Source organism: Lepisma saccharinum, chromosome 1 (assembly GCF_977018435.1).
Source record: "Lepisma saccharinum chromosome 1, izLepSacc3.1, whole genome shotgun sequence".
NCBI lineage: Eukaryota > Metazoa > Arthropoda > Insecta > Zygentoma > Lepismatidae > Lepisma > Lepisma saccharinum.
In genome coordinates this window covers 201,341,651-201,485,829 of record NC_139229.1, presented here as the reverse complement: position 1 = coordinate 201,485,829, position 144,179 = coordinate 201,341,651, and the positions used below count along the sequence as shown (strand labels likewise).

Sequence of the window (144,179 nt, the reverse complement as noted above, 5' to 3'; positions counted from 1 at the left end):
CACATCCAAAGCACGCTGTTTGTCCAGTTGCACGTCAATACGTGTCTGGGCGAAAGATTGCAGCTTAACAAAGGAAGTTATGCGACTTTTGGATTTTTCATGTTTGGCACAAGTGTTGCAAAGATTACAGTCACGCGTCCATACATTCTTTTCAGCCCCGAAAAGTAAGCACGGCGAACAAAAATGCAAAGCTTATTAACACTTATACTTCCTGTCAACCATGGTGTTTTGTCATAATTTGCTTGCGAAAATGCCTCACATATTCCCGATTTTGTCTTTGTGTGTAGAAATAAGTTCAAGCGATGACACTGGCCTACCTGTATTAACAATTTGCAACTTCTCCTGAAAAGATCTTGTTCCAAAAGGTTTCACCAGCAAATCTTGTATCACATCCATTACCCTTTAACACAGCACTATCACGACAAACACTAACACCTAAATAAATAATAAACACGAAGCACAGCACGAAGCCAACGACTACACGCATTCAGTTTCACGCGCCAAACTTCTGTTGTTGTGTTCCTGGCTCAGAATGAAATTCCCTATGAATAATAAAAAAAATCCCTTTCCGAGCTCGAAATGACAGGTTTTTAAAAGTTCGAATCATTGCAGGTCAGAGTCAGAATTTTATTTCGGGATGGGGATCATCCCTTATTAGCAGCCGCCACATAAATTTGAAACAGTGGGGTTAGAAGTCCTGAAGATGAATCTCAGATTATTACAACGTATTAAGCAAAGTGTTTAATCCTGCTAATGAAGTAAAATGAATTACCACTATACACTTTTTAAATTAGATATTTGTAGGATTTCGGGGAGAGGGGGTTCCCTTTAAAAAAATATTCAGTTCCGTGAGAGAAGTATTCTCGCTGCTTTTGAAGATTAGAGAGGAGAAACAATCACTATTTTTGTAAATACAAGGATGGGGGGAGTCAGCAAATAGGTGCTTTAATTGCTTAAGCCTTGAATTTTAATTCAGTTTGCTTCATCTTCAATATTTAAGCTTTTCCCTTTTGATAAATTTATGTTCAAGTAACAGAAATCAGCAAGAGAGAAGCAAATGTAAAGTGAAAATTAGCGTAGAATTGGTTTGCCCATGTTATTCAGTTTTCCTGTTCTTCGCACTCTACCGGGTATGTTTTCCCTAGTTGAGCGGAGGGAACGGGAAAGGCTCTCAAGGTTGAGAGTGCGACCGGTGGACTCTCACAAGAAGGAGCTTACCCTGGGCACGGAATCACCGCGCTTGAAAAGCAGTGTTTCCTCCCCCTCTTTCCTTTCTCCTCCCTCCTCGCCAAGGGTTGTAAGGAAAGCGGGAGGAATGACGTCAGGGTGAGATTCCCTGAAGTCATTCCACCGGCTGGAGAAAGGTTCCCGGACATTCGGTGGCAAACGATTGGAAGTATTCGCGCGCTGGAAGCAAGGAAATGTATGCATCGAAATTGGTTTGGAAGAATATTGCGAGGAAATGTATATATATATATATATATATATATATATATTTAAAAAAAAAAAGAAATACAGCCGGGTCATCTGCGATTACCTAGATGACCCAGAGTATACGCCGCTGCACGTAGAACACTTTATCGTCGTGGCCTTGAAGTTCCCTCAGGGCACTCCTACGTAAAGGCTTCTCAGCTAGAAGGATATCTTCCCCATTGAGTGGAGGAAAAGTGGGTGCGTATAGAGGTCCCTCAACTTTCGTATTCTGTTTCATTTCAGAACCCGTGCTGTATCGTCGACTTAATCCAATCTATCCGATGTAGGTTTTAGGTTCTGTTTCTGTTCGGTTTTTTCACGTTGTCTTCCTGCTTATGTTATTCGCGACGAAGGCTCTGGATTCGATAATCTGGACAATAACGGGATTGTGTTGGTTGCTTGATTTGGTGACTTAAGTTCACTTTATGTCCTGTTAGGCTAATCGTGAATGGACCTACAGTTTAAAGGGGGATCCGAACCACTATGTTCCTCCACCGAGTATCGAACCCGGGATCCCTTAATTACAAGGCGCCCACGATCCCACTCCGCCATCGGGGATTGTGTTCGCAACGAATGAATCAAATTTGAGTGATATGATATGCAACCATTGGAAGACTATTGAAAGAAAAGCTACGGGAACCTGCCAGTTTTTCTACTGCAGACAGGAAACCATAAACATGCAAGAGAAGCTTATATTCTATGAAACCTGACGCTATGTGCTCGAATACTGGCTATATGTAATCCATAGAGGCATAGCAACGTTAAACAACCTCTTATATGATACATATAGGTTTAAAAAGGTCGAAATACAAAGATTGTGTGCGCCTCACTGATCGCGTAGTGGTAAGGCCTTGTAATCAAGGGGTCTGGGGTACGATACCAGGTGATCGCACATAGTGGTTCGGATCCCACTTTAAACTGTATGCACTTCAGATTAGTCTATCTGTGCCGGTGACTCAGTCGGTAACGCGTCTGACTACCATGCTATAGGCCCCGGGTTCGATCCCCGGCCGGTTCAAGCCCGGGAACTTTTCTAACGTTGGAAGCGGCCCCGGCGCCCACCCAGCGTCGAATGACATGGATACCTGGGGGTAACCCTGGGGGTAAAGGCGGTCAGGGGTGTGATGCTGATCACATCACCCCCCACTCACGAACGAATCAAGAAAGTATGGGGCGGCGTGATGCTGATCACATCACCCCCACTCACGAACGAATCAAGAAAGTGTGGGGCGTTACCCCCACACCCCCTATACGCCTTCATGGCGTAGCGCTAAGCACAGGTGAGAACTTTACCTTTTTTTTTTTGCATAAAGTGGACTTACAACAAAATTTAAAATTGCGATAAAGATTATGATAAGGTATTAAAGAATTGGGTCTACCAATGACCTTGTTAACGGTGGAAGCGGTCCCGGCTTCTACCCAGCGTCGAATAACATGGGTACCTGGGGGAAACCCTGGGGGGTAAAGGCGGTCAGGGGCGTGATGCTGATCACATCACCCCCACTCACGACCGGATCAAGAAAGTGTGGGGCGTTACCCCCACACCCCCTATACGCCTTCATGGCGTGGTGCTATGCACAGGGGAACACTTTACCTTTTTACCTTGTTAACTAATATTCTTAATTTCAGTTTCAAGATGAAATCGGCTACGAAATAAAAGGAGTGGGTTCATATTTCTGTTACGAAATTCCACTTTTGTAGTAGACCTGTGCCACACTAAGATGTGACATAATAAACAAATCTGAGACACTTTCAAAGTATTAAATTGCTATCTACGTATTTGGGAACAATCTTTCAATATAATATTTTTTTTGGACGCGTCAAATCATAGTATTTAATTCCTGTTTTAGCAGCTTTAAGAAACCTGATTTTTTGGGGGGCGGGTTTACAAATGCCCTTTCTGCTCCCGTCAAGTTACGCCTTTGAAAAAACAGGAATTCAAAGTAAAAGACTGTCCCGACTAAATCGGGAGACACGTCTGATAGATTTACAATTGGGAAAATCATAATTAAGCGTGTAGTTGAAAACAACCTATTTTCATATATTGCATGCAGCTCTACTTTTTCTGCAATGTGGATCAAGAACTGGGGACGTGGAGAAGCACAACACTCCACGTAACCAATAGTCACGTGACCCTCTTTGCTTTCCTGTCATGTTGACCTTCGCGTGGAACACATTTCTCGGTGTTAAGACAGGCAAAATCACCCGATCATCAAAGGGTGCAATATGTGTTGCCTACCCTCCTGCATTACTTGCTCCTATTAAAGCCTTATGGGTAAGAACTTTTTTCCATGACTGTACAGTTAATGAGATAGTTAAGTATAAATTAGATGTAGTAGCTGTCCAGGAAGTTAGGTGGCCAGGAGAAGGGAATTGTAAAACTAAAAATTATACTTTTTTCTATGGTGGTACTGAAAATCATAATTTTGGAACAGGCTTTTTCATAAATAATAGAATTATCTCGGCTCTTAAAACAGTAGAATTTATTAATGAAAGGATATCATATGCAGTTTTACAGGGTAGGTGGTGTAAAATTATTTTAATAAACATACATGCTCCAACGGAAGATAAAGATGATAATACTAAAGATGATTTTTATGCAGAGTTAGAACAGGTCTTTGATAAATTTTCTCAGTATGATATGAAAATTCTGTTAGGTGACTGTAATGCACAGATTGGCAAAGAAGACACATTTAAACCCACGATTGGTAAAGAAAGTCTTCATGAATTAAGTAATGATAATGGTATAAGATTGATTACTTTTGCAACCTCAAAGAATTTTATTGTGAAAAGTACCACTTTTAAACATAAAGATATCCATAAATATACCTGGTCTTCTCCAGATGGTAAAACTCATAATCAGATAGATCATATTCTCATTGATAAGAGAAGGCATACTAGTATAATTGACGTTCGTACACAAGACTCGCAGTGATAAATCATAAGCAACAAAATCTAAAAGTTCTAAAATTTAATACAGGAATATTTGCTGATGAAAGAATTAAGAAAGATTACCAAATTAAACTGTGAAATAGATTTGATGTTTTACAGGATTTAAATGAGGATGAAAATATAAATGAAACAGATGTAAATAAGAATTGGGAGCACATACGTAATGCAATAGAATCAGCAGCTAAAGAAAGTATAGGATACAATAAACCAAGAAAAAGTAAGCCATGGTTTGATAATGAATGTCATAATCTAATAGAAATAAGGCATCAGGCTAGACTTAGGTGGTTAAATAACTCTGATGATACAAATCTAAGCAATTATAATAGAATAAAGCGAGAAGTTAACCGCACGTTTAGAAGTAAAAAAGAGGTTATTTGAAAAGCAAAATTAACGAAATTGGAACAAACAGCAAAAACAAAAATATCAGAGATTTATATGAAGGTGTAAATGAATTTAGAAAGGGGTGGCAACCTAAAGAAAACTTGATAAAAGATAGAGACGGTGATTTTCTAGCTGACCCAAGTGAAATTCTAAATAGATGGAAGAACTACTTTAATGACCTTTTCAATGTTCATGTAGGAGATAAATCAGAATTAAATGAAGTACACACAGCAGAACCTTTAGTCCCAGAACCTAACTTGACTGAAGTTAAATATGCTATTAGAAGGCTAAAGAATAACAAAGCATCTGGCATTGATTTAATACCAGCTGAGTTAATTAAATATGGTGGAAATTCGTTAATATGTCAAATTCATAAATTAATTTGTTTAATATGGAATTAAGAAGAAATCACTCAACAGTGAAAAGAATCCATAATTATTCCTGTGTTTAAAAAAGGTGATAAAATGAACTGCAATAATTACCGTGGAATTTCTCTACTCTCAACAACATATAAAATATTATCTAACATTATTTTAACAAGATTTACCCCATATGCTAATGAATTTATAGGTGATTATCAATGTGAATTTAAACGTAACAGATCAACAACAGATCAAATTTTTCACATCAGACAGATACTTGAAAAAAAGTGGGAATATAATCAAAATGTCCATCAGTTATTCATTGATTTCAAAAACGCATATGATTCGGTCAAAAGAGATAAATTATATAATATATTAGTCGAGTTTGGAATACCTAAGAAGCTTGTTAGTATGATAAAAGTATGCACCAGTGAAACAGAAAGTAAAATTCGTGTGGGTATTAATGTGTCTGACAAATTTACAATTCATGATGGGTTAAAACAAGGAGATGCATTATCTCCATTGCTCTTTAATTTTGCGTTAGAATATGCTGTTAGGAAGGTAAAAGAAACTAAAGAAGGACTAAAATTAAATGGTGTGACTCAGTTGTTAGCATATGCAGATGATGTAGACTTACTGGGGGATGATGTAAATACAATTAAGAATAATGCTCAAATATTTTTCAAAGCAGTTAAGAGATAAGTTTGGAAGTTAGCATGGAGAAAACTAAATATATACGTACTTACAGGCCGAAACCAAGTGTTAGGAAATAAATAAAATCAAATTATTGATAACAACTCGTTTGAACCAGTTTCCAAATTCAAGTACTTAGCAGTAATAGTAACAAATGAAAATGATATTAAAAAGGAAATAAAAGCAGGCTCAATTCAGGAAATGCATGTTACTTTTCTCTTCATAAACTTTTGTCTTCTCGTTTAATATCTAAGAAATTAAAGTTAAAATATACAATAGAGTAATTTTGCCTGTAATATTATATGGATGCAAACTTGGTCCCTTACATCGAATGAAGAACATAAATTGAGAGTATTTCAAAATAAGATCCTTAGGAAAATATTTGGACCTAAAAGGGATGAGGAGACAGGTGAGTGGAGAAGATTACATAATTTAGAACTACATAATTTGTATTCATGTCCAGATATTATTAGAATGATTCAATCAAGAAGACTTAGGTGGGCAGGCCATGTGGCACGAATGGGAGAGGAAAGAGGCGTTCACAGGATTCTTGTTGGGAAACCTGATGGTAAGAGACCTATAGGAAGGCCAAGACGAAGATGGAGGAACAACGTTGAGATGGACCTAAAGGAAATCGGTAGAAATGGAAAAGAGTATAGATAGGGACAGATGGAAGGCCTGTGTTGCTGCAGCCATGAACCTTGGGGTTTAAGAAGGCTAGAGAGTTAGTTAGTTAGTTTTACTATTTAACTGTTGTGTTGATCATGCACGAGTATATGTAAAGTATTTTGTATTGATCACGCAGAAGTGTGTTTTGGTATGATTGTATATGTGTATTGTGGTTATTCTTATATGCATGGATACAGGTTATCAATCATTTTCATTGCCTCATCAATTTTCGTTAGGTTAACCTTCATATTATTACATCAACTTCATGTTCTATGGTAAATTAGGATATGATTTTCTACTTGTCATTTATGTCCTTCTTTTTGGGTAACTGAAGTCACGATATCTATATATATATATGCAATTTGGCTCGGTTTACAAAAATTAATTTAATGTCAGGTGCCTTACTTTCTATTTACATACGCGTTATATGTCGCTTTGGTGTTGTTAGTTTTAAGATGGTTTGTTTAAGTTGTGGTAAATTACAGAACTCATTCCTGTCCAAGGTTGAAGGGGCAATGCTCCCCCAGCCTCCTTGTGCTTGTGCCACTGTTAGTCATGTGTTGTTCCCATTTTTCAATATTTAATTGTGTTTTGGAAAGAAAATAATTAATTGCCCATTTGATACTTTCGGCACCATCCACAATGTCCCGTAACGCAGGTGTGCTGAAGTTACTCTACAAGGATTGAACCGATTAGCCTTACTGTGCATAAAATGGACTTAAAACCACCTCACAAGGATTGAACTTCGCACAATTTTTTTCAGTATTATTTTTAAATGTGTACTAGTAACGTTATTTATTATATATGTTCTATATAGCATCTATGTTATTTTTTCGATTCACGTTCAATTTTTTGTCACTCATTATGTACTTCATCTGACTTCCCTATAAGAGTTATTACGTGGCTTCCCAAGCTTATATTTTCTCTAAATCCAATCTTCACAAACCTCTACTTCTATATATATAGGTAATATATGCGTTTCTAGATCAATTGCTACCCTGCTTTTCGTAATATGGTTGATGTACGTACGTTTAGTTTTTAGTTTTGATTTGGTGTTTTAAGTCCACTATATGCACAGTAAGGCTAATCGAGACTGGACCTACAGTTTAAAGTGGGATCCGAACCACTATGTGCCTCCACCGGGTATCGAACCCTTGATTACAAGGCAACGACACTACCACTGCGCCATCGGGGAGGCACGTTTAGTTTTGTGAGCCACTGTCTATTGGGGCTAGGACTAACAATGCCAATTTCAGTCACAACTCTTAGGCCAAGTAATGGCAGATGGTTAGTTCTATTTACATTTTTTATCACATTTCAATCCATTTTTGCCTTTTCGCATCCACTTCAAATCAATTTGTCCACAGTGGAACGCGCTTTGCTGCTGAATGCTTGGGGCTGTAGTCTCCCAGGCACCCCTAAATCCAACCCTTGAGTACTCAAGGTGAACTTGGTTGAAGTTAACCCTCTTGAGCCATATTTTCGAGAAGAAAATATGTTAAAATATATCAATTAAAGAAAGAAGTACCCTTTTTAGGAAACAGCATGCTGGTGTTAACAATGTGAAATGTTTCCCGTAATACAATACATTGAAACTTTCCCCCTCCCCAACACACAGAAGAAAAGGATAACAAAACTCAATGAGCATTAATTATGGTATTATCTCTCCCGGACATTTTATAATATGTGACTACTTATTACGTCCTCTCCTCCCAAATTTCTAGATTGGGTGTTTCTATAACTATGGAGACGTTTTATAGTAGGGCACTTCTTACCTTCCTTACCTAGACATGTCCAGGAGATAATATACCATAGTTAAGTTCCATTATTTTTCTTCCCACTTGTGCTTTCTGAGGGAAAAAATTCTACTTTGAAAAGCAAAAGTTCATAATAGACCTAATCTATTGTACTTTATCCGGGGTCCTATCACATTTTCATCAATTCATTCTCATTGTCGAGATTAACCCAAGTGAAGGAAAGACGTAAAATACCAAATATAGAAATAGAAAGTACATGGTAACATATAGAAAAGCTCATGTGCATTTCATAAACAAATACGATTTATTTAAATTAGAGGACATATACATTATAGTAAGTTCATTAGAATTTACAAGTATTTTGTTCTCATGACAATAATACTCATTGGTAAATTTTCCTATGTACAATACAGCCTCGAACTTAAAATTAGCAACATTTTAAAGTTCGGAAGTCTTTCTGTGATCAGTGCACGTTGACAGTCTTGTTGTTGAACTTCGTAGTTGATCCGTTTCCTTCTATTTCTTGGTTGAAGTTATGTAAGTGGATCTTGTGTTAGGTACGTTGACCATAGTTCGTTGAAACAGTTCTGGTATGTTACCTCTTTGTACAATTGGCTCCTCTTTGGATGCTGTCGAATTAGTTACACTCTGAAAATATAAGAATATTTGAATAAGAAATTACACCTCCAAGCTTCATATGACAAAAAAATGTACAATTTTCTTACAGTTTCATTTACAATAGTATTGGAAAATTGTATATATTACTCAGACGTTTTCTGCAGGTATGGTTTGGATAGCAAATTTTAATGATACAACCACTTTTTAAAACTTCATTTTTTAAAGGAATTAGTGAACATCGACAAATGTTTTTGAAACTTTTAAACATAATTCTTTCGATATCAATATTTCCTTTTTTGTTTAAAGATGATTATCGTCATCATAGAAGAGTAAATGTCACTCTCCTATAGCAAGGTCACCTAATCGCAAGTCGCAATAATGGCGAACGTCGTATATTGCACCGAATATATAATCGTTTGAGAAGCAGAGGGATGTAACTCCAATTTATAATATATATAGGTGAGAGGAAATAATGTGTTCTTAGGTATATGTCTGACTCTTAAGAAGAGACAGTAACTGTCAGATGCGTGACTTCACCTTACGTCGTTCTGCCTCCAAAGATAGCTCTTCAGAGGAGTTTATTTAAACAAAAGTTAGATTGGAGTTGCATTCCCCTGGTTCTCATACGACGATATGTTAATATTGTTTCGAAAGCCATCTTTCAAATTTCAGATGCATCGTCGGTGGAATTTTACAAAATACATTCATGCATTTAATTAAACACGAAATTAATAAATGATTAATTAGAATTTTTGTAACTGAATCTAGTGCAAAGAAAAGCCGGAATGCTGTAGGACCGCCTTTAGCTTCCAAATCGGCCTGCAATCTCCGAGGAATGGACAAATACAAGTCCTCGATGGTGGATAATGGGATGTTGCACCATTCTGCATGCAAAACATGGTCACAATCCTTCTCAGAGTCCGTATGTCTCTGTCACGCAGTGTACATTTTCGTCAAGGCAGGTGTTTATCTGATGATGTCTTTCCGGACACACTATTATATCATCATGATCTTGGTAAGAGTCCCTCTCGATAGGCCAAAAAACATGACTACTTTGATAACAGAGGTCCCTGCAAGGCGGGCACCATAAATTTGCACTCTTTGAAACACTGTCAGCTGCTACATGATTCAGTATCAACTGCACTACACGCTATCTACAGTGCAACTGTCGACTCCTAACATGCCGACAGGGTTTTCTTCTTCTTCTTTCTTCTGGCCCTATGAAACGTATGTTGATTTTGGCAAACTGGTATGATTGTCTGTACTGAAACTTTGTTATAACATTATGCACCAAACTGACTATTATATTCACGTTTGAAGAAAAAATATTGAAGAGCAGTATGCTCGGGTGGGAAAACAGCAGTTGGATAGTTTGGTTGAGTTCTGTTTTTTAAACTTATATCGTGATGTGACATCTTCGAGCATACCCATAAAGTATCCACAAGATGAGGGTGTAGGGTCATGTAGAAGAGCTGGAATGGATGTGGGAAAGGGGATAGTCAATTTCAAAAGGCTGTTATAAAGTGTTTGTTGTACCCTGTAATAGACAGGGCACTAGAAAGAAAGGTGGTTTGCATATTGTTCTGGGGCACCACAGACACAGTCTTGTTGTGTTGTAACACTTACTTTGGCTAGATGTGCATTTGTGCGTACATGGTCTGTGCAAAATCGAATATTAAAAATAATAACAGATCGAGGTAAAGGCAATTTGAAGTACCATGGTTTAGAAACAGTAAGCTCATTTATAGGTGTTTCCCTTGGTTTGTAGTTGATCAGAACACTATTCTCCCCACAGTAATTGTATTTTTTTCAACTCTCGGTAGTAAATCAGTATACGGAAGTCTATTGATAGTACTGGGTGCTGAAGTTCGGGCCATTTTAGCATATACCGTATATACATTTTATTATTGGCAATATTATTATTATGTGCTTTTACATAACTAAATTGAACATCAATGTTGTGGTTACGAACTAATTGTACTTGTTGGAGGATGAGGGTTAAGATACATTGATTGGTTACAAATTCTAGAATACATATGTGGTGTAGTGCCATAGAACACTTTGTGCATCAGTTATTACGAGAAGTTTTTTGTGATTAATTTCAATAGCATAAATGATAGCTTGATATATTGCATTTCTTTCAGCTGTAAATATCGAAGAATCATCTGGTAAACCAAATTGTTTAATGATATTGTATTCTGGAATATAGTATGCACACTCGACTCCATTCATATATTTTGAACCATCGGCATAGATCTGTAAATGTTGGGGCCAATGTTCCCTGTACATTTCATACCGTCCAAGATCTCGTAGATGTATCTTTGTTTGTGGTTGTAATGGAATGGTTAATTGATAAATAAGGGGATGGGGGAAAGTAAAAACGTTTTGGTGTGCTGCAGTGTCTATATGATAACAATGTATAAAATAATATGAGTTAAATTGTGGGTCTATTACATCTGCAGCTAACCATTGTTTTTGAATCTCAAATAAATTATGGAAGGGTTGTAGGTGATTTTCTTTTGTTTTATGAATGTATTTATTGGTGAGTAGTAGACGTCGAAATGATATTGACATCTCACCACTCTCCATGTACACACTAGAAGGCATGAGGCCTAAGCATATTCGTAAAGCCCTTCTCTGTAGGATGTCTTGTTAAGAAAATGTTGTTTTGCACTGCCATAACAGAATGCTTCATAGTCAAAATATGTACGGAATCTATTTTTATAAAAGAGGAGTTAGATTCGAGGTTGTCCACCCCATTTCGTGGTGGTCATTCCTCGTATAATATTTATGACATTTCTACCTTTGTTACATAAATAAGAGATGTGAGGTTTCCATGTTAATTTCCGGACAAACTGTACTCCTAAGTACTTGGTGGTTTCGACTACGGGAATATTGGATATGTGGTGAAGATTGTTGGGGTAGATATTGTTATTTTTTTATTGAATAAAATTATAGCATATTTATGTGCACTAAAAGTGAGTCCCTTAGAATGTAACCAATCTTGCAGAGTTGTTATTAGATGCTACATGCCTAAGATTCCTTGTGTGGCATCTGGTGTGATTTTATAAAAACAAAAATCATCTGCATATTACAGGAAGTTGAAATCATGGAAATTTAAATCATGAATATGTTGGATATAAATATTAAACAATAAAGGGCTGAGTGGGGCTCCCTGTGGGATGCCCTTCGATGTAAGTCGAGGAGGGCTTAGAATAGAATGGAACCATCCATATATGGATCTATTTGCATATAGTTTCCAAACAATCAAGGATAACTGAAAAACTAAATATGCTGACCAAGGCAGTAATTTATTTTATTATAAAACTTAAACTAAACGTAACGTTTCAACCTTCTACCAAGGTCTTCTTCAGACTCTGCACCAAGTACAAATGTAACAAGATACAAAAAAAGGACAATATGTATACACAAACATAATTCCCTCCAGACTATTAGAAAGTTGTTCTGGAACATTCTAGCAGGTGGCTTTCTCTTGTCAACTGTACATTCACCTAAAAGGCTAAACATTATTTACTTACATCTTGAATGTGGTTGGACTCTTTATCTCACGTTCTTTTTCCTTCATTCTTCTTCCCTCTTCTTTCCTCTTTCTCTCTTGTCCATTCCACTGTTTCTAACACCTTTTTCCATTCTTTGTTTAACATCAGTCCCCCATTCCAGTTCATTGTGTCTTCTTCACCTTTTTTTATCTATTTCCTTGGCCTCCTTCCATTTTCTCACTAGTATTCTCTTCTCCCTTCCTATCTCCTTAGCCTCATCCCACTCTATTTCATGTCCTGTTTCTCTCGTGTGTTTAAATATCGAATTTCTCTCTCTCTCTTAAGTCGTACATCATCCCTATGTTGTTTCAACTTGTCTTTCAGCCTCTTTTTCGTTTCTCCTATGTACACACTCTGACATTCTTTACATTTCACTTCGTAGATAATCCCTTCCTCTTCCTCTTCTCTGTTTTCCTTTTTCTTGTTTGCATTCTTCGCTATTCTTAAGATGCTTCTCCCTCCCTTCCTGTAAGTTTTAATGCCCGCTTTCCTAATCACTTTGCATATCTTTCTAATAACTTTCTAATAGTCTGGAGGGGAGTCATGTTTGTTTACATATATTGTCCTTTTTGTATCTTGTTACATTTGCACTTGCTGCAGAGTCTGAAGAAGAAGGTTGAACGTTACGTTTAATTTATGTTTTATAATAAAATAAATTACTGCCTTGGTCAGCATATTGAGTTTTTCATATCATGGAAAAAGGGCTTAATGGTGTTATACAAGGACAACTGTGGGTGAATATGAAGATTGTGTAACTGGGTGCATAATTGATGCAAATTAACTGAATCATAAGCTTTTTCAATATCCACAAATAAACTATAGAAATAGGAATTTGTAACATGGCTATTTTGTATCGCTCCACAAAGGGTGGCAACAGCATCTTGACTACTGTGTTTGATTCGAAAGCGCATGTGAATGGGTTGAAAAATAATTCTTTTTTCCAGAGTCCACGTGAGTCTATTTTGTAAAGTTCTTTAAAATACTTTTTCAAAAACTGAAATTAGTACTATGAGACGATATGATTGGGCTAGTTGTGGGGGTTTATTTCCTATCTCACGGCGCAAAACAAAATAATGTCGCACCACTTCCGATTTCAAGTGGAAAAATGGCGTCGATATGACCCGTTCCGATGTCGTGTTGTTTCCATGTTTTTGTCCATACCCTGTAGCAACAAATAGAAGAGAGACACCGAATTTAGGTTAAAGTACGGGCTACCAAAAATAGAATCGCCTCCTCGATGGTGTTGCGCTAACGCTGTCGCCTTATAATCCCATGTGGAGTCTAGTCCAGATTCGCTTATGTGAACATAAAGTTGACTTAAACCTTGATAGAACTTATTTATGTGTGAAAACTAAGTCATGTGATCAAAGTGTATTATAAATATCCGCGAAACCATGACTCTTTTCGATTTGTTATTGGTATTTTGTTAACCTTCTGCTGCATTTAAAGTGCGAATATCCAAGGCACAAACCGAGTACGCAGAATCCTTACATACTTACTCCATATTTTCGTCATAGCTTATACTCTTATAAGAACTCAGAAAGGAGCATAATTATATATTCTTAGTCTATCTCGTTACTGTAAAGGAGTATTATGCACCTTATGTTGGCAGAGGTACAGACAAGAATAATTTAATGTAATTTTGGAATAGTTGCATATGTTTCTTGAGTGTTCAATACAACAAATAGATATTGCTCTATCCTATTGAATACATGTAATTACTTTACAAAAACTTGATTCTACATACCTCTTCTCTATCATGTTCCAGCGTTGCGTTCACATTGTAGGGGTTGACAGTGTTATCTGCATTGTTGCTTGACGCGCATGTTTGATTGGAAACCAGCGGACTAGAAGGAAAAATAAAAAAATAAACAAGTTTGTCATATAACTATAAAAATATCATAGTTCTAAGCTATTTCCTGATTCATATGCTTTTAATGTTCTGTTATTAAACAAACGGAATACTGAGAGTTGAATATTGAATTATTTATAGAACCTGGGAACTTTTGTTTTCAATGTTTAAATTATTGAAATGACCAGACAGTTGTGTTATCTATGGTAAATCACCAACAGACAATATTTTATTTATCAAGATATATTTTCCCAATGCATAAATTATCTTGAAACAAGCGGTTCCCAGGTTCAAACATTCCCTCTCCAAACTGTGGGCTTGGTTCGATTCATATTAGCGTATATGCAAAATCCATAACAATAAAGAAGCAAGTGTTGTCGTTTTAAAACTTTACGTTAATCTTAAGCTGTTTTTGTTAAATGATTTTCTTAGTGTAACATTGCCTCTATTAGAACGTTCGCGAAATACACTTGTCCTTATTTAAGAAAAACTGTAACGTTAAGCATTCGACTTTTAGATCTCGTTGAACCAAATTTAGACTACAAATCTTTTGATCAAAGAGAAGGAAACTTTGGAGATTGTTTGAAATTTGTAACTGAATCAGTGAACTTAAGTAGCGTATGAGTACGATAGTGGATGTTGGTGTTTAATATTCATAATTAATTTGTATGTACTTAGAATTTTTTTGCATGTATTAAGAATTCGTTTTGCATAATTTAGAATAAATTTGCATATTATTAGAATAATTTTCATTTTTGTATCTGCATATTTATAACTTTGATGTAAATATGAATATCTATTTTATGTAAAATATGTAAATTGAAGATAATTAGTGTTACGAAATGCGTATGAGTACGATAATGGATGTTGGTGTTTAATATTCATAATTCATTTGCATGTACTTAGAATATATTTGCGTGTATTTAGAATTCATTTGCATAATTTAGAATAAATTTGCATATTATTAGAATAATTTACATTTATGTATTTGCATATTTATAACTTTTATGTAAATATGAATATTTATTTTATGAAAAATATGTAAATAGAAGGTAATTAGTGTTACTAAATGTTATGCATATGATTTTATGTTCATTACTGTAAGGTATGAAATGTATAAAACGATAATATTAATGTTTATAATATTGGAAATAAGATTTTACGGTTTGTTAAACGCTATGAAGGGTGTTGATGGGTAATGGTAAAGGTCCAATTACGAATTGGGACGGTTCCGGCACTCGAACCCGCTACAGTATATGTAATGATAATAATTATAGTGTACTATGTAATAGAGTTATACGGTATGAAAGACGATAGTTCGACACGCTACACAGAAAACGGTGAACTCCGCGCTGGTAGACGACAAAGGAATTTGGGGGATGTGCGGTCAAGGTCAAATGACGTCAGAACGCCAAAACAAATAAAGAACCCGATTGACCAATCAGAAAACGCGTCGGTAGATTTTAAGAACCGGTTTTTTCAAGGATTACTAGAATGCAGGAACAGGGAAAAGGTATACAACACCGTAGCACAGGACAAGGGAGGGATTGAACCAGACCACAAAGGATGTCTGGAACTACGCGGTCAAGGTCAAATGAAGCTACGCGTCGTTTGTAGAACCGGTTTTAGCTAATTAATATTCCGCTCAGGGTGGCCTCCGTGGCACTGAATACTGTGGCATGGGGGTTAGGGTAGAACGCTTACTTGTTAAAAAATGTTTCTGTGAAAGTTGCAAAGTTTACCCAGAATACAATAAAAAAGGATTTTGGGATACCCAATTAGATTGGAGCGAGAATTTTACCCTTAACAAGGAGAACGAAGCGTTGGGGTTTTATCCGAATTAGGAAGAAGGGAAAGCTATCTGGGACTGGGCCTAAAGTTTTTATTATTTGCCTTTATCACGCGGTGTCGAACCTCGGACCCTTTGATTAGTGACTTAGCTAGTAAATTTATATTTCTGACTGTTTTTTAAATTATAAAATTGAGTTTATTTTTACCAAACTTTGAATTTGTGTCCAATATTTTTCACGTATCTTTACTCAAATAACACAATTTAAACGATTCTAGCAAGAGTTTTTGTTATATGTTGGACACACAATGAGTGTTTAGTCAATTTCTAGCTTATTCTTTTTTTTAAGTTTAGGATTATTATTACTTAAATAACACAATTTAATCTATTCAGATAAGATCTTTTATTATATTTTGGACGCACAAAGTGTGTTTTGTCAAGTTTTATTTTTTTATTTACAGGATTAATATCCCATATTCACAAATTTTTAACATTTAAAAAGTTTTGTTTTTATTTAAATTATTTAAAAAACACTAAAGAAAAAGTACTTTTGGATAAAAGTTATTTTATAGTTTACGCTTTTCAAATTTTCATTATGCTATGTTTTGTGTTGTATTTCTATATGTATTTATTTAAGTCAGGTGATGCCTGTTATGTAGGAATGTTTGTTTATTTTAGAGTTTGCTGTGTGTTTTGTTACTGTTATACTAGGTAAAGGTTTCTAAATATATGAGGTAATGTTCCATACACTTTTGTTTTTGCTGTTTTGGAGATCATGTGATCAGCACCACACTCCAAGTGCCTTTACCCTATGTACCCAATTTTATTGAGGCTTAGTGAATCCTAGAGGCTATTTATGCAGGAGGGAGGGCTTGAAAATTTCGATCTTAGATATCCCACAACTATTTGTTAGAGTATTTGAAAGGATATTTTATACTTGTTATATGCCACAATAATATCAAAGCTTGCTTATTTTTTTATGTCTGTAACGCTATTATTGTATTTTTAGCTAAGGCTTACTGGATAAAGTGCACAAAATCTTTATCATTTCGACTATTTGCACTTGAGACATTATATAAGGCCAAACCTTTACTGTAACTAAAATTATTATGTGTGTATGAGGACTGAAATGCCTTACCGAGGGGTCCATAACTGGATGCTTATGAACATTGTTTCTTTTCTCCCTTAAATATAACCATTTAACAATATATTGACATTTCACAGGACAAGACGAAGTTCACAGACGACTATATGGACAATAGGTTTACTTGCCAAATTTTTTTACTATGCTAGAAGAATAATTTAGCCTTATAGCCCTCTTCAAGGTATTTTTCAAGTATTACTGGTTTTCATAGGTACATCAACACTGGGGTTATTTGCTTTACTTTATTATACGAGGCTACAATCACTAACTGAGAACTAAAAGTCTCTGATTGAAGCTAAAAGCTTAGGCTGTAACTAGGCACTTAGCATGTATATCGACAATTTATAGGACAACACGAACCTTACAGAGGATTGTAGGTTACGTAGGATCACACGCCAGAGCCTTATTAGCCTGCAAGAAGCACTTAAGCTAATGCTACGAGGAAATAAGGTTGATTTTTTACGGTTTCACAAGAAGGTTATCCTTTATATACCAAATATTTGCTTTGTCAAGTAACAACATGCACCAGAAGCATACAGGCCAACACTAATTAGATTTTGATTTATACTATACCAGGCGCTAAATTTAGCAAGAACTATGAATTACGCAAAAACCAGATTACCCGATTTAAATCTCAAAAACAGATTTTTCTATGTAAGTATATAGTTATTGACTGCATTATTTAACATATCTAGCAGGAAGATAGCAAAATTCACAAAATGAAGTTATATGACATAGGTGGTTTCAGATATATAAAACGAACAAATATAAGATTTTACTTTTTTGCTTTTGAGACCAATCGCTACACTAAGGATAAATAGAGAGAAAATATAGCGGAGGAGAAGCAGTTACCAAAGTTTTGGACTGCACATAACTTAATTAAACCACAGAGATATTACAGTAGGTGTAGGTTTTACCACCAGAACAATCCTACCATAAAAATACTGGTTATGCTGTACTGTTACCTAAAGATGCTGATATTTGAGAAATTAAAAGCTTACTTGCGAAATTTGAAGATAAATAATAATCTGTTAGACTGTATTAGACATATTTTATATTTAGTCTGCACAAGATCCGATGACAAAATATAAAAATTGTAACCGCCCGGACAGGGCTTCGAACCCTGGAGAAATAGGTGAAAAGCCTAACTATTTTAATAAATTTTATGTAATCATCATTCATCAGTATGAATGATGAAATCAGGCTAGACTTAGGTGATTAAATAACTCTGATGATACAAATCTAAGCAATTATAATAGAATAAAGCGAGAAGTTAACCGCACGTTTAGAAGTAAAAAAAAAGAGATTACTTGAAAAGCAAAATTAACGAAATTGAAACAAACAGCAAAAATAAAAATATCAGAGATTTATATAAAGGTGTAAATGAGTTTAGAAAGGGGTGGCAACCTAAAGTAAACTTGATAAAAGATAAAGACGGTGATTTTCTAGCTGACCCAAGCGATATTCTAAATAGATGGAAGAACTACTTTAATGACCTTTTAAATGTCCATGTAGGAGATAAATCAGAAGTAAATGAAGTCCACACAGCAGAACCTTTAGTTCCAGAACCTAACTTGACTGAAGTTAAAGATGCTATTAAAAGGCTAAAGAATAACAAAGCACCTGGCATTGATTTAATACCAGCTGAGTTAATTAAATGTGGTGGAAATTCGTTAATATGTCAAATTCATAAATTAATTTGTTTAATATGGAATAAAGAAGAAATCCCTCAACAGTGGAAAGAATCCATAATTGTTCCTGTGTTTAAAAAAGGTGATAAAATGAACTGCAAAAATTACCGTGGAATTTCTCTACTCTCAACAACATATAAAATATTATCTAACATTCTTTTAACAAGACTAACCCCATATGCTAATGAAATTATAGGTGATTATCAATGTGGATTTAAACGTAACAGATCAACTACAGATCAAAATTTTCACATCAGACAGATACTTGAAAAAAAGTGGGAATATAATCAAAATGTCCATCAGCTATTCATTGATTTCAAAAAAGCATATGATTCGGTCAAAAGAGATAAATTATATAATATATTAGTCGAGTTTGGAATACCTAAGAAGCTTGTTAGTATGATAAAAATATGCACCAGTGAAACAGAAAGTAAAGTTCTTGTGGGTATTAATATGTCTGACAAATTTACAATTCATGATGGGTTAAAACAAGGAGATGCATAATCTCCATTGCTCTTTAATTTTGCGTTAGAATATGCTGTTAGGAAGGTAAAAGAAACTAAAGAAGGACTAAAATTAAATGGTGTGACTCAGTTGTTAGCATATGCAGATGATGTAGACTTACTGGGGGATGATGTGAATACAATTAAGAATAATGCTAAAATATTTTTTCAAAACTGCTAAAGAGATAGGTTTGGAAGTTAACAAAGAGAAAACTAAATATATGCTTACAGGCCGAAACCAAGTGTTAGGTAATAATCAAAATCTAATTATTGATAACAACTCGTTTGAACCAGTTTCCAAATTCAAATACTTAGGAGTAATATTAACAAATGAAAATTATATTAAAGAGGAAATAGAAAGTAGGCTTAATTCAGGAAATGCATGTTACTTTTCTCTTCATAAACGTTTGTCTTCTCGTTTAATATCTAAGAAACTAAAAGTTAAAATATACAAAACAGTAATTTTGCCTGTAGTATTATATGGATGTGAAACTTGGTCCCTTACATTGAAAGAGGAACATAAATTGAGAGTATTTGAAAATAAGATCCTTAGGAAAATGTTTGGACCTAAAAGGGATGAGGAGTCAGGAGAGTGGAGAAGGTTACATAATTTAGAACTACATAATTTGTATTCATGTCCAGATATTATTAGAATAATTAAATCAAGAAGACCATGTGGCACGAATGGGAGAGGAAAGAGGAGTTTACAGGATTCTTGTTGGGAATCCTGATGGTAAGAGACCTGTAGGAAGACCAAGACGAAGATGGAGGGACAACGTTGAGATGGACCTAAAGGAAATCGGTAGGGATGGAAAAGAGTTTATAGAACTTGCTCAAGATAGGGACAGATGGGAGGCCTGTGTTGCTGCAGCCATGAACCTTCGGGTTTAAGAATGCTAGGGAGTTAGTTAGTTAGTCATCATTCATCCGCATCGTCGCGATTATCCTACAGAGGAAGCAAGCGACGAAACTTAAGAAAAATGGAAAAATCAACATGTCGATTAGTGCAATGTGGCAGATGAGTTCCGAAAAATAGGAAATATAAATATTGAAGCATACCTAAACTTTTCATTGAAATTATTGGAATAATAATTTGAGTTTTGTTGTATTGTCTTCGTACCTTGGTATCACGCTCTCGTTCCTGGGTGTGTCGCAGTAGCTTTCCAAATCTTGTCTTGAACACCCTTGCGTGCAACAATGGTTAGCCAATCCCCTGCTGGCAATCAGTGACTTCGCTTGCTCTCTGATCAAGAAGTCTGAAAGATTAAGAAATACCAAAACAAAATCAGTGCCAGAAAGAAGAAAAGTTATTTTCAACGATTTAACGAAAACCCTTGGATGTCTGCAACGTGGAGATACTGTACAGTCAAGTGTGTTGCCAAGATATCAGGATTTACACAAATACGTCGTCTGCATATATCCACACGCACATTTGTGTCTGCTTGTACTACGTCACGGACACTGCCGGCTTGTAATGAATAGTTATAAGCCGGCAGTGTCCGTGACGTATACAGGATACTCAAGAATTAGCTTCATCTGAGAGAGGTGACAAAACTGTACTTCCCCACTGCGTGAAACGTTAAATTTTCGCAGACATTTCTTAATTATATTTTCCAATATACGTAGTTTTACATTCTTGGTTTGAGTTGCTGTTTTAAGTCCACTTTATGCACAGTAAATTTTTACCTTCTTAATCGATTTGAAGTACCACTTATGCTTGCAATGTGAGCAGGAATACATCATGTAGTGTAGAGGGAGATAATTTCCATAACATCTCTGGCTGTTCTACATTTGCAGTTTGTTAACAAACAAGTTTCTGACGTCATTTTCATTAAAGCAGCCTTTCTGGGCAAATTCACGAGGAATGTCTAGTTGGTCTCCACAGAAGTTATGAATGAAGTACAAAAAACCAAACCAAGAACTTGAACCGACAAAAGTGGTTCGTTAATCGAAGACTAAAATTGGTAAACGCTGTAAGTGCCACAAGAATTCAAACACCGTTTTCCAGGTTAAACTGTGAAATGTGCCATGCTTGATAATGTGGTAAACGTGAAAAGTGGCTGGTAGTCCCTTAAGTAGTTCAAAGGGCGTGTAAAAAGGCACTAGTGTGAACGTTCGTACGGGCTGATGTGCTGAACGATGCGATTTCCCAACACTTTCGCTTTTGGCACTTACAACGTTTACCACCTTTAATCCTCAACTAAGATAAATTTTCGAACCACCTTCCTAGCTAAACGCTTAATACAGTTAACCCTTCCTTCTAATGAGAAAAGACAGTTACCACATCTTATCCTTCTACGATGTGGCAAAAATGCAAATTCTTCCAGCCATCTAGTTTTGTGTCGCCGAGTGTAGTATACTTAATAATAGGGCAAGGATTTTCATGACATAGCTATATATATATATATATATATATATATATATATATATATATATATTTTGATAAGTGTGACATGTTCCCTAAATATATATTGTGAAGAACGTATTTAAATTAAGATGCTTTTCAAGGGCATGTTTAGGCATGCTTGGTAATTTCTACGAGATAGAGCATATTTTGATAAATCTTTGGTCAAATTCAGCTACTTTCGAATTGGATTTGTTCTTACTCCCAAAACAAAGGGAGTCTGTTCTCCATTGCAAAATTTTATTGCGAGAAAAATATTCTCTCCATATTACAGAACTTGGGCCGGATATTTTTCAAATTACAGTATTGTATTTTTTTTAAATTTTAGGTCGTAAGAACATTTTTCTTTTGCATATTTTGGTGATTTTTGGGTCATAAAGGTCCTAGCCCTACTTATTTCCAAATTAATGGAACAGAAGTGTTTTTATCTATTTGTTTCAGAACATCGAATTTCAGGCAAGGAAGGTGAACCTACTAGTATATTATGAGCGTATCTACCACAGTTTTCTTACCTTCGTGTGATGATAATGCTAATGCCGAATGCTGAGGTCCAAGAAAACTACGCCCTTGGCAGATGATATACAAGGTGTCTGCGATATTCCCGCTGCAGAGTTTGACGACTTTCACAGCACCTAAATGGTGCATCCTGGAAGAAAAATGCACAGAACATTGCTTGTAGAAATTTTGTCATAACCTATTTTACTGTAAAATGCTTTTCAAGGAAGATATTTGCAAAAACTGATTTTCGGCTCCATTTTTCAAATTTGGCGGCCAAAGCAGGGGTGGTAGAGAAGTGCAAAATCAATATGTTGTTAAAGACACTTTTACGAAGATAACAAAATTTGTTCCAGATTTTCCAGATTTTTTTCCTCATTGGACACCAAGAGTGTCCTTGTTGACTGGCCCAAAAACTGTAACATTAAGCGTTTCATTTTTAGATCTCGTTGAACCAAATTTAGACTGCAAATCTTATGATCAAGGGAACTTTGGAGATTGTTTGAAAAAAGTAACTGAATACGTGAACTTACTTGTCTGCATGGTCAGGTGCCGTCTCGCAGTACCGAGAAAGCTCTGCAAAGGTGCAGCCGAAATTGGTGCAGCACTCTTCCGCTATACCTCTTGGGGCGGCACTGTTCCAAACGCTGCCATCTAAAATAATCAAGGAGAAGGATTTCCAGAACGGTGTTTTCTTAAATGCACTTTAAAATATGTATCTTTTCTCTCTGAAATATTACAGATATTGCTACGTATCTACAAACTGGCAAAATTAGAATGGTTAAGAAGATACAGTGTTCCAAGAGCGTCGATGTAACACAGAAAGTATGCATAAGCCAATACGTAGAGAAAAGATGTGTGGGAAAAAATAGATTTTACTTATCACCCATTCAAGTACTTATTTATAATTATTGATCAACCAAATATGATATGTATCGCTTCTGGATGTTTAAATAATGCTGCACTTTGTTAACTATGGGTTATTAATTAAACATCATCAAGTTCAAGATGAGTATTGTCGTTATTCGAAATAAAATATTTTGTTGCATTGATCATTAAAAGTTGAAGGTAATATATAATAGGCGTTTTATTATTATCATTACATTTGCATCCTGTCGCCAGCATGTTATGAGTACCTGCTTATACATCTTCTTATTTTACCTTAAATATATTACTCCTTACGTTATTTTCCCTTGGATTATTTTTGTATTATCCCAAATGAAATAGTAGCGTCATAAAACTTCCAGCGGCCACTGGTGTGATAAACAATATCTCCTATTACATTAACACACTTATCAAGCAGAAATCGAACTTACGTTTGCCTTGCTGTTGCAGAGGGGATATGTCAGCATACCTTCCATTGCATACGAGATACAGAACATCCGTCAAATGTGGTCCACAAAAATTTCTCCGTTGACTCAGGGCTGACTCCACCGTGTTGGGCAATAGCGCTGTCATGACCGACAAAGATAGGAAATAAAGTTGCACTGCGGACAGCATTCTTTTGGCTTAATTTTATTGAAATTGAAGAATCCTGCGAAAATGAAATGCAACCATAACTGTAAAAATTATGCACTTTGTATAGTATAAAGTGTGTGACCTAACTTCATGTCTAACCTCTATGTTAAGCGATAAGTAAATTTTACAGCCACAGCGTTACGTCAACAATTTGGTTTTTGGGACCGACATGGAAACAAATTACGGATCAAATATTGATCTCTGTTATGAAAATTAAAATTTTTCACGCCAGTGATGGAGTGAAATCTGCGAAAAGTACCTCCTTATTAATAAAGCTATGGAAATGTTTGAGCTGTGTGTACGATAGCAGGTGCGAAATCGCGATATATCCATTAAGCTTCGAATGGGAAAAATATACTTCTACGCCCCTTAAAGTAGCCCCAAAGCTATGCCTATGGGTTTTCTAATCAACAGAACTAGATTATTGCTTTCTTAAAAGAAACTGCGAGGAGGATAGATTGGAATTTGAGTCAAAGAATGCCCAAAGGTACTGGTACTGTTGAGAAGTAAAAAGTAACCAGAAAACAAAATGTCAAAAAAACGTGTAATGAGAACCAGAATTAATCGGATGACCACATCAGAAAGTTATCATTCCGAAAGAAGCACTTTGAGATACAAGTATTAATTAAGCATTCATTTTTGTAATTAATTTGTTAATAATGTCAGTGGCTAGTCTGTTTGGCCTACCTGAGAACCCTGAGAATTTTTTCTTCCATCCGTATATAAAAAGAAGATACCGACTGTAAGATGAGGCAATAATGCATTCGTTAGAAAGATCAGAGATTGTTGACTGTGAATATCTCTTATAAGCTATATTTATCGATGGAGTAGTGTTTGAAGTTTAGCTGCTTTCTCTTCCCAAATTTGTGGTTACAAACGGATTCTCAAGTGGTAAGTGCTGCTCATGATATCTTGTCATTTGCAACATATCGAAAGTCTGTATGTTGCAAGCAGCTAGGGTCTCACAAGAAGTGATATCCACAACTTATGTAAGGAGTATAGTAAGCAAAAACATGATTAGCAGAAGAATTGCATCGTATGTATAGATAACTTACACGTGTGTTGTTATCCTGGTAGGTGAAGTGGACCAGATAGAAGAATATGTAGAATTTATACGAGTTAAGCAACTGAAATGAAGCCACTATTGCACTTGTATAACGCATGGCCTCAAGGGACCCATTCCCTTGATATTCGTAGGAAGAACTTAAATGGAATATTTATTTAACGATATAAGAATGAGAATTACTTTGTAAGTACAACCAAACTGCAGTAGTTTAGGCTAACATATTCTTACTTTATTATTCATGTCTTCATTTGCCAACTTTCCTTGCCGTCCTGGCTACATTTTCATTCTTTTATACACTTTAAACCTATCTATAGACTGTTGAAAATTTATTCAATACAGTGCAGTAACGCACCGCATTTGGAACAAGTTATAGATCCATTGTGAGTTCGATTCCCACCATCCAAAAAAATAAATTTGTTCACCTGAAGACGAGAGTAATGTTGGCATAAGTAGGAGCTCTGGACATTATAATAAAAAAAAACAATTGTCACTAACATTATAAAAAGTATTATTTGATGTATTTTATGTTTCAAAAGCAAGCAAATTTCATTTAACAATTAATCCACTACAAGTAATATTAGCCTATTAGGTTAGAAATTAACTCACCAAAAATATAAGTTCTCTGCGTTGTTAAATTGTTCACCTTGTATTGATCTGTGTAGAATGTTAGTTAGCTGTTTACTGACTCTGAAAACCTGTGGTGATTTTATATATGCGAGTTTCTATGCATAACTGCAATGCGAAAACTTGTTATCAGTTATAAACATTTGTCCTTTATCATGTTTTCGAAAATGCATCTTTGGATGAAAACATTCTACTTCAGAGGCGCCAATGGAAGAACTGTAGAATCTCTGTTGTGTGAAAGGTAACTCACGGCCTTTGTTCAATCCTTTGAGGGAAGGTGGGAGAATGTTAACGTCATGAATGCGTGAAAGTGCCTATGTATGTGTTTGTAACTAAATGTGTGGGAGGAAGTGAGTTCTAAACATCAATCGATACTTAAGACCAAATTTAGATAAAGGGCCTACATTTTTATTCTTTTATACACTTTATACACTTTATACACTTTAAACCTATCTATAGACTGGCGCAGTGGTAGCGTCGTCGCCTTGTAATTCCGGGTTCGATACCCGGTAGAGACACATAGTGGTTCGGATCCCACTTTAAATTGTAGGTCCAGTCCCGATTAGCCTTACTGTGCATAAAGTGGACTTAAAACACCAACTCAAACCAAACTAAATTTAGATAAATTAAAGTAAAAAAATATAAATATAAAGAACATGAAACAATAAATGGTGATGGAAGGGAAGTCAAAGAATAGGAAAGGTATTGAATGTGCTGAAAGGAGAATGAAATGGATAAGAAAGTAAAGGTAAGGAAAATAAGAGAAGGAAAAGGGGAAAGAAGAATTGATAAACAAACGATGCGATAGAAATGGATGACATTGACTGCCTACCAACATCATGTAACAATCAAGCTAAACAGCAAAATATGTTTATTGACAGTTAAAAAGGTATCTACATTGAGCAAGATAATGTCCCTATGTTGTTATATTTACAAATTCAGTAACCTTGAATGTGTTTTATCTGTAAAGTGTTTAACAAATACCAATGATTTCAATCCCGTTGTTGATACTCCAAGTACATCACAAACATTATTATGTAACGAATGATACGTTCTAGAGAGATTTAAATTCTCGTTACATATTCAGTTTAAAAACGTCACAAGTAGCAAAAATTTACAAAGATGGTACAGTTAACATTCCAACGTTCTCGTTTTGAATCTCGCTCACATACATTTTTATGTTCATTTTTAATGCTGTAATACGGCACTGAAAAAAAATCTGACAAAATTCTGCAGGAATTCAAGTGAGGAGGGGTTAAGGGCGGATGTGAGTCGAACACTCAACGTGCTCGGCAACATAAGTTTGTAAATGAGGTTTCACTGGGTTTTCTGAGTAGTACACGAATTTGTAAATGCTTTGAAAAATTAACATTTTACATTCAATCTCTTTAACAGCCATCATGATTTTTATGTTAAAATGATATTCTGTAGATTTAATCTTAGTCAAACAATTGAAGCCCCTTTGTCACATTTATAATAACTTGCATCATCCATATTGACTGACAAATAATTATATTCTTAGATTGTCTTGTAATATTTTTTATGAACATTGATATCTCCATTAATTTTCACTTAATCAAGAATATAGATTTTACAAATTTATGCATTTATAATCAAGTAACCATTATTTAAGTGAAATGTAATAATAAAAATAACCTCTTCAGGTTGTCAGTTAATATAACTTCAGAATTTTAAAATTGTTTCTTATAATTTCACGACATGTGCACGGAATCAAAATCTAATATCGATATTCAAGCTGGATATGAATATTTGACAAAATGGTTCAGCTATTTTGTCCTAAAAACCTAACATTCTGTTCACACCGAGTTCATTTCAGTGCACAGAAATACTGTCTGACTAGTCAGTATAGAAGAATATAGAATTGTTTCTTTTCACACCTAACTGTTTTATTTCTTATTGAAAAATGGTATGTGGCCCATTAACTAATGGCAAATAGGTCTCGAAGCTTTTAAATTTGTTACTCTCTAACAGTATGAAAGGATACGCGTTCCGTATGTATGTATGTATCTATCTATCTATCTATATATATATATATATATATATATATATATATATATAATTATAATTAAATATTTAATGAAGCCAGGAAAGTAAAGAGAGATAAGAACTTTGCTTATGTTTGTATTGACCTCTTAAGCTTAGAAATACCCCTAATGACCGCCAGGCGCACATGTTAAACAGTGCGTGCGCTAATTAGCAATGCCGCCAATGGAGAACAATAAATTATTATGCTATTATCAAAATGTAAGGGGCATGAATACCAAATTGCACTGGGGTGTCTTAGCAACTGATTATGATATCATTGTTCTTACGGGATCTTGGCTGACAAGTGATGTTCAAAATTCAGAATTATTAGACAATAGGTATCAGATTTTTAGACAAGATCGAACAAAGAGTAGAGGGGAAGGTGTGTTGGTGGCCGTCAGGGAAACTATTAGTGTAAAATGTATTTATATGTCAGTGGATTGTATAGCAATTGTATTTTTGTGTGTAAGTTGTGACATCAAAAGTTATTTATTTATATCATTGTATATTCCTCATATTTCATTTACTCTCATATGAATTTGATATTTGTAAAATTTGTGTAATTTATCTTAGTGTTCATCGACTATTGTGCGATGTACGTATTTGAAAGAATTTAGCGATACTCTGTTGTGATTGTACTATATTCTGTTTATATTTTTTCTGTAATTTTGTATAACATACCTACTGTCTTTTATATTCTCTATTTTCTGTATCTTTTTCTTTGTATTCTGTAAATTTGTAATTCTGTAGTTCTGTAATTCTGTAATTTTTAAAATGTATATTTATTCTATGCTAGCTGATTACCAGGCGTTGCCCAGGTGTTTAATAAATTCTATCTGTAGCGTAAAATGTAACTAATTTTATTTACAGGTATTTAAAAGTATAAGTACAGTATAAAAATTCTAAAGTAATATATTTTACAAATTCACTATAATATAAATTTAACAACAATTTATGAACCACATTTTTAGTTCCACCTTCAAGACCAAGAATAAATATATTGAACGGCATGAAGAGTATCACTATTCATCTTAGCGACCCCGAAAACTATGAATTCCACACTAATATCGGTCGATTTATATGTAACGCCCTTCACACCCTCACCCCTAGGGGTACCAGAGGTGTCTTGGAGCTGAACGGCGTGGGGAGTGTCACTATTCATCTTAGCGACCCCGAAAACTATTTATTCCACAATAATATCGGTTGTTTTCGATTATTTTTACATGTCACCCCCTTCCCACCCCAACCCCTAGGGTACCAGAAGTGTCTTGGAGTTGAACGGCATTAGGAGCGTCACTATTCATCTTAGCAACCCCGAAAACTATTGATTCCACACTAATATCCGTCGTTTTATATTTCACGCCCTTCCCACCCCCACTCCTAGGGGTGCCAGGGGTGTCTTGGAGTTCAATGGCATTGGGAGGGTCACTATTCATCTTATCAACCCCGATAACTATGGATTCCACACTAATATCCGTCGTTTTCGATTATTTTTACATGTCACCCCTTCGCACTTACACCCCCTACTGGTGCCAAAGTTATCTTACACCCCTCCCCCGTATTTCTTGCCAAATTGTAAGTCCTATGTGTACCAAGTTTGGTCATCATGACTATCACCAATTAGCTTAACGATTCTCAAAACTATAGATTCGATAGTAATTTTGTTCAATTTTTACATTTTGATTTTCACCCCTCATCCCCATCCCGATAAGTGATGAACTTGGAGTTGATCGGCATTAGGAGTGTCACGATTCATCTTAGCGACCCCGAAAACTATGAATTCTACACTAATATCGGTCGTTTTCGATTATTTTTACATGTCACACCCTCACACCAGGGGTGTCGTACCCCCACAGTGTTTCTTTCGAGATTTGCAAGTGATACGTGTACCAAATTTGGTTGAAATCGTTCTAGGCGTTCGAGAATTATGCCGGAACAAACACACACACACACACACACCCACACACACACACACACACACATCCATTTTTATAAGTTAGAAAGATTATAAATGTTTTTAATATGATCCTTTATAATTGGAACAATATGTTCTGTTAAGGATCTTTGCGAAATAAATAAATATATATATTGTATATATATATTGATGAAAATGGGATTAAATTATAGTATTAAACACTACTTATGGGCTCCCATCTCCTTCTCAATGAGATATGAAACACTTTCTCTTCAATTCCAGTTTTTACTATCCATTTCTGGATCTTTCGAAAAAACATGTTTATTTTTATTTCTATTCACCAACTTCCAGGCGAATTCTAACTTGCAACTTTTCGATTTTCTTAGTGCTTGAAAACTTAAACACTAATGGAGAAACCGAAATTCCTCACACAAAAACCTGCTACATTATCATAACTTTTCAGACAAATTATAATTTTTTTCCACCTCAAGGTGCAAAAGTGGATTTAACTCAAAATGGAGATTTTTTTTAAACGTGGTGTGCAATATCAAAATACCGCATGAAATAAAATAAGAAGGTCAATAAGGTGTAGGGAAAACGATTTAAGTAATTTTTATCAACGAATTAAATAGTGGAGGGTAACATAGATACCATAGCTACCATATGTAGTCAACGGTGTGTTCATGAGGGAGGATTGTTTGGGAGCACAAATGCATCATTTGACTCAATTTTCCGAGAAAACAGAGAATGTCAAATACAAGATAATATAACTAGCTCCAAAAAACAAAGGATACCCCCCTCGCCCAACGTTTGCTGTCAAAACTCCCTTACGGAGATACTGGGTACGTCACTGTAAATACACTTTATATGTAGAATAATGATGTTATTTACTGTCTTTTTAAAGTTAATGGACCACAAATCACAGAGAACCTCCAAATAAGTTATTTAAATTGTTAATTTCTGTTACAGTTCCAGAACCAACGTCTCATTGATTTTTTACAGCTGTATTTTTTTGGTGCAATTTATTTCGTGTGTACACGAAATCAACACTATAGTGAAATATTGTAAGAGTCATTCCATGCCAAATTAACACAGATATGTGCAATTTCCAACCTGACCATCTCCGATTTTCATGAAATTTGGGGAGTTGAAACTATGCATGGAACTTAGTAACTATGAAAATTTTTAGTCTCGTACGTCTTGTAATTGTTAAATTATTCAAGGTCAAAGTTAGCAGAAATTGCCCTTTTTGAGCCCGCTTAGCTATACTAAATATGCTGTAACTCCGCCCCTATTTCGCCTAGGAAGCTCAAATAAAGCTTATTGTACAGGGAATTAAACAAGCTTTCCAGTGATATATAACAAGCTCATCTTTCGATAAAAATATAATTTTGTCACGTGACCTTGACTTTTGACCTTGAATATCTCAAAAAAATGTCATCACCAAAAATCGTGAAAAAAATATATTTGGTCCCTCATGCCATACTATAAAACATATCAAAAAATCATTCTGGGACTGCAATGGGATCAAAAGATAAAAAATAATATGTGTTACTATGTGACTGATAAAAGCCTCATTACATGAACTACGTATGACAAGTCAAAAGTCCTTTAACACCCTCTACATAATGTAAAGGAGTTATCCTGGTCATGAAAGAAATAGGTTAGGCACAGGGAGATCTCTAGCTGTGTGTGTCAAGCGCAGGTCCGGCATATTGTTGACCTCCATATTGAATTCAACGCAAAAATTTCAAAGGAAAGGGTGTGAAGTGATATACAAATCAGGCTAGAATTTCACGAAAAATGAAGCAGCGAAGGTGTTTCCAACTTAGTTTTAGGCAGCAAAACGTTATACGCATATCTTTCACTTACGATATATGCACATTATAGTGTTGTCAATATTCCTGTGAGCACACTCGTTGACGTCTCTCACACTCACATAGAACATTTGGCAATGTAGCAGGTGCAACATCATCGCAAGCAGCAACTATGCCTTCTCTCAGATGGTCAATATCACGGACTTTTGGTGTATGCACCATTCTCTTCAAATGTTTCTGAAGGTAAAAGTCCTCCTAAGATGTTAGATCTGGGGAATGTGCAGGCCTTTTAATAGATCCCCGTCTGCCCATCAATCTACCTAGAAATTTACCATGTAGAAATTGCCAAAATGTTCACATAGTGTGGTCACACAATGTCCTGTTTCAAAACTCTGGAAAAGTGCCATTTCCCGTAAGCAAGGATGAAAAACCTGTTCACTTAACACATCCAAGAAGCCCTCACCATTTAAGGTTCCGTTGTTGAATATGGACCAACCATTCCCGTTCTCCATACACTAGCTATAACACATCATTAGCTTACCAGAAACAACCATTCAAATCACAGGTATTGCATATAATTTTTGTTAACTTTACCGTGAACATAATAATTAGCCTCGTCACTGAAGAATTTTTCATTCCAAAGGAAGTGTCACGTAATTGTTTGAGATACCTTTCCCAATATTCTCCACTATTCAAGTATTTGGTGAATGTTGCTGATTAATATCATATGCAATGGTGCGTATACTTCTTTCTCTCCCAAGATGTCAGCGTGATCTCGACGAGTTCCTAACACGTTAGGAGCATTCTTAATACTTTGTTTTTAACACCTCGAAAAGGAGAAAATAGTTACAAGTATGCAGTAATAACTTTTTGCTGGTTTCATTTCTCGTCAAGTTGTAGTTTGATTTGTATATCACTTCACACCCTTTCCTTTGAAATTTTTGTGTTGAATTCAATATGGAGGTCAACAATATGCCGGACCTGCGCTTGATACACACAGCTAGAGATCTCCCTGTGCCTAACCTATTTCTTTCATGACCAGGATAACTCCTTTACATTATGTAGAGGGTGTTAAAGGACTTTTGACTTGTCATACGTAGTTCATGTAATGAGGCTTTTATCAGTCACATAGTAACACATATTATTTTGTATCTTTTGATCCCATTGCAGTCCCAGAATGATTTTTTGATATGTTTTATAGTATGGCATGAGGGACCAAATATATTTTTTTCACGATTTTTGGTAAAGGTCACGTGACAAAATTATATTTTTATCAAAAGGTAAGCTTGTTATATATCACTGGAAAGCTTGTTTAATTCTCTATACAATAAGCTTTATTTGAGCTTCCTAGACGAAATAGGGGCGAAGTTACAGCACATTTAGTATAGCTTAGCGGGCTCAAAAAGGGCAATTTCTGCTAACTTTGACCTTGAATAATTTAACAATTACAAGACGCACGAGACTAAAAATTTTCATAGTTACTAAGTTCCATTTATAGTTTCAACTCCCCAAATTTCATGAAAATCGGAGATGGTCAGGTTGGGAGCTGTGTTGATTTCGTATGGAATGACTCGTAAGTTATACAAGTTAGAAGTAAAAATATATGTTGATGAAACAAATTACGCTACGATAATTGAAGAATGTGTAAACTTATATAATTTTGGGATCAGTATTAGGTGGTGTTAAAGCATTTTGGGATATATACTTTTTACTAAATTTTGTAGTAAAGAGTGTAGAATTCTCTATCCTCCTTTTTATATGTTCAAGGCCTTAAAAGACCTTGTTATATACACTCACATGCGTCCATCTGCCCTACCCATTGTATCCATTGATTAGTTCTACGTTATCAAACAGGTCTAATTTCATACCATTATTACCAGATAAATATTCCATTTTTATTGAAAATAAATATACACATTCTTTTAAAAACATGATTTTTATTGAGTTTTACGAAAAGATTACAATTCAGTACAAAGATATGTGTTTCCATACAGAAGAACGTTCATTATGTACTTTCATTCACTCATTTATTAATAAATTTCACAATAATTGGAAGTCAATAAAGATAGAAACTATAAATAAGTACTGAACCTATTAAATACGTTAAAAGTAATATTAAGTTCAATAACGTATGGCTTAATTAAGAAAGCTGCGATTATTAACAACAGTACAACTGTACAAAACAAAATATTTTACATAAACACGTACACTTACTCCAGTTCAATCTAAAATATAATACGTTACAAAATCTAATGTTCTTCCTCAAGGTGTTTTTGCAATATTTACATTATTATGCTGACAAAATATAATCTTTTGAAGATTTTACTATTACATTTCATCTTAATAAAAAAACAAAGTATATGACACATTTGAATACAAACTAGAAGATGGCAAACCATTTAGTGTAATATTGATATGAATAATGTAGTTTACATATTAACATTTTTCCTCTACTTGCAAAAACATAATTTTTGAACCGATACCCAAGATTAAAAAAACTAGCTAGAAATAAATGCATTTGAAAAATCTGACTCCCAACAATTTATGTTAGAAATATTTATAACATTTGTCTTATGTCGGTAGAATTTATAATTTTCTTTTATACTTGATTGGAGTAGTCTTATGCTTTTTTAATCCGTATCGTACATACGTAATACGTTATACTAACTAGTACATAATCTGAAGTGAAGGCATTGATCTTTGTCTGTTACCTCGTACAGTTTCAAATTTAACGCTAAAGTACTTTACTTTCATATACGTATATGCATATGTGTAAATGTGTATCATATTGATTCATCGAATCAATTCCTTATTTTGATTGACTAAATTCTAGGTTTAAACATTATTTTTATTGGACAAAGTGGCTTCAGTAATGTACTATATAAAATAGGCAAATTACATTATTTTGACTACCTTCAAAATACGTAAATTAAATTCTTCCTAAACATCAATTGCTTTACATAAATATTTGAACCTCGATATTATTTTAGTGGATGATTATTATTTCTTTAATTTTTAGCTCTCTCTTGATATGTGGTGGATATGTAAAGCTACAACGCTTATTCAATTAGAATAATTAAGTTCACTAGCGGCGATTGTATTCCAAAACTGGGTGGGGGGCGAAGACAGTTTATTTTTTTCTTGGTAGGCAAGGCTTAGCATTGTGAGATCATAGTGCAAGAAGTGATCAAAAGCAGTTGGTAGAATAATTTTGAAATATATGGAGATTTTGAGAAGACATAGAACAATGCCCGTCTTATTTTGTTTTCGTTCTAGTAATACAATAATTTTACAGCCAACTTCTACGAAACAATCAAACCTTGCATATTCCACAACTTAACGTATTAAGGAATAAGTAATGGTTATACTTGAAAATTGATTCCAAAATTCTTTGTTGAGTGAAGTACATAGTGCACTTTAATGACTGCAAGATTTATGTCCTAGCTAAAGTGCTTGTAATGTTGAATGGCTATGTCATAAATAAGTATATAATGCACAACTATATGCATGGTTCTCTAAATATTGATCGGTGGACGATACAGTCTGCCTCTGCTCATGATGACAGGCGTGCCAAAGGATTTGGGCGGAATTGTACCGACCTCGTACCGATCGTCAGATTGTTCGCTTCCTTCTGATACTTCACCCTGTAATGGAAATATATATATATTTATTATATAGCTACTAATAAGATGATGGTTATATCCCAGTAAATTTTATGATTAATTTCGAGGCAGTAAAATGGTGGTTAAATTTGCATCACCCTGTATTACACCCCTTTCTTTGTACCTAGCTGTAGAAGGTGAATACTTTAGATTAGCGTGTTCGAACGAATACACACAAGAATATATGTCCACAATTATTGTCTATCACTAGTGCCAGTTGCTTTCCGTTACGAAGTATTTTGTAGCGATTATTTGTGGCAATTTCGGGTTCAGTTTCTCAGTTTCGTTTTTTATGTGCCAATCAAAGTGATGTCATGTGGTAACAGTAAACGGGGGTGTAATAAAGAAGACCGAAGTGGGCAAACAATTTCTCTCCTCTGGACAGCTTATTGCTGGATAATGTTATATGAGGAAGGAGAAAACAGAGAGTAAGTTGTAGAAGTGGGCCGTTTCTGCGCCATCAAATTGTGAATTTTCATCAAGTGGTGAGGGGTCCTCAGCGTAGCCTTCTACGATGTATTTTTGAGGGCCCATGGCTTTTTACGATGTATTTTAACCTCATTGGCCCTTTCTCGTAGCCTTTTTCTATGTGTTTGAAGACCCACGGGCCCTTTGGGCGTAGCCTTATATGATGTGTTTAAACCTCACGGGTCCTCGGCGCAGCCTTCTACGATGAATTTTTCAGGACCCATGGCCTTTCACAACGTGTTTGAACCTCATGGGCCTTTTCTCGTAGCCTTTTTCGACGCATCCGAGGACTCACAGACCCTTGGCGTTGTATCGAATGGGCCCTCGGCGTAGCCTTTCACAATGTATTTTTGAGAGGGCTCGTAGCCGTTCACGAAGAGTTTAAAAAACCTAGTGGGCACTTTCTTCTCGTAGCCTCGTGGCCCCTTTCAGCGTAGACTTCCACGATGTGTTTAAACCTCACGGGGGACCTTAGGCCGTAGGTTTTTACAACGTTGGGTTCGAGGGTTCGTAAAGGGGTCCTTTGGGCGTAACCTTTCACGATGAGCCCTTTTTTGTAGCCTTGTGGGCCCTTTTGGCGTAGCGTTTCACGATGTGTTTATTGGGGTGGTCCCGGCGAGACCAAGTGAGGCCCTTTGGGCGTAGCATTTCAGTTCGCAACACTTATTCGATCATGCGCTATCTGTTACGAACTAAACTAACCACATCCACCCAACCACAAATACTCTTACAGAGTAAGGCAGCTGTAGTTAAGGTAGAGCCATAAATAGTTGGCATGTTGTTATAGCTGTTGATGTTGTTGATTCGTTGATTTGTTCTTTTGAGGGCCATTTTTTTTCAATGTTCAGTTAAGGTTCATGTTAGCACGTAACTGGAATTCAGTGACAATTTCTGTTTTTCAATGTACAGTTAGCTCGTAACTGGAACTCTGGTGGCGATTATCTTTACTGGTGCTTCTTCTTGCAGTTACCAACCTAACTGGAAGTTACGAGGCAACATGAATGCCTCGTGTAGCCATCGAAGTTCCACACTCGCAACTTCACTGTCAGATTAAACAAGATATGATTCATAAAACTTTCAAATTGGTACGGAAAAAAGACTTGATTTGTTTGGCAGAGCTTACCAACGTCCATGCAAATATGGAAATTAAGCAGCGTAGTTGCTAGAATTCGCTTGGTAAGGTTGTGTTAGAGAATTTGTGGCCAGGATATCCGGTCTATTAGGCGGGACAATCTCCAATCGGTAATTTGGTGCAGTGGTTAGCGGTACCACCTTTCGGAGCGTGTTGTGTTTTGTAATACGAGTTCGAGTCCTGGTCAAGGGTATTTTTTTTCTTGTCAATTATTTATTACGTGTGTTGCATTTAATTCACGCTTTATTGTTGAATGAGATTCTCGGATAAATATTAGAGTAAATTTTAAAAATATTTTTACTCGTACCTTCATATTTTTAGAAGTTTAGAAAGCATGCTTACTTTAACGTAATGCCTAAATGCCTAAATGGCATCTGGCGGTACTGTTGTTTGAACTTGTAAAACATCTATATCCAAGACGAGTAGGCTTAGTCAAAATCTGTTTGTGGATTCTTGTTGTATGGCTCAATGTATATGTTAAACCTGCTTACAATCGATTTTCGAAATTCCAAAATGGCAAAGCAAGCTATGGAGGCCCCTATCCAGACTGATTTGCCATCGCCGAGCTTGGAGAACATGTTATTTTATTGCACCCAAGTGTTTATTACAAATCTGCAATCAGATTTCGTCTAACTCCTACCATTTAAGAGATAGACCTACATACTGTCGCCATTTTGGATTTCCGAACATTGGTTCTATTGAGACTTTTACTCACATCCGAGTGTACATTACAAATCTACAATCAGATTTCGTCTAACTCCTACCGTTTAAGAGATAGAGCTACATCCTGTCACCATTTTGGATTTCCGAACATTGGTTGCATTGAGGCTTTTACTCACATCCAACTGTACTACAAATCCGCACACAGATTTCGTCTAACTCCTACCGTTTAAGAGATAGAGCTACATCTTGTCGCCATTTTTGGATTTTCGAACATTGGTTCTATTGAGTCTTTTACACACATCCGAGCGTATATTACAAATCTATTCAGATTTCGTTTAACTCCTACCGTTTACGAGATAGACCTATATTCTGTCACGATTTTTGATTTCCGAACATTGGTTGTATTGAGACTTTTCCTCACATCCAAGTGTACACAACAAATCCGCAAAAAATATTTCGTCTTACTCCTACCGTTTAAGAGATAGAGCTACATCCTATCGCCATTTTGGATTTCCGAACATTGGTTGTATTGAGACTTTTACTCACATCCAACTGTACTACAAATCCGCACACAGATTTCGTCTAACTCCTACCGTTTAAGAGATAGAGCTACATCTTGTCGCCATTTTTGGATTTTCGAACATTGGTTATATTAAGTCTTTTACACACATCCGAGTGTACTACAAATCCGCAAAAAATATTTCGTCTAACTCCTACCATTTAAGAGATAGAGCTACATCCTATCGCCATTTTTGGATTTCCAACATTGGTTCTATTGAGCCTTTTACTCACATTCGGGTGTATATTACAAATCTGCAATCAGACTTCGTCGAATTCCTACCAATTAAGAGATGGACCTATATCCTGTCTCCATTTTGGATTTCCGAACATAGGTTCTATTGAGACTTTTACTCACATCTGAGTGTACATTACAAATTCGCATAAAGATTGTGTCTAACTCCTTTCGTTTAAGTGATAGAGCTACATCTTGTCGCCATTTTTGGATTTCCGAACATTGGTTTCATTGAGACTTTTACTCACATCAGAGCTTATTTTTTGCGACGAATCCCGGTAACCCAACCGTCGCAACCCTCGATGAAATAGGGTTGAGCACTCCGAGAAAAAAGTGTTGACACTACGCGTGTCAGTCGCTGTCATCCTCGTCCTCGTAGAGACCCTCGGTGAAATAGAGTTGAGCACTTCGAGAAAAATAAGTTTTGACACTGCGTGTGCATGTTTGTTCACCGAGGGTCTCGACTCTCGTGTTACGGGGAGTCCCTGTCGTCTTCGCTGGCAACCTGAGCTTAGGACCCTCGGTGAAATAGAGTTGAGCAATTCGAGAAAAACTTTGGCACTGAGCGTTCATGCGCGTGCATGCCTGTCGCGACTGTCGAGTTAGCAGGAGTTGCTGTCGTCTTCGATGGCAACCTGAGCGTTGACCACCTCGGTGAAATTTAGTTGAGACCTCTGGGAAAAAGTTTTGACACTACGCGTACACATACAAAGGAGCAGCTACGAGCAAGCCCCTCCGATCAAGATCGGAAACTCGGTCGTGGAGGTGTGCCCCACCGTCGAGATGCGCCACCTGTTTGGCGATATCCACGCGACAGCCCTCGAGCATCTGGGCGTCGAGCGGTGGCTGCGCGCCATGTCCCTCCAGATAGGGAAGCTGGCGCGCGCCAACTCCCTGGACATACCAAAGTGCATTGCCGAAGCTCGGCTCGGGCTGGACGAGATGAGAGCCTCTGCGCCCGACTAGGACGTGGATGCGCTTCTCGACGAGTTTCCCTGCTTTGCAGTGGCTACGAGTCTGCTGGACCGGTGGCTGGACGCCGACTAGCATCTAGCGCCCCGGTTCTAGATGTGGCTCAACGCGATCGCCGACAGGATCCACGCGCTCAAGGGCAAGAGGGGGTTCGCCGAGGTGGGCAGTCGCATCTCGTTTCGCCTGAGCACGGTGTGGCACTCTACCTAAAAAAAGAAACATCACACATATAAATAACATATCCCCCAAAACAAACAACCGTACTAACATTATACACATAGTATCCTCGTGCACTCTACCCGCAAAAACATCGCACATATAAATAACACACCCCAAACCATGCCGTCTACGAAACTTTGCCCTACCTGCGGGACAGGCGTTTCAAGTGCTCATTACGCGAGGCACTGTCGTATCTGCGTGCCAAGCAAGCGTTCGTCCGCGACCGAACCGTGTCGTGGATGGCAAAAAACATCACCATTGGCAACGTGAAAATGTACTAAATAACATGCAAGACCTCTGGCACATCGATGCAGCAACTGTCGACCAACCGTCAAGCGAGTTAACCCGACGGTGAAAGCGACGCGATCTGCTTCTTGCAATATGTTGCAGGACTTCAGCCTAAAGACGCACAAACCGTGCAACGTACGTAGCTTTTTGGTGGATGCGCGGGCAATGATGGTGTCTATCCTGAACAAGGAGTTGTCCCAGCACTCCATCAAGTTCTACATTGTGCTGTCCTGCGACTATGGGAGACCATCCGGCGAAACTTACACCTTTTGCTATTCACCAAGATGAAGGTGCTTCATCTGGCGGATGTTGCGGACCTCGAGAGCATCTACGACGTGCTCGTCGACAAACTGACGCGAAAGCAAGCGTAGCACGAAGCCAGAGGCTCCGGAGGATCTGTATTAGTTGGGCTGAAAAGTTCGTAGGCTAACATAGTAAAAAATATTTTTATTCAATATAGTTGCCTTCGAGGGCGATACAACGATTATAGCGGTCATACAATTTTTCGATGCCATTTTTATAGTACGATTTCTCTTTAGCCTCAAAATAGGCCTCAGTTTCGGCGATTACCTCTTCATCAGTGCTAAATTTCTTTCCAGCGAGCATTCTTTTAAGGTCTGCAAACAGGAAAAATTCACTGGGGGCCAGATCTGGAGAATATGGTGGATGGGGAAGCAATTCGTAGTCTAATTCATATAATTTTGCCATCGTTTTCATTGATTTGTGACACGGTGCATTGTCTTGATGAAACAGCACTTTTTTCTTCTTCAAATGGGGCCGTTTTTTCGTGATTTCATCCTTTAAACGCTCCAACAACGCTATGTAATAATCGCTGTTGATGGTCTGGCCCTTTTTGAGGTAATCGATGAATATAATACCATGCGCATCCCAGAATACTGATGCCATAACCTTGCCAGCCGACTGTTGCGTCTTTCCACGCTTTGGATTCGGTTCATCACGTGCAGTCCACTCGGCTGACTGTCGATTGGACTCTGGAGTGTAGTTATGGAGCCATGTTTCATCCATTGTAATATATCGACGGAAAAATTCGTGTTTATTACGGTTGAATATCGCTAAACATTGCTCCGAATCATCAAAACGTTGTTGCTTTTGATCGATTGTGAGCACGCGCGGCACCCATTTTGCACACAGCTTTCGCATGTTCAAATATTCATGCACAATATGTCCAACACGTTCCTTTGATATTTTTAAAGTCTCAGCTATCTCGATCAACTTCACTTTACGATCATTTAAAATTATTTTGTGGACTTTTTTTATGTTTTCGTCGGTAACAGCCTCTTTGGGGCGTCCACTGCGTGCATCGTCTTCGATGCTCATTTCGCCTCGTTTAAATTTAGCAAACCACTTCTCAACGGTTGATTTTCCTGGTGCAGAGTCCGAATAATGTTTATCAAGCCAAGCCTTGGCTTCAACAGTATTTTTTTCGCCAAAAAAGCAATGCTTTATTAACACACGAAATTCTTTTTTATCCATTTTTTCACAATAACAAAATCTGCTTCACTCACAATGCTATATCTCACGAACTAATTATCCGGCAGCTGTGAAATTTATACACGTATCTTTTGAAGGTTAGTACTAAGTAAAAATCACATGGATTTAATTCTAGTAACGCCATCTATGAGTCAGCCTACGAACTTTTCAGCCCAACTGTTACTCCACACGAACTTCGGATGAAGGTGAGCAAGTTCTTGCCACTGTTTGCGTCGAGCTACGTCCCTCTGCAACCCGACGTTGCGGGTAAACAGGCCGTGGTGAACATCCAGAATTGCGACGCCAAGTACTTTTAATGGTTGGTGCTGGCTGCACTGCAACCGGACGACCGTAGAGGCCATCCGTACCAAGTAAGCCACTACGAGCGATACGAAGCGGAGCTGGTGGACGCGATGGCTGGTATCCACGACATCGGTTAGTTCGAGGCGCGTGTGCGAGATCCGCCAGGCAGACGGCTATCAATAAACATTTACGGCTTGACCGAGGATAAACACGTGGTGTATCCTATCCGGGTTAGCGATGTGAACGATGACGGTGCGCGGGAGATAGACCCCCTGTTGATCGAGGACGACTCCTGCCACCACTACACCCTCGTTCGTTCGCTCTCTCGCTTGGTCTCGAGCCAGATAACAAGACATGGTCACCACATCGAGGTGTGTCGTCGGTGTAGAAATCCGATCTATGCTCGGGATCGGCGTTATTCGCAACACCACGGTGGGCTCCATATCGCTGCCGAGAAGCTTGCTCTCCACATGTTCGACTGTTGTACCAAGAAGCCAGCGAGAACGCTCCTCCCCAAACCTGGTGCAGTCGAGCGGTTTCGCAGGCAGGATGCGATAGTAGAACACCCTACCGTCATAATTGCAGACTTCGAGGCCTTCGCGAAACCCCTGCTCACCTGCTACCCCGATCCTGAACTATCCTCCACCACCCCACACCAACTGCATGGGGCCTCGAGTTTTGCATACTTTGTGGTGTGGCGAGACCAGCGTGTCTCAACCGAGCCGTACGTGTATCGCGGTCCCAAAGTGTTAGAGCACTTCCTGGAGAGGATGGTTCTGGAGGCCAGAGAGATAGGGAAGGTGTTGTTGGCCCGGAGCCTATGCTCTCGCTATCGCACGATTAACACCGTAGGCATGACACAGCCACCACCTGTCCAGTTTGCAACTCACTCTTCACACCCACCAACAGGAAAGTGTGGCACCATAAACATTACATCGGCTGCTACGTCGGCTCTTGGTGCAATAACTGTAACAAGTTGGCCCGGGACCCGCGGTTCATTCCAGTGTTTTTTAACAAAGGCTCGGGGTACGACTTTCAACACCTGGTCACGTATCTCGGCTACAACAAAATGCGAATCCACGTCCTCGCCCAGAACGAGGAGCGCTACATTAGCGTCATCAAGTGGGTGTCGATCCCTGGATCACGATCCAAAATCGAGCTTCGCATCCTCGACTCAATGAGGTTCCTCCAGGCCAGCCTCGACGCCCTCGCTGGCAAGTTAAGGGACGACCAGCTGATCATCACAGCCGACAGTTTCCCAAACTTGGACGTGGGTCTCTTCAGGCGTAAGGGGGTCTACAAGATTTTTTTTTCAAGTGTTGTTCCTAAAATAATTTGCTACTCATCGGCTAACACACTCGTGCACAAAAATAATCTTACTTGTTTAACATAAAATGTCAGAGGTGATTTTGTAAATTCCATTGAAACGAATATATATTCATTCGAATGTATTGAAAATGGAAACACACATAAATGTGAGACATTCCATTCCAGTATGAAACCTTTAACACATTTAACAAGAAATGTTATACAAAAATTATACAATTGTTCTACAGTTACAGTTTTGAAAATTAAAATAAAACATTATAATATATGCAGTGTTATATAATTACAAAGTGTAAGACTAACAAGGGAGGTTATCTAAGTGTCCCCCTCCGGTTTCCATGAAATTTGGCAGGTGTATAAAGGGGCCTAAAGGAAGAAATACGTGTTTTTTTTTTGTTTCGGCTAAAAAACTGTTCTAGGGGGCAACCCCTACCCCCTCAAATGTTAAGATGAGAACAAATTGAAGTGGGGATCTGACCTTTGTGTCCCCCTCCAATTTCCATGAAACTTGGCAGGTGTATAGAGGGGCCCAAAGGAAGACATACGTGTTTTTTGCTTCGGCTAAAAAACTGTTTTAGGGGTCAAAACCCGCCTCAAATGTCAAGATGAGGACAAATTGATGTGGAGATCTGACCCCTGTGTCCCCCTCCGATTTCTATGAAATTTGGCATGTGTATAGGGAATAGAGGGACCCTATATCCCCTGTTTCTTCCTATGCCATATTTACGTGGTTTCGGGGTCAGATCCCCACTTCAATTTCTCCTCATCTTGACATTTGAGCGGGGGGGGGTTGCTTCTTAAAACCGTTTTTTAGCTGAATCACAAAAATATGTACTTCTTCCTTTGGGCCCATCTATAGACCTGCCAAATTTCATGGAAGTCGGAGGGGGACACTTAGATTACCTCCCTTGTAAGTGTATTAATTACAAATCGCGCACGCGCACTATATATATATATATATATATATATATATATATATATATATATATGTGTGTGTGTGTGTGTGTGTGTGTGTGTGTGTGTGTGTGTGTGTGTGTGTGTGTGTGTGTGTGTGTGTGTGTGTGTGTATATATATATTAGCAGGTAACAATATGATATAAACACATTCTTACTTTCCAAAGAAGCGCTCATGTGGGATGGCAAAACGGATCCGGATCCGATAAATTTTTGGATCCAGATCTTAAGGATTCGGAACCAACCGTATCCGGATTTCGGATCCGCCAGGATCCGGATCTGGCCATCCCTAGTTTCGACCCCTTGCACGTTTGAACCGTTAACAGGCAATGTACTAGGAAAGAAATGGGTGAGAAAAGTTATCTTGTCGAGTGAGTTGTTAGCGTTTTCCCCAAAATCTGAGGTAGAGCAGTGGTTCTCAATTTCTGTGAAGCCACGACAACATATTTACAAAAAAAAAAAAGTCGATGCTCCGATTCCAACAATTTTAGAAGTAAATTCCTTTGTAACTTTATTTAACTTTATACAATAATAAATAGGTGCCCTTGATATTAAATATTAATAAATAAATTATGCCATAATCATAAAGAGTACCTATGTTTAGACTTGTTGACAAATATAAAATTAGTTGTCAACTGCTGGATATAATGAAATCTTCTTGTTTCCTCAAACATTTTGAAATCAATATGATAAGGGCTGATCTTTCATCGGCATGTTACATTTTGAACACCGAGAAATTCCAATTACCCAGAATATTTCCACTACTTAATATAAAATGGAAAGTGACTAATTTCACGATAATCTCTTTCGGCCCAGGAAGTTGAGAAACACTGAATTAAATCAACATACGTGATTGGTGACTCTATATCAATAGCTTGCTGAGTGAACAAAACATCTGAACATCCAACAGCTAATAAGACAGACAAACAACTTAGTAAGTTTAGAGCCTAATTATAATATTTGAACTTGCAGGAACCTCAGTAATCTGTTCGAACAAAGCATAGATGAATTTGTGAGGTTTTATTAGAAGATCTAAACTACATAGCAGCGTGTAGTGTAAGATAAAAGGAAAACTTTACTTTAGAAATAAATGCTACTATATTAACATACCATTGCAAATCCCTACATATATCGTAACATACCCTGCGGTATGTGGGATCGAACACATGGGTAATGTAGCTCACTGATCATTCATCCTTGATTATGGAGCAACTCGCTACTCAGGGTAAGTTTGATGGTAAGGAGCGAGAGATACTAACTAAAGACATGCGAATGGCAATACACAACACTAGAGTTTTTAACCCCAAAATAATAGAGCAACACGGCTATTGGAAAGGGTATACCTGTCTCTGCGCTGCAACTGAAGATCTGCGATGAGAAATTATGCTCCAGACTGCACAAGAGTCTGGCTTACGACTCGCCTCGACACAATCTTGCCCAAAACGTCCTCCTGCCTCTCTCTCTCTCTGTAATCCTCGTAACTCACTCCTCGATGGACTGACTTAGAACTGCCCCTGACCTCTCTTTTCCCAGACATTTATTCAGATTGATTTTGCAAAGCAAATGCTGAGTCAGACCTGTAGTCTCTTTCTTGATTACGATCGTTTACCTCTGTTTGCAACGATGGCTATCAAGGAAGCCCGGTATTGTCTGACAAGACATTTCTTAGATGGTTCTATCACTTTCCTGATTGGAAAGGTGATGGCTAAATATCTGGGATTTTATAGTTCGTTGTACGTTACATTTAAAAGATACTACAGATCTTTACGATATGGACGACAACATACTAAAGTTAACAAATTCAAAAACAAACTTCTGACTATTGTCGACGTTATTAAATTATAACACCATTAAGCCTTGTTTCCATGATATGAAAAACTCAATATGATAACCAAGGCAGAAATTTATTTTATTATAAAACATAAACTAAACGTAACGTTTCAACCTTCCAGCAAGGTCTTCTTCAGACTCTGCACCAAGTACAAATGTAACAAGGTTCAAAACAGGATGATATATATATATATATATACACAAACATTACTCCCCTCCAGACTATTAGAAAGTTGTTCTGGAACATTCTAGCATGTGGCTTTCCCTTGTCAACTGAACTTTCACCTAAAAGTCTAAACATAAATTTTCTAATAGCCTGGAGGGGAGTAATGTTTGTGTATATATATGGTCCTCTTTTGTACCTTATTACATTTGTACTTGGTGCAGAGTCTGAAGAAGACCTTGCTAGAAGGTTGAAACGTTACGTTTAGTTTATGTTTTATAATAAAATAAATTTCTGCCTTCGTCAGCATATTGAGTTTTTCAGGTTATTCAAGTAACTGTTTTTCGGATTCATCACCTACAAGTATAGGCATGTGCATGGAGGGGCAAGGAGGGGGGCAGTTGCCAACCCTAATCATGGACGTCCGCAGATTTTTCAACGGAGGGACAAGCAACGTATTTTTCCCTGGGGTATATTACCCCGATAATAGTGTTGCCCCTTAAAAAACGAAAAAAATTGAATTTGAAATTCTTGCACTAATGTAAATTACTATGACTGAAATCAAATTTATACGTGTAAAATGTATACTTTTAGCTTGACATACGATTTCTAAGGGGGACGTGTGGCCATCCTTGCTCCCCTTCCAGACGTCCATGTCCCTATATTATTATACTTTCACCTAGAAATTTAGTGTAGAGGAATCTTATTGCTGTCATTAAACGATTTTATACTCTTAAAGAAAATAAAGTATTTTCAAGCCGATTAAAGTTCAAAACAACTATGGGGGAAGTAGGTGCAGTGACGCAACCACGGGGGGAGCAATGAGCATTTCCCATCCCAAACCTTGGACGGAAATCAATTCTAGGGAGGCAAGTGGACAAACATTGAGGTAACAGAAAGCAAGACTAGTAGAATCTAAGAGTATCAGGACAAAAGGACACTAAATATGGTATTTGTTTTTACGTCTTTCTTGCATTATTTCTTTCAGATGGCCAAGAGCACAAAGGGAAATTACCCCTCTCGATATCAAATTCTATTCAAATAAAAATACATTTCGTAAAATTTTCTTGCTCGCTTCACTCGCAGTTTCTCGTTTTCATACAGTCTTGTCAAGTTCAGAGCTGTAGCTATGGGGCAGCGGGAGTTAGCCTGGGCGCCGAACGATCTAAATGAAGAAAATTGTAAAAGAGAATGCCGTGGCACCCCATGAATATTTTTGTGCCATATTAAATAAATATTGATTTAAGTTTCCAAACATTTGGATCTAACAATTTTCTTGCTCGCTTCGCTTGCACTTTTCTTCTTTTCTGTAATGCATTGTAAATTACCAAAGAGAAGTTATAACTCCTAAGTACTTCAGACTCTTGATGCTAAAGTTTTGTTTTAAATGCATGAACACAATTATTTGGAGGAATAGAAGCGCGGCATATATCAGAGACAATTTATTTATTCGTTATGTTGCCTGTATGATGCTGTGTGTGTGTGTGTGTGTGTGTGTGTGTGTGTGTGTGTAGGCTTCCCCCCCTAATCAGAGGGTCTGCGCACGCCTATGCCTACAACCGTGGTAGAGTCTTGGATGGGAATTCCCAGTTGGAAAGTGGAAGCTACTTACCGGATAAACTAAACAATTTCCTGTTGCTAACTTACGAGTGAAATAACTTGAGGCTAAGGAACCAGCAGATGTAGAAGATGGGTTGTTGTGCTTGAACAGACGTTCCAGAAGTTGACACCTAAAAATGCAAAATACAAGAGAATATGCAACTGCTATCATCAAGAAAAAATGTCGAGAATTCTTTATACCACCGAACTGTCGTTTGGAATCCGTACAAGATGTTGAAGAAATAACACTACGGTTAATGGTCGTTAGAAATTGAATAATACTACACATAAAAGTAAACAAGAAGAACAAATTCTAATTATTTTGCTTTCGCTGGGGCTGTAGAATATCTTGCTTAAATATTCAGAGCTTAGCAAACATTGTATATACCCGGCCGTATACAGATGGTTCATTGGCAATTTTGGCCATTTGAAACAACTTTATCCTGTTGTCAAGTAATTCAGAATAAAGGAACATATTATCTTGCCTACTCTACTCACTTTGTACACGTGTAGCTAGCCAGTGAGACAAAATGAGCTTTTAATGTCCGCTTTATGCAAATATAGGCTAATCCAGACTGGGCCTACAGTTTAAAATTGGATCCGAAGCGCCTCCTCTGGGAAGCAACCCTGGGACCCCTTGATTACAAGGCGACGACGTTACCACTACGTCACCGACGAGGCTGAGACAAAATGCTAATAAATTAATCTGGCTGGGAATGAACTCGGGAATGAAATTTTTAGAGGAAATTTGTGTTCAACTTTTTGTTTTTCATTTTCTAGGGCACTATCTCCTAGTGGTGCCAAACAGTAACCCACAAATATCTTGTTTAGTAATGTTCCGTATTAGCAACTATTTCAACTGTGTGTCTGTGTGTGCAGAAGTAGCCATCGTTTGAATTGAGTGTGTGTGTGGTTTGACTACTGACCACTCTCATATCACTCAATTACTTTGAAGAGTGATTTCTAAAGCAAGCGAGTGGACTGCGGAAAATACATTTACAAGTTACATTTTAGTAGTAATGTCAGAAAATTACTAAGTAGTGTATATTGGCCGGTTCTACGCAATACTTAGTAGGTATGCCTTTTTTTTATCAATCGAATATAAGTTTTTGACATATTTTGACAATTTTTTGTCGATGTTTTAGCGTTTAGCGATGTTTTAGTACAAATTTTCACTATACTCATTTTTTTTCCACTCATACTTGGTAGGTATATTATGATCTTACGTGATACAACTTAACCTATCCTCTTTTTTACGATTATTTAATTTTTTTTACGATCCTAAGTGATATAACTTAACCTATCATTTTTTTTATTTATGCACTGTTTGAACGTCATCATTTGAGGATCATATTTTGTAGGTATTTTTTTTTTATCAATTGAATATAAGTTTTTGACATATTTTGACAATTTTTTGTCGATGTTTTAGCGTTTAGCGATGTTTTAGTACAAATTTTCACTGCACTCATTTTTTCCATTTATACTTGGTAGGTATATCACGATCTTACGTGATACAACTTAACCTATTTTTTTTTACGATTTTTTAATTTTTTTTACGATCCTAAGTGATATAACTTAACCTATCATTTTTTTATTTACGCACCGAACTAACCTACAAGGGACTCTGTTTGTTTTAATATTTCAGTATTATAAGGTTTTCACAAATTTTATATAACCTAAAATGTGTTGGATGTTGATTTTTAGTATGTGGCAATTTTTTATGAATTTTAAAACTGTTCCGTCACCCTCTCGTTCTTCACGTCGTGGACGAAGGACTTCTCTGCAATCAGGATGACGCTGCATAGAGTATCGGCAGGCAGCGCGTCGTGGAACTCGCAGACGACCTTGATGTTGGTGCGATCGTTGACCACCACCTGCCTTCTCTTAGATGTGTTGATGACGGTCATGGGTCTCCGTGCTTTGAATTCGCTGGGCGTGTAGTACATGTCCACGCTTCCCTCGGTCACGCGTTTGTAAGCCGTGTAAGCTTCGTAAAGTTTGAGGTAATCGTCTTTGGTCACGTCGAGGTTGTAATTCTCGCGCGGGAACACTTCGTTCCTACCGTTCTTCAGATAAACGTTCTTGATCTTGCAGTCGTCGAATCCGCAAACAGATTTTTCCTAAGTCTTACTGTTTCCAAGATAACCCCACTTCCGGTCGCTATTTTGGATTTCCGAGCATAGGTTCTATTTATATTTTACTTATATATAGGCGTACGTAATAAATCCGAAAACAGATTTTTGCTAAGTCTTACCGTTTCCAAGATAACCCCACTTCCGGTCGCTATTTTGGATTTCCGAACATAGGTTCTATTCATATTTTTTCTCACGTATAAGTGTACATGATAAATCCCCAAACAGATTTTTCGCAAGTTTTACCGTTTCCAAGATAACCCCACTTCCGGTTGCCATTTTGGATTTCCGAACATAGGTTCTATTCATATTTTTTCTCACATATAGGCGTACGTGATGAATCCGAAAACAGATTTTTCCTAAGTCTTACCGTTTTCAAGATAACCCCACTTCCGGTCGCCATTTTGGATTTCCGAGCATAGGTTCTATTCATATTTTACTCACGTATAGGTGTACATAATGAATCCGAAAATAGATTTTTCCTAAGTCTTACCGTTTTCAAGATAACCCCACTTCCGGTCGCCATTTTGGATTTCCGAACATAGATTCTATTCATACTTTTTCTCACGTATAGGTGTACATGATGAATCAGCAAACATATTTTTCCCAAGTCATGAATTGGAGGGTTCTATGACCCTGTTTGTCAAAAATTTGAGATATTTGCAATTTAAGATTTTTAACGCTGGACTTGGAAAATTTTCGATTGATGAAAAATTGGTTCCATGACGATCTATGCCAATTTTGGTATGGGAGGACAGAGGACACCGAGACTCGACCGACACACTAAACCCAAGGTTAGGTTAGGTTAGGTTAGGCTAGGTTAGGTTAGGTTAGGTTAGGTTAGGCTAGGTTAGGTTAGGCTAGGTTAGGTTAGGTTAGGTTAGGCTAGGTTAGGTTAGGTTAGGTTAGGTTAGGTTAGGTTAGGTTAGGCTAGGCTAGGTTAGGTTAGGTTAGGTTAGGTTAGGCTAAGTTAGGTTAGGTTAGGCGTTCAAAAGTTACGAGAGATCAAAGTTTTGGGAGGGGGTGGGCTAACTTCTTACCCCTTGACCCCAGGACCACCAAAACTTGGTATACGTATTCTACATATCCAAAATTAACAGGGGGGGGGTAGCTTCGCTACCGGGATGGGGGTGTTTTTCGATATATTTTTTCGATAATTTTTACCATTTTCGAGATATTTGCAATTTAAGATTTTTTTTAACGCTGTGGACTTGGAAAATGTTCGATTGATGAAAAAAAAATAGTTCCATGACGACCTGGTATGAGAGGAGAGACGACACCGAGACTCGATGAACTAAGTGGTGCTTTGTTTGTGTGTGCAATGCTTTTTGCACTTGGTTATCATCACCTAACATCTTATTAATTGTTTTTTAAAATTAATTACAACTGAAAACTAATAATTAATATTATCTAAAGTTACTAATTAATATTATACAAGTAATTGATATATTTTTTTTGTTCTTGTTGCTAGTGTTGGGTAATTATAGTTGTTGCAAAATATAGCTCTCGCGTATGACAGTTTCTGAGTTTTGTTGGGTATATATAGACGAATCGAAATTTTACTTGTTATGTTAAATTGTATGTTAGGGTACATGGTAGGAGAAATCATTGTATATTAGAGCGCTCTTTTAATGATTTGCCTATAACTGCATACAGGCAGCCGTAAATTTAGCATAAAATATCCTGATCCTGTTTCTTCTAGCATGTGCGACGTTTGTTGTGGTGGGATCATTGGGGGAAATGTGATTCTCCCAATATGTCATCTGACTTACTAGCATATGCGATACGAAGAACAGGTGTGTATGTGGCTTACTAGGATTAGGCTCATGGTAATGAGGTCCTAGTAGCTGAAACGTTGTCGGGGTATTTTGCATTTTTTTTCAAATATGAACACGTTAAAACTGAACTGTCTCGGATTTTTGAGTTTTGTATTCGCCCCAAGAAAATTCTATATAAAATAACATACCTGAAAATTATATTCACAGTAGATTCATTTTTTTGAGTTTTGTAATTACCCCAAGAAATTCTATATAAAATAACATACCTGAAAATTGTATTTACAGTAGATTGAATTCTTGAGTTTTTGTATTCGCACACAAGAAATTCTATATAAATAACATACCTGAAATTCTATTTACAGTAGATTGAATTTTTGAGTTTTGTAATCACTCCAAGAAATTCTATATAAAATAACATACCTGAAAATTGTATCGCTATATACTAGACTTTTTGATTTCTGTGATTTTGGAGAAAGCAATGGCATCCACCACCAGTTTCAATCGTAAAAATGATAAAACTGAATGTGTTACTTGTGGGAAGCTAATCTCAAGGAACAATTTATCGGTACACAGGGCAAGATGTAGCGAAACAGGTTCGAGAATTAATCGTTCGTTACCTTCTAAGCCCTGTGCTCGATGCGGAAAAATGATCAGCATTGCAAATTTAAGTAAACATCTCAAAATTTGCAAACCATCGACCGAACAAGGAACATCGAAAAGGAAAATCGATAATTCAGAAACGGAAGCTTCCACTTCCAAGCAAATTAAATTATCTAATGAACGCAAACCAATTAGATCTGCATTTAACGACCAACTCCAGGATTTTTCAATTAAGTCAGAACCAGGTCGTGACATCCTTAATTTCTTGGATGAAACGAAAACATCTGTACTAAATATTTTAAAAGATAAACTTGAAAACAACTCTATAAAAATATACGTTGTTCTGTTTTCTGAATACGAGAAAGTTGATGGCACAACGAGTATTTTTTATCATCGTACAAAAAACCAGACTCTTTATTTGGCGGACGTCGAAAATTTGGACAACTTTTATTATAAAGTTTCCAACGAGCTGGTTAAGAAACATGACGATTTCGAGGCTAAAGGGTCGGGATGGTCTCTATGTGGAAGTCCTCACACGTTAACTGTTTACGTGAACCAATTCTCGCCTCTTCGCGCTTCCAGCTACGTTCCTCTTCCACCGAACATTCAACACAAGAGGGCTGTGTTAAATATACAGAACAGCGATCAAAAGTGTTTCCTTTGGTGTATATTGGCTGCACTGCATCCTGTTCATTGGTCAAATCATCCAGAACAGGTTTCTAATTACAAACAATACGAGACCGACTTTCAAAGTGTAATGTCTGACATTGAATACCCGGTGACATTGTCGGATATAACAAAGTTCGAAAATCGTGCAGGAAAACGCATCGCTATTAATGTATATTCCTTCACGTCAGATAAATATCTCGTGCATCCCGTCAGGATAAGCGATATCGACGATGACGATGCCTGTGTAATAAATCTCCTTCTCATTTCCAACGAGGATGTCTATCATTACACGCTAATTCGTTCAATGTCTCGATTACTAGGAAGCCAAACAACCAAGCATGAACATTGCATCGAAGTTTGTCCGAGATGTCTAACCATGTTCGACGATCGAAAACAACTCGATTATCAAAATTACACCGGACGTCAAATTGCTATCGATAAACTTGTCGAACATAAAATTTATTGCGGCAACAACAGACCGGCTAGAATGTTGATGCCCGAAACGAACGAAGTCGAAGAATTCAAAATGCACAAGGCATTGTTGGAACATCCCGCAATCATCGTCGCAGATTTCGAGTCTTTCCTGAAACCACTCTCCTACTGCGAACCGGATCCTGAAATTTCCTCCACAACGCCGTACCAGCTTCATCAACCTAATAGTTTCGGCTATGTTGTTGTGCGACGTGATAAAATAAATGAAGCATATATATACCGCGGGCCAAATGTAATCGAACACTTCCTGGAAAAAATGGTGGAGGAGGTTGAGGTAATTGGTAGCGTACTGCTTACATCAAAACCGATGGCACCTTTAACTGAAAATGAACTTCAAAATTACAATTCCACTGAGGTGTGTCCGGTATGTGATCAAAGTTTCACTGATGAGAACAAAAAAATATTCCACCACGATCATTTCAGCGGAAACTACATAGGTGGAATTTGCAACACGTGCAATCTTAAAATCCAGAAACCTAAATTCATCCCCATATTCTTTCACAACGGAAGCGGATATGATTTTCACCACCTGGTGAGACATCTTGGCTACGATCCGAAACGTATAGGTGTCTTGGCCGAGAATGAAGAACGCTACATTAGTCTCAGCAAGCAAGTGTCGATTCCGGGAACGAAAAATACAATCGAGATGCGCTTCCTGGATTCGTATAGATTTCTCTCTGCAAGTCTGGATGCTTTAGCGAACAAACTCACCGACGATCAATTTAAAATAACTAGAGCTAGTTTTCCCAACGTAGACATAGAACTCGTTAGACGTAAAGGGGTTTATCCTTACGAATATGTTAGTGATGGTTCTAAATTTAACGACGACGCTCTTCCACTTCCAAGAGAATTTTACAGCAGACTCAGAGAGAAAGGAATCACGGACGAAGAATACCAACACGCGCAACTCATGTGGGAGAAATTAGAATGTAGGACACTCGGAGACTACCACGACGCATACTTAAAATTAGACGTGACGATACTCGCCGATGTTTTTCAAGCGTTCAGGAAAACGGCAACGAATATTTACAAATTAGATCCAGCGTATTTCTACAGTCTACCGGGATTAGCGTGGTCGGCAATGTTATTCCAGACAAAGGTCAAGCTGGAACTGATGTCGGACGTTGACATGTTGCTATTTATCGAAAGAGGGATACGAGGTGGAATGGTGCAATGCGTACAGAGACATGCAAAAGCTAATAACGTACACATGAAAGAAGATTACGATTCAAATCGAGCATCGAATTACATCTTCTACGCCGACGTTAATAATCTCTACGGACATGCCATGGTTCAGAAACTTCCTTACGGGGGATTCGAATGGTTAGATCCCACTTCGATAGATATTATTCATTTCGACGATAGCGAGTGTGGTTTCCTGGCAGAGGTAGATCTCCAATTCTCCGACCACCTGCACGACACGTTTTCGGATTTGCCTCCGACTCCCGAAATCAAATGTCCACCCGACTCGGTTCAAGACAAGCTTTTGTTAACATTGGACCCTAAACAGAGATACGTCGTCCACTACAAGAATCTCCGGTTTTTGATTGGGAAGGGTGTTCAGATAGTAAATGTTAGAAGAATAATAAAGTTTAAACATTCCACGTGGTTAAGACCTTACATAGAAACTAACACACAACATAGAACAGCCGCCACTTCCGATTTAGACAAGGACTTCTTTAAATTAATGAACAATGCGGTGTACGGAAAGACCATGGAGAATGTTAGAAAGCACGTAGACGTGAAATTAATTTCCGATAAGAATAAATGTCGGAAGTGGATAGCCGATCCTAGATTCAAGTCGAGAAAAATTTACAACGAGAATTTAGCACTTTTCAATCTAGATATAAAATTGATGAAATTCAGAAAACCAATTTACGTTGGCGCAACGGTTCTCGACTTGTCGAAACTTTACATGTTCGAATTTCATTATGACGTGATGAAACCCTTCTACAATGATAAAATATCACTTTTGTACACGGACACCGACAGCTTCATTTACAGCATACAAACACCTAACCTATACGAAGACATAAAAAATCCTTCCATGCTTGAGTATTTCGATACTTCTGCGTATCCTCAACCCAACAGATTTGGAATTCCATCCCGTAACAAAAAAGTCCTAGGTAAACTGAAAGATGAATGTAACGGTGATATTATTGTCGAGTTCGCGGGTTTGCGTTCGAAGATGTATGCCATGAGAACAGAGAGTAGCGTCACGAAGAAAGCAAAAGGTGTGGGCAAAAATACGGTGGAGAACAAACTCACCTTCCACGATTACATCAATTGCCTTTACTCACAATCGACGATACTAAGCATAGAACAAAGAATCCAAAGTGTAGACCACGTGATTACAACAAACAAAGTTAGGAAAGTAGCATTAGATCCGCATGACGATAAAAGATGTATTTTGTCTTGTGGAATCCACACGTTGCCTTGGGGACACTATCGTTTAGAAATTAGTAAAAATTGTAGGCAATGCAAATGAAAGAAAAAAATAAACTTAAATAACTATAACTAAAATAAAAAAAAACTTTGACTGTCTCAAATTATCACATACACAATAAATAACTAGCAAGAACAATGAATCTCTTTGGTTTCCGAAAGCAAACAATGGAGACTGTACACCGCACGGCAGATCATGAATTTCTACCTTCCATGTTATCTAAACTCAACGGTCTGTTGATCAATCAATTTTCGGAACGCTGCTCTTCTTGCTGGAACAGTGACGATTTCGGATTCGCGACGATCGACGTAACGTGGAAACCCAACGACGGAAAATACAGAAACAAAATCAACGACTTTCTAAACGTTGCAACGTTGTGAGAATAAATAACCAGCATGCCTATGAATTTGTTCGGTTTCAAAAAACAGATCATTATGGAAACCATACCAGATCATGAAGTCTTACCTTCCGTGTTACCTAAACTCAACGGTCTGTTGATCATTCACCTCAACAGCATTTGGACGAAACTGAATGACGATGTGGGCAAGATGTTTTATGTTTTTAATAACAATTTACATTTCTACGAAATTCCGATCGACGGGAAACTTCAAATCACCGTGAATCCGGAAAACGCAGGCGAAATCAAAATTTCTACCGGCAAGAACATTTTTCGAATCAAGCACGACAAGATGCTTTCTAACATTACGTACGATGTGTCTGCAGGAGATTATCTTTACATGGAACTCCTCGGAGATTACGACAAACTTATTCCTCTCTTCGTAGAATTACGAATCGTCTATCCTATTATAAATAACCGTTAACCAAAAATGCCTAACGACATTTTCGGCAACACCAAGCGTGTAGACCATGCAGAAGAGATTCTCATGTTGGACATTCGAGTTAAGAAGTTGAGGACCGATTTGATCGCTTTGCAGGAAACCTTAAACAAAAGTTTAGAGTCGGAAATCGCTACGCTCCAAACGCAATGTCTCGACCCCATTCTGAAAATCGATTCCGAACTGAAGACGCTGATAAAAAATTATGTCGACGTACCTTCTTACGACAGCGTTCAAAATATACAGTTGAGTGTTGATTCGCTTCAAAATGATTTGGCCAAATTACAGCAATTTCAATCGAAAAATGAAGATTTGGAAAAATTGAAACTCGAAATCGAAGAACGAACTTCCGCAATAGAAAAGAATTTCTCAGAACTTCAAACCGTGGTGAACGATATAGACGCAGAACGCTTGCATGTCGTTGTTTCCAAATTACAAGAAGAATTCACCAGCACGTTGGAAGAAATTAAATCCAAGTTGCAGACTTTGGAAGATACAATGACAAACCTACCATCGTCGGACGAACTGCAGGTCATCGGTAAAAGCGTCGCGAACATAAAAATTCAATTGGAGGCCTATCGAGATTTCGAACACATTCAAACCACCATCGCTACGCTTCAGGCGTCCTTGGAATTGATCAACGAAGAAATTAAAAATATTCACGCTGAAGCGAGAGCGTTGACGAGCATTCAAGACACGTTGAGCACGGTTCAGCAGAAGATCGAATATTTAGAAAATTTGAACGTCGAAACGAATCTCGCTCATTTTCATCACGTACTCGACAACATACAGGGTGACTTGGAATCGTTACGGACGAGCGTGCCTTCGAGCGAAGATTTGGAAAAATTGAAAACGGCGGTGACGGCACTATCCGATTCGAACGACATCAAAAGTTCATTGAGCGATCTCGAGAGTAAAGTGGCCAATCTCCCCACCTCCAAAGAATTGCACGCTTTGAAAAGAAACATATCTCGAATGCTGAAACGACTAGAAACGGAAACGGCGAACGTGGAACAGATTCGAGACGAAATTAGTTCGCTGGTGTCGACGCTGCCCACTTCGCAGAGCGTCGCCGACCTTCACACGCAGTTTACAGAGATGCGAAGCATCGTGAACGATCTTACCGAGAAGAGCTCGAAATTGAATCAAGTCGAGAACCTTCAGAACATCGTTGTCAACATCAGAGATCAAGTTGGAGTGCTGGAATCCACACAGGAATCGACGCTGGCTTCTTTCGGTGCCAAGTTGCAAGAACTCAACGAAAACTACAAGCAGTTGAACGTGGAAGTGAAAATCAAACCGTCGTTTTCTGCCGTAACGGATACCATAGTCGAGCATTTGCTGCCCATCGAAAATAAACTCGGACAAGTTCACAGTAATCTGCTCGGCGTCGACACTAAATTCGCTAAACTGCATTCTCTGCAAGCCATCGAAATCAACAGCGTACCCAATCAACAGAGAATCTCCACGTTCGTCGAAGGTAACAAACTGTACATGTTGCATCCTTATCATCCGTACTACAAGTTTCTCCTCGATGGCACAATTCAGATAAACGAATTTTCGTACTGGTCTCACGGTAGAAAAGCTAGCGTTCCCACCATGACTTTGATATCGAATCGTGGTGTCCAGAAAGCAGGAAACATTCCTCTGGCACGTTGGAACGAAACGCGCAACATATATGAAATACACGAAGACGAAGATCTCACCGTTTTCGACGTGAGTGCCGGCGATAAGCTGATCATTCAAAACACGAGCGAAGTGCCACCCTCTTTGAATCCCATCACGCTTGTGCTTCTCTTGAAACGTAATCTCTAAGAAAAAATGTCTAGGCAAGCCATCGTCGAAGAATTGCATAAACCTGCACGCCGCAACTACGAACGTTTGGCTGTGGTAACCAAGGGCATCGACGACCTCTGGCAAAGCGACCTCGTGGAGATAAGTAGCGGCAATTTGAAAAACGTACATAAATTGAACAAGGGCAACAAGTACCTCCTCACCGTCATAGACACATTTTCGAAATTCGCATGGGCTCTACCTTTGAAGGCGAAAACGGGAACATGCGTCACGGAAGCATTCAAATTAATTTTTCGCGAAAGCGGCGGCAGACAACCACGGTTTCTGCAAACGGACAACGGTAAAGAATTTTACAACGCCGTATTCCAAAAGTTTATTCAAAAACACAAGATTCGACATTATTCGACCTTCAGTCACATCAAAGCCAGCATCGTGGAAAGATTCAATCGAACCTTGAAAACACACATGTGGAAACGATTCACGCTTTGGGGAAATTACAAATGGGTCGACATCCTGCCGGAACTCGTCGACACCTATAATGATACGGTACACAGAACGATAGGCATGAAGCCAGCCGACGTTACCAAGTCCGACGAGCAGCGTTTAATTTCTACCGTTTACTGTCCAAAGTACACACCCACGACAAAAAAAGCTAAATACAAAATTGGAGACCGGGTGAGGATCAGCAAATTCAAACGCACCTTCGAGAAGGGATTCACAAAAAATTGGAGCACGGAAATCTTTACGGTGGTTCGAGTTCTACCTGGAAACCGACACACGTATATAATAAAAGATAGTAGCGGCGAGATTTTGAAAGAAAGATTTTACGAAGAGGAACTCTCTAAAACGAAACACCCCGACACGTACCTCATCGAGAAAGTATTGCGTATGAAAGGTGACAAACTTTTGGTCAAATGGCTGGGACTTCCGGAAAAGAGTTGGATCGACGCGGACGAAGTAATCTTGTGAGTACGTGGAACGTGGTGAAGCGTCTACCGGATCCGGAAAGTCAAACGAGAAAAAAAAAGAACGGCGAGTTGCTTCCCGACAGCATCCGCTGTCTGATCGTAGGTCCTTCGGGATGTGGGAAAACGACACTGCTCGTGGACAATTTTCTCCTCGCACCGAATTGGTTAGATTGGAAGAACAGGCACCTGTACGTGTTCTCGAAAAGTTTGGAGCAATCCAAATACCAGCAACTGATGAAACTGTACGATGGTCTGGACATTGCAACGTTCGCCTCGGAAATAAAACCACTCGACGATTGTCGTGAAAATTCAGTCGTTGTGTTCGACGACGCCATCCTGGAAAATCAAAATGAAATTCGCAACTTTTTCACGCAAGGTCGTCACAAAGAAATGGATTGCTTTTACCTAGCTCAAACGTTTTCCAAAATTCCAAAACAGTTAGTGCGCGACAACGCTAATTTCATATGTTTGTTTCGTCAAGATCACACCAACCTCAAGCACGCGTACGATGACTACGTAGGCGGAGACATGAACTACAATCAATTTTCGGAACGCTGCTGCTCTACTTGCTGGAACGGTGACGATTTCGGATTCGCGACGATCGACATGACGAGGAAACCCAACGACGGAAAATACAGAAACAAAATCAACGACTTTCTAAACGTTGCAACGTTGTGAGAAACGACGTGTATAAATAACGTCATGACGAAACGAAAAATCGAAGACGAAAATCTCAAGCTTCGCGATTACCTCGCGAAACGCTTCAAAGGTTGGAAATCCGAGAATCGCGGATTCTACGAAGAGAAGAAACGTCAGGATCAACCCGTGATCGATGCCATCAGCAGTCTAGGTAAAGAAATTAAAAGTGTCACGGAACAAAATAAAAATTTGATCAACGAACTCGTACCGCTCGCAGCTAAAAGTTACGCCGTACCCACGCCCATTTCGAGCATTCCTTCGACGCCGTTCGAACTGAAGGATGCACCTGCACGACGTCGAGCCATAGGCAGCACGTCGTCTTCGGATAAAATCGAGTTGGGACCTTTGGCACGAGACTACCTGAGCACGGGGAAATTCGACAAGGATGAAGTGTTCGGATTGTATCCCAGCATGGAAACCAGCGAAGGCGGCGGTGTGGTGTGGAAGATTGGGAAATCGAAGGTGACCTTCGAAGGCAACGACATTAAAGTCAATTTAGTCGACAAGGATAGTTGGAACAGGTATCCGGGTACGGTGGGACTGTGGGAACTCGTCGCCAAAAAGCAGCCGAAAGATTACACCGACGAAGATTACCAAAGTTACAAGGAAATTCTGATCATGACGGATGCCTTGTACCAGAACAACGACGCCTCGCAGAATAGGGTGAAATCGAGCAGCGGCGAGAAGTACAGGAATCTCATCAAACCGATTTGGAACCAGGTCAAAACAGGCAGCGGCGTCAAACGCTACAACACGTTACCCAAAGAATTCGTTTGGGTGGACGACGTTAGGAAACTCGTGGACCGATTGTTGGTGATAGCCGGCGAAGAGAATGCAGGCAATCGTAATTTCTACAACGAGAAGGTTGGCATCGTGGACATGATCAGCACGAAACTTTCCAACTTCATCGTGAACGACGACAAGGGCATAGGTTACCTGATCAAAATCATCAACACACTGCCTCCGAAATTTTGGAACGTGGCCGAAGGAAAAGGACTCGTGAACGACATCATCAACAAGTTACCTTTCGAGATGCATTTACCTGGCTACCAGTACTGCGGACCGGGTACCAAACTCGAGAAAAGATTGGAGAGAGGAGACAAGGGTGTGAATCCGTTGGACGCGGCATGCAAAGATCACGACATCGCCTACAACACCACGCAGACGGATCTGGACGCACGTCACGAAGCAGACACAAAGTTAGAGCACGCAGCTTTCGAAAGGTTCGTGAGCAGAGACGCTTCGTTGGGTGAAAGAGTTGCAGCACTAGGCACCACCATCGCCATGAACACGAAACAAAAATTGGGGTGGGGTATATAAATAACATAGAGTAAAAAATATTAATAATAACAACATGTCTCACATAACCAATTTGCCACCCGAGCTACTATCTAAAATATTCAAAAAAGTAGTAAACGGAGATGTAGGGAAACTTGTAATCATAGCAAGAACGACGCCGGAATTTCGCACCCCTTGTGAAATGGTTCTCAAGGACCATCTTCGGGAGATCAGCGGCCTGAGGTGCGGTGATCTCAACATTCTGCTTTCGGCTGCAGGGGAAAAATTAAACGAAAGGTTAGATGAATTGCACGAGGCAAGGCAGGGAAGAAGACGGTACACAGTAGATTGGCGCAAGTCTAAGCAGGAGACGGAAGATATCATTACGCACATCATCGCGTTTTCCGAAGCACGGACTTTCTTCCTCTGTTAAAAAAATAATAATATATATACGTGTCAAAAAAAAAACTTGATATATAAATAACACACATCGCGAAAAAAAATAATCTTCGGTATATATAAATAACACACATCGTGAAAAACAATTAAATTTCTCTCTAACACTTTGAAATTTTTCTTTGATATGACGACTGAAAAAATAAGTGATCTCCAAGCATTAAAACAAATGCTAAATTTGTCAGTCGAGTATGTAAAAATTCAGGAATTGGAAGTCGACAAACCTTACACGATAACTTCCGGTTCAATCGTTTCTACCCAGTATGGCCCCAAGGTACGCCTGTTGCTCAACGCACAATACAGTCTATTTTTACCAGATCGATACGCTAACATGTTATCCGACGAGAAGCTATCTATTTTAATCGAGAACAAAACTCGAATCGTGTACAAGGGGACAAAGGAACTTCTTGGCAAGAAAACGAAGCACGTAATAGAATTTGTGTAACGACTGCGAGGCCTTGAAAAAAAATCTCAGAACATTTATATATAAATAACATACCGTAAAAAAACTACACAAGAAAAAATCTCAGAATATATATATAAATAACATACCGTGAAAATAACACATAGAGCATCAACATGAAGCCCAAGGGTGTCGTGTACCAGATACCATACTCCAATCTTAAAAATCTAGGTGCCCTCGATGGGTTACTTACCAAGAAACAACGTGAGAAGAAACGTTCTTGCTTGTCAAAAGGACATGGAATGAAATTACTTCTCAGCACACCTCAATTGAGACGCTTGCAGCGTTCGCGGAAACAGCAAAAGATCGGAGGTTTTATATTCAGCATCCCGGCCATCCTGGCAGCATTGGGGGCCGTTGGAAGTTTGGCCGGCGGAAGTGCCGCCATCGCGAAAACCGTCATCGACTCGAAGAAGAACAAGGCCGAGTTGGAAGAACAGAAACGTCACAACCTGGCCATGGAGAAGAAAAAGGGGAAGGGCGTGATGAGAAAGTTTAAAAAAAAGAAACAGAAGCACTCACCAACCGAGACATTGAATCTCTGATCGAACCGTTACAAATTAAACACTTCAGAGGAGTTTTCATGTCCGACTCGTTACCTTCAACCGTCAAAAGAAGAGAATGCGGAGTAGTCAACTTGGACGGTCAAGAAAATCCAGGCACGCATTGGATATGTTACCACAAAAACAACAATAATAAAGCATTCGTTTTCGATTCTTTCGGAGGTGTTCCACCTACAAATTTAATTCATTATCTGAAAACGAGCAAAACCTCTATATACTACAACGACGAACGCATTCAAGATTTCGGAGACGTGAACTGCGGTCATCTCTGCCTCTCCGTGCTCGCGTTTCTCTCTAAAATAAATAACCCTACGGTCGAAGATTTCCAGAAAGCATTGTGGAACCTCAAACAGCATCACTAGGATGGGCGTGTTCCATCTCACGAGCGAATCTTCGATCTTGAAACTCACGCTGCACGACGACATCGTCTATCCTAAATCCGTGGCTCTGCGTGCATTCTACAGCATGTACCTCATACCTAACGTCACCCAGCACAACAACAAAATTAGCGTCGGAAGCGAACACATTGTCGTCACGCCAGGCCAATACAATCTTTCCACTTTGCAAGCTCAATTACCCAAAGGCACATACCTTTCTCAAAATTCGGTCACGCACAGAGTGGAAATCCTATCCGCGACGGAGACCGTGGACCTGGGCACCATGGGAGAACTTTTAGGTTTCGAGAACAACACCAAACTCGAAGCTGGCATCAAGCACGTAGCAACCAACATTCCTAAATTCTTGGCCATAGAGACTCTGAACGTACACTGTAACGTGGCGGAAGGCATGATCACGAAATCTTCGGACGGATTGTTAGGAAGTCACAAGCAGACGGGAATCATAGCCACTTTCAAACCAAGTTCCGAGTTCATGGAACCGATCATCTACACGCCCTCTTCGCCGATCTATTTTCCAGTATGTCGCAACCGCATAGACGACATAGAGTTGGTGGTGACGAACGAGAAAGGAGACGTGGTGGATTTCGCAGGTGCCACTACGACGGCCATCGTGGAGATCAACGTATAATAAATAACCATACATGTAAAATGGAGCAAATCGAAAGTTACGAATTGCAATCTTTCCCTCCCAACCGTCGCACGTTCGCCAATCTCAACGAGGCGAACAGGGAGATCGAATACGACGTGGACGTAGGCGATGGGTTCGTTCAGCCTCACAGAGCGGACCTCTACCTTCAATTCGACGTGGTGAAGAAAGAAAGCGGAGACGCGTTTCCCGCAGCAGCAAACTTGATACTCGTGGACAACTTCGTGCCTCACCTGTTCTCGCAGGTGGAGGTGAGGAAACACAACACCGTCATCGACAGAATAGATTATCCAGGCATCACGTCGACGGCAGTGGGAACGTTGAAATTATCCAAAACGGGCGCAGCGTACTACCAGGCCGGGGGATTCGAAGCCGGGACCAAAATATCGACGAGAAGTCACACGGTGCTCTTTCCCATGCGTCTGCTGCCTGGTTTCTTCTCGGACTACAAGGAGATCATGTGGAAGGGAGGACTGAGGATCACGTTTCGAAGAGCGGCCAACGACAACGACGCACTGATGCGATACGCTACTTTGGGTCCGGACGGCACCACGCCGATAGCCAACACTTTACCCGAAGCAGCGAAATGCGTCATCCGAAGCATGGAATTGAGAATGCCGGTGGTGGAATACGAAACGAACTACGCCCTCAAGTACAAAGCGGAGATCTTGAAAAGTCCGCAGGTGTCGATTCACTTTCACGGTTACCAGTGCGTGCAGAAGATGGCGTCGGGAAGTCACATGGAATTCGACGTGACGACGCAGTTCAACAACATACAGTTCGACATGCCAGATTTCGTCGTGGTGCTTTTTCAGACCGGGAGGGACAAGAATCAGGAAAAAGATTCCAGCAAGTTCGACGACTGCAAGATCAAGAACGTTTATCTGAAGAACGGTAGGAACGAAGTGTTCCCGCGCGAGAATTACAACCTCGACGTGACCAAAGACGATTACCTCAAACTTTACGAAGCTTACACGGCTTACAAACGCGTGACCGAGGGAAGCGTGGACATGTACTACACGCCCAGCGAATTCAAAGCACGGAGACCCATGACCGTCATCAACACATCTAAGAGAAGGCAGGTGGTGGTCAACGATCGCACCAACATCAAGGTCGTCTGCGAGTTCCACGACGCGCTGCCTGCCGATACTCTATGCAGCGTCATCCTGATTGCAGAGAAGTCCTTCGTCCACGACGTGAAGAACGAGAGGGTGACGGAACAGTTTTAAAATTCATAAAAAATTGCCACATACTAAAAATCAACATCCAACACATTTTAGGTTATATAAAATTTGTGAAAACCTTATAATACTGAAATATTAAAACAAACAGAGTCCCTTGTAGGTTAGTTCGGTGCGTAAATAAAAAAATGATAGGTTAAGTTATATCACTTAGGATCGTAAAAAAAATTAAAAAATCGTAAAAAAAAATAGGTTAAGTTGTATGACGTAAGATCGTGATATACCTACCAAGTATAAAAGGAAAAAATGAGTGCAGTGAAAATTTGTACTAAAACATCGCTAAACGCTAAAACATCGACAAAAAATTGTCAAAATATGTCAAAAACTTATATTCAATTGATAAAAAAAAAATACCTACAAAATATGATCCTCAAATGATGACGTTCAAACAGTGCATAAATAAAAAAAATGATAGGTTAAGTTATATCACTTAGGATCGTAAAAAAAATTAAATAATCGTAAAAAAAAAGGATAGGTTAAGTTGTATCACGTAAGATCATAATATACCTACCAAGTATGAGTGGAAAAAAAATGAGTATAGTGAAAATTTGTACTAAAACATCGCTAAACGCTAAAACATCGACAAAAAATTGTCAAAATATGTCAAAAACTTATATTCGATTGATAAAAAAAAGGCATACCTACTAAGTATTGCGTAGAACCGGCCAATATACACTACTTTACTAGAATGGGAAGGAGGCAGAGTGAGGTATGAGGGATACATAAAAACTCTCAAATTTCGAAAGTATTAAAGAATATTGTGTTTGGTTCTAATAATGACATTATATATCAAGAACATATTTTTCTAAAAAAAATTAAATAAAAAACAACTGGGAAGTGAAACCCTTTCGTGATGAGAGAGGGTCCACCCTGACCCCTTCTATTCAGCGTCACCACTGGTGAATTAGTGAGTTAGTGCGTGCACAATGCCTATTTTTTCAAACATACAAATATAGTTAATGTATTTCATGCTTCTACAGATATAATTTATTATATGTTTACTGTTACATATTGACAACATATACTGCCAAATTTATTTTTAGAAGATAATAGGTGAGTATAACATAACTAAATAGACTACAAAACTAATACAAGAAGACAAATAAAAGCATAGTAAATTCAAGCATAACATGCATTTCATATTCCTATTTATCTGCGACTGTCAATCGTTCTACTTAGATTTTTGTCAATTAAGGTAGTACGCCACCTCGCCGGTCGATCGCGTTGGCTCCTAGATTAGAGTCCTTTAATCAATTTCATCTAATTATCGTTCGTTCTTATTGTCGACATTTCTCCCAGAGATGTAGAAAATAGATGTAAAATAAGTAAAATACATAATACTGTTCGACCAAGCGAGACAATGCTAGCTCGAGTGGGCGAATCCAATCTCGAAAGAGGAGTCAGGAAGTTACATGCGCGAAACAACGATGTAGTTTTCAGTACTTCATTTGTATGCCATCCCGTGTTTATTATCACTAGCTGCTTTTCAAGTATGGTGTGAAGTTACTATTTTCGAAGCTTCAATGTTTTATCAGCAGCAGACGATTTGCACGGGATCTGCTTCTCCATCTCTGTTCCACTTGCAGCCGCACACCTTTTCTGCCAATGGATTTGTCCAGTTAGCGCATGCGCACTTGTATCGACTATCGAAGACAAACTGTACAATATATACAGTATATGTGTGTGTGTGTGTGTGTGGTAATGGCTTTATATTTTAATGCCAACTAACGGTAATGAGAAAGTGATCACTCAGGAGGAATATATTTTAACTGCTACCAACATTTTGAAGCAAACTGCACTGGTAGTTATTCAAAATTCTGTTTCGTTATCTACTACGTAGTCCGGATTTATAAGCCCGAGCTATCAATATCATATACAAGTTCAGATATAAGTTTTAGATCGATTGATGACAGTTCTCTGGTTATAATTTTTTACATCTCTATACCACATATAAAATATATTATTTTTCAATCTGTGAGCCTTCTCAAAACATTTTCTCCAGAGAGGGGTGGGTTCCTTTGCAGGTAGAGATCCGGGCCTGCAGTCCTCTTGCGCAACAAACCGGGGATCATGAATGCATATCCCCTCTGACATATCATCTGGGGTAAATAATTATTATAGATGATAATCAATGTACAGCTTTTGGTAGGTTGGTTGGTTGAATTGCTTTACTTTACTTCGCTTTTTATGCCACTTTTGGTTAATTTGCGAAGATGTGGATAAGTGATGGCATGATGAAATTGATGAATGGACGCTCACAAATTTCCATGCCCAGGCCGGGTTTCGAATCTGGGACCACTGGCGTCGTAGCGTGATGTGCTAACCACTCCGTCACGGGGGCCGGCATACAGCTATTGGAATAACTCAATTGATTCATTAAACATTTATTTTTCCTTTTTAAGACACAGTATATGGTCATTGGCCTGCATAAACAAGCTTTAATCGTTTCAAATTACAAAATATGCGCTTGTAGTGGCCAAAAGAAACAAAACTGAAACAAGTCACTAGTAGTCTTCAGTTTCATTGGCATTTTTTCATAAAAGCCTATTAAATGTTCATTGGTATTTGATGTAATGGTTAAAGAATGAATGTTTTCTATATTTTCGACATCACACCAACCAAATTCCATTCCACGCCACCTCAGCACACCTACATGATTAATACTGGCGCCGCTGCTGCTCTCGTATCATACGTACAAAGAAATATTCAGATTACATCTTGTTTTTGCCGAACTGATCTCATGTATCAACTTTTTGTTAACCTAACAAATTATTTTATGGTCAAAAATGAAAACATAATGTAGTTCAATCATTTCATAAAAGAAGGCAAATCTACTATATTACTAAGCGCAGTCGGCTTCCTTCATGCGCGGCGCCAGAAAATTTTGACCGGCTGGGCAGGAGCTAAATACTGATAAATTAGGGTTGGCAGATATAAAGTTTGAGTTTCACACAGATATCCCCTCGCCTTCTCCCGAATTCATGTATTTCTTTCACCTTTTCTCATTGCTATTGAACGTCTTATTTTCCCCTTCCACCATTTTTCTCTGCTTGTATTACCCTCGTGCCCCCTCTCTATGTGTTTTAATAGACACATCTGCGTGCACGGGTAATCCGTTCACCAAATCTTCTGTTTAAAATTCTCTCTATCCTTTCCAGTCTAGAAGAAAGTAGCGAAAGTAATCGATGTCGTCACCTGTTGTAAAGCCTCTTGGCTATCATTCCTATATTTCGATCACACTTTAAACTGTAGGTCCAGTCCCGATTAGCTTTACTGTGCATAAAGTGGACTTAAACCACCAACTCAATCAATCTATCTTTCCTGTGTGAATCTTGATATGGCCTCCTTACTTCTCTCATTTATGTGTCCCTTCCCTGATGCCCTTCAATTGCTCAGTATGTACTTCGCTTTGTACAGTCATGAAGACTTCTGGGTTGTAACGATTCCATTGAAAGTTAATGGAATTGTTATAACCCAGAATTGTCCGTGACTGTACATGGGGTATTTTATCTTGTCCCTTTAAATTAAGAACAAATGTATCATAACCCATACTTTATTAGTTACACAACATAACATTAATTGATTTGATTTATTTGTTGTATTTAACTTCGCTTTTCTTCCGGTATTGGCTAATCGCCAAGATGAGGATGAATTGTGATAAGATGAAGCAGACGAAGGGACAATCACAAACACACATGGGCAGATCACAAAACCACAAAAAAGCTCCATGTAAGATTGTAACGGCTGTGAGTCCAGACTCCATAGTCTCGTTAGTCTGCTAAATGCAGTCCAGCATGTACTACGTGGAAGACAGTCTGACATTGGGTTGGTAGATTAGAGTATACTGTTAAATTCATGAGACAATTAGTGAAAATATGGATCAAAAGCCGTTTTCCCTCCAAAATTCACTTTCCCTCTGTAATCCGTTTTCCTTCAAGAACCTTTTTTGCCTCTTTAATTCTTCTCCCTCCGAAATCCTGATTCCATCCTAAATCCGGATAGTATATTTTTCGATTTCGGATATTTTTGGCCATTCCTAGTTATGAGTCAGGTTTTCAGATAGAAGTCCGTTCATTTGATTTGATTTGATTTAGTTTATTTTACTTTTATAGCCTCTTGGCTAATTTGCGAAGATGGGGATGAGTGATGAAATTGATGAATGGACATTCACAAACAACCAAGCCAGACCGGGATTCGAACCCGGGACCCTTGGCCTCGCAGCGCGATTTGCTAACCACTCGGCCACAGGGTCGGGCAGAAGTCCGTTCAAATCCTTGAAAGCCACTTTGTAGTTGTGTGCGTTACTCGTAAGTATGGTTACCCTACTTGTTCAATTTAGCACACTTTCTACATTGATTACAGATTTTCTTTCACAACAATAATATACCATTATCCGACCGTGACATTGGAGGACTAAAAGTGGTAAACGTTGTAAGTGCCAAAAGCGAAAGTGTTGGGAAATCGCTCTTCTTCTTCTTCTTGAGGCGCTACAACTTCATGTATTGAAAGTTTTGGCCTTCTCAACAACATCTCTCCATTTTTTCCTATCCCGGATGCTCTTCGTCCAATTCTTTACTTTCATGTCTTTCAGATCTTGAATTATTTCATCTTCCCACCGTTTCTTTGGCCTTCCTATGGCTCGTGTCCCAAGTGGTTTCCATTTATATATTTCTCTTACTAGTCTTTCATCAGACATTCTATTTACGTGCCCAAACCATCTTAGTCTTTGTGATTTTATAAAATTTATGATATTTTCATTCCTGATTAACTTGTTGAGTTCTTCGTTGGTTTGTATTCTCCAATTTCCATCAGGTTCTTTTAGAGGGCCATAAATTCTTCTTAAGATTTTCCTTTCAAATATTGAGAGTTTCTGTTTACATGAGTCTTTGAGGGTCCAAGTTTCGCATGCATATGTGGTTATGGGTCTTATTATGCTATAATAAAGTCTCAGTTTTGCAGATTTAGATATTAGTTTACTCTTAAATAGGGCTAAGTTGGCGAAATATGCTTTATTACCTAGAATAATTCTCTCTCTAATTTCTTCTTCAATTGTGTTGTCGCCATTAACAACTGATCCAAGATATTTGAAAGATCTCACTTCTTCTACTCTCTCGTCGTTTATAATTAGGTCTTGTAATCTGCTTTTACCTTTTACACATCTGAGATATTTAGTTTTCTGCATATTAGTTACGAGCCCCATGTTCAAAGCTTCACTTTTTAGTTCTTCAAATGTTTCTATTAATGTATTTTTCGTCCTTGCTGTTATAAGGATGTCATCGGCATATGCAATACATTGTTTTAATCTTGTTGATATGTTTCCTCTCAATTTCATCTTTTTCAATACAGAGTCTATCACTATACTAAACAGCGTTGCAGATAAGGGATCACCTTGCTTGACTCCATATTTTTCGATTTCGGATATTTTTGGCCATTCCTAGTTATGAGTCAGGTTTTCAGATAGAAGTCCGTTCATTTGATTTGATTTGATTTAGTTTATTTTACTTTTATAGCCTCTTGGCTAATTTGCGAAGATGGGGATGAGTGATGAAATTGATGAATGGACATTCACAAACAACCAAGCCAGACCGGGATTCGAACCCGGGACCCTTGGCCTCGCAGCGCGATGTGCTAACCACTCGGCCACAGGGTCGGGCAGAAGTCCGTTCAAATCCTTGAAAGCCACTTTGTAGTTGTGTGCGTTACTCGTAAGTATGGTTACCCTACTTGTTCAATTTAGCACACTTTCTACATTGATTACAGATTTTCTTTCACAACAATAATATACCATTATCCGACCGTGACATTTGAGGACTAAAAGTGGTAAACGTTGTAAGTGCCAAAAGCGAAAGTGTTGGGAAATCGCTTCATTCCGCACATCAGCCCGTAAGAACGTGCACACTAGTGACCTCTTTGCACGACCTTTGAACTACTTAGAGGGCTACCAGGCACATTTCACGTTTACCACATTATAAAGCATGGAACATTTCACAGTTTAATGTGGAAAACGGCGTTTGAATTATTGTGGCACTTACAGCGTTTATCAATTTTAGTCTTCATTTGACTCACCCTGTACATTAGAAATGATTAACTATGATCTCACAGTATATAAATTACCAGCTTAAAAGCCACAAGGATCTCAACACAACAGAAACAACACACAACACCAAACACACAAGAAAAGCACTAGGACAAGAACAACAAGAGAACTAACCAGACAATCGGACGGCAACTCTGGACAGGACCATGGACGCCTTGCGGTGCTCTGGTCGTTGGAGGTCGTAGAGGTTTGGGCTTTTCGGATTTTGCAGTCGTCGAAGATGGCGATTCTTCTGCAAAAGAAAAGTAAACCATGTGTCATTCTAGAGCAGTGTTTGGTTGTGTTCAACATTCAGAATGTTTGTGACGTGACTTTGTGAAGCGGAAAGTGTTAACATTCTTGAAGCCTTAATAAGAATAACTTTGGGCCTATAAGTGACACTGTACACAAACCTTACATTAAAATAGTAATAACTCAGGACCTGTAAGTGGTACGGTATGAAAACCTACATTCAAATAATAACAACTCAGAACCTATAAGTGCTACGGTACACAAACCTAGATTCAAATAGTTATAACTCAGGACCTATAAGTGATACGGTACGCAAACCTACATTGAAACAGTAATATCTCAGGATCTGTAAGTGGTACAGTATATAAACCTACAACAAAGTTATATGCAAACGCTAATAACTCGGGATCTATATAAGTGGTACAGTATACAAACTTACATTCAAATACTAATTTCTCAAGACCTATTAGTGGTCCGATATTCAAACATGTAAGTCAAACAGCAACTGAAGACTTTCATTTATTGTAGTTTTATGTTTTAATTTTAGGGTAGCCAGACATGGACATAGAGAATCCGGGTCTCTCCCAAAATTTGTGAAATTGCTCTACAAAGCAATTTTTACAGAACAAAATTGGGCTGTTGGAATTTGGTAGATTTTGGGGTGCTAAATCGAAAATTATATTATTTTTTGTTGATGGGCGCTTGTTTGTTTTCATGTTTTGCAGAAGCGGGGAAGGCGGGGGGTAACAGTAACAATCCACAAATGTTGTATCGTATGGCTTATATGTAAAGAACGTATCCTTAGATATTCTCACAGCCACAAAATGGAAGAACATTAATTGTTGTCCGAAATTGCTTATAATTTGGATTAAATGTCATGCTAAACACATTTGTCATTCAGAAAAAGTTGCGATTTCGCGAAAATTTAGCATTTTACTTAGTTTTAGTGCTTCTCGTATATTTTACTGAATTTGGCATATTTAGTCTGTCAAGATCACTGCGAGAACCTTATATTTTCTTACATACGTGTTTAATGTCTTCCAAATGCTTTTGGTAATGCAGTATTTTGTGAATACAGTAGTCTAAATTGATATACATATTGGCTCTTTCATGGACAGTTGCTATTTCTGTACTATTTTTCATTAACAATTTTCAACTTTCTCTTTGGTAAGGTTACGTTCCCACGAACAAATTCTGGCTACGTCCCTGGGCAAGCTAAATAAATTCGAGGAATTCACAATTTTACTTCTTTGCATTCTCAAACTGTAAAACATTGTAGATAATATATTTAAACGAAAGCAGTTTCAGAGTTTTGATCAATTTATTCGGTAAACTTGACTGTGTCATACTGTGTGAAATTGCTAGGTGTAATAGTCCATAATAATTCCACACTTATTTTAACTAACTAACTAACTCCCTAGCCTTCTTAAACCCGAAGGTTCATGGCTGCAGCAACACAGGCCTTCCATCTTTCCCTATCTTGAGGAAGTTCTATATACTCTTTTCCATCCCTACCGATTTCCATTAGGTCCATCTCAACGTTGTCCCTCCATCTTCGTCTTGGCCTTCCTACAGGTCTCTTACCATCAGGTTTCCCAACAAGAATCCTGTAAACTCCTCTTTCCTCTCCCATTCGTGCCACATGGCCTGCCCACCTAAGTCTTCTTGATTTAATTATTCTAATAATATCTGGACATGCATACAAATTATGTAGTTCCAAATTATGTAACCTTCTCCACTCACCTGTCTCCTCATCCCTTTTAGGTCCAAAGATTTCCTAAGGATATTATTTTCAAATACTCTCAATTTATGTTCCTTTTTCAATGTAAGGGACCAAGTTTCACATCCATATAATACTACAGGCAAAATTACGGTTCTGTATATTTTAACTTTTAGTTTCTTAGATATTAAACGAAAAGACAAAAGTTTATGAAGAGAGAAGTAACATGCATTTCCTGAATTCAGCCTACTTTTTATTTCTTCTTTAATATAATTTTCATTTGTTAATATTACTTTTAAGTATTTGAATTTGGAAACTGGTTCAAACGAGTTCTTATCAATAATTAGATTTTGATTATTACCTAACACTTGACCTCGGCCTGTAAGCATATATTTAGTTTTATCTTGTTAACTTCCAAACCTATCTCTTTAGCAGTTTTGAAAAATATTTTAGCATTATTCTTAATTGTATTCACATCATCCCCCAGTAAGTCTACATCATCTGCATATGCTAACAACTGAGTCACACCATTTAATTTTAGTCCTTCTTTAGTTTCTTTTACCTTCCTAACAGCATATTCTAAGGCAAAATTAAAGAGCAATGGAGATAATGCATCTCCTTGTTTTAACCCATCATGAATTGTAAATTTTGTCAAACATATTAATACCCACACGAATTTTACTTTCTATTTCACTAGTGCATATTTTTATCATACTAACAAGCTTCTTAGGTATTCCAAACTCGACTAATATATTATATAATTTATCTCTTTTGACCGAATCATATGCTTTTTTGAAATCAATGAATAACTGATGGACATTTTGATTATATTCCCACTTTTTTTCAAGTATCTGTCTGATGTGAAAAATTTGATCTGTAGTTGATCTGTTACGTTTAAATCCACATTGATAATCCCCTATAATTTCATTAGCATATGGGGTTAGTCTTGTTAAAAGAATGTTAGATAATATTTTATATGTTGTTGAGAGTAGAGAAATTCCACGGTAATTATTGCAGTTCATTTTATCACCTTTTTTAAACACAGGAACAATTATGGATTCTTTCCACTGTTGAGGGATTTCTTCTTTATTCCATATTAAACAAATTAATTTATGAATTTGACATATTAATGAATTTCCACCATATTTAATTAACTCAGCTGGTATTAAATCAATGCCAGGTGCTTTGTTATTCTTTAGCCTTTTAATAGCATCTTTAACTTCAGTCAAGTTAAGTTCTAGAACTAAAGGTTCTGCTGTGTGGACTTCATTTACTTCTGATTTATCTCTTACATGGACATTTAAAAGGTCATTAAAGTAGTTCTTCCATCTATTGAGAATATCGCTTGGGTCAGCTAGAAAATCACCGTCTTTATCTTTTATCAAGTTTACTTTAGGTTGCCACCCCTTTCTAAATTCATTTACACCTTTATATAAATCTCTGATATTTTTATTCTTGCTGTTTGTTTCAATTTCGTTAATTTTGCTTTTCAAGTAATCTCTTTTTTTACTTCTAAGCGTGCGGTTAACTTCTCGCTTTATTCTATTATAATTGTTTAGATTTGTATCATCAGAGTTATTTAACCACATAAGTCTAGCCTGATTTCTTATTTATATAAGATTATGACATTCATTATCAAACCATGACTTACTTTTTCTTGGTTTATGGTATCCTATACTTTCGTTAGCTGCTGATTCTATTGCATTACGTATGTGCTCCCAATTCTTATTTACGTCTGTTTCATTTATATTTTCATCATCATTTAAATCCTGCAAAACATCAAATCTATTTGACAGTTTAATTTGGTAATCTTTCTTAATTCTTTCATCAGTAAACTTTCCTGTATCAAATTTTAGAACTTTTAGATTTTGTTGCTTATGATTTATCACTGAGAGTATTTCTCTTAATATAGCAATTACTAAATAATGGTCACTGGCACAGTCAGCACTTCTATGTGTACGAACGTCAATTATACTAGTATGCCTTCTCTTATCAATGAGAATATGATCTATCTGATTATGAGTTTTACCATCTGGAGAAGACCAGGTATATTTATGGATATCTTTATGTTTAAAAGTGGTACTTTTCACAATAAAATTCTTTGAGGTTGCAAAAGTAATCAATCTTATACCATTATCATTACTTAATTCATGAAGACTTTCTTTACCAATCGTGGGTTTAAATGTCTCTTCTTTGCCAATCTGTGCATTACAGTCACCTAACAGAATTTTCATATCATACTGAGAAAATTTATCAAAGACCTGTTCTAACTCTGTATAAAAATCATCTTTAGTATTATCATCTTTATCTTCCGTTGGAGCATGTATGTTTATTAAAATAATTTTACACCACCTACCCTGTAAAACTGCATATGATATCCTTTCATCAATAAATTCTACTGTTTTAAGAGCCGAGATAATTCTATTATTTATGAAAAAGCCTGTTCCAAAATTATGATTTTCAGTACCACCATAGAAAAAAGTATAATTTTTAGTTTTACAATTCCCTTCTCCTGGCCACCTAACTTCCTGGACAGCTACTACATCTAATTTATACTTAACTATCTCATTAACTGTACACTGAAATGCCCCAGGCCGGTAAAGGCTCAGAACATTCCAGGTGCCTAATTTAATATCCTTATTCCTAACGTAGATCTTATCCTTAGTCCAGGGACCTCCCAAAGTAGTCCCCAACCGGAGATCCGAACGGGGGACTATTTTACCTCCGGAATATTTTACCTTGGGAACATCCATGGCCTTATATTGCTGTTTCTTGACATTTTTTTTTACAGTGCAGAGTTGTCAGTTCTACGCCTGACCCCCAATATGAATGGAGGAACTACGACACAAGACAAACACAAACACATTAGACAGCACAATTACTACACAAGACGAACACAAACACATTAGACAGCACAACTACTACACAAGACACACACAAACACATCACAACTATAACACAATATAAATACAAACACCACAACTACTACACAATATAAACATAAACAAACTACACACCACAACTACTACACAAGACAAACACAAACAAAGGAGAATAACCTACTAAAAAGTGCATGACATCAAAACTTGTCTGTAAAATAAAAAAAATGGAACCAGTTTATGTTTTTATATTCTATCTTATCCACAGAATAAGCAGTCCCAAAAGTTTTCAAAATTTCAAAAATTACATTTGATGTGCGAGATCACATAATATAAAATTCATGACTAAACCTTTCTTGAATAAGGTGTTTAAAACTTAGTAACAAAATAGAATGACTATGCATTTCAGTACACTAACTGTATAAAAAAAAATTAAAAAAGTTTTTCTGAATATTCACTCAAATGGTGGATCGATCAACGAAGTCTGCACAGGAATACTATAATAATAATAATAGTAAATTGGGACAAAAATTGTTTACTTTAATAGTTTAAAATAGTTCTTAACAATAATCATAGCCGTGATAATAATTACTATTGTTATTTCTACTTTTCAAGTTTTATCAATTACCTGAACCCCTCACCCCACAAATACAGTGGAACCTCGATTTTATGTTCCTCCTTTTAAAATTTTCTTGCCTTATACATTCAATCTTCATGGTCCCAATAGAGCAAAATGCTATAGAGAGAAACGTATTTGTACATTGTAGTCTGTTACTTGGCACATGCCCTTGACAACAGCCTTTGCCACACAAAACCATCTGTAAGTGCCGAGCTCTATAGAGCGTCTCAACCTTAAAAGTCAGTATGGAAGTAAATGGAGTACTTCCCACTCACTCTAATACATGAGTTTTGCCAATAGCTCTGTCCTTCTCTACCACCGCTCCATTGCCAGATGTTACAAAATTTACAAAGTGTAAGTCATAAATTTCAAAGAGTGAAATTATTTTCCTGTATTTTTTTTGCTCTATTTACTGACAGCATTATATAACATGTCATAAATTTATGTGATATGAAATTTCCATAATTATGCAATTTTGCAAAATGCTTAATTTTTTTGTAGTAAATGCTTCAAAAGCCATAAATATCAAACCGCTTGAACAACTTCGCCAGATTTTTTTTTACTTATTTTAAAAGTACATTTTTTTATTTGTGACTCTCCTTCTATTCATAGCACCTACTACTCATTTATGCTCATCGCGATTACATCATGCTTGGTAACTGAGAGTATTAAGGGCTGGACTCACAGTCTCACTAAAGATGGAGCCAGCTTAGAGTCCATGGCGTGGACGTGCATGCTCCTTTTCGAGTATATTTTAGTAGTGTGATTTACAATATTATTGGCGCACTTATAGGTGTAGAAAAGAAGAGGTCATTTGATTAAACAGCCCGATTTGCCTCTACTTAAAATTATGCCAAGATCCTCTTATTCCCCATTTCTTCAAGTGTGATATGCTCTTAATCTTCAAGAATTTTGAATCCTATTGTAGAAAAGAAGAGTTCATATGCCCCGATTTGCCCACACTTAAAATTATGCCAAGATCCTCTTATTTCCCATTTCTTCAAGTGTGATATGCTCTTAATTCTCAAGAATTTTGAATCCTAGTGTAGAAAAGAAGAGTTCATATGCCCCGATTTGCCCACACTTAAAACAATGTCAAGGGGGGGGGGCATATAGCCCAATCGGCCATGTGTGTACATATTTAAATCTAAAGAATTTTGAATTCTAGTGTAGAACTCCCCTCAGACAGATTTGCCTATGTGTGTAAAAGCTACATCTCTCAGTTTGTTGTCCATAAACTTGTCAAAAATATGCCCCCCCCCTTGATATTGTTTTGGCTACACTTAAAAACTAAGGCAAAAAGCTTATATTTTTATCCTCTACAACTTACAGATCAATACAATAGGACAAGAGCAGGCAAGCAAATTGGTTTCATGTTCTTTCTAATCTTTGATCATGTTTCATGTCCCGGCCGGCAATAAATCATGCACGCCTGGGAGATTTTATCTCATGCATGCAAGCATAAGATAAAATCTACACTGTGCCCTTTCAGGGAAAATTCTCTATGCATGCCATCATGTCATTAACTCCAAGGGAAATTCCTAGTAAAAAGAACATTGGTCTCTATGTATGTTGACATATATGCCTGAAATGGAATCAAGTTTTGTCTTGTTCTGATAATATTTACCCGAGAGAGACTTACAGAAATATTTATTCCACATTTCAAAGTCCAACTTTGAATTGTATTTAGCTGATATAGAGCTCAATAACACCTGGGTTCTGAGACCCAGTAGAGTGTGGTGCATAGCCCCATGGCTTTTATTGCCTTGTAATCAGGAGGCTTCTGGGTTTGAGTCCTGATAAAATGTGAAGCCTCCCCTGATGGCAAAGTGTTAATATTGTTGCCTTGTAAACAAAAGCTCTGGGTTTGAATCCTGGTAAAATGTGAGGCCTCCAATGATGGCAAAGTGTTAATATTGCTGCTTTGTAAACAAGAGCTCTGGATTTGAATCCTGGTAAAATGTGTAAGATTGAAATACATGTGGCAAAATAATATGTCCACACGTGAGATTTTGAGAATATTTACTGCTAGCTGATATACAGCTGAGGTTTGAAACCTGGTAAAGTGTGTTGTACAACAGCATAAAAGAACAAAACTATTTTATATTGGGGATCACCAGAGCCTAGTTATTGTTGTTGTTTGTGTATAAAACCACCAGCTCAGCCACTAACTGCTGTTATAATTGTTTTGGCATATTGTCCATATATAAACAAACAACAAAAATGCCAAATCAAAAATATTGCAATCAATGCAAAAAAAAAATATATCTAGTTCTAATTGGTCTAGGCACCGGTTTAATTGTGACAGTAAGAAATGCAGAAAGGCCACAAAAATGTGTCCAAGATGCCATAAAATATTAAGCAAGGCATATTACAAATGGTACAAGTGTAATTCTTATGTTCAGTCATCAATATTGCCCTCACAACCATCTACATCTGGTCTGAAAAGAAAGCATGAAGCACCTGTTAATGCTAGAGCAGCAAAGCAGCCACGCTATGCACTACCTATCCGTAGCAGTTTTAATGGCCAATTAAGGGATTATCGGTTTGTATCAGAGCCAAGATGTGGTATTAAGAATTTTTTGAACAGTATAAATCCAGATATGCAGGCAATTCTAAATGCACAAAATGGCTCTTATAAGCTGTCCCTCAAATTGTTTACACAATATAAGAAGCCAAATGGCACAAAATTTACACAGCCCCACATAACAGAAACTGTACCTGTTTATTCAAATGCAAATTTAGACAAAATAATAAGCAGTTTGATAGATCAATTGAATATTAAACACTCTGAATTTGCAGCAAAAGAGTCTGGATGGAGCCTATGCGGATCTCCACACAAGTTATATGTTAATATTTCTGAATTCAGCCCATTACAAGGATCTACATATCTGCCATTACCTGCCAATATTAAAAACAAAAGAGCCGTGGTTAATATAAAAAATAATGATGAGAAATGCTTTTTGTGGTGTATTTTAGCTGCTTTGTATCCAGTTTTAAAGGATCCTCAGAGAATAACTTATTATAAGCAATATGAGCATGATTTTGATGAAGCAATGGAGGGTTTAGAATATCCAATGCCTGTTCAGAATATTGATAAATTTGAAAAAAAGGCCAGGCATATCAATGGCAAACAATTATCTATTAATGTATTTACTTGTTCTACTGGCCGTGGCAATTGCTTGATAGATCCTCTCAGAATCAGTACACTTGATGATGAATCTGCTATTCCGATTGATCTGCTCTTAATTGAGAAATATGGCACATATCATTACACTCTGATACACAGTCTTGAAGCTTTAGTCAGAACACAACTACACAAATCCAATACAATATTCAAGTTGTGTAGAAGATGTTTGTCTGTATTTGATGGTCAAAAAATGGTGAATGGGGTTCGGGAAGTGAATGGAGAAATTGCTAAAAACAAGTTAATTGAGCATCTGAAATACTGTGGCAACCATAAACCTGTTCATATGCTTATGCCTAACCCAAGTGAAAATGCCAAATTCAAAAAAATTGAAGCCCTGTTGGAACACCCAGCATATATAGTCTGTGATTTTGAATCAAACCTCAAACAACTTGCATTCTGCAGCCCAGATCCTGATGAATCTTCAATTACATCATATCAATTACATGAACCTTCCAGCTTTTATTATGTGGTTGTACAGGGTGGTGTGGTTAGTAAAGAATATTTATACATGTGAGCAGATGCCATCAAAGAATTTGCACTTAGAATAGAAAATGAGTGCCATGACATAGCATCTAATGTCTTATTAAAATCAAAGCCCATGTTGCCTTTAACAGAGGAACAGATTGAAGATTTCAACAAAGCAGAAAAATGCCCGGTATGTGATTCTGAATTTTCAGATACAAATATCAAGGTGAAACACCATTCTCATACAGATGGTAAATTCTTAATGGCCCTGTGTAATAGCTGCAATATTATGATCCAGAGACCAAAATTTGTCCCTATATTTTGCCATGGAGCATCCAATTATGATTTCCATAATTTGATCAGGTACGATGGGTTTGACAAGCAGAATTTAATTATTTTAGCAGAAAATGATGAGAAATATATAGCTATTAGCAAAATAATTAAAGTTAATGGTGTTTCAATTCACTTAAGATTTCTTGATTCATACAGAATTTTATCGGCTAGCCTGGCTACACTGGCCACTCAATTATCTGATGATCAATTCAAAATCACATGTGCTTTGTTTCCAAATCAGGACCTGAAATTAATTAGGCGGAAGGGTGTATATCCATATGATTATGTTACAGATTTTTCTAAATTTGATGAGTGTTCTCTGCCACCACAACAAGAGTTTTACAGCAAAACCAGAGGATCTGGAATCACTGATGAAGATTATCACCATGCCCAATTGATGTGGAACAATTTAAAATGCCAGACATTTGGTGATTATCACAAGGCATATTTAAAACTTGATGTCACCCTCTTAGCTGATATATTGCAGGCATTCAGAAAATCTTCCATGCAAAATTATAAACTGGATCCAATGTATTTTTACAGTGCTCCGGGCCTAGCATGGTCTGCAATGTTTTTAAACACTAAAATGCAATTGGATCTGATCCAGGATCAAGATATGTATCTGTTTATGGAACAATGTATAAGAGGAGGCATGGTGCAATGTTCTCAGAGATATGCCAGAGCAAATAACAAATATATTCCTGATTATGATCCAGCACTGCCATCAAATTATATACTGTATGTAGATGCCAATAGCCTCTATGGTTATGCCATGATGGATAAATTGCCATATGCAGGGCTTGAGTGGGTCGAAGATTTCAATATTGAAGATCTTAAGGATTATGATGACAGTAACTATGGCCTGTTCTTAGAGGTTGATCTGACAATTCCTGATGATTTACACAACACATTTTCTGATCTGCCCCCAATTCCTGAGGTTAAGTGCTCACCTGGCTCTAAACAGAAGAAATTGATGATGACTCTAGAGCCGAAACAGAATTATGTCATATATTACAAAAACCTCCAGTTCCTGATGAATCATGGTGTTCAAATGACCAAAGTTGGAAAAGTTTTGAGGTTCAGGCACTCAAGATGGTTGAAACCATATATTGATACAAACACAGAGCTTCGAACATCTGCAATGAGCCAATTTGATAAGACCTTGTTTAAATTGATGGTCAATTCAGTGTATGGCAAAACAATTGAAAATGTCAGAAAACATATTGATGTTAAAATAATTACTGACCCTAGCCGGAGCAAAAAATTGATTGCAAAGCCTAATTTCAATTATAGAAGAATTTATGATGAAAATATGGCACTTTTCAACATGAAAAAAACAAATATTAAATTTGATAAGCCTATTTATGTAGGGGCCGTGATATTGGAATTGGCCAAATTACATATGTTAAAATTGTATTATGATGTGTTGAAGCCTTTTTATAAGGATCGTGTAAAACTGATGTACATGGACACAGATAGTTTTGTTCTTGATATTCAAACAGAAGATGTTTACCAAGATATGGCACAGCCTGAATTGTTTAAATATTTTGATACCAGTGAACATTCAAAAATTCACCCCCACAACAAAAAGGTGCCTGGCAAGTTAAAAGATGAGACACTTGGTGATGTTATTGTGGCATTTGCTGGGTTAAGAGGCAAGATGTACAGTTTTGAAACATGTAGTGGTGCTGTTGCCAAAAAGGCCAAGGGCATTGGCAGAGTAACTGTGGACAAAGAGCTTGAATTTGAGGATTACAAAAATTGTCTCAAATCATGTAGCACAATCAGAACATCAGAAAATAGAATTCAGAGTGTGGATCACTTATTGACTACAAATATTGTAAGAAAAGTGGCTCTGGACCCACATGATGATAAGAGATGCATTTTGTCATGTGGCATACATACTTTACCATGGGGTCATTGTGATTTGAAAAATAGCAATCAATGCCCAATTACAGAGCATGATTTGAAATAAATAAACATGCCTATGAACTTATTTGGGTTCAAAAAACAGGCTATTATGGACCTGCCAACACCACAACCCTCTTCTGATATAATATCTAAACTAAGTGGCTTGTTAATTATTCATCTGAACAGCATACTTACAGATGTTGATGATGAAACAGGTAAAACATTGTACATATTTAACAATAATTTAAATCATTATCAATTACCTGTAGGTGGGCAATTACAATTTATTACAACCCCTGAGGGTGATGTCAAGATTTCAGTAGGGAGAAATATTTATAGAATTAAGCACTCAAACATGATTTCTGGCACTGTATATACTGTTTCTGCTGGTGACTGCTTATATATTGAGGTCCCTGGATCCTATGACAAGCTTATACCCTTTTTTATAGAATTAAGAATCAGATATTCAATAATAAATAACCACTAAAACAAAAATGCCTAATGATATATTTGGCCATACAAGGCATGAAGATCACAGTGATGAGATTTTGATGCTTGATGTCAGAGTCAAGAAATTAAGAAGTGATTTACAAGCTTTACAAACCACACTCAATGCCAGTCTTCAATTAGAAATTACAAATTTACAATCACAATGCATGGACCCTCTTCTTAAAATTGACTCAGAACTCAAAGTGCTGCTTCAAAAATATACTGACCTGGCAACATTAGATAATTTTCAAAGTTTAGAAGAAACTGTAGCAGCTCTTCAAGCCAAATTTAAGACCCAGGCCACCAACTCTGAGCAATTGAAACAGCAATTGGAAGAGCAGATAAATAATGTCCAGACACAGCTCCAAACAATTGTCAAAAGCATAAAATCACAAGAAGATTTTGATCTAGTGATTTCCACTCTAAAAGAACAGATTCAATCACTCCAAATACCTAATTTGGACCCTCTGAACAATGCCATAGCCGAGGTTAAAGAAAAAATTGAGACACTTGAAAATTTTATGAACAACTTGCCATCTTCTGATGCTTTGAGTGCAATAACTCGGAGTGTTGCCAACATCAAGCTGCAACTTGAAACATATGAAGATTTTGGAAAAATTCAAAGTACCATAACCCATCTTGAGGGTACAATAGCAGCAGTGCAAAGTGATTTGACAAATGTACAAGAATCTCTAGAATCCCGCCTGCCTGGTATTGTAGACACACTTGTCAGTGTCCAGCAACAGATCACAAAGCTTGAAAACCTCAACACTGAATCTGAGCTATCTCATTTTCATCACTTGATCGATGATATCCAAACAAAACTTGAAATTTTACAACAATCAACACCCACTCAGGCAGATATAGCCCTGCTCCAAAATGCTATGCAAAATGTGGCTGATGTTTCTGAATTAAATAATGTGAAATTGGCACTTGAATCTTTGCAAAATACTGTAACAAATCTGCCTACATCACAGGAACTTAAAAATATTAAGAGGGCAGTGAATCGCATATTGAAATCAGAAGATATCAAGAATATCCAGACAGAGATCAAACAACTCACTCAGACAGTGGCCACTCTACCAACCAATCAACATATTAATGAACTGCATGCCCTGTTTGAGGATATCAGAAGTCCATGATCTTACTGCTCAAAATTCAAAATTGGCAGTTATTGAAAATTTGCAACAAATTGTAGCTAATATCAAGCAACAGCTAGGGACCATGGAATCCAATCAAGCAAATGCCCTGTCTGTTTTTGCCACCCAGCTTCAAGAGATTGTGCAACAATACAAGAAACTTGTTGTGGACATAAAAATCAAGCCAGGCCATGATGATGTTGTTAGGACCATCAATGAGCACCTTGAATCTGTAACAAGCAGATTGCTTACAGCAGAAAAAGAAATAACAGGCATAATTGACAATCCAAAACATACAGTAATTCTTGAATTGTACAGCATCCCCAACAAAGAATATGATTCACCATTTACACCAGGTGGCAAAATATATATGCTGTCCCCTGCACAATTTTATTACCAATTTTTTGTTGGGGGCACACTGAGACCAATCAAGATCAAATATTGGCTTCAACCACAGGCACACCACTACCCCACCTTATCAATAACAAATGCTGACAACAAACCAAAAATCACCAGTGTAGAGTTAGAGGATTTTACAGATCCCAATACATTAGAAACAGCCTATGCTGAAGATGATGGCTCTCTGGAATTTAAAATACAAATAGGGGACAAATTATATTTAGAAAATCCTGTAGTATCAGCTGCTGAACACCCCATAGTTGCAATATTCTTGTTTTCATATTATGTCTAGACAAATTATTGTTGATGAATTACACAGACAAGCCAGACATAATTATAAGAGACTGCCAGTAGTCACAAAAGGCATAGATGATTTATGGCAAGGGGACTTGATTGAGATGGCAAGTGGACAGTTGAAAAACTTAGACAAAATCAACAAGGGCTACAAGTATCTACTCACTGTAATAGACACATTTTCAAAATTTGCCTGGGCTGTGCCACTCAAATCCAAGACTGGAAAATGTGTTACAGAAGCCATCAGGACAATCATCAATCAGAGTGGAAGATCACCGCGCTATTTGCAAACAGATAATGGCAAAGAATTTTATAATTCTGTGTTCCAACAATTTATTAAAAGCCAGTCAATAAAACATTATTCGAGTTACAGTGATCTCAAAGCCTCAATTGTAGAGAGATTCAACAAAACCCTAAAAAATCTTATGTATAAACAATTTACACTTCAAGTTAATTATAAATGGATTAATATTCTTCCAGAACTTCTACATAAATATAACAACTCGGTTCATTCCACAATCAACATGAAACCCTCTGAAGTAACTTCATCTGATGAGCAAAAATTGATCAGAACTGTTTATTATCCTAGATACCAGCCAACAACAAGAAAGGCCAAATACAAGGTGGGTGATCAAGTAAGAATCAGCAAATATAAGCACTTATTCAAAAGAGGCTTTACAAGAAACTGGAGCACTGAATTATTTACAGTGGTTCAAATTAAACCTGGGACCCTTAACACATATATAATAAAAGATCACCGAGGAGAAATTCTCAAAGGCAGATTCTATGAAGAAGAACTCAGCAAAACTAAACAGCCTGACACATATCTCATAGAAAAAATCATCCGCAGAAAAGGCAACAAGTTATTTGTCAAATGGCTAGGACTTCCAGAACACAGCTGGATCGATACAGACAAAGTGATAATATGAGCACCTGGGATGTTATAAAAAGGCTGCCAGAACCTGAACAGCAGATTAAGAGAAATGGCAAGTTGCTGCCTGAAAATATTAGATGTCTTATTGTTGGGCCATCAGCTTGTGGTAAAACTACACTAATGGTTGATAATTTTTTATTGGCACCCAACTGGTTAGACTGGAAAAACAGGCACTTGTATGTTTTCTCTAAGAGCTTGGAACAATTAAAATATCAGCAGCTGATGAAGCTATATGATGGATTGGATATTGCCACTTTTGAACCAGATGTTAAGCCACTTCATGAATGTCTCGATAATTCTGTTGCTGTGTTTGATGACATTATACTGGATAATCAAAACAAGGTTAGAAATTTCTTTACACAGGGCCGACACAAAAACATTGATTGTTTCTACCTGGCACAGACTTTTTCTAAAATTCCGAAGCAGCTGATCCGAGACAACAGCAATTTTATATGTGTGTTTCATCAAGATCATACCAACCTCAAACACATACATGATGAATATGTAGGTGGGGACTTGAGCTACAATGATTTTTCCAAGTTTTGCAGTAGGTGCTGGAACCAGGACAGTTATGGGTTTGTCACAATTGATATGACAAGAAAACCCAATAGTGGCAAATACAGAAATAAAATCAACAATTTTCTAGACATTGAAACATATATAAATAACCATGAAAAGGCCAATCATTGATGATCTTAAATTAAGAGATTATCTTGTAAAAAGATTTAAGGGATGGAAATCACAGAACCGAGGAATTTATGAACAACACAAACAAACAGAACAGCCTATCATTGATGCTATTAGTGAATTAGGTAAAAATATCAAAACTGTTACAGAGCAAAGTCAAAATTTGATCACAGAGCTTGTACCTGTAGCTGCAAGGAACATATTAGATTATCCAATCACCCCACTTTCCAGTATTCATACACCTAGTCCTGTTGCTCCTCGAAGAATTGAAGCTACTTAGGATTCTATTGAATTGGGTCTTCTTGCTCAAAAATATTCAAGCACACCTAAAGACAACAAAGATGAGGTCTTTGGCTTATATGCTGACACAGAGCGTGATGGTAGCATCATACATAGAATTGGCAATTTCAGAGTAACATTTATGGGAGATGATATAATTGTATATTCAGAATCTCATCTTGGACAAAGAAGTGGTTTTGTTAAATATCCCGGCACACCTGGATTGTGGGATCTGATGACTAGAAAAAGGCCTGGCAACTATACAGATCAAGATTATGAACATTACAAAGAAATATTAATAAAATTAGATGCTCTATACCAGAACAATGATCCCACACAAAAAAGAGTCAAGTCTAGCAGTGGAGCAAAATACAACAACTTAATCAAGCCCATATGGTCACAAATTAAGACTGGCAATGGAATCAAACAATACAACACCCTGCCTAAAGAATTTGTCTGGGTTGATGATGTCAGGAAACTTGTAGATAGGTTATTGGTGATAGCTGGGGAGGAAAATGCTGGCAACCACAATTTTTACAATGAAAAGGTTGGAATTATGGACATGATAAGCACAAAATTGTCTAATTTTATAGTGAATGACACTAAGGGGATTGGATGTCTTATAAAAATTATTAATACTCTACCACCTAAATTTTGGAATATTTCTGAGGGCCGGGGGTTGGTTAATGACATTATAAACAACCTGCCATTTGAACTACACATTCCAGGCTATCAGTATTGTGGTCCAGGCACAAAATTGGACCATAGATTAAACAGAGGGGATCCTGGTGTTAATCCCCTAGATGCTGCTTGTAGAGACCATGACATAGCATACAACACACATACTGATCTTGACAAGAGACATGTTGCAGACAAGAAATTAGAAGAGGCTGCATTTGGTAGATTTGTAAGCAAAGATGCTTCTTTGAGTGAAAAAATAGCAGCATTGGGGACCACCATAGCTATGAACACCAAACAAAAACTGGGGTGGGGGCTGTGAATATGTATATAATAAACCTACAATGAAGGCCAAGGGTGTTATGTATCAAATACCTTATGCAGGTCTTAAATCTCTTAAAACTATTGATAGTCTTTTAACCAAAAAGCAGCGCAAGAAAAAAAAGCTCTTGTATTGCCAAGGGCCATGGTATGAAATTGTTGCTTAGTACCCCCCAATTAAAAAAATTACAACAATCCAGAAAAAAATCACATGTGGGGGGATTCATATTTACTATCCCAGCCATCTTAGCAGCACTTGGGGCTGTTGGGAGCTTGGCTGGGGGATCAGCTGCCATAGCAAAAACAGTAATAGATGCCAAGAAAAATAGGGCAGAATTAGATGAATTGAAGCGCCATAACCTGGCCATGGAGAAACAAGGCAAAGGTGTTAAGAGAGCCATAAATAAGTTTAAAAAAACAATAGCCGCTTACAAACCAAGATATTGAAGCTTTAATCAAGCCACTGGGCATCAAAAATTTTAGAGGTGTGTACATGTCTGATTCTTTGCCAGAACAACCACTCAACAAAGAGTGTGGCATTGTTAATTTGGATAAGTACAAAAATCAGGGCACTCACTGGATTTGTTATCTTAAATATTTAAACAATAAGGCATTTGTGTTTGATTCATTTGGAGGTGTTCCACCTGAAAATTTAGTAAAATATCTAAAATCAGCTAATCTTTATTACAATAATGCCCGTGTTCAAAACTTCAAAGATGTTAATTGTGGACATTTGTGTTTATCTGTTCTTAGATATATGTCTCAAATAAATAAACCATCAATTGAAAATTTTCAAAAAGCCTTGTGGTATTTAAAACATCATGGGGGTATTCCATCTCACCAGCCAAATTTCAATATTGAAACTCAAATTACATGATGATATAGTGTATCCCAAAACAATAGCTCTCAGAGCATTTTATGGCATGTACTTGATCCCTAATATTACACACCACAACAACAAAATTGCAGTAGGGGATCAAAAAATTGTCATCACTCCAGGGCAATATAATCTGTCCACTCTAAATGCTCAATTACCCAGAGGTATAGTATTAAGTCAAAATTCTGTCACTCACAGAGTAGAGATTGTATCTGCTACAGAAACAGTGGATCTGGGTACTATAGGAGAGCTGTTAGGCTTTGAGAACAACACAAAACTTGAACCAGCCATCAAACACACTGCTATTAATATACCTAAATTCTTAGCCATAGAGACTCTCAATATTCACTGTAATGTGGCCGAGGGTATGATCACCAAATCAGATGGCATAGGCACTCACAAACAAACTGGCATCATTGCAACATTCAAACCTAACTCTGAATTTATGGAGCCGATCATCTACACTCCATCACCAACATTATATTTTCCTGTGTGCCATAATAGAATAGATAATATTGAATTGATGGTCACTAATGAAAAAGAAGAATTAGTTGATTTTGCTGGAGCCACAACAACTGCTATCATAGAGATTAATATTTAAATAAAAATACATACAAAAAAAATGGAAAATATTGAGAGTTATGAGCTACAATCATTCCCCCCAAACAGGAGGACATTTGCAAATTTAAATCAACCCAACACAGAGATTGAGGTTGATCTTGATGTAGGGGATGGCTTTATACACCCCCACAGAGCAGATCTATACATCAAATTTGATGTTGTAAAGCTCGATGGTACAGATTATCCTGCAAATTCAAATATAAGATTGGTGGACAATTTTGTGCCACATCTGTTCTCTGAAATTGAGATCAGAAAACATGGTGTTGTTATAAACAGAGTGGATTATCCCGGCATTACCTCCACAGCTTTGGCCACACTAAAATTATCCAAAACCGAGGCTTCTTACTACAAAATAGGTGGATTTGAGGCTCGTGATAAAATTATATCTAAGAGCCACACAGTGCTGTTCCCTATGCGCCTGTTGCCAGGATTCTTCTCAGATTACAAAGATATTATGTGGAAGGGTGGTTTAAGAATCACATTTAGAAGAGCTGCCAATGATAATAATGCTTTGATGAGGTACAGCACATTAAACTCTACAGGGGAAGCTTTGCCCAATACCCTACCTGATGAGGGCAAATGCATTATTCAGACTATGGAGCTAAGAATCCCGGTTGTTGAATATGAAGCCAGTTATGCTCTTAAATACAAAGCAGATATAATAAAAAATCCACAAGTACCTTTACAATTTTATACATATCAATGTGTACAGAAGCCTGCCACTGGTACTTATTATGAGTTTGATGCTACAAATTCATTCTCCAGTATACAATATGACATGCCGGATTTTGTGGTGGTACTGTTTCAGACTGGAAGACACAATAACCAGGAAAAAAATTCAAGTAGATTTGATAACTGCAACTTCAAGAACATATATCTTAAAAATGGCAGAAATGAGGTATTCCCTAGAGAAAATTATAATTTAGACATTTCCAAGGATGATTTTCTTAAATTATATGAAGCATTTACAGCATACAAAAGGGTCACTACTGGCAATACTGACATGTATTACACACCAGATGAATTCAAAGCACAGAGACCCATGTTTGTCATCAACACTTCAAAAAGAAAACAAGTTGTGGTTAATGACAGGACAAACATTAAAATTATCTGTGAATTCCATGAGGCATTACCTGATGACACCATATGTAGTGTTATTCTCATAGGGGAAAAATCATATGTTTATGATGTAAGAAATGAGAGAGTCACAGAACAATTCTAGAAGAGCTCTGCACAATGCATTGTCTTAGTACTAGAAATGCAAGTTGAGGCTGGTGTCCAATTAAAATATTGAGCATATTCCAGGTAACATATTAACATAACAGCAACAAGTATTTAAGCATATATTACATTATATTATTGTGTAAGCAAAAGCTCTTATGAGCATTTTTGCCTTAGTTTTAAGTGTAGCCAAAAAAATATCAAGGGGGGCATATTTTTGACAAGTTTATGGACAATAAACTGAGAGATGTAGCTTTTACACACATAGGCAAATCTGTCTGAGGGGAGTTCTACACTAGAATTCAAAATTCTTTAGATTTAAATATGTACACACATGGCCGATTGGGCTATATGCCCCCTTCCTTGACATTGTTTTAAGTGTGGGCAAATCGGGGCATATGAACTCTTCTTTTCTACACTAGGATTCAAAATTCTTGAGAATTAAGAGCATTTCACACTTGAAGAAATGGGGAATAAGAGGATCTTGGCATAATTTTAAGTGTGGGCAAATCGGGGCATATGAACTCTTCTTTTCTACACTAGGATTCAAAATTCTTGAAGATTAAGAGCATATCACACTTGAAGAAATGGGGAATAAGAGGATCTTGGCATAATTTTAAGTATAGGCAAATCGGGCTGTTTAATCAAATGACCTCTTCTTTTCTACACCTATAAGTGCGCCAATAATATTGTAAATCACACTACTTATTTTAATAAATTTTATCCAATCATCATTCATCCGTTTCGTCGCGATTATCCTACAGAGGAAGGAAGTGACGAAGAATTAGAAAAACTTCTCGATTAGTGTGATGTCGCAGATGAGTTCAGGAAAATAGGAAATGTTACTACAGAAAAATACCTAAACTTGTCATTGGAATTATTGGAATAATAATTATTGTTTTATTGTTTTAGTACCTTGGCATCACGCTCTTGTTTCTGGGTGTGGCGCAGTACCTTTCCAAATCTTGTCTTGAACACCCCTTCGTGCAACAAACGTTACTCACTCCCCTGCTGTAAAGCAGTGACTTCGCTTTCTCCCTTTTCAAATTTGGACCTGAAAGAGAAGGAAGTACCAAATCAAGAAGAAAAGTTATTTTCAACTACTCAATAAAAAATCTTTGATGTCTGCAACCTGGAAATAGTCAAATGAGTTGCCAAGAAATCAGGATTTACACAAATACGTCGTCGGCATATATCCTGACGCACATTTATAGCTGCCTGTACACAAGATACTCAAGAATTAGCTTCATCTGAGAGAGGTAGCAAAACTCTATTTCTCCACTGCGTGAGAAGTTAATTTCCAGTTTGAAAATTTCGAAATCATTAGTGGAGAGGGAACGTTAAATTTTCGCAAACATTTCTTAATTATATATTTCAATCTAGTTTTACCTTCTTAATCGATTTGAACTACCACATATGCTTGCAATGTGAGCAGGAATATGCATAATGTAGTATAGACGAATATTATTTCCATAACATCTCTGGCTAGGGGTGTGCGGGATACCGAAAAGTCGGGACCGGTTTGATTTTTTTATTTGATTTAGTTTATTTTACTTCGCGTTTTGTGCCTCTTGGCTAATTTGCGAAGATGGGGATGAGTGATGAAATGATGAAATTGATGAATGGACATTCACAAACAACCAAGCCCGACCGGGATTCGAACCCGGGACCCTTGGCGTCGCAGCGCGATGTGCTAACCACTCGGCCACAGGGTCGGGCCAAGTCGGGACCGGGATCGGGAAAAAAATCCTTTCCCGATCCCGACTTCGGGAAATGACTTCCCGACTTTTCGGGATCCCGAGCAGTCGGGAAATACCGAATGCTCATTTTTTAAAAAAAAAATATTTCTAGACGTTTTCTGTATTGCAAGTGTCTGGGACTTATCGGGAATTGTTTGTTTTTATTCCAGAAATGCAAAAACAAACACCTAAGTTGAAAATGACGTGTCGAATTCGAGATTTTCAGAGCTTCGGGAAATTCCGAACATTTCCCGTCCCGAAAATTTCCCAAATTGTCGGTAAATTGCGAATTATTCCCGTCCTGAATACCGGGATTAAAAAAATTTCCCGTCCCGACCCAAAAAAATCATTTGATCGTATCTGTGACGTCATTTCCTTCGGCGAAACAGCGCACGACAGGGTTGCAAGGAAAACACAAATTTTGTGGAAATTGACAAGCTACCAACCACATGATTAGGTGTAAAACGAATCGAGAAACGCGTCCAGTAGACCGAACATCATAGCCTACCAGCCAGAAGATCAACAGTCATCTCGGGGAAGGGGGAAGTAAACCAACGGTATGAGAAATGGTAAAAACATATTCAAAATGAAGTGTCAATATCGGATTTTGTCTCAGCCTACATGTCAAATATCAACAATAATACATTTTATTGGACTTACAGCTTACATGTAGTTGTTTACGCCCAGCTATATGTCAAATATTTGCAAATCTCGTTGCAAGGTTGATATCTACAGGTTTGTGTCCAGATGCCGTGTGGTACTTTTCTGCTGATAACGGAAGTATCAGAGGTTCACGTTGTTACATTACGGCTAAAACACGGACAACCACAGTAACAATCTAATTATGAATCAGTAGAGAATATACTGCTCTCATCAGAGTTGCAAACTATTACATGTGTATCCAGTGCATAGATAAACACAGTCGTCGGGAGAGTTTGTATTTCTACTACTTATATCCCTGTATTTTCAATCATTTTTGTCACTTGCCTCATAATGCCCTGAATTTACATTATATTATGTGTTGCTTACCTTTGGAATCTTGAATTCTTTCATTTATATTTTGTCATCTGTTCAGTGTGTCACAGACAACTAGTATCAGAAGGACGAAGTGGATAGAGTAAATTGTAGATGCCAACTTGATAACTAGATTTGCAAATATTTGACATGTAAGCTGATACAAAAATCGATATGACCAGTTCCACTTGAATTCTATTTTCTTTCTACCATTTTTCGTATCGTTTGTTTACTTCCTGTTAGGTTAAAGAACGTTTTTCTCGTTTTCTTTTACGGTACATAATGTGGCTGATTGTAGCTATGTCATTTTTCACAGAATATGAGTGTTCCTGGCAACCCTGGAACGCATCGGTTCACGACGGGATATGACGTCACTGTAAGCCTTGTTGTTGTTATGTGTGTGATTTCTTATCTATACATTTACAAGACATACAAACACGTAGGTTCAAATTAACAATATAACTTTAAAGCCTGGAAGCCATTCACGTATATCTTACACACAGTTACTATAACAACCAATCAATAGCATGCTATAGAATACAAATTCTTCTTCTTCCTCTTATCATGCGTCTATCATCTTCTCCTGGAGTCTCTTTTTTGTTTTGTTTTAAGTGCTGGTCTCACCGTATCTATCAGGAGGTCTCCTAAGTCTATTCGATCTTCTGATTGGTGTGCGCCCAGCGTCTGTATATGGTTGGTTTTGGTTATCTCTTACCTCTGCATCCTCCGGCTGTCCTTCTGGTATCGATTCAAGGTTTGGATCAGGTAGATCTGTTGATGAGGGGTTTGGTTCACACTCACGTTTTCGTAGCCACCTGACGTGTACCGTTCGTGTCGATCCGTTGAACAACTGCACTTCATATATTAGGCTGTTGCCAACTCTAGACAATACAATTCCTGGTACATGCTTCGGAGAATTTACCTTCGGGGTCTGCACACAGACTGGATCATTCGGAAGATATGCAAGGTAAGTTCTGTCAAGTCTCTTCCTCTCTACTCGGCCCCGCCGTGATCCAAGAAATGGTGGGCGATCCACTCGCCTTTCCCGTTCTGTCATATATTTATGTCTCTTGTATCGCAGTTGGTCACTTTCCCCTTGATTCAACATCCTTATCTCTCATTGCCTGTGTTCGAATTCCAGCTCTCTCTTCTCTCGCCTTCTGAGCCAACTGCCTCAGATGCTCTTCTTTCTTCTCCTTTCCTTTCTGGTCAAGTTTCTTCTCCAGCTGTGCCCTCAAACCTTCACTTTCCGGTATTTTAGTATTAATATCTGCGTTATCATTTCGTTCGGACCCCGTATTTGTGAACAATGTGTTACATTGTGCTAACAGTTTTCTCCAACCCGGATGAATACTGTCCAGCAATGAACGTCCAATCAACGGATACCGCAGTTCTTCTTCCCACAATATAACCGGCAATTTATACAATACATCATTCAATGATAAATCAACCAAGGTTTGACCTTTCAACTTTAACTTATCATTATTCACGACTCGTAACGTTAGTGAAGTACAATGTGTTCGCCTATGTGGAAACAATTGTTTGAAAGACCTGTTATTAAACAAAGTAACTGTAGGTCCAGTATCTAGTTCACATTGTACAATTCGCTTATCAATACACAAATCAACTACGCACGGTTCTGCTGACACCAGAACATTAGTGCCATCTATAGCTTGTGCTCTTGGCTTGAAACTAACACTCCTTGCTTTTGAACGAGTGAGTGTTGCATCTTCCACTTGTGTATTTTCTGTGTTCGATGAAATAGTGCAAGTATTATCTTCTGGTGGATGAGAATCACTAACTTCGACGTGCAATAAAGACAAACCATGAAATTCGTTATGTATGTTTTGTTCAACAATAGCGTCTAAAGGTTTAATATTAGACGTGGATATTTGATCACTTGTAATTGTCTTACTCGCAACTCCACCATTATTTTTCCTAAACTTGCATTTTACATGCCAATGACCTTTCTTTTTGCAAAATGAACACATCGAATATTTTGCTGGACAATGTCCAAGATCATGCCTTCTTGAGCATCTATCACATTCTTTAGTGCTTTTATAACTTCTATTCTGAGGATTGACAAAGTTATTTTTGTGTGCTTGCGAGGACTGGAAACATGGTTTAAATTTCTGTGTCCCAGCAAATGCAACTACATTAGAACTACATTCCTTTTCACGATGTGCGAACATTTGTGTTTCCCGTTCAATTAATTCCATTTGAAGCACAATATCTTGACATTTTGCTGGAGTCAATATAGGTTCAGACAGTAATTTCTTTCTAATGGCGTCAGACCGAACGCCTATAATTATTTGCTCTAAAATGGCTTCCTGTAAGTACTGGCCGAAACTACATTTAAGTGTTTGTTGCTTAACACGTACCATAAATCGTGTTACATCCTCGCCGCTTTCCTGCATGCATTGCCTGAACTTAAAACGTTCCACATATTTGTTTGTTCTCTGGCCATAATGTTTAAGCAGATTGTCCTTGAGGATCGAATATGTTTGACGATCGACTGGTTCAGGTGCAAGGATGTTCTTCAGCACTTTGAAAGCTTCAGACCCTATAACTGCAATCAGTATGGGTACCTTCCTGGCTTCATTAACATCATGAGCCAAGCAAGACTGTTCAAACCTCGTTAAATAATCTTCTATTTCTTCCAAATCTGGCCGGAACTCAGAGAATAAATTCAAACCGAACATATTCATAATTGTGGTCAACTAAATATCACAATATCTTAAACACAATCCGTATCACACTGATTTAAACTTTGTTCTTGTACAATTATTGTAATCAATACACAAACCGTGTAATCTTGGTTCTTACCGTAGAAATTGATCAAGCCGACACAATTTCTCCTTGCATAAACCTATGCTGGAATGATGATCGTCGTGTACTCTTCGTGACGTCTTCATCCATACTTCTTCTTACGAAGGATTACCAAGAATATCCTGTACGACTGCGCCATAGATGTAAGCCTTGTTGTTGTGTGTGTGTGATTTCTTATCTATACATTTACAAGACATACGAACACGTAGGTTCAAATTAACAATATAACTTTAATGCCTGGAAGTCATTCACGTACATCTTACACACAGTTACTATAACAACCAATCAATAACATGCTATAGAATACAAATTCTTCTTCTTCCATTTATCATGCGTCTATCAGTCACAAATGCAATCAAATGTTGTGTGTGGTTGCCAGCATTGAGGCGGCAAAATGGGCTTTTTTGAACGACTGTAGCGCCGAAACTACGCAAAGACGAGAAAAATGTTACTGAGAAATGTTGTTTGTTTTGATGTCCTCTGTACGTTCCCGTGGTCCGTGGGCGCCATTAAAATGACACCCTGTGTGTGTGTGTGTGTGTGTGTGTGAGTGTGTATATATATATATAGGTAAGGGTGACATGTTAAATAAATATATAGAGATTCATATTGTGAAGAAACTAATTAAGTATGAATGTGCTATTTAAGGGCATATTTAAGCATGTTTTGCCATTTCCAGGTTATAGAGTATATTTTGATAGATTCTTCGGTCATATTCAGATATTTTCGAAGTGGATTTGTTCTTACTCCCAAAACAAAGGGAGTTTGTTCTCTATTGTAAAAATGTTATTGCGAGAAAAAAATTCTCTCCATATTACAGAACTTGAGCCGAATGTCATTGTTTACTTTAAATATGCTCCTCTTGTGTCAACCGAGGTAGAAAGCAGCTTTTCTCAGTACAAGGCTTTGCAGGCTCAGAATAGGCAATCATTTATATTTGAAAATTTACAGAAAGTATTCATTGTACATTTCAACTCAGTGCTCATAAAGTAAACTAAAAATAAATAGTACGTGAAACTGTCTCAGTATATGTTAAATGTTGATGCTTGAAACAGTTGAATGGGATATTTTCCAAAATACAGTATATGTTTTTTAATTTTAGGTCGTAAGAACATTTCTTCTTTTACATAATTTGATGATTTGTAGGTCATGAAGTCCTAGGCCTACTTATTACCAAGTTAATGCAACAGAAGTGTTTTATCTACTGGTTTCAGAACATCGAATTTCAGGCAAGAAAGGTGAACCTACTACTCCCTCTGTCCCATAATTATTGTCCGGTACACTTTTGTTTGTTGTCCCATAATAATTGTACGATATTTAAACTGTGTCATTGGTGTATACAGAAGAAGTAAATGAAACACGGGAATGTGTTATACAGCGTTATTACTCAAGGATCAGTACAAATTGGCCGATCAAGTATCCAAAAGAACCTAAATAAAAAGTTACCATTTTGACATACCGGACAATAATTATGGGACAGAGGGAGTAGTATAATATGAGCGTATCTACCACCGTTTTCTTACCTTCGTGTGATGATGATGTTGATGCCGACTGCTGAGGTCCATTGACACCACGCACGTCGCAGATGAGCAACAAGATGTCTGTGAGATTCCTGCTGCAGAATTTGAGGACTTTCACAGCACCTAAACGGCACATCCTAAAAAAAATGCATAGAACATTGCTTGTAGATAAATTTTAATGTATATTAATTTTTGTCATAAATGTTACTGTAAAACGCTTTTCAAGGAAGCTATTTGCAAAAAACTGATTATGGCGCCATTTTTCAAAGATGGCGCCCAGCAGATAATAAAATTTGTTCCAGCTTTCCCGATTTTTTTCCTTATTGGACATCAAAAGCATCCCTTCTTGACTGGTCCAAAAAAAAACTTTAACGTTATGCCTTCCACTTTTAGATCTTGTTGAACCAAATTTAGACTGCAAATCTATTGATCAACGAGGAAGTAACTTTGGAGGTTGTTTGAAAAAGGTAACCAATATGTGAACTTACTTGTCTGCATGGTCAGGTGCCGTCTCGCAGTACTGCTGAAGCTCTGCACTGGTGCAGCCGATGTTGCAGCACTCTTGCACTTCACTTCTTGCGGCGGGACTGTTCGAAACGCTGCCATCTAAAATAATCAAGGAAAAGGATTTTCAGAACGGTGTTTTCTTAAATTCACTTTTAAATATGTATCTTTCTCTCTGAATGCCACAAATATTGCTATGTATCTACAAACTGGCAAAGTTGCAATGGTTTAGAAGATACAGTGTTCCAAGAACGTCGATGTAACACAGAAGGTAAGCATAAGGCAATATGTAGAGAAAATATGTGTGTGCCATTCTGAAAAATCTGAGTTAAGTTCGCTTTGTCGCAGTAGAGAATTATCTGCATTGTTTTTAAAGTTTTGCTTAAAGCTGGTGGAAAAAAATAGATTTTACTTATCACCCATTCAAGTACTTATTTACAATTATTGATCAACCATATATGATATGTATCGCTTCTGGATGTTTAAAATAATGCTGCAATTTGTTAACTATGGGTTATTAATTAAACATCATCAAGTTCAAGATGAGTATGGTCGTTTTTCGAAATAAAATATTTTGTTGCATTGATCATTAAAAGTTGAAGGTAATATCGAATTGGCTTTTAATTATTATTAATACTTTTGCATCCTGTCGCCTGCATGTTATGAGTACCTGCTTATATGCTTATACATCTTCTCATTTTACCTTAAACATATTACTCCTTACGTTATTTTCCCTGGGATATTTTTGTATTATCTCAAATGAAATAGTGGTGTCATATAACTTAAAGCGGCCGCTAGTGTGATAAACAATATTTATTACATTAACACACTTAACAAGCAGAAATCGAACTTACGTTCGCCTTGCTCTTGCGGAGTGGATATGCCAGCATAACTTCCATTGCATACGACAGTCAGTGCATCCGCCAAAGTTCCTCCACAGAATGTTTGCCGTTGACTCAGGGCTGACTCCACCGTGTTGAGCAATAGCGCTGCCATCACCGGCAAAGATAGGAAATACAATTGCACTGCTGACAGCATTCTTCTGGCTTGATTTTATTGAAACTGAAGAATCCTGCGAAAATGAAATTCAAACAGAACTGTAAAAATTATGCACTTTGTATAGTATAAAGTGTGTGACCTAACTTCATATCTAACCTCTATATTAAGCGACAAGTAAATTTTACGTCCACGGCGATACGTCAACAATTTGGTTTTTGGGATCGACATATGACATGGAAACAAATTAGGATCAAATATTGGTCTCTCTCATGCAAATTAAAATTATTGACGCCAGTGATGGAGTTAAATCTGCTAAAAATCGCTCCTTATTAATAAGGCTATGCAAATGATTGAGCTGTGTGTACGATAACAGGTGCGAAATCCCGATATACTCATTAAGCTTTGAATGGGAAAAATACACTTCTACGGCTCTGAAATTAGCGGCAGAGCTATATGGGTGTTTTTCATTCATCAGTACTAGATTATTGTTAGTTTCAAAAGTAAACTGCGAGGAGGATAGATTGGAATTTGAGCCAAAAGAATACCCAAAAGTAAGTAAATAATAATCAGAAAACAAAATGTCAAAGATTAGTGATATGTAAACCAGGATTCATCGGGAGAACACATCAGAAATTAATGAGTCCGAAAGAAGCACTTTGAGATACAAATATTAATTAAGCACTCATTACTGTAATTAATTTGTTGAAAATTCCTGTGGTTAATCTGTTTGGGCTACTTGAGAACTCTGAGAATTTTTTCTTTCATCTGTATATAAAGAGAAGATACCTTACTGTAAGATGTAGAAAGGTCAAAGATTTTTGACTGTGTATATCTCTTATAAGCTATATTTATCGATGGAGAAGTGTTTTAAGTTTAAGTTTAGCTGCTTTGTCTACTCGAATTTGTGGTTATAAACTGATTCTCAAAGTTTTAAATGTTGCTCAGGATATCTTGTCATAGACTACATATCGAAAATCTGTATGCACAGAATATTGCATTCAGCAACGGTCTCACCAGAAGTGAGATCCACAACATGTGTAAGGAGTAGAGGAAGCGAAAACATGATTAGCAGAAGAATTGTATCGTATGTACACATATATTACACGATTGCAGTAGTATAACGCATGGCCACAATGGGCCCATTCCCTTGATACTTCTAGGATGGACGTTACTGGAAACTTTATGTAACGATATACACTTTGTAAGAACAACCAAACTTCAGTAGTTTCGGCTAACATTTTATTCTTTTATTTGTCATGTTCACGTTTTAATCTGCCAACTTTTTTTGCCATCTGGCTAGTAAATGTTCCATGTTCATCAGATTTTCATATTTTGATACACTTTAACCCTACCTTAGAGATTGGTGAAAACTTATTTAATACAGCACCACATTTGGAACAAGTTATAGATCCATTGTAGGTTCGATTTCCACAACCCACATAAATAAATTTGTTCACCTGAAGACGAGAGTAATGTTGGCATAAGTAGAAGCTCTGGACATGATAATAAGAAACCAATTGTCACTAATATTAAGAAAATCGTTATGTGATGTATTTTATGCTTCGAATGCAAGCAAATTCTATTTTACAACCAATCCACTACAAGTAATCTTAGCCTGTTAGTTTAGAAGTTAACTCACCAAAAGTATGCGTTCTCTGCAATGTCAAACTTACGGCCTCTTATTACAAATTGTTCACCTTGCTTTGATCTGTGTAGAATGTTAGTTAGCTCTTTACTGAATCTGAAAACCAATGGTGATTTTATATATGCGAGTTTCTATGCATAACTGCAATACGAAAACGTGTTATCAATTATAAACATTTGTTCTTTATCATGTTTTCGAAAATGCATCTTCGGATGAATACATCCTACTTCAGGGGCGTCAATGGAAGAACTGTAGAGCCTCTGTTATCTGGAAGGTAACTTAAGGGCATTGTTCAACCTTTTCAGGGGAGGTGGGAGAATGTTAACATCATGAATGCGTGTAAACATCATTCGATACATAAGACCAAATGTAGATAAAGGAAATTAAAAAGAAATAAGAGGAGAAGAACGGAAAACAATAAATGGTGATGGAAGGGAAAGTCAAAGAAGAGGAAGATAATGAAAAGGTAGGTAATGTGCTGAAAGGAGAATGAAATGGATAACAAAGTGTAGCTAAAGAAAATAAGAGAACAAAATAAAGGGAAAGAAGAATTGATAGCAAACGATGCAATAGAAATGGATGACAATGACTGCCTACCAACATCATGTAAAAATCAAGCTAAACAGCAAGATATGTTTATTGACATTTATAAAGTTATCTACATTGAGCAAGATAATGTCCCTATGTTGTTATATTTACAAATTCACCTATGATTTCAATCCCGTTGTTGATACTCCAAGTACATCACAAACATTATTATGTAACGAATGATATATCCTATAGATAGAATTAAATTCTCGTTACATATTCAGTTTATAAAAACATCACAAGCAGCAAAAATTTACAAAGATGGTAACATTCCAGCGTTCTCGTTTTGAATCTTGCTCACATACATTTATATGTTCATTTTTTAATGCTGTAATGCGGTACTGAAAAAAATCTGACACAATGCTGCAGGAATTCGAGTGAGGAGGAGGTTAACGTTCTCTAATCTCTTTGGAAGGGTTAATGCTACCGTTCACAACTTTTGTATGATTCGTTGAACAGGATTTCTGGATGTTTTACTTCTAGCTTCAACGAAAATCCTTTTGGCTTGAAATGAGGCAACTAATACATTCCTTTGGAGCAAAGTTCAAAGTAGTACATCAGAGATTTTAGAAAAAGTAGTAACATTACGAAGCTCTTTTGATTTTATGCAATCAATTTATATTTTCGTTATTTTACGTCGCTTTCACCACGATGAGGATGGATGATAATTAAGTAAAATGGATCAAGCAATACTCGTGAAGGATGACCATGCCTCCTTCGAATCTTGGATCCAGAAACTTCAGGCGAGAGGAGAGCGTGGGGGTGGAGGGGGAACTTGTGAGTCGAATACTCAATGAGCTGGGTTTTCTGAGTAGTACACGAATTGCTAAGCGTTACATTCAATCTCTTTAACACTCATCATGATTTTTATGTTAAAATGATATTCTGTAGATTTTAATCTTAGTCAAACAATTAAAGACCCTCTGGCATATTTTTAGACAACCTGAAATTTTCAGACAAATTATCACATTTTTCAACCTTGAAGGTGCTAAAGTGGATTTAACTCAAAATGGATATGATTTAATCGTAATGTGTATTATCAAAAAAACATTTCAGTAATTTATATCAACGAAATAAATAGAGGAGGTATCATAGGTATCATAGCTCCCATATGCATTTAACGGCGTGTTCGAGTGAGCATTGTTTGGGGGCACAAATGCATCATTTGACTCAATTTTCCGAGAAAACAGAGAATGTCAAATACAAGAAGTTATAACTAGCTCCAAAAAACAAAGGATACCCCCCATCGACCAACGTTTGCTGTCAAAACTCCCTTACGGTAATACTGGGTACGCCACTGTATATATCACTTTATATGTACAATAATGATGATATATACTGTCTCTTTTAAAGTTAATGGTGCACAAATCACAAATCCAAATAAAGTATTTAAATTTTTAATTGCTGTTACAGTTCCAGAACCCACGTCTCATTGATTTCATACGCTTGTATTTTTTTGGTGCAATTTATTTCGTGTGTACACGAAATCAACGCTATAGTGAAATATTGTAAGTTATACAAGTTAGAAGTAAAAATATATAAGTTGATCGAACAAATTACGCTACGATAATTGAAGAATGTGTAAACTTATATAATTTTGGGATCAGTATTAGGTGGTGTTAAAGCATTTTGGGATATATACATTTTATAAAATTTTGGAGTAAAGAGTGCAGAATTCACTATCCTCCTTTTTATATGTTCAAGGCCTTAAAAGACCTTGTTATATACACTCACATGCTTCCATCTGTTCTACCCATTGTATCCATTGATTAGTTCTACGTTATCAAACAGGTGTAATTTCATACCATTATTACCAGTTAAATATTCCATTTTTATTAAAAAGAAATAGACACATTCTTATAAATACATGATTTTTTATTGAGTTTTACGAAAAGATTACAATTCAGTAATAAAATATGTGTTTCCATACACAAGAACGTTCATTATGTACTTCCATTCACTCATTTATTAATAAATTTCACAATAAGTGGGAGTAAAATAAGATAGAAACTATAAATAAGTACTGAATCTATTAAATACGTTAAAAGTAATATTAAGTGCAATAATTTATAGCTTATCAAGAAAGCTGTGATAAATTAACAACAGTACAACTGTACAAAACAAAGTATTTTACAAAAAAACACATTCACTTACTACAGTTCAATCTAAAATATTCTATGCTACGAATACTAATGTTCTATCTCAGGGTGTTATTGCAATATTTATATTAATAAGCTGACAATATATCATATTTTGAAGATTCTACTATTACATTTCATCTTAATAAATAAACTATATGACACATTTCAATAAAAATTAAAACAAGGCTACAATTTAGAGTAATATTAACATATATAATTTAGTTTACATATCAGCATTTTTCCTCAACTTGCGAAAACATAATTTTTGAACGATTTCCCAAGATAAAAAAAAACTAGCTAGAAATACATTTGAGAAATCCGACTCCAACAATTTACGTTAGAAATATTTAAAATATTTGTCTGCAGTAGGTAGAATTTATAAGTAATTTGATACTTGATTGTAGTAATCTTATGCTTGGTTTAATCCGTAGCTTACATACGTAATACGAACCAGTACATAATTTGAACATTGCATTGATATTTGTGTGTTATCTCGTACAGTTTCTATATTAACGCTAAAGTACTTTACTTACATGTATATGCATATGTGCAGGTGTGTATCATATTTAATTCACGAAAAAATTACTTATTATGATTGACTAAATTCTAGGTTTAAATATTATTTTTATTAGACAAAGTGGCTTCAGTAATGTATATAACATACGCATATTACATTATATTGGATAACTTCAAAATAGATAAATGAAATTCGTCCTAAACATCAATTGCTTTACATCAAAACTTGAACTTCCATACTATTTTAGTGCATGATTATTATTTCTTTAATTTTCAGCTCTGTCTTGATATGTGGTAGATATGTAAAGCTGCAATGCTTATTCAGTTAGAATAATTAAGTTCACTAGCGGCGATTGGATGCCAAAACTACGGGAGGGGGGCAAGGACAGTTTACTTTCTGTTACTAGACAAGGCTTAGCATTATGAGGTCATAGTGCGGGTGCAAGAAGTGACGAAAAGTGTGGTGGAACAAGTTTGAAAAATATGGAGATTTTGAGAAGACAAAGACCAATGCCCATCTTATTTTGTTTTCTTTCTAGTAATACAATAATTTTACAGCCAACTTCTACGAAACAATTAAACCTTACATATTCCACGAATTGACGTATTAAGGAAAGGAATAAGCAGTGGTTATGATTTGAAAATTGATTACTAATTTCTTTGTTGAGTGAAATACATAGTGCACTTTAATGTCTAGCTTAAGTGCTTGTAATGCTGAATGGTTATATCATAAATAAGTATATAATGCACAATTATATGTATGGTTCTCTAAATATCGATCGGTGAACGATACACTCTGCCTCTGCTCATGATGACAGGCGTGCCAAAGAATTCGGGCGGAATTGTACCGACCTCGTACCGATCGTCAGATTGTTCGTTTCCTTCTGATACTTCGCCCTGTAATGGAGAAAGATATATATTTATTATAGAGACACTAATAAAATGATGGTTTTGTTCCAGTAAATTTTATGATTAACTTCGAGGCAGTAAAATGGTGGTTAACTTTCTATCACCCTGCATTACACCCCTCTGTTTGTACCTAGCTGAATCAGCTGAATATTTTAGATTAGAGTCTTCGTACGAACATCCACAAGGATATATATGTCCACAATTATTGTCCATCACTAGTTCCAGTCGCTTTCCGTTCTGTTATATATGTATTTTGTAGCGATTATTTGTTGTAATTTCGGGTTCGGTTTCTCAGTTTCGTGTTTTATGTGCCAATCAAAGTGATGTGATGTGGTAACGGTAGACGGGAGTATAGCTAATAAAGAACATCGAAGTGGGCAAACAATTTTGCTGCTCTGTACAGCTTATTGCTGGATAATGAAGTATGGGGTAGGAGAAAACAGAGAGTATAACCTTTTATGTGCCCTTTTTACAATTTCAACTTGTAAATAGCCACTGTTGATTTTTGTTTGACAGAAATCGATTTGCTTTGGACATAATGTATTAATTTATTTAAATAATGTCGTATTGCATACTGTTATTGAAAATATTGCCCGTGGTATGTATGTTCTGTTATATTGCTAATAAAGTCTAAGTCTATTGCTATGCTAGAAGAGAATATCAAAAAGTGTTTAGGCAAAACTTGAAGGAGGAACAGAGGAAGCTTCTCCCTCAAATCTTGAAATTTACAAGTTAATGGTATTTTTGTTAACCTTCTGCTCCTCCTTCCCATACAAAGTTAGGCCCCAAGTACTGCACTGCTGTTTCCGGAAACAGTGTGAAGTAATTAGCTTCATCAATTGTATTCGAGGAATGGAGATTTATATTTGTCTGATATTTGCAAGGACAATAGAAAGCAATATACCATCAGCTTTCTTGATAATCTGCTGTGGGAAGTAATACATACAGCGCAGAGTGACTGATGAGGGATACAGAAAAACTCTCAAATCTCGAAACTATTGAAGAATATTGTGTTTGGATGTAATAATGCCATTATACGTATATCAATTTCTAAAAGGAAAATTAACTAAATAAAAAAGAAATAAAAAAACTGGGAGGTGAAACTCTTTCCTGGTGAGCTAGGGCCAACTTGCTCCCTCCAATTCAGCGTCAATACTGGTGAATTAGTGAGTTAGTGCACAATGCCTAGGTTTTTAAAACATGCATATATAGTTAATGTTTTTAATGCTTCTACAGATATAATTTAACATATGTTTGCAATTACATATTGACAACATATACTGCCAAATTTATTTTAAATAAATAATAGGTGAGTATAACATAACTAAATAGACTACAAAACTAACACAAAAAGACATATAAAAGCAGAGTAAATTCAAACATAACATGCATTTCATATTCCTATTTATCTGCGACTATGAATAGTTCTACTTACACTCTTTTAATTAAGGTAGTACGTCACCTCAATCAATTTCATCTAATCATCGTTCTTTCCTATTGTCGACATTTCTCCCAGAGATGTATAAAATAGATGTAAAATTAGTAAAATACATAATACTGTTCGACCAAGCGAGACAATGCTAACTCGAATGGATGAATCCAATCTCAAAATAAAAGGCAGGAAGTTACATGAGCGAAACAACGATGTAGTTTTCAGTACTTCATTTGTATGCCATCCCGTGTTTATTATCACTAGCTGCTTTTCAAGTATGGTGTGAAGTTACTATTTTCGAAGCTTCAATGTCTTCTCAGCAGCAGAAGATTTGCACGGGATCTGCTTCTCTATCTCTGTTCCACTTGCAGCCGCCACACCAATTTTGCCAATGGACTCGTGCAATTGGCGTATGCGCAATTGTGTCGACGGTATGCGACTAACGAAGACAGACTGTAAAATATATACAGTATATGTGTGTGTGTTATGGCTTTTTCTTTTAATGTGAACTAACGGTAATGATAAATTGATCACTCAGCAGCAATGTACAAGAAGTGATTCAAAACACTGTTTCGGTATCTACTACGTAGGCCGGATTTATAAGCTTGAGCTAACAATATCATATATAATTTCAGATATAAGGTTTAGATCGATTGATGACAGTTCGCTGGTTATAATTTTTTACCTCTCTATACCACACATCAAATATATTATTTTTTCAATCTGTTGGCGTTTTCAAAACATTTTCTCCAGAGAGGGGTGGGTTCCTTTGCAGGTAGAGATCCGGGCCTGCAGTCCTCTTGTGCAACCACCCGGTGATCACGAATTCATATCCCCTCTGACATATCATCTGGGAGTCAATAATTATTATAGATGATAATCAATGTACAGCTTTTGGTTGATTGATTTGCTTTACTTTACTTCGCTTTTTGTGTGGTTAATTTTCGAAGATGGGGATGAGTGATGACATTGATGAAATTGATGAATGGACGCTCACAAACATCCATGCCCAGGCCGGGAATCGAATCCGGGACCCTGGCGTCGTAGAGCGATGTGCTAACCACTCCACCACGGAGCCTAGCATACAGGATTTTGAATCACTCAATTGATCCATACGTGAATCCTTAATACACGATGAACAGAAAATCACGATCCAATAGTGCAAGAACGTATTGTCCAAGTAAAATTGACATAAATATGTTTTCTTAGGTTGAAAGGAACGTTTATACTCCTCACATTGCGTTGTGTGGTGAAAATTCGTCTGTTTTTATAGAGGTCAGTCAATCCAAATACTGTGGTTACGAGTCAGGTTTTCAGATAGAAGACCATCCAAATGCTACAGCTGAAAGCCACGTTGTAGCTGGGTACGTTACTCGTATGTATGGTTGCCCTACTTGTTCAGTTCAGCACACTTGCTACATTGATTACAGCTCTTGTTTCACAATAATAATAACCTATACCATTATGCGACCGTGACTTTTTTGACCCACCCTGTACATGAAGAATGGTTAACTATGATCTCACAGAATATAAATTATCAGTTAAGCCTATGATCTATTTATATTATAAACAAAAAATGTGAAACAAGCTAAACACAAGAAGCACAACGATCTCAACACAACAGAAATAATACACAACACCAAACATACAAAAAAAGCACTAGGACAAGAACAACAAGAGAACTAAGCAGACGATCGGACGGTAACTCTGGACAGGACCATGGACGCCTTGCGACGATGGCGACGACAGCGACATCTCTTAACCCGGTTACGACGTCTCTTTTTCTTTCCTCTGACCTGAATGTGGTTGCTCTGGTCGTTGGGGGTCGTAGAGGTTTGGGCTACAGTGGTGTCGTCGAAGGCGGCGATTTTTCTGCGAAAGAAAAGTAAACCATATGTCATTCTAGAGCAGTGTTTGGTTGTGTTCAACATTCAGAATGTTTATGATGTGACATTGTGAAACGGAAAGTGTTAACATTTTTGAAGCCTTAATAATAATAACACTGGGCCTATAAGTGGCACGGTACACAAACCTTAGATTCAAATAGTGATAACTCAGGACCTGTAAAGGGTACGGTACACAAACCTACATTGAAACAGTAACAACTCAGGACATATAAATGCTACGGTACACAAACCTACATTTAAACAGTAGTAACTCATGACCTATAAATGGTACTGTACGCAAACCTGCATTCAAACAGTAATAACTCAGGACCTGCAAGTGGTACGGTATATAACCTACAACAAACTTAGGCCTATATTCAAACGCTAATAACTCTGAACTTATAACTGGTATGATGTACAAACCTACATTCAAGCGTTAATAATTCAGGACCTACGTAATCGGTATAGTGTACAAACCTACAATCAAACGCTAAATACTCAGGACCTATTAGTGGTTCGGTATTCAAATATGTATGTAAATAATACTGAGGGTTTTCATTTACTGTAGTTTTATGTTCCAGCATTAGGGTAGCCAGACATGGACATAGAGAGTCGTCCAATTTTGTCAAATTACTCTACAAACAATGTTTACAGAACACAATTGGGCTATTGGGATTTTGTAGATTTTGAGGTGCCAAATCGAAAATTATATTAATTTTTGTTGATGGGCTCTTGCTTGTTTTTATGTTTTGCGGAAGCGGGGGGAGGGGTCCACAGTAACAATCCACAAATGTTGTATCGAATGGCCTATATGTAGGGAACGTATCCTTAGAAATTAAAAGAGCCACAAAATGAGAGAATATTAATTGTTGCCTGAAATTGCTTATAATTGTATTAAATTTGCGATATCGCGAAAATTTAGCGTTTTACGTAGTTTTTAGTGCTTCCCCGCGAATTGTAATGCATTTTTCATATTTTGTCTGTGAAGAACGCTGCGAGAACCTTACATTTTCTTACATATCTGTTTATTGTGTTCCATACCGTATTGGTAATGCAGTATTTTATGAATACAGTAATCTCAATTGACATATATACTGGCTCTTTATGGACAGTTGCCATTTCTGTACAATTTATCCCTAACAATTTTCAACTTCCTTTTTTCGAAAGTTGGGTTCCACGAACAAATTCTGACTACGTTCCTGGTTATACATACTATTACAAGCTAAATAAAAGCGTGGATTTCAAAATTCTACATCTTTGCCGGTTTGTCATTCTCAAACTGTAAAACATTGTAGATAATACATGTAACAGTTTCAGAATTTTGGTCCCTTTACTTGGTAAACTTGACTGTGTCATACTGTGTGACATTGCAAGGTGGAATAGTCCATAATTCCATACATATTTTTAAAGTACATTTATCTTCTTTGTGTCTCTCCTGCTTCTCATAGCACCTACTACTCATTTATCCTTTTCGCGATTACAACCTGCTTGGTAACTGAGAGCATTGAGGGCTGAACTCACAGTCTCACTGCTAATGGAGCCAGTTTCGAGTTCATGGCGTGGGCGTGCATGCTCCTTTTCCAGTATATTATAATTAATTTTATATAATCATCATTCATCCGTATCGTCACGATTATCCTACAGTGGCAGGCAGCGACGAAGAATTAGAAAAATGCAAGAATCAATTTCTGGATTAATGTGATGTGGCAGATAAGTACCGGAAAATAGAAAATGCAAATACAGAAACATACATAAACTTGTCATTAGAATTTTTGTAATAATAATTATTAGAGTTCTATTGTATTGTTTTCGTACCTTGGTGTCACGCCCTCATCCCTGGGTGTGGCGCAGTAGCTTTCCAAATCTCGTCTTGAACACCCCTGCGTGCAACAGACGTTAGCCACTCCCTTGCTGGAAAGTAGTGAGTTCGCTTCCTCTCTCTGCAAATATGGATCTGAAAGAGAAGGAAACATCAAACCAAATTAATGCCAGCAAGATGAAAAGTTCCTTTCAACGACTCAACGAAAACCCTTGGATGTCTGCAACCTGGAGATGCAATACAGTCAAGTGTGTTGCCAAGAAATCAGGATTTACACAAATACGATGTCGGCAAATTTGTATTTGCCTGTACAGTGTCTCTCAAAAGTCTTAGGACAAGGACATTTTAAACTAAGCAACCCAATTTACGCAAGGCATTGATGGGTTGCATGTAGAGTTAGGCTCAATTTCAGGGTTGTCACATGCACAATATATACTGTATTTATGAAAGACGTGAAGGAAATAAAGAAACAAGCAACAAGAGGTGAGAAAAAACGAAAGGTGACAAAGGAGATGAGAAAGAGAAAGAGAAAGCGAAAGGAGAAGAGAAAAAGTGGATGTGAGAAGAAAGTGAGGATAGACGAGGAGAGGAGAAGTAGTGAGAAGAATGGAAAAGATTCGAGGAGAAACGAGGAAAATGGAGCAAAGAATAGAAGAGAGGAGAAGAGAGGAGGGGAGGAGACGAGATGAGGGGAGTGGAGGGTAGAGTAAAAGAGAGAAAATGAGAAGAACGAAAAGAAGAGGAGAAGAGTGCAGTGGAGTCGGAATTCGAAGACAAGAGAGGAGATAAGGGGAATGGAGAAGAGTGAGATGGAGACAAGATGGGATAAAATTAGGGAATGCGATATGAGATAAAGCAGAGGAGAAGGAGGGGAAATATTAAATTACAAAATATCAATTTCAACGAACCGAGAAGTGGACAAAAATTGGATAGTTCTTATAAATATTAAAATTACATTCATGCTTTTAGTGATATAATCGCAGTTAAAATGAAAGATCTTACGTCGAAGATTTCATCTTGCTCCGTACTCAGCCGAAAGGCATCTCGCACCGATCTATTACATTTTCTAATACATTTCAAAATGTTATTGAATGTTTCATATCAATAATTTGATCAATGCATCAATTCTTGACGCTGAGACGACATTTTCTGCAACTACCTGTTCTCTCCCCTCGTCTCCAGTCCCTTCTGTTCTTCTCTTCTCCTTCTCCTTCTCCTTCTTCTCTCCTCTCCTTCTCCTTTTATCTCATATCGCCTTCCCTACTTTTCTCGCATCTTGTCTCCATCCCACTCTTCTCCACTCCTCTTATCTCCTCTCTGTCTTCGATTTCAGACTCCACTGCACTCCTCTCTTCTTTTCGTTCTTCTCTTTCTCTCTCTTTTACTCTACTCTCCACTCCCCTCCTCTCGTCTCCTCACCAAACTCCTCTTCTCTCATCTTGCTTTCGTCCTCGTATCCCCTCTTGCTCAATTTTCTTCATCTCACTTCGAATCTTTTTCCTTTCTCCTCATTACTTCTCCTATCCACTTGTGTCCTCTATTTTATTCCTTCCTTTACTGTTCTGCTTCCTCTTTCTCTCTTCTCCTCTATTTTGGAGTACAACTTATGCTTGCAATGTGAGCAACAATGCATCATGTAGTGTAAAGGGAGATAATTTTCATAACATCTCTGGCTGTTATACGTTTGCAGTTTGCGAACATGCGAGTTTCTGACGTCATTTTCATTAAAACAGCCTTTCTGGGCGAATTCACGTGGACTGTCTATTTAGTCTCCACAGAAGTTATGAATGAAATACAAAAAGGAAACCAAGAACTTGAACCGACAAAAATTGGGTCGTTAATCCACTAAGATAAATTTTCGAACCCCCTTCCTAGCTAAACGCTTAATACAGTTAACCCTTCCTTCTAAGGATTAAAGACCATTACCACATCTTTTCCTTCTAGCACATATTGATATTATTTTTCTTTCACGTACATCACAAAGATCGACAGCAAAATGGCACATACGGTATCGTAGACTTCCGATCTTATCCAGTTCAGACAAAGTGCACGATGTGGCAACAATGTAAATTCTTCCAGCCATCTAGTTTTGTGTCGCGGAGTGTAGTATACTTAATCCTAGGGAAAGGATTTTCATGACATAGCATATATATATATATATATATATATATATATATATATAGTAGAAGCTAATAATGGCTAAGAAAATGTATGAATATATACATCCAACGTCCAGGGGAGAATTTCCCAAAAAAAAGGCAGTCAACCACAGAAGAAATACTGTTACTGTTTCCCGCAGACTTTGGCCAAGAAGCCGCATTGACATAGGAATATTCTCGTAGAACTCTGATCACTATAATACGTGGCCTATGCCCTAATACACCATAATAAACGTGTTTTGTTGCTATAAACGGAGTTTTAATGCACTTTCTACTGTTCTTTTAGGTTATTTCAGTTAATTCTGACATTCGTTAAACCGGTCAACTTATCTCCCACTTTAGTCCGGATTAACGATGTTTTACTGTATGTATATACATTTTTGGTAAGGGTAACATGCTCCCTAAATATATAGAAATTCATATTGTGAAGAAACTAATTAAATTAAGGTGTATATTTAGGCATGTTTTGCCATTTCTACGAGATAGAGCATATTTTGATAAGAGTTTTCGGTCATATTCAATTATTTTCGAAGTGGATTTGTTCTTACTCCCAAAACAAAGGGAGTTTGTTCTCTATTGCAAAAATGTTATTGCGAGGAAAAAATTACCTCCATATTACAAAACTTGAGCCGAATGTCATTGTTTACTTTAAATATGCTCTCTTGTGTCAACCGAGGTAGAAAGCAGCTTTTCTCAGTACAAGGCTTTGCAGGCTCACAATAGGCAAATCATTTTTATTTGAAAATTTTCAGAAAGTATTCAATGTACATTGAAACTCATGGCTCATAAAGTGAACTAAAAATAAAAATAGTTTGTGAAACTATAGTATGTGTATATTTTTTTAAAAAATTTTAGGTCATAAGAACATTTTTTCTTTTGCATATTTTGGTGATTTGTAGGTCATAAAGTCCTAGGCCTACTTATAAGCAAGTTAATGAAACAGAAGTGTCTTTATCTACTGGTTTCAGAACTTCGAATTTCAGGCAAGGAAGTATAATATGAGCATATCTACCACAGTTTTCTTACCTTCGTGTGATGATGATGATGATGCCGATTGCTGAGGTCCAGATAAACCACGCCCTTCGCAGATGAGCAACAAGGTGTCTGTGAGATGACTGCTGCAGAGTTTGATGACTTTCGGCTTCGACGTCACAGGCTGCGACGTCACATGACCTGGATGCAAGATGGCCAGGAGAACAGCGAGAGAAAGTACATGTACTTGAGTATTCATGATTTCAGTTCTGCCTATCGACTCTGCAAAAAGGAAAACAATTGCCAAAACTCATTTTCTATATTATTTTCACTACAAATGTATGCATAACAAAATATATCCAACTGTATCAACTATATCCAACTCTACAACTATATACTTTGAGCAAATGCGAATGTGCTTTTCATAAGATGTACGAAGAGTTAAGCATGATGTAAACTTAAAGAATGTGGAAAATCGGTCAACAATTCACTGCATTGATTTTGTCAATGCAGGAAAAAAAAGAACATTGAAGTTAATTTGTAATGCAGGAAACAATCAGAACGCTTAACCTTTGTGTTGGTCTCATTCCAGGTACTCCAATACCCTTCGGTGTAGTTAGGTAGGGGCTAGGGTACTAAGCCCCCACGGACTAGACATTAGCCCTCCGAACCCATGCGACATATGCATAAAATTATTAAGGAAAAATAAACTGTCCAAAATTAGGAAATTCATAATGAAACGTCTGAGAATTAACAATTTCATGTGTTACTGTTGTGGCGTGACAGTTCAAATTAAATTTTAATGCAGAGTACAACATAATGTAGGTCCAGGGTTCGATATTTAGGGGAGACCCCCTCCCCGCACACACACACACACACACAGTCCTGAATTATTCCACTTTCTGAATATGAATGACATCCCAACCATGGAGACGCATTTCCTATTTACTAAGTATGTAAACCCACAATGCATATTAATATCACAATAAGTTTTGTGATTATTTAACTTCATTTATTTTGCAGATGAATTATGGGGCATTTCTTTCATGATATTTTCTTTAGTCAAGCAAACATACTGAGACTATTGAACTGAAACCACTTTGAATGTCATATGTCATACCTGATATCCTTTTCAAGCAATCTGGTTCTTCACGTCATAATTTATTAGTGAGTGTTTAGTGTAGTAGGTTCTCTGTTTAATAAGATCTGCATGACACTTCTTTTAATAAGAAGTTGAATTTATCCTTAAACATACATAGAGACAGAATAGCGCACCGCTTGCAAATAATGCAATAACTTACAGTGTTCTCAATTTTGTGATAGTCTATTATTCTTCGTTTCCATAATTCATTTCTTCAATATATATTTTCTTAACTCTCGGTTGGTATATGTGTTAGCGCGGCTCTCACCCTGGGATATAATTGTAAGTTTCTCAGACCCAGGTAATGATATCTGGTCTTGTGTAGTTGTCTCTTTTAATTTCTATAGCCAGATGATACCAGTTATAAGATGTGGCATTCTTCTTAGTCCGTGCAGACATTTTTATAACAGTCCTGTTTTGTGAGCGCCACGCTCACACGTAAACCAACCACGTAACCATTTTCTGCACACTCGTGTTATTTCTCTGTACACTGAATTCACTATTTTCTCTTTGGATTCTTCAATAGTTATTGTATTTGACTCCACTCACTTATTACGGCTACTATATCTGGTTAAATGAGCATTGGAATATATATTCGTCACGAATGAAGAACAGCAGTTTCGAGCATGGTATCATAATAGGTAATCAGTAATATTGCAATATAAGAATATAATTTTCTTATTGTAGAATAAATAAGAAAAACTTATAAGTTATATATATTAGGCAATACATATTTATATACATATATAGACCCGTTTGGTGCGAATAAGTCGAATCGGTTATGGTATTACAGTCGAATAAACGTTGCCCCTATTTAATAATGTTCTCTTAATATGTAAAATACATGAAAATGGTTGCTCATAAACTTTTCAAAATGCACAATAGTTTATATCATATTTTAACATTTTGACTTACTTCACTTTGATCTTACCTTGACAATAGCTTTCAAACTTCACGCAATAGATAACAATAGCATTTGTGAAAAATGGATATTACTCTCCTCCCCCTTAACACTTTTCTCATTGCTTCATAGTAGGTACTGTGTATCATGTATCTGTCATGTAATACAATTCACTGTTTTCAATATTTTAATTTGTAACAGGTTAGTTGGTAAATTAATATCTTGATCCAAAAATATATCAGTTGAAGGAGAATAGCAAAATAATTTGATGTGGAAGGTCGCTTGTCTTGCAAAGACAAAGGAACTAGCTTGTTACGTAAGTTCAAGGATTCTGATAACATCCTAGGGTGTCTTTTGTGAGTGTCCTTTGATCAATTTTCATCTTATCATCACTCAGCTCGCGATTAGCCAAAAGTGGCAAAAAAAGCGACGTTATATAACAAAAATACATACAAAGAATCTAACATACGAGTACAATTGGATAAAGAAAATAAAAATCTAATTATCCATATTCTGTACTTATATGTTTCTTAGTCGTATTTTATGTCCCGGTAGGATTATAACGAGGATGAGGATGAATTGCCTTTGGATGAAATTGACAAAAGTATACTTCTAAATAATATTAATACCCCTCCTAGGATTCGAACCCAAAGCATTCTGATAAGTTTGTGAGCCTACATAGAAGGCACACCTCAACCGATAGACCTGGTTCATTTTAGTTCGCTTTTCTGCCACTTTTGGCTAATCGCGAAGATGAGGATAAGTGAAAATGTAAACAATTAATGAAGGGACATTCACAAACACCCATGCTCAGTCCAGGATTCGAACCCGGCACCCCTGGCGTCGTAGTGATAACCACACCACCACGAAGGCCACACGTCAACCGAAGTGGCTTTTGCATAATAAAATTTTATAAATACCTTGGATATTTATCTTCCTAGACTATAGTGCTATGTGCAGAGTATTCGAACGATCAAAACTGCCTTGAAGCGAGTCGAACTCAAAAACTTGTCTACACCATCTTATTACACGCTTTATATATAAATGTATGCACCCTCAGGTAAACAACTTACTCGCATATTTTGAACGTAATTTTATCAGGATAAAAACATTTTCCTTTCTTATCATGTTTTCGAAATATTGATATCCGTTGCCTTTTCACCTTGGATGCACTTGCTACCGGAAGATGCACAGCGCACCTCTGTTGTCTGGAAATATCTCGTATGAATGAGAGAATGGACTGGCTACAGGGGAAGTCTTTGTGCATGTCTTTCAATGGATGCATACATGTGTTTTTTTCTAGCAGCGATGTTTACTGTTTTCCTGCGAATATTTTTCCAGCCGCCAAAACTGCAACGTGGGAAAATTAGGGACAATGGATGTGCAGAATGAACTGCAGTGTGGTGAGTGGTGTGGTGACCAGGGAGAGGAATGTTATTGCTTTCAATTTGACAACAATCATGACGCAATAAAAACACATAATAACTTACTACTGTCACTTGTTGTGGAACGTAACCCTGTACTCGTCCAAATCAAACCAATCATGTATTCTGGTAACTGGCGTACGCAGGGAAGGCTAATGGGGCTACAGCTCTCTCAGAAAGTTTGAGAAAATCAACATTTTTAAATAAAAGCACTGAAGAATTCAGGGAAAGCCAGAGTGCTAAAAATACACCGAATAGCCATTTTTGAGAGAGAAAAGTCCGAAACATACGAAATACCTTATAGTTACGGCAGTCAGAGACACCAAATTTTAAAAAGGATTGGGTCCTTATAGTGTATCCTTACTATTTTAAATCTCTCATTTACTGGTTCTAATAAGCAAATATGTAACAATAACAAATAATAATGATAGCACTACAAATTATTGTTGCTTTGAACCTACGGAACTGATGTAATTTGGCGCCACTGAAAACAGCTATGTACATACTATCTCCTATACAATTCCAGTCCTTCCCGAAAGAAATTCCTGCGTATGCCAGTAATTCTGGCTGGTAGCAATCGTGGAACATCAGTTATTGCCATACACTGAGTGGCCTGGGGCTCTGGGTTCAGTTCTTGGATCCGTCGGGATCCACAGCCATTATAAGCCTCTGAAGGGATGTGCTATGTTCTTAAATGTGCTGGGTTCTCTTAGGGCCTCAGTTTTTAGCAAAGCTACAGAAATTGTAGTCCTCAGATATCTTATTGCTTTTAGTATTTTCTTCACATCATTTGTTTTAATTCAGAAGGTGTATTTGTATTTTTTAGCTTTCCTCTTGTGTCCCTTTTAGAGCCGCGGTGGTCTAGTTCGTAAGGCGTCTGACTGTCACGCGGGAGACGCTGGTTCGATTCCCGGGGTGGGTGATCCAAGGTCGGAATTTTCAGGCCTTGTCCCCGCATAAAGCGACACTGGAGTTCACCCAGCCCGAAATCAATGGGTACTTCGGGGCAACCCTGGTGGATAAAGGCAGCGAATATTTCTGAAGTTAAGAATCTGGAAGCTGCTCTTGGTTCGTACAGTTTTCGTCTGATTTTATTGTTGGATATCCAGGCGAAACTGAGCAAGACTTCGTACCACAAAATGAGCACGCAAGGTTACAACCTGATAACCTTATAAAAACAGCAGGCCTTCCAGAATATGATGCTATTTCTTGCTGCGGATAATGTAAGCTCACTTGGTATTTCGAATTGCATAATGCAGCTGAAGAAATCTCAGCTATGTGAGAGAATGGAGTGAAAGGCCACGAACTGCAACTGATGGAGGTCATCGGAATCGTGTTCAGCTTGGGTTTTCTTTACAAACATGAACAGCCCAAGATCGCACAGTACTGATGTCTACACATTCATCCCCATAATATGTCTTCAGTCTCAGATGAATGTCAATTTGTAGCACATTTTCTGTGGTTAGAAACTCGATCACTGCACGCTACTTCAGGCGCTTCACCAACATTGCATGGTTACATGCTGCCATTTTCCTCGCAATAGTTCGGCACCCCCTGGCAATAGAAGTTTTAAACCTTCAATGAAGAAGCGGGAAAGTCTTATAAGTGCAATGTATGGTTGCTCAAAATCCAAAATGCGTTTACAAGGTAACAAAGAAAATAAAAACGTAGGAAGCTTTACTTTTCAGCACGCCCTCGTATATATAATTTATTGTAGATTCATTTCAGGATTGTAATGTTGTCGATTGACATTCCAAATTACAATTTGCAGAATTTTAACACAAAATGTTAATAAGAAATGAAATTAGGCATGCCATATTTAATGCAAAATATTGAATTTTTCACGAGTTTTGTATCTCGTAAACCAATTAAATCTCAAACTCAAATTTTTTACTGAAGTTACTTATCCTGAAGTACTGTATTGTGTACAAATTTCAGATTTTTAAACAACTGCCCACCAGAGATATTTAACCCTGAACTTGGAATTTTTTAACAAAAAGTACATGTTTATGACCCTGTAGAAAATAAAGGATTAAAGTCACAAGCTTCAAAATATTTTAGCACACACTATTGGTACACAGGTACTTGCACAAAAAAATTCAAGTGTCAAACAAACTGCCTTCCCCCCCCCAAAAAAAAAATGTCCGAAAATGTCATTTTGAGCGATTAAAATACACAATTTTAACCTTAAAATTTATTATGAAGGAATAAAATATTTAGAAAATTACACAGAAATATAATTGTAGCCTATAATGTGCTTAACATCACAGATTTTGTCTCATTGTCGTAGGACTTACCAGAGCTGAGAAAAAAAAGTTGCCGCTGATGCTTACGAATGGAGAACATGACGAGGGCCATGATAAAAAAAGGTCCGCCATCTTCAAATCGGTGACAGTAAAAATAAAATAACAATGGTTCTGAACTGTCGGAATATGAGGCTCACACCACACAAAAAATAAACTTTTTTAAAAATGGTCAAGCAACCAAATTGTATGACTTCATATGGATTGACCCATACGTATAGCGTAATGCTGATCACGTCACCTCCAAAATGTATGAGATCAAGCCCTTCCCCCACCCACCCCATCTCCTAAATGTGCCTTAATGGTACGGTGCTATGTGAACCCTTACCTTTACGTCCCTTTTAGATTATCGCGACAGTGAGAGTGAGGAATTTGTGAAATTTATGGTGAGTCGGTTTTGTTATTGATCATGAGCTTCTGCCTGGATATTCTGGCGGGTGCAAACAATCATGGTGCTAAGTCACCCAACATTTTAGTTTCAACCAATCAATTCTTGGTTAATGCATGAACATTTCCTTGTTATTGCCATTACATCGACAATTCATCAAACTTTTAATTGAGGACTGAAAGTGGTAAACGTTGTAAGTGCCAAAAGCGAAAGTGTTGGGAAATCACTTCGTTCCCCACACCAGCCATTAAGAACGTGCACACTAGTGCCTCTTTACACGCTCTTTGAACTACTTACAGGACTACCAGCCACATTTCACGTTTACCACATTATCAAGCATGGCACATTTCACAGTTTAACGTGGAAAACGGTGTTTGAATTATTGTGGCACTTACAGCGTTTACCAATTTTAGTCTTCAATTCTTTACGATTAACCTAAACAAGAAACAATAACTTTTAAAAACATAAAAGTATCAAATCAAGAATCAAAGAAGTAAAAGTGCAAATACATAATTGAAGCCACAAAAGACCAATAGATCATGATTTAATATTAATTAAACCATGACTTTTGCCTTTAAAACTACTTGCATTGCATTCATTTTTTATCTGCAGTCCACTGTATACAGATTAAACCCAAATATTGATATTTATAGTGATAAATTAGATACATCCTTTTTAGAGCACTTTAATATACAAGCCACATAACATTAAAATGCCTCCTTGTAATCAAGGAATCCTGAACTCGCTACCCGTTAGATGCACATAGTGGTTCAAATTCTACTTTAAATTGTAGATCCAACCCCGATTAACCTATCGGGACATAAAGTGTCCTAGAGGAACTAGAAAATAATGTAAATAAAAGATATTCATGTAGAAATTCAATTGGATATTTGTATACAAATAAATATATATATATAGTTGTGTACATTTGGAATGAAATTATATATTTTCATAATGCATTCCGTGTTTAGAAAGTTATGTGTAGCTATTAAGTTATGTAAGAATAATCTTTTCTTACTGTCTTGCTGAGAGACTTTAATTAGCCTAAAATTTATTTTTCTTCATTTAGCGATTCTAATGTAGAAACAAAATATGGACATGACATGTCAGGAGTCAGTGCGTCATCAACAAACTATACTGCCATGCCCACATTTTGTTTCAACACACCTAATTCATTGTACTCCAAGAATTTGAAGCGGGAGAGGAAATATTTCTCTTTCGTTATCTTTTTAGATCTTTCCCTAGTTATTGAGGATTACCGGTGTAATTTTTCCAGCATCTGAACACAGATTTTCATTATTTTACTGTGCTTGAGAAAATACAAAAACGTTTAAAAGATAATCTCACGCTTAAAGGCTCATCTCACGTACGTATTACTCAATTACAAGGTCGACTTTTTCTCCTCGGACTCTTTTTGTATTTGCAGAAAAGTAGCACGAGTATTTTTCATCATTCTTTCCATTCGTTCTTCAATTATTATCGTTGGACCCCAAAGTTTTTAAAAGGGAGAGGAGCAACTGTTGAAAATATCATTGCAATGGATAGAAAAATATAATTAATTAATTATATTGCCCTACTTTCTACATAAAAGTGAATTTTAAAAATGGGATATTTCTGAGCCAGGCAACCTCTCTTCAGTAGGATTGGAATTAGGCCTAGACCAGATCTAAGGGCGAACGAATTTGGGGAGGCAACATCACCCTTTCGTAGTATGATTCAGGAACTTCCGTTTCGCCTCTTTTTAATGCTTTTCGTTAAGAACTGCGTCGGCAATTAATTTGATGTTGTCCAGTGTGAAAATACTGTATGGCTAGAACAATAATATCTGTAGGCTTGCCCTTGGATTATGGTGTCCGGCAGTATGTTGCAAGGATGTGTTCCAAATTCTAATAGAAGACGAATTGAATTATGATAAAAGGAAAGAAGAGGTAGTATTCTGATATAGAAAGATTTCAATAAGTAAAAATTGGTTTTCGGTAAATCAAGATTTTCATATAAAAGCAAGTTTTCGGTTCCGATTTTCAAAAACCTTTTTTCGATTGATGTTCTTCGCATAAATTAAAATCAGCAACCAAGTATTGCATTCCACTTGCTTGTTGTTTCGAGACATTAAAATGCTTTTTAATGAGGTTCAGGTTTTGGGAAAATTCGTCATATGAGAAGTCTGGGTTGTATGAAACCTTACGTCAAGTTTTCTCTTAGGTTATTTTCAGTCCCTTGAGGCAATTTCTTGTATTACTTGACCCTATACTCCCATCCTAGAAGTCATCTATCTCCAAGTCGCGGTTAATCCAATGGTACAAATTAGCTACCGGTACATTGATTAAATCAACCACTAAACTCAATCTTTAGTAATGTACAATCACCGGCAATAAAAAATGAGCACTTAGATCCTGAAATACACGCTTCCCTGCAAAGCGTTATGTGTGTTGCCTAATTATACGGCGACAAGTGGATTTAAATAGCAAATTTTCAATGGCAACTTCTACCACCGCCGTAGAGTTAGGCAACACACATAACGTCTTACAGAGAAGCGAGTATTTCAGGATCTAGGTTTCCAATAGTGTGAGGGGGGAGTTTTAAATATAGCCCTAGTCTTTAAGTTATAAATTATTATTTCTGAATTTACATATTGGCAAAGCAAAAATCTGATCTGTTCTTCTACGCAAAAAAGGTGGACTTTTGTATAGATTTCAGAAGAGTGCAACATATTATCGAAATGAAAAATACCTGTGAATCTTCAATTTTCCTGAATTGATCCCTGACCTGTTCACTCGTACCTTCCAAATACTTCTGTGTCTCGGATATTCATTTTGATCTTATACAGGTCCACGTTAAAGTGACGTCATTGCCTTTCCAAAGAGTTCGGGAGGGAGTCACTTACCAATCATTTAACTCTAAAAGTGTTGGACGTTAAGTTGCGAATTCGATATGAGGGGAAGGGAGAAACAATAGGTGGAAGAAACAATCAATTGAACCCTTTCTGTGTATCACGTGGCCAATCGAACAACAGAGCTACAATGTAGGGTGTGTAAAGATTCTCAGATAGCATTTCAAACTTGAAAAAGATAACACAGAATTTCACCAGTACACGGCTAATGTTAGGAGGATAACTTTGTTGTTGTTCTGATGACAGTGACTTATTCACACATCTGCCCCTCCCAAATAAAATTAAATTTCCCTTAACGCAAAAGAACGCCAGATTTATGAATATCTTGGGTGAAGAATTATCTTTGCATCCTTTTGGAGCCTCGCCAAGATTGAAAATGCTGCATATATTAAAGGCTGAAGTCAAAACTGTCCTTGTGTGGTCAACGTCATTCCCTGAATGATCAGTGCGTTCCTAGAGGCTACTGTGCCCACTTCTTTTATAGTAAAGACGTTGTACTTTGATATGCTGGATTCTACAGGGTGACCATAAAAACTGGAAAAAGTACTCCACATGCCCAACACCAGTATCAACTCAATTTCTCAAAAGTTTCAACAGTTTTCTTCAATTCTCTACAAACCCAGATCAGCCGATGCCTTCCCGGAGATGATCCAGATCTCTGATTCCCACAGCACACACCTCAGATTTGAAAACGCTGTCTCTTTTGGTTCCAAGCTTTATGGCTACTCTGTATACGTTTTGACCAGTGGCGGTCATTGGGTTCCAAAGCCAAGGGGTCAAATACAGTATATTTCCCTTTGTAGATAAGGTTTAGCATAGTGCGGGGCAAAAGTGACGAAAAGTGCGGGGGTGGGCAACTGCCCCCTCGCCCCCCCCCTAATAGCCACCTCCTTTTGACATGTCTTCCAATCTGAAACTGAACTGAAATTCATGACGGACTTAATCAAGTTGTATAAACCTTTACTGGTTTTGTGAAAGATAAAATGTAAGGATTATTGTAATAAATTTAGACATTAATTTAGTTCAGCAATAGATTAATATATGAATATTTGTACCTTTTTTGCCCCCGAAGTTACACCAAGATGGTAGCTTCTCTTTGAGTTCACTTGCTGCTTCTAAAAACTTTACAGCGATTTTATTCCAATTATATGGTCTACTCCTACATTTTGCACTTATACAATAAAGTGGACTAAAAGCACCAAATCAATCAATCAATCAACCATTTTCCCCACTGTGGAGGTCCCTAGGCTGTACACCCTCCGAGCTTCCTAAATCCTGATCTGATCGAATGCTGTAAGAAGCAAAGGAACTGAACCACTTACTGAATTTCATCTATCAAGATGACGTGGAAGTTTATACGAACAGTTTTGGGATCATTCGCAGCTGTTTCCAACAATTTGAATGCCCCATTGTGTGCTTTCGAATCTCATTATCAACTTTTCAATTGGCACATTATAGGTTCCGTCGTTTTAATATAGCCTATTCCTTTTCATGGAGTAATTAATACGGGTATAAACGGATAGTATGTCGGAGAGGGGTGAAATGTCTAGACAGTCAGGTGTGAAGTAGAGGGGTACCACCAGGAACTGATGCTTCTTTTTTTTCTTCAGGTTGTGCCCACTGAATTCTAAATGAGTTCCTGCGTAAAGTTCCATTCATTCTATACATTATATAATTCTGTTTCACAACACCTACAAAGGATCCCTCAAAAATATAGTATTTATAGGTGACTGATCGAAAGTTTGTTATAAGCACTGAATTAAGTTCGTAATTAGTGATTATATTTAATATTCTCGCTCCATATATTGTTAAAATCAGTCTCTTATGCAATCATGTCTGTATGATGTGGCACGTACTATTGTTTATTTGGTTCATTACCCGGTGGAGGCACATAGTGGTTCGGATTCCGCTTTAAACTGTAGGTTCTGTCTCGAATAGCCTTTCTGTGCATAAAGTGGACTTAAAACAAAAACTCAAAAACATCTTATTTTTAATTTGGTTATGTTTTCGTGGAGCCAAATTTGATACTAAATATGGCTTAAAATGTACATTACGTTTTGTGTGATTTTAACATTCATTACATAATACGTACATTAACCACACACACACATACAATTTTTGTGTCATATTAACGTTTCATTAATATACAGTAGTCGTTTGTAATAAATATATGTATTCAATTATTATTGTATTTATATTTAACTCATTCTATATTCCCAAAAACAATAAATTTAAGATGAAACCGATTGTAATCTACATGTAAAGTTCCCTCCCTCCCAAAAAAACAATTGGGAGGTTTTTAAATTAAAAGCAATATTTCCTCTAAACGACGGAAAAGTTTGGAGGGAAGACACGGGAAAGTTTCGCGAGGCCAGTGCCCCTAACGGGATACCCCCTAACAACGTCCATGTCAAAATCGATTCCATCTTGCATTTTTTTACTTATTTAACATCGCTTTCTGTCACTTTTGACTGATCGTGACGATGAGGATGAATTGTGATTACATGAATTGATGAAGCAACGTACACACACCCATGTCAAGTCCAGGACTAGAATCCGGAACCACGGTGGTGAAATCTTGGATTGACCACTCAACAAGCTCGGTTGCCCAAACGGTTCGATTCTCTCTCCTGCACTTTTTTGGGAAAGTACACATAACCAACAAATTGTATTAAAATTTGCTTCATTTGTGGTCTTCTTTCGTTCTGAAGGGCTATATTGCATCCAAGCCACGTTTCCAATCTATCCTTTGTATCTTCAATGCTTCAATGCAAGAGGAATGTTTATGTGACGAACATGATAAATTCGCCTTGACGGCTATGAAAATTAACATTTCGATTCCCCGTCATGTAGTAGTTTCTGGGAAAAGAATGATTTCGTGCAACATGTCCATGAATGTTGTGATACACTGACGAATCATATCAGTAAGGTTCTGCTTGTTTTTGACAAGTTCACCTTGTGGAAGTTTAAAAAAGCTTCACTCAATGTTGCCACTTTAATTTACCGAAAAGAGACAAGGAATTATTTCACAGCTCGCGATATGCATCTCTAAGAGAATGTCTTCTTAGCGACCTTTTGATAAGTAATCTGTCGAACCACTGAAACATGTCCCCCCCCCCCCGATATCGTACCTTTCACAGTCTATCATATCAATTAATTAGGCAAGTCAATTGCATGTCCAATTAATGATCATGTCTGCTGTTTTCACATTACATAAACATGTAAAAATAGTCAAATTTATGAATGTTCTTTGTTTGGCTAGAATATTAGAAAGGTATATATGAATGTGGTTGATAAATACAATGGTGTTCTAATGTAATATGAGCAATTACACTGTCCAACAAAATTGAAGTTTTTGTCTGTTAAAAGAGAAGTTGTGGGTGATTCTAATTGAATTTGATGTGCTGATTTCAAATCTAATTACAGAATTTATCCATCACCCATGAAATTTGAGTAACAGGGTACATACAAAATATCAGGTACATACAAATCTTATATAGCCTTATAGTGATATGATGCAATATTATTTACAATGGCGTATCTAGAATGTCTTGGAACTTGATTTTCGGCTGTACTTTGCCTGAGGAACATCTCTTTTTAGTGTCCAGCAATAATCTGCCAACATATTAGTTGTCCATTTTCCCTGGTAGCGATTTTCAATTTCACCAATTTCCTGGTGGAAATGTTCTCTATGTTCGTCGCTCATTGTCCCAAGGTTTTGCGGGAAGAAACGAGGTGGGAGTCTAAAAAGTGTATCTTCAGAGACATATTACACCCCAGAGCATGATAGTTCTGAATCAAATTACTGACAAGTTCTCTGTAACTTTCTGACTTGTAGTTTCTGAGGAAATTTATGCAAACTTCCTTGAAAGATTGCCAAGTAGCCAATTCCAGCTCATTTAGGTTCTTTTCAAAATCATTATCTTTCATTAGTTTCCTGATTTGAGGACCAACAAATATTCCCTCTTTTAGTTTTGCCTCAGTAATTTGCGGAAACTTCTCTTTGAGGAACATAAATTCACCACCCTCACGGTCCATTCCTTTTACAAAATTCTTCATCAGACCAAGCTTTATGTGGAGAGGATGAAGTAAGATTTTGTCTGAACTTACAAGTGGTGGATGAACAAAATTCTCCTGTCCTGCAATGAGATACTCTCTCTTCGGCCAGTTCTTTTTAACATAATGATTTTTTCTATCTCTGCTGTCCGATTTACACAGGAAACAGCAAAATTTGGTGTATCCTAGTTGCAATCCTAAGACGATAGCAATAACTTTTAAATCTCCACATATCTGCCAAGAGTATTAACAGTACTGGATATTTGTTAATAACGGTTTCGTGTTTTCACAACTTTCCTTCATGCCCCAGGAATATGGTACGGGAATGATTGGATATTTATTTCAATTATGCAGTAGCACTCCTTTCAAACTTGTTTCGGAAGAGTCTAAAAACAAACGCCATTCTTCACTTTTATGGACAACACGTATTGACTCTAATAGACCATCGATGTTACAACAGAAAACAAGGTCCTTATCTTCAGCATACATATCTACAAAGTCTTTTTGGCGTTGCCGGAAGAAAGTAACTCTAGTGTCACTCTCCAACAAATTCCATCCTTTTAATCGCGATGCAGGCAGTTCTGCTTTACCATTACTTAACTCTAGATTTCGAACTAAATCGTTAAGATCCTCTTGAGTTATTAAGTGAGGTTCAGCTGTTGAAACACTCCCCACAAAATAAGGATCATTATGCAATTTACTACAATTGTTAGGAACACTTTCACTTTCTTCCGTTACACTTATGTCATCTTGTGGAGCAGGTATGGGAACTCCAGGTCCATGAGGCACCGGTCGAGTTGATGATTCTAGTGATGGATATTTCACTGTTTGCCTTGATTTCGAATTTATCCCAGATATATTTGTCAAGCAAAAATATCAGTCTGTTATATGATGCTTAGGTTCCCGCCATATCATAGGATCTCCGAAAAGCATATGACGAGATTCTTTCAGCCAACCACTCAAAAGCGTTACACAGTTCGCACAACAGATATCAAGGGCCCATTTCTTGTTTTCGTCTATCTTATTGTCAAAGTAACACTCAAAGCTCTTCTTACACGAGGAGTAAATGTTCTACTATTTGCTTTTAAGATCAACTCACCACAGATATAACAAAAATTGTTCCTGTCGTTTACGCAACTTCTTGACATGATTCTGTCTTTGCTTCCAAACACTCACTGGAACGGAAGAACACTCAGGAAAGCTTTTTTCCTCCAGACAACTTGCTATTGAAATCAGAAGTAGACATAACAGTTAAATCACAGTATTGTGTTGAAAAGTTAATCGTTGTCAAATTTTTCAGTTCGATTGTTTAACAAGTTTCATCGTTGTCATTCATGCAAATTGTTGGAGCAAAGACAAAAGTATTTTAAATATTGCCTACCAATCAGCTAATTATGGACTGCATGCTGTAATAATAATGCAGAATTATATTTTTATTGTTACAAAAAAATGGTGGGTGATTGACAATTTCTGACTTCATTTTCGGAATCAGCAGGTGGCAAGACATAAAGAACCGTTGAAATTTTACATTTAACAAAACCATTGTTGGACAGTGTTATTTGTGCTAAGAATATAAAATACAGCCTTGGCCAAAACAAGAAGGAAAGATCGAGATAAAACTGAATTCCTAACCAAAACTGTAAATAATGCAGAGATTATCGGTGTGAGAAAACAACATGAATATCAACAGCAATTGTAAGATAAACACCTTGAATTCCCAAGGCCGACTTTGCCTCGAAGTGACTGATAGAATTGGGTAAAATAATGCAGCTCATTCTTTGACTTTTGTGTCGGCGGTGTTTGTTTGCCAAACAATCGTTTCGTCAAAACATCCTTCCCCACTACCACGATCCCATTCACGCCTTCAATATCTCTTCGAGAAGTAAAGTGAAGAATCAGTTACGCGCAAAGTGTGTTATTCGAAGCTGTTCCGTAACAAACACTTGTGATAAGGAAGCTTGTTTTGACTGAGTCTCAGACAGGCATATTCATTCACGTGGTCTTCCTTTTGTTGGCCAGGAAATGTGGAAACGAGAAAACACGTCACATGTTGTCTGACGATTAGCCTTGAAATGTAAATGTCGTTTACAGAGCTTACTTCCCACGCGACGCCCTCCTTAACTTTTTTTTCCTTGTTTATGCCAAGGTCTGAACAGATAATAACAAAATACATGTAAAATTGCTTCTAAAATGCGAAACCAATATTACCAAGTACAGGGTGTGAATTAATGTTAAGGGCGGTTTTAGCTCCAACCCCATCCCAACACACATACTCAAAACAATATGTTAGTTGCACTTATTACTGTAACATAGATATTTCTATTTAGATCTGGATTTATAGGTTCTGGGACTAACATCGTCGTGACAATAGACAATATCACCCATAATGTTTAGGACAATTTATGCCTTGAGCAGCCGAGAGAAATGTGGAGCCTGTGGAGCCCTTGGACAATGTTGATATTAGGGTACCTAGTCTGTGGTACGTGCAGCTTTGCTAATTTGTAATTGCACAGGCACCCCTTCGCCTTCTACCATTCAACAATTTCCAAGGCCATAATTCCATTGGTAATTATGATAGTTTAAGCCTTAACCTGTTACAAACAAATATACATATATATTGATTGATTTGGTATGCCTTACGCAGTGGCGTAGCAAGGGGTGGGAGAAGTGAGCGACCACTCGCGGCCTTGCGCTTGAAGGGGCCTCGCGTCCTATGGGGTTGATGGGAATAAATAGAAGTGAGATAATAGATGAAAATGGCTAATCTTTATGGACAATACAATTAGAACATTATGTTTTTATCTGTCTTTACATTTTAGTTTAACGTTATAATATACGTCAAATCAGAGGCGTAACATACAGAGGGGAAGAAAGTAAAAATTATTTCTCATGTGAAACATTTACGCAAAAATTGACAAAACTTGAGTGGACATTTTCATGCATTTCTTTTCTTGGAAAAAGAAGCACTTTCAAGACGTGTTGATAGTGAAACCGATTGTGTTGAAGAGCTAGATATTTTGGTGCCCTAGGCAGGATTGTGGTTTGGTGGCGCCCGATTTACCAAACATCGACAACGTATGAATTTATGTGTATCCGTCGATATTTTCTTCCTTGAAATTGGGATCCCGGGTTCGATACCCGGTGGAGGCACATATACTCTGCCCCAGCTAACTGTGGAGCAGGCAAACGAAAACAAGTAGTGACGCGAGACGGCTCCACCAATGAACACGTAAGGCGAACGGAATTGCGTGGAGTGGGTGGAAGCGACTGACGTTACCACCCTTCCCAGCAGAGTGTACTGTTTTGCTCTGGCCACTCGATTCCCTTCACTTCTTTGACGATATGCGCGGCCTTACTCCAAAGTTAGCTGGAACAGGGTATAGTGGTTCCGATCCCACTTTAAACTGTAGGTACGGTGCATAAAGTGGACTTAAAACACCAACCCAATCAATCTAAAAAATATCTTCCTTCAAATTTTGAAATGAGGAAACAAAGGAAAACTCATACAAGTATTTAGATATTCGTAGTTAGCATTTCTGATTTAGAAAAAAAAGTTTACGATATTTCAGTTATGTCTTAGCGCCTAAAGAACATCTTTATAAACATACTATTACTACTACGTTAGCCCGACCCTGTGGCCGAGTGGTTAGCACATCGCGCTGCGACGCCAAGGGTCCCGGGTTCGAATCCCGGTCGGGCTTGGTTGTTTGTGAATGTCCATTCATCAATTTCATCATTTCATCACTCATCCCCATCTTCGCAAATTAGCCAAGAGGCACAAAACGCGAAGTAAAATAAACTAAATCAAATCAAATCAAAACTACTACGTTAGTTGACGAAAATTCCATCAGTGTGTTATAAGAATATACCTCAGCCAAGTGAAAATTTCTCCGTCGCATATTATTAAATATCACTTTCGTTAGTAATTTATTATTGTTGTTTAAATATGATAAATTGCTGACGTATCCTTGAAGATGTGTCGGTTCACAGTGAGATTTCAAATTTACAGGACGGATAGGGGCCTCGCGATATGTTCCTACGCCAATGGCTTTACGTCACTTTTCTGCCACTTTTGGCTGATTGCGATCTCGAATGAATGGTAATAAGATGAGATGAGTGATAGGTCAATGACGACATTATACGCACGAGCCTCATAGGTGCTTATACTGGCTGTGAATTCAGACGCCAGAGCTTCTTTCGTCTACAAAATGGAGTCCAGGGTGTACACCCAACGGCGAAAGAAACAGTAGGCGAATTGTCCACCACAATTGTAATTCGGTCTGTATTACACATTGTGATGACGATGAATTGAAATAATGACGTCAATAAGCAGAGAACAATGCCTGCTTCGAACCAACATAGTTTCATTCCTGAAAACAACACAGGATGTAGAGTAAAAAGTAATTAAAATAGCGGTGGACAATTTGCCTACCATTATCTTTCACGTTGACTGTACTAAGTGGAAGAGAGGTTGATATATATTAGTCTATGAGCCAGCCTAGATTTCGATGTAATTTGGGGGTACTACTAATTTCCTTTATGCCACAGTTATCTGGGTGTGTAAGGATACCAAAAAAACGTGATTGCCATTTCAAAGTGGTAGCTTTGGCGGACAATGGCGGACAATCCAAGATGGCGGATGTTGACATTTGAAAAAGCAACTATATCTCTGAAACCAATGGTCTGACCTCAACGATCGTTTTTCAAATGAAAGCTTAATATGTCTCCTATATTAAATGTTATTTTATGATTTTCGAAATGAGCAACCGTTAAGTAGTTAATCAGGGATTAGTAAAAAAGTTCGTATTTTTTACTATTAATTTTATGTTTATCATTATTTTCTTCATAATCTAGGCATCTCAGAAGAAACTATTCCAAACAAAAATTGTAGCGTAAGCGCATACCTTTATTTTGACATATTTCACTTCTTGGTTTTCACCAAGAATTCATATAAAACTAATTAATTATGTAGAGCGTGCAGCGAATTCTCTTAGCAGGATGTGTCTTTAGTCCTATTAAATTCCACATATTGTAACTGGTATTGACTATTGAATAGTGTGTTATTGATATATACATTCAATAACATTTAATTATAATAATAATAACAATAATTATTATTATTATTAATCGTAGCATTGTTGTTACTATTATTATTATTATTAGTTATTTTTGTCGTAGTAGTAGTATAACTAGCCATGAATTTTGTTTAAATGTTACCGATGTTCATGGAAGAATGTTTTGGATTCATTGACATTAAATATTGTATGCGTCAGCACTTAGGCTATTTACAGCCATCACATTATACGAGGCCAAGCACTTTACAATGAATAAAAAATCACCATGCGTATCTCTAAAGTCTCCTTACCCAGTGTAAACACCGAGACTGCACTGGGGCACTCACCACATATATTCCTATGAGCAAAATACAGGAGAACTTACAATCATACAAAGGTAGCCTCCCCGATGGCTTAGTGTAACGTTGTCGCCTTGTGATCAAGGGGACCCGGGTTCTATACCCTCTGGAGGCACGAAGTGGTTCAGTTCTCAGTTTAAACTGTAGGTCCACTCCGGATCAGCATATCTGTGTATAAAGTGGACTTAATTACAAAATCTCAAATCAAACAACCTTACAGATGATTGTGCTGGTCGTAGGTCCAAACGCCAGAGCCTCATTCGCCTGCAAGGCTGCAGTTGCCGAGGTGATGTACGTGGAAATGAGGTTAACATGTGGGTGTGTTCAGAAGAACATCATAGCATACGTGCGTACTCTTTATTAGTTATTGCAGCCGAAATATCTGCTTTCAAGAAGGTAAATTGATTGATTTGCTTCATTTTACTTCACTTTTTGTGCCACTTTTGTCTAATTTGCGAAGATGAGGATGAATGAGGTTGAGATGAAATTGATGAATGGACACTCAAAAAAATCCACGTCCAGGCCGGGATCCGAACCACGTCGTAGCGCGATATGTTAACCACTCCTCCACGTACGTAAACACAGAAGACGGAGCAGAAAAGTATATCATATGTGGGGGAAATGCATCCGCCAAAAGACATACATACTTTTGTACGGTGCAGCGGTGAGCAGAAATTTTGATGAAGAAAAAAGATTCTTGATTTATCGGATAAAAAAATTCATAGCACGTGTAGAGCCAATATTACCAATATCAAGTCCTTAACAAGACTAGAAGCAGATGCTTCATCCTCCCATTTGTTTTCTAGCTTATCAAAGCATGACTAGAAACTCTTGGTAGTATATCACGTGGTATTTCTTGTTTTTGGTGTACGCGGCTGTTGGTAATCTCTAGCTTGAATGATTGATCTGGCCTATTTAACTTCGCATTTCTGCCACTTTTGGCTAAACGCAAAGATAAAGATGAGTGATGATATGATAAAATTTTTGAATGACATACACAATGAACACCCATGCTCATGTCGGGATTCGCACCCTGGACTGTTAGCTTCGTATCGCGTTGTGCTAACAACCCCACCACTTACGAGGTTGACAGTAGTCTTTAGCTGTACAGACTTTCCGATTAACAAAAAGCGAGCACAATATTTAAGTTATAATAGTCTCCAATATGTTAAATACATTGTCAGTGAGACTCCTTGTAATGAATCACATAACAATATTTATTTTCTAATTTGCATCACTACATACATCCATCAACTATTGTCTGACATAAATACTGGACTAAATTAAAACGGGAGAAGAATGTGTAGTAGTAAGCGGTTCCTCTCGCAGTGTGACTGTAACGGCTTTACAAAGTAAATTTTGTGTTGTTGAGTTGGTATTTTATGTCCACTTTATGTACAGTGAGGCTAATCGGGACTGAACTTACAGTTTAAAGTGTTATCCGAACCACAATGTGCCTCCCCGGGTATCGAACCCGGAACCCCTTGATTATAAGGCGTCGACGATACCACTGATCCATAGGGGTATTTTTTTGAACTAATCATAATAATATTCTTTGCATCTTAGAAATGTAAAATTTACGGTCGACTGCAGAGGAAGCTTCGTCATTCTCTGCTCCACCTAAATGAATTTTCATGACTCCTCAATGAGAATGAGCTGAGCATGTTAAGTGAACGGTATTTTATCTGATCTGGCCACCAAAGTTACTGGTTCAAGCCCCATCCTGGGTGTTCCCTTCATCCAATCGTCAGTCATTCTCATCACCGTGATTAGCCGAATGTGGCAGAAAAGCGACGCTAAATAACAAAGAATTAAATACGAATCTAGTTTTCTTGAACAGTAAGCAAAACATGCCGATAATCTCAGTGTAAGGGATGGTTAAAAAGTACAAAACTTTTCACCTGAAAAAGTTGCTCCTAATTTAAATCAGTTCTTTTTAGTTTACGATCCCTGGTACATCTTCTGTCGTGCATTACATTAAAAAAACGTAAAGTTAGAATGCACTAGGTCATAGTACAACGATAAAGATTCTTTCAGGATTTTAAATAATACTTCTAAGGCCTGTCCTTTTATACTACAGATTCAGAGGTCAGACAGGTTGTAGATATGCAGATCTATCTGGTTGTGCTGAAGAAAACTGTAGCCCTCCGTTAGACTGTCATAGACTGTCGTGCTTCCTTACGCAAGTGTCAGGGCAGGGTGTATATTTATGTAACGATATTGATATGAAAAATATAAACTCTTAGTTACTAAACCTAATTATAAAAAGAATATTAATATCTCTCACCGAATAGTAACAGGCTGTTCACAGTACACGAAGTTGAAGTATCAATGGTGTATCGTAGAGATTAACACATTTAATTCAATGTAAGCACTTTTCACTTGCATTTTTCTATTACACGACATCTGCCGTTCATAAATCGCAGCCAATGCATACCAAAGCTAGAAAATTCCATCGGGTCGTTTGTGTTTGGTTATTCTCTTTGGTCATGAATGGGCATTTTGGCCCACAAAAGTGCATGCGTATCTTTCCTCATAAGCGAGTGCTTGCAAATATTGAAAGAAATTCTGCTTTCCTTGTGGAAAATTATCTGAATTCTGCTGCTGAAAGTATTGCGGAAGAACTTGCCTTGACCCATGGGGAACCTCTGATCTACATAACTATTACTACTATCTCATAGTAGACATTGAGTTTTAACGAGTGTTTGAAGATAAGCTCTAACAGCTCTTCGCTGTCTCTAATTTCTTCCTGTGGTTATCGTGATAGATTCATCCACAATGAAATTACAAGTAGCACAGGTTATTAGCCAAATGGTTATCAGCAGGGAATGCTAAATATGTAAATTCATATTTAATTATTTTCACTAATATGTGTAGTTAAATATGGACTTAAATGATGGTAAGAGACCTGTACGAAGGCCAAGACGAAGATGGAGGGACAACGTTGAGATGGACCTAAGGGAAATCGGTAAGGATGGAAAGAGTACATAGAACTTGCTCAAGATAGGGAAAGATGGAAGGCCTGTGTTGCTGCAGCCATGAACCTTCGGGTTTAAGAAGGCTAGGGAGTTAGTTTAGTTAGTTAATTAGTTAAATATGGACTTAAAATTGTAAATATTTACCTTTTTAATAAAAATAAGACAATACACGAGCTACATAAAATACAGCCTCGGCATTTTAACTATTACCGTGACTGTCTTGAAGAGAAACCAGAAGAGAATCCCGTACGTGTGGCACAAAATCGTTGCTTCTGACGCTGCTGTCGGGCGAGGTTTGAGTTAGCAAGGGGCTGCCCGACTTGGGACCCTCTTCCAACATTGCCAAAATAAAGCTTGTAACAATCAGGAGTCGATGCTTGAGCCCTCATTCTCTATTGTTGACAACAATTCTAAATAAACAGAAATTTCAAGTGTTTTACAATAGCAAAAGCAAACAATTTGGAGGTGAAAAAAAACTATTGTTCGGATGACAGAAAATTTGTGTTTAGAATGCAACACACATATCTTTGCCGTTGCGCAGATCCCAATTTTCGTTTTGTCTCCCTCTCTCTCAGCATCAGGTGTTCTACCCTGCTCGCCACCCTTCGCCATTGTTGCCAATTGTCATTCCATTACTGCACACACTCGCGCAAACATCATTGAAAACAATTGAATAGCGCTCCAGGTCGCGGTTCACAGCGTTCAACAGGGACGGTAATGTGGCAACATAGCATGACGTAGTGGTTTCTTCTTTTATGCAGTGCATGTTCATTGGCTAGCTAGTAACTAGTGTTGCTAACTGTATTAATGAAGCACTAATTATATTACGCAAGAAGAGAGTCAAAGTGGCGGTGAGTTTTGTTGGATTGGAAGCACAATATTTTTATATTAAATATCTGACTGGTTTGACGTTGTGTGCGTGTATTGCGTGTGTGTATGTTTTTATAGGTTACTTGGCCCACAAACCGATGGTGCCCCCACAGGGTTGTTTAGTTGAGGGCACCAAATTAAAATGCTCTGGTACCTTCATAAGTGATCTATCAAGCTGAATAATTGGTTCATTACTGAAGATAAAGTGCTGAATCTGAAAATTTAAATGTCACATCTACACATTAAAAATGACCGCCAAATAAGTAACGTAAATTGCAAGTTAATAATGATGCACGTACGCCAGTGGGTGCATATTCTATGCATTATTTGTGAATTCTGCCAACGTGAAACTATGCTTCTATCCTGAATCCTTCATCCGCCATTTTAGAAACACGATTACCATTTTGCTTCTTTAAAAATGTATTTTCTGATATTCCATGGTGTTATATATAACTATATTTTCTACACGACGTTGTATTAAATATCAGTTTGTTGCATTAGCCAAAGCTACGTGCATGATCCATTCTTTATTTTTTGAATACTATGTGTGTTTTAACAGTATCTTCTCCTTCACACACATATGCATACATGATATTAACTGACATCTAACAACTAAAAATATTACCAACTGAATGTTAATACCTGTGCAGATAAAAAAAAAAGAAACTGGAGCTCCATGTAACCTCGAAATGCCCCATGGGCACTAATCGGGACTTGATATATCCTCAGAATATGGCCATTATACTTTTAACTCTTCCATTAATTTTTCAAATATGCGTAAACTTCCATTGAATCGTCCTTGTATAGCCTTAGTTAAAAAATAAGAATTCTTTCGAACTAAAGATCATATTTCCAAAATGATGTATCTCTAATTATTATTAATTTTGTGAGCTGAATATGTCGTCACATAGCTACGACCATTCTTTATGCTGTCATCATTTTGTATATTTCGAAAAATGTTCGAAATCCTATTGAAAACGGATTGAGATGTCTATATCATACACTTTATTTACTTCCAAACAGAGGGTCGTATTTCCATGTAGTCATTAACGAAGATTTTCCTACCACTTGAATTCGTTACGTTTCTTCGGGTTTAAGGCAATAATATTCGAGTGTATTTGCTGTATGTATCACGAATTGTGTGCTTACGGCAAATAATGTCAGTCATTTATTACCATCTATGGGTATATCCAGGAATTTTTCAACGCGACAGGGATTCAAAGGCTTTTTAGAAAAGCAGTTGGTGTACAATAATTATATTGTCCAATTTTGTTGAGGAAAATATAGTCCATCGCCTCGGTGGCAGAATGTGTTGAGTTGTAGACTCGTCAACGACGGTCAAGTGTGAGCATCGGTGTTCCTTATGAGTGCCCCTTCATTAACTCCATCTAATCATCATTTATGTTCATCGTCGCGATTAGCCTAAAAAAGAAGAAAAGCGACATAGGAGAAGATAATACGAAAATGAAGTTATTGAAATAAGTGACCCTTCACTCTAATATGGGTTCGAGCCTGGGCACGGCTATTCTTTGTGAATGTTCATAATTAATTTCATCATGTCATCACTCATCCTCAACTTCGCGATTAATCAAAAGTGGAAGAAATAGGATGTAAAATAAACCAAGTTAATCAATCAAATACTCCTTTTTCTGGAAACAATGAAACATAAACGGCGTACTGCGAGAATACCTTAGACGTGTGGGAAAACGTCTACGATTCAACACTATAAGTATCCTCACTACAATAAACCTACGTAGTTAGTCTCAATCAGCACTAAACAATTCTGCCACTAATATTCGTTCTACATAGTTCGCACTTTGAAAGGCTGGAGGAAATAATAATAATATTGAACAACCTTTCTTCAAAAGCAGTTGTCAAAATTCCACAAAGCAAATAATACAACTTTGAATCAGAATATGCCCACTTTATAAGTGTAACTTGGCGAAGGCAAGAGGGCACTCGCCCTCCAAAACTACCAGGTTATGAAAATTAAAATGTATTTTTTTAACTTCCTGGAATCTTAGGTTCATGTTTTGCCGCCCTAAAGTTAGGCCCTAAGTAAAGCTGCTGGCCTATTCTTCTCGGCCTTCAAACAAAATTTCCTTAATAACTGAAAATATACAATTACATATATGTATTATTCAGAGGATAAAACAAAGTCAATGGCAATAAATTGTAAAGAAAAACTTGTGAAAATAGTGTAAACCATAAAAGAATTTTCATATTTAGGAAGCCATATTTCACAGTTCGAACACCAAAAAAATGTTGATAAAATATTAATCAATTTATAATAGACTAATTGAAATTTTGAAAATTAATTTTGGAAAAGAAACACAAATTAGATGCCATAACCTAATTTCAAAACCGGCTCTGCTATATGGTAGCGAATATTGGACTCTTCGTCGTTTACATTTTCCCATTACCCCCCACTCCCCCCTCAAAAAAAAAAAACAAATCCAGAACCACCAGCCTCCGCTGTGGTTCGGAAAAAAACAATATCGACTTTTAGTCAACTTGCGATCTATACTTATTACAATTTGGACAAAGTTCTCAAGCTAATTGTACTTCCATGTAATAAGACGGATAATGCCTTCTCAAGCCTCCTCGCATATTGTAGACCGGTTTAAGCTGAAGGGAAGTTCAGCACCAAAAAGCTTTGATTGTGGCCTCTTCTGACAGATATCCTATTCTAAGCCTTGACCATTTCGTATATAAGGTCCAGCAGTTCTTGCAATTGTCGTCATGTCACTAGTTATATATTGTTGCACTTTGTAATAACTTTTATCTTCATTATGCACTCTTGACCTTATTAAAGATAAGAGCCTACTTTTTCTGTGTTGGTGCATCCTCTGGGGATAGGAATTATCACCATGATAGCAGCACGTGACCATCTTCAACCTATTTCGAGTTTCGGTTTCATTGGGTTTGCCTCATAGGCCTACATGGTTAACCACTCTAGGACCATGAAAAAATTCAAGTATAATTCCCGGTTTTCAAGGCAAACTTTTCAAAAATATAAGGTTACAAGCAGATGTCTCTGTTTCAACTTTACAATGCACATAAACAATATAACAATATATAGGTATGTGTGATTTCAATGTATCCAAAAATTATAAATCAATCAATTCAGCGGTATTACATTTACAATACTTAAGGTGCAGAGTTCACATTTGCTACTTCACATACTCGGACTCGAAATGCATGTAAAAACCCATGTCCAGTGGCGCAACCACAGGGATAGGGGCAGTTTGAGGCATCGTACCCCCCTCAACTTTGGACGGAAACCAATTCTAGGGGGGCAAGAGGGGGCAAACATTGATGTAAAGGAAAACAAGGCTAGCAGAATCGACGAGCAGCAGGACAATATGATACTCAAGATGGAATTAGTTTGCATATATATCTTGCATTTTTCTTCCAGACAGCCAAGAGCACCTACAGGGGGGAGGCACAGAGGTACAATTGCCCCCTCGAATTCAAATTTTATGCAATTAAAAATACTTCCCGTAGAATTTTCTTGCTCGATTGGCTCGCAATACCTGCTTTTCTTACATTCTCATCAAGTTCAAACCGGTAGCTAGGGGCAGCAGGAGTCGGACCTGGACACCGAACGATCTGAATCAAAAAAGTTGTAAAAGAGAATACCTACCATGGAACCTGGTGATATTATTTCCGCCCTATTAAATCAATATTGTTTTCAGTTGCAAAATTGGATCTAAAGTTTTTTATGATGTGTATGAATTGATTATGTAATGTATTTAAATAATATATATAAAGGGTGTATCATAAGTAATAGCACAAACTGACACAGTTGAAAGTACACGATGATAAAAAAAACAAGTCTCAGTAAACATGGGTCCGCAAAAGAGCCGTTTTCGAGATAATTACGAATGTGTGGTTACAAGCCGCTACTGACTTCATTGTTTGTAAACGTTGTTCTAGTTGGTAAAATGCTAATAATGTGTGCGAATGTGTGGTTAGAAACCGTCACTGATTGCATTTTGTAAACACCGAATGCTTTACTCCTTGCGCGTTCCGAGGTTTGCTCTTTGTTTAGAAAACAGAACATTTCCGAGAGGTGACGTTGTAATCAAACAGGGTGGATACAATCAGTACAGATAATTATAATTATAATTATAATTATAATTATACATGCTTGTGACCAATTCCGAAATGAACCGGGGGTGTTCGAAAGAATTCTAGACTCAATGCGGAACCGCGTACATTGATTGATTGATTGATTTAGTTTATTTTACTTCGCTTTTGTACCACTGTTGGCTAATTGCGAAGATGGGGATGAGTGATGATATGATGAAATTGATGAATGGACACTCACAAACACCCATGCCCAGGTCAGGATTGGAACCCGGGATCCCTGGCGGCGTAGCGCGATTTGCTAACCACTCCGCCACGAGGGCCGGCGGAATAGCGTACAGTATTGCATCCAGATGCAAGGATGACACTTTGAACACCTCCTTTAACAGGTACGAGTGTATAGTAACTGTAACATGTAACATACTAACGTTTGTTATAGTAAGTAGAATGTTCAATAAAAGCAACGAGATCGGCTCGTTTGCGCACCCATGTTTATTGTGACTTTTTTGCTTCTATTATCGTGCACTTTCAACTGTGTCAGTTTGAGCTATTACTTATGATACACCTTGTATATGTGTATATATTAAAGAAACATTGAATACGTGCACAATTTAGTGTTAACATGTTACATTTGTATTTTCTTATTTTACGTCGTTCCTCGTTGCATATGTGTAAGACAATGTCCTATATGAAAGTTACGCATGTCATATGTACAAAAGGTACTGTATTCGTCATTTTTGTCTTTCAAAAATAGTTTATGTGCTTGTTTTTCATTACGTGCTGAAAAAATACGAGGAAAAATGCAAATAATAATAATAATAATCATAATAATGCCAGTATTATTATTATTATTGGCACGTTTATCTTCCTGGTACTTGCCCCTCAAGAACAAAAATCCTTGGTTGTGCCTCTGTGGAAGATAGTCAAAGAGGTCAGAACGTGGTCATCAGTCTGGTCGTCACGTGGCAGACCTACTGTCTCCTGCCGGACTGACCCCTCCTCCAGCCCCTCCAGCCCCTCCAGCCCCGGCAAGATGACAGATAGCGGTAACAGTATAAGAGGGCACCCATTATTCCATCCCAATGAAACATTCAGCCAGACAACAGTGTTACTGCTGATTCGTTGGTTTCATAGAGGTCAGTATATAAGAAAGTATTTGCGAAAATGGAAAAATATTTTTGATTTTCTGCTTTTGTTACTTGATGTGTATGTATACTTGTGCAATGTGTGTTGACATGTTGTCGTAGACGACTGTGGCAGCTCACTGAATTGTCCTGCACCGCGCCGCCTAAGGGAAGGAATTTTCGTTGATGGTCCTTGTGAAGTCAAATGGCGCAACGATCACTACAGTGTGTCGCATAGAAACGTATGGAAGCTTATGTGGAATTTTCAGTAGTCTGGAGGACCTATAGATTCGGGGAGCCTCCGATTCATCGCATGTCATTCCGGTTGTCTTCGTGTAGTTCCGGGCATTTCGTAGCGCACTGCATGGCTTGGACTTCTTCAAAGGACACATGGAATGTGGCACATGGCGTTTCGGGGCGCCATAATGGGTGGCTAGTATGAATCTTTGGCCAACCACAATGCCACTTTTTTTTCTGCTTTCGAAAAACGGCTATGATATTCCAAAATGTGAAAAATTGCATATGCTTAGACTTCCATCAAGACCATTCACTCCAATCTTCATGTGGTTTGCTATCACTGTTGCATAGGTATTCGCAATAGTTTCATGACTACGTAAGTGTATTAAACTATTGATAATATCTAGACAACGAAGATTCGCGTGAATGCTCTAGAAGGATTTCTAAGCTGATGACATTTTCCACTTCTTGGAATATCATATCGGTTTTTTGAAAGGAGAGAAAAATGTAAAACAGCTGATCAGGCGCCGAACCTTAAGAGAAAATAGCTTAGTTGTAACATAATTAGATTATTCATGGCTGTAGAGGGGGCATAATAGAGTTGGTGCACCCTCTTAGCAAGTCATGAATTAAAACACTATTAATTTGGACAGTCGGGTAAATTGTCCATCACCAGGTTAATTTTATCTTCTTTATACAACGAATATTTAAAACAGCTGATTTGGCGTCGGCAAAATGTCCAGCCGAACATTAAGAGAAATTGTTTAGTTGTAACTTAATTAGATTATTCATGGCTGTAGAGGGGGCATAATAGAGTTGGCGCACCTTCTTAGCAAGTCATGAATTAAAACATTATTGATTTGGACAGTCGGGCAAATTGTCCATCACCAGGTTAATTTTCTCTTCTTTATACAACGAAGAAACATTTATGTCCAGCAGGTCGGGTCTAATACTCGACAACCCGTAAGGTGAACTTCAATTTTGACACATTGTTTCAAATCTGTATTATATTTTGTTCTTGAAAATGGGATTGTCCCCGTATATGATAATGGGGCATACAGCATAGCTCTGAGACATCCATTAATTTTAAATCAATCAAATAACCCCATTAATGGTTTCGGGTTTTTCACAAGTGCAGCCAATTTCAAATATCACAACTATCATCATTCTATAAATTTTAACAAACAATCACTCGGACGTAGACAGATTCAATGCATTCTAAAACTATCAAAATTCCTTTGAACATGCAGAAGACCTAATGAGAATGTGTGTGAATTTGTCCTTCGTTCTTGTGAATAGTAGTATTCGATAAGTCCTGATTTCAACAACAATTTTATCTGTGGATAGTTTTTTTTTAAAAAAAAAAATACTTAAGGTTCACACGAACTGAACATGATTGCACATGGACCACCTTCATTAAGAAAATAATTTATAAATGACCCTTAACCTTTCACTAGTTTTTACTTAAATCCAATCCGACTTTTTGAAAAAATCGAAATAAAGAATTATAATATTGCATGTCTTACATGATATATTATTTGTTCTTCTCAGACTCGAATCTTTGGAATATGTTGGATGAGTTTTTTTTTAACAGTTTGGAGTTCTCTTGTATCTACTCGATACAAAGTTGTAGTGATGCATCTTCATACCAGCTCTTGTTGAAACGGACCGTGCACTGTAAAAAGGACTTAGTCAAAAACGAGCAAAACTCGTAAATCCAGTACTCAAAATAGCGCCCACCCGATTTTCGTCAAACGTGACTACATGCAGTTAGTCATTTCATTTCAGTGAGTTATATAGTCAAATGCAAGAAATCAATTTAGTCATTTTTTGACTAAAATGTAGTCAAAATTGAATAATCACCTCTCCTCAAGCCTGAGATGGATCTATTTATTTTTTGACTAAAATTTAGTCAAAATTGAATTAGTATTGCTTCTCAAACCTGACCTGGATTTAGTCACTTTTTGACTAAAATGTAGTTAAAATTTAATAATCACCTCTTATCAAGCCTGAAGTGGATTTATTAATTTTTTTTACTAAAATTTAGTCAAAATTGAAAAATTACTGCTTCTCAAGCTTTGAGGTCATTTTTTGACAAATGTAGTCAAAATTGAAGAGAAACTACTTCCCAAGTTTGAAACAATTTTGTTGTTTTTTAAGTTACCTGTAATTGAGACCAATTGCTTGAAGAGTGACAAGTTTATTTCAAGATTGAGATTAAACAAAGGAGCATGAAAGGGTATGCATTCCTCAACATGCTTCTAAGGAAGAGTTTCTTCTTTTGCAAGTCTGTAATAAGAAGAATATTTATTTTTGAAGCTGAAAGAAATAGGTTACTGGACAACTTTGCAGTCATTAACGAAATCCTCTTTCCTCAGATAGAAATACATGTAGAAGATGCATGTGCAGAGAATATAGTCACAGTGGTTTCTCAATTTTAACACAGAATCACATGGCTCATATATTTCATGAATCCATCATTCATCCTCATCTACCTTAACCCAAGAGGTAGAAAAACAACATAAAATTATTGTGCTTCATTTGTTAAGTCGTATCACAAATACATGTTCTTGAAGCACATACCTTTGAAAGATGGCCAACACACAGACAAAAAAGAGATTCTCTGCACATGCAGACACAATCATTATTCATGACTTAAAAATAACAAACTGAGTGTATTTTGGAAATATTCCTGGAATTAAAGATACATTAAAATCATTACATGAATAACTGAAGGATTGGAAGTAAATAAACTGTGAATCACAACAAATGAACAATTCATTTTGAAATGTATTTATTGGAACTCACACATAACGAACTGCTGAATTAGTAACAAAACAAACCACAAGTTCTCAATTTAAACATATAAGACTGAACAAAATACATACCATTTTTCAAAATATTCTATACCCAGCTACAATATGTTTCATTTTATAGTTGCAAATGGTTTAAACATTTGAAACAAACAATGTGACATGAAGGAAGTTGAAAATAAGCTCATGGATAAAAAATATGTTTTCTTACTAATAAGTATGCTACATTTATAGAACTCAAGAAGTTGCTTATGATTAAATGTTTATGTAGGACAAACTGAAAAGTATAGAAAAATAAAAATTAGGAAAAGAAGACCAAATAATTTAAATTAAAAAACAGGGTAAAATATCATTGTACAAGTAGGCAAAACAAATCAAAATTAGTATACAGGGTGAGTCACCTAAAATTAAATTCGCAGTTTGGGTATGAGAGGGGCTCATGAAATTAATGGACACAATACGTTCAACTACGTAAGGAAATACGGCTTTCAAAACAAACTTAGTTATATATATGCTCTAATTTAGCAAGAAAGCTTTTCGAACCCTTTTTACTCACAATATATACATATGTATAAGTATAATGATTTATGACAGGGTCAGTTTCAAAACATGCAAGAATGTTTGACAGAATTTTGATAACAATGAAAAACATTCGTTTGAACTATTTTCTCTACTTAGGTAGTAAAGTGAAACATTTGACAATGTTTCCAACATAATTCAATTTGTAACACACTATTCAGCATAACTTGCATTGCTGTCTCCTTTTCAGGGACAATAAATTCACGTAGTTTTATTTGACCCTAAAAAAGCATAATTCAACATCAAGTGATTCACAAATCAAT

The 144,179-nt window shown here is 37.2% G+C and overlaps 3 protein-coding genes and 1 long non-coding RNA gene across 4 annotated transcripts in view; 1 reads left to right on the top strand and 3 right to left on the bottom strand.

The window, feature by feature from the left end:
- Positions 1-8,784: 8,784 nt before the first annotated feature.
- LOC145988357 (uncharacterized) lies at positions 8,785-21,730 on the bottom strand. Its single transcript, XR_014441745.1, has 3 exons — positions 21,726-21,730; positions 14,213-14,312; positions 8,785-8,935 (listed from the first exon to the last, which is right to left on the bottom strand). It is a non-coding gene; the product is annotated as an uncharacterized LOC145988357 (long non-coding RNA).
- A 17,367-nt stretch (positions 21,731-39,097) lies between these two features.
- Positions 39,098-100,371, bottom strand: LOC145988348 (uncharacterized). Its single transcript, XM_083123225.1, has 7 exons — positions 100,280-100,371; positions 98,496-98,713; positions 97,626-97,743; positions 97,141-97,274; positions 90,951-91,089; positions 47,241-47,323; positions 39,098-39,225 (listed from the first exon to the last, which is right to left on the bottom strand). The coding sequence occupies exons 2-7, from the start codon at positions 98,677-98,679 to the stop codon at positions 39,098-39,100; spliced, it is 786 nt and encodes a 261-aa protein (XP_082979351.1). The 5' UTR covers positions 98,680-98,713; positions 100,280-100,371.
- A 2,691-nt stretch (positions 100,372-103,062) lies between these two features.
- LOC145991199 (insulin-like) lies at positions 103,063-115,755 on the bottom strand. The gene is made up of 5 exons (XM_083127093.1): positions 115,670-115,755; positions 112,762-112,989; positions 109,573-109,711; positions 107,668-107,743; positions 103,063-104,427 (listed from the first exon to the last, which is right to left on the bottom strand). The coding sequence occupies exons 2-5, from the start codon at positions 112,964-112,966 to the stop codon at positions 104,299-104,301; spliced, it is 549 nt and encodes a 182-aa protein (XP_082983219.1). The 5' UTR covers positions 112,967-112,989; positions 115,670-115,755; the 3' UTR covers positions 103,063-104,298.
- A 24,440-nt stretch (positions 115,756-140,195) lies between these two features.
- LOC145988342 (uncharacterized) overlaps positions 140,196-144,179 on the top strand; it is a 23,855-nt gene continuing 19,871 nt past the window's right edge. Inside the window, exon 1 of the mRNA XM_083123211.1 lies at positions 140,196-140,299. Within this exon, the coding sequence (XP_082979337.1) occupies positions 140,197-140,299 (103 nt within the window). The 5' untranslated portion in view covers position 140,196. The remainder of the gene's footprint in view (positions 140,300-144,179) is intronic.

Bases quoted from the DNA above. Each gene is read 5' to 3' on its own strand.
- LOC145988348 (XM_083123225.1), bottom strand. From the start codon at position 98,679: ATGCTGTCAGCAGTGCAATTGTATTTCCTATCTTTGCCGGTGATGGCA. The intron at 97,275-97,625 runs GTAAGTTCACAT...CATTTTTTTTAG, and splicing joins GCACCTGACCATGCAGACAA to GATGTGCCGTTTAGGTGCTG. The intron at 39,226-47,240 runs GTAAGTTAGCAA...TTCTTTTTTTAG, and splicing joins AGCCTCAAGTTATTTCACTC to GTAGAGTGCCACACCGTGCT.
- LOC145991199 (XM_083127093.1), bottom strand. From the start codon at position 112,966: ATGAATACTCAAGTACATGTACTTTCTCTCGCTGTTCTCCTGGCCATC. The intron at 109,712-112,761 runs GTAAGAAAACTG...CTTCTCTTTCAG, and splicing joins ATCATCATCATCACACGAAG to ATCCATATTTGCAGAGAGAG. The intron at 107,744-109,572 runs GTACGAAAACAA...TTTCTTTCGCAG, and splicing joins GATGAGGGCGTGACACCAAG to AAAAATCGCCGCCTTCGACG.